General features: G+C 45.1%; 2 protein-coding genes across 2 annotated transcripts; one reads left to right on the top strand and one right to left on the bottom strand.

The window, feature by feature from the left end:
* Positions 1-547: 547 nt before the first annotated feature.
* On the top strand, positions 548-79,046 carry LOC141191568 (uncharacterized). The gene is made up of 7 exons (XM_073661498.1): positions 548-680; positions 764-861; positions 1,059-1,149; positions 4,068-4,894; positions 9,511-9,512; positions 19,202-19,815; positions 72,867-79,046. Exons 1-7 carry the CDS (start codon positions 548-550, stop codon positions 74,150-74,152), a joined length of 3,051 nt encoding a protein of 1,016 aa, XP_073517599.1. The 3' UTR covers positions 74,153-79,046.
* Positions 79,047-102,214: 23,168 nt separating this feature from the next.
* LOC141191553 (uncharacterized) lies at positions 102,215-125,123 on the bottom strand. Its single transcript, XM_073661456.1, has 13 exons — positions 124,967-125,123; positions 119,811-119,892; positions 119,502-119,681; positions 119,304-119,427; positions 119,123-119,220; positions 118,834-118,924; positions 113,809-113,957; positions 112,409-112,492; positions 112,100-112,279; positions 111,893-112,016; positions 111,712-111,809; positions 111,423-111,513; positions 102,215-108,202 (listed from the first exon to the last, which is right to left on the bottom strand). Exons 1-13 carry the CDS (start codon positions 124,996-124,998, stop codon positions 106,719-106,721), a joined length of 2,817 nt encoding a protein of 938 aa, XP_073517557.1. The 5' UTR covers positions 124,999-125,123; the 3' UTR covers positions 102,215-106,718.
* Positions 125,124-144,179: the final 19,056 nt, after the last annotated feature.

Below are 144,179 nucleotides of genomic sequence, written 5' to 3' on the forward strand. Positions count from 1 at the left end.
TTCTTCTCATTCAGGTCTCTACAATATCAGATCCCCTCAGTGAAGAGCTTCTATATTAAGAGAATTTTTCTAAATCACCTATCAAGGATGGATATGGATAGAGACAAGATGGCGGAGAGGATATTACACCTCACCCTAGAGATCCTCTTCCGGCTTACTGGAAAGGTGAGAGATTCTGATAACGTCACATTACATCATTCTTATATATGGGAATAACAGATGGACAGAACTGGAGAGGTGAGGACTCTGGAAATGTCTGGAGTGAGATGTATTAATGTGTCTATCCATAACCAGGATTACACAGTAGTGAAGAAGACCTCTAGTGAGCGCTGTCAGGCCCCTGTGTCTGAGGGATGGGGAAGACATCTGAGCCCAATCACAGGGCCTCCACCTCATCACCTGGTACATGAGGACATCAATGACCAGAAGATCCTAGAACTCGCCTACAAGATGATTGAGCTGCTGACTGGAGAGGTGACACTGCTGGGAATGCTGGGACATTATACAGTAAAGCTATGAAGGGATTGGGGGATGACGGTATCATTGTATGTGTCAGGTTCCTATAAGGTGTCAGGATGTCGCCGTCTATTTCTCCATGGATGAGTGGGAGTATTTGGAAGGACACAAAGATCTGTACAAGGACATCATGATGGAGGTTCCACAGCCCCTCACATCACCAGGTAATAGACAGGGCTAAAACCACACGGCCTATAATTATCTGTATGTAAAGAATGTATTCAGTCCCTGTATGTGTTTCCTCCAGATCTATCCAGTAAGAGGACAACACCAGAGAGATATCCCCGTCCTCTTCTTCCACAGGACTGTAAACAAGAAGATCCCAATGTTCCTCAGGATCATCAGGTAGATGGAGAGAAGGTGTCATGTGTTCTCCCCTGTGATGTGTAGACGGCTGTGAAGGTCTTGTGTTCAGTCTTGTTTTATCCTCCAGTATTATATGTTTTATACTTGTGTAATGAGAACGGTGGAGATGGCAGGATTAGAGCTGATCATAGATGTGACTTCTCATCTGTCTGTGACTTTTATAATATTTGTTTCAGGGTGAAGATCTGACCCATATTAATACTACAGAGACATATGTGAGGGGCGATGAGCGGTGTAAAGAGGAAATTCCTACATATGACTACCCAGGTGAGTAGTAACCACTAAATGCAGAGAAGTCACAGATTCTTCTCAGTCACCGGCTGTGGCTGCTTTATCGGTGGTGTAGTCCGGCCGTATCGCAATCGTGTGATCACCATTTTACCGCTAGGCCACAACATTTTCCTCCATCCGAAAATGTTCACATTACTTTGTGTAATTGTAAAAGACCTTTTCTGTAGAACTTACAACCTGGAGGATCCACCTACCCCCTGGGATTAGTAGACGCTGACCGTTACCTGCCCAGATCTGTAAACTATAAAGCCAAATGACAGCGTACGTAGAATGTGCTGACAAGTGAGAAAATCAAAATTATGATGGACCTGTAAGAGAAAGCGGAGGGTAATGATGCTGTTGGCTTCCTAGATCCCTGATATCTTATTGGATGAATCTACCTTCTGTGCTGCTGAATGTCCTCATATAGTCCCTACAAGACCAGGTCCAGTCTTTCTGGCCAAACTTCGCTTTTATTATCAACAACATTAAATGTGCAGTGAGGCCAAGTGTGAATTTCTGTACAATAACAACAGAGTTTCCCTTTATCCTGACTTTTCAATTTCTTTTTAAACCAACTAAATTCAAACAGGATTGTGCTAAACTACATAAAAAGCATTACACCTGTGCCATGATATATCTCTAAGCTGTGCGTGGCTGATGGCTGTAATATACATTTATTCACGCCTGCAGGAGATGTGTTGGCTCCAGCCCTGGTTTCATGGATTCACTCCAAGTCATAAATTCCATTATGTTTTCGATCCTAAGAAATTCAGATTACTGCACAATCTCTCCTGAAATGGGGGTGCTAATACTTTCTCTACTCTCCTGGTCAGGATTCATAGTAGCTCCAATGGTCCACCATAAATGAGTGTGACTCCAGTTTAGTGTTGGATTTCTCCCCTCATACATACGTTGTTGTTGGGGATGTTACATGTTTTTATATTCTTTCTTTTTTTACAAGTTCATTCTATGTAATAGTTTGATTGTGGTGGGATCGGCCTTCCTCACTTATGTGAGTCTGTAACTCCCTGGTAGTCTTTAAGAAAGATCTCCATTGTCTCTTCCCAATGCCCGAGGTCTAAATTTAAGACCCCTCAGCTCTGCAGTATTATAAAAAGTTCTCTTTGAACGTCTAATATTTCTTCTTGAAACTCATCTGATAGAAAATATTGTCCCTTACGATAGTTTAGATTGTCAGGAGCCATCGAGTCCCATACTCCAATTACCCCAGAGAGGTTTCACCACTAGTTACTCACTACTTACTGATGGAGACTGTCGAGTTTGATCATTTCAGTAGATGTTATTGTCTATACTCACAGTTTTTGACTACAGCAGTTAGTTCCCAAAATCCTCTGATTTAACCCCTTCCTGCTGCCAGTATTATGTTCCTAATCAGGGCCCATTTTTCAAATCTGACGTGTGTCACTTTATCTGGTGATAATTTTGGAATTCTTCACAAAGGATAATAGGAAACAAATGGACCTTACAAATTATTTTCCAACTTCTCTTGAATCCAACAATCCCCTATATAAGGTTGTACACTATTGTCTGGGCACAAGGGAAGGAATAAGGAGGGAAGGAGCGCCATTTAACTATTTGAATGCAGATCTTGCTGGAATATATTTCAGACCCAATGTATTGGGGACACTGTTCATGGTCACCTGGCAGCTCAAAAGATGGCTACCACAAACAGGCTTGGTGCTATATATGCCATTTTCTTGATCCCATGGATTGCTTTGCTCATCACCCTTTAACCCCAAAAAGAATAGTCAGGTAGCCGGGTCATAACCAGGAGGACAGAGAAAGTACAAAATCAGAAGACACAAGAGTAGTCAGTAAACAAATACACAAGCCGGGAGCTGAGCACAGAGGACTGAACCAGAGGAGAACAAGGCTGTATCTGGCAGCTTCCAGCAATATGCTTCCAACTTTAGTAGGGTGCGGTGCTTTCCAAATGGCTGAAGCAGGGAGCAGATTACTCCAGCTGGACAGCACACACACCCATACTGCCAGACTGGATGGTACTACTGGTCCCAGCAACCCTAATCTTAGTGTTTGGACAGAGCCTGTGCTGCCCAGAGCTTCTGGTTCCAACGTCTCCTCCATCACCAGTGCTACCTGCAGAATGATTAAGGCGGCTCCTGGTGACAGAAGCAGACATTAGGGGAGCAGATCCCAGAGGAGATGGAAGAAACTATTTACAGAAGCCTTAAAGAAGTTGTCCAGTACTTTTTACAGTTGCCCAAGGTCCCCCAATGTATTTACCCTGTGCCCATAAGAATCTTTGTAATTACCTTCTGCTGTCTTTCTTGCTTGTGAGTGACGCTATCGGGGGTCACGTGATGCCTGAGAACGGCCAGCGATAGCACTGCGCACAGGCAAGAAGGACTGCAGAAGGTAATTACAAAAAGAAATTCCAGAAATTAGCACGCAGTGGATGTTGGAGAGTGAAAATTGCACATTGGCCATTTTATTGCCCAACACATAGTGTCCAGATTGTGCTCCAGGAGACACACACCGTAATTTAAGTGGGTTCTTCTCACTATAGTAATGTCAAATACATGGATGCTGAATGTGGTTTGGGCGCACTGCAAGGCTCAGAAGTGAGGGGGAGGTTTGACTTTGGGAGAGCGGACTTTGCTGGGTTGATTTATGGATAAGAAGAAGTTTTTATTTGGTATCATTTTTGCCTACATAACATTGTTTGATGGCTTCTTATTCCATATTTTGGAGACAGAATGAACAAGCAGTTGAACACCACGCTCTACTGGTTCATCCTATGAGGTTTTCGCGTTTCACTGTCATTCTGTCAATAACTTGTCATTTCTACAGACATTTTAAGTAGAAATGTTCAAAAATATAAATTTCAGGGATATTTTATTCAAAATTAATAATTGTTTTTTTCTTGGCAGATAACTGTACCAGGAGATCAGAGGGACAGCTGACATCTTCTGTTTTTAAATCACATGATCTTGAGATCCCACAGGATACAATTGAAGTGAATGCCATTACTACAGATATATCATCATCCCTTCACTGCAAAGATCTGTCATCTAGTCCTATGAAACAGGTCCTGTCTTCTGATTCATTACCGACTACTAAGGAAAATCAAAATAAAAAAATAAGCATTAAAAAACAAACTGCTCATAAAGGAAAGAAGCCATTTTCATGTTCAGAAAATGGAAATAGTTTTACTCTTGAAAAGTATTTTCTTAAACATCAAAAAATACACACAGCAGAGAATAGATTTTTTTGTTCCAAATATGGGAAATGTTTTAACCAGAAATCAGATTTTGTCAAGCACCAGAGAATTCATACAGGGGAGAAGCCTTTTACCTGTTCAGAATGTGGGAAATGTTTTAACCATAATTCAGCTTTGGTTAAGCACCAGAGAACTCACACAGGGGAGAAGCCTTTTTCATGTTCAGAATGTGGGAAATGTTTTAACGATAAATCATCTTTGGTTAAGCACCAGAGAACTCACACAGGGGAGAAGCCTTTTTCATGTTCAGAATGTGGGAAATGTTTTAACCAGAAATCAGATTTGATTAAGCACCAGAGAACCCACACAGGGGAGAAGCCTTTTTCATGTTCAGAATGTAGGAAATGTTTTAACCAGAAATCAGCTTTGGTTAAGCACAAGAGAACTCACACAGGGGAGAAGCCTTTTTCATGTACAAAATGTGGGAAATGTTTTAACCAGAAATCAACTTTGGTTAGGCACCAGAGAACCCACACAGTGGAGAAGCCTTTTTCTTAGTCTTTTTCTTTTTTAATCCAATACATTTTTGAGATTTTTTTAATTTAGGTTTTTTTTGACAAAACAAGAAACCAGTACATACAATAATAAAATAACATACCATAGGGATCACATACATTCATCTCTCCTATATATCCTTTCAGCTTGCCCATTACTGCCTGATGATTAGAGTTCTTATATCTTCCAATTAACATTCCACATTCTTGAAATCTCTTACAGTTGTGGTCAAAAGTTTACATTCCCCGGCAGAATTTTTCCTTTCTTGGCCTTGTTTCAGAGAATATGAATGATAACAAAAAACTTTTTCTCCACTCATGATTATTGGTTGGGGGAAGCCATTTATTGTCAAACTACTGTGTTTTCTCTTTTTAAATCTTAATGACATCCAAAAACATCCAAATTACCCTGATCAAAAAGTTCACATACCCCAGTTCTTAATACCGTGTATTGCCCCCTCTAATATCAATGACAGCTTGAAGTCTTTTGTGGTAGTTGTGGATGAGGTTCTTTATTCTCTCAGATGATAAAGCTGCCCATTCTTCTTGGCAAAAAGCTTCCAGTTCCTGTAAATTCCTAGGCTGTATAGCATGAACTGCGTGCCTGAGATCTCTCCAGAGTGGGTCAATGATATTGAGGTCAGGAGACTGAGTTGACCACTCCAGAACTTTCACTTTGTTCTGCTGTAGCCAATGACATGTCGACTTGGCCTTGTGTTTTGGATCATTGTTATGTTGGAACGTCCAAGTACGTCCCATGCGCAGCATCCGGGCTGATGAGTGTAAATTTGCCTCCAGTAGTAGTAGTGGCGTATTCTAGGTGAGATACTTTGTGGCATTTGTGCAGTAATGGCTTTCTTCTGGTGACTCGACCATGCAGCCTATTTTTCTTCAAGTGCCTCCTTATTGTGCATCTTGAAACAGCCACATCGCTAGTTTTCAGAGAGTCCTGATGTTCAGCTAATGTTATTTGTGGGTTTTTCTTTGCATCCCGAACAATTTTCCTGGCTGGCAGTTATGGCCGAAATTTTTGTTGGTCTACCTGACCGTGGTTTGGCTTTTACAGAGCCCCTGATTTTCCATTTGCTAATCATAGTTTGAACACTGCTGACTGGATTATCAATTCCTTGGATATTTTTTTGTATCCCTTTCCTGTGTTGTACAGTTCAACTACCTTTTCCCATAGATCAGTTGACAATTCTTTTGCTTTCCCCATGACTCACAATCCGGAAACGTCAGTGGCTGGATGAAAGAAGCAAGAGTTTGTCTGGATCCCAGAAACTCACTCAGCTTTTATGCACACACACGGATTACAAGCAAGCAGGTCACAGGTGAGGATGTTACCTTTAGTAGCCATTCAAACCCATTTGGGTCAAATTCTGTGCATGTTATCAGGCCAAAATCACCACGGTATGTGAACTTTTGATCAGGGTCATTTGGATGTTTTTGGTTGTCATTAAGATTTAAAAAGAGAAAACACAGTAGTTTGACAATAAATGGCTTCACCCAACCAATAACCATGAGTGGAAAAAAAGTTTTTTTGTTATCATTCATATTCCCTGAAGCAAGGCCAAAAAATGAAAAATTCTGCTGGGGTATGTAAACTTTTGACCACAACTGTGTATGTATATATATATATACCGTATATTCCGGCGTATAAGACGACTTTTGAAGACTGAAAAATCTTCTGTCTAGTCTGGGGTCGTCTTATACGCCGGTAATGCTTTTGAACTTTCAGAAATTGACATGCGGGGATACTCTGGGGGTGTTAATAAGCTGCCGTGGCCGTATCCCTGCCATGTCGGAGTTAATATAAGGTGGAGGGAGTTAAAATACGGCGGCGGTAGGTCCAGACAGTCAGCGCTTCTGTGCTGAAACTGACACATCGCTGCGTATTCCCAGCTCCGGACACAGGGCAGGACTTCTGTGCTGACAGCTTTCACTTGTCACAGAAGCGCTGCGCTGTGTCCGGAGCTGGGAAGTTCGCATCGCTTCTGTGACAATATATAAAAAGCCGGCAATTCAGCAGCGGCATAAGCCGGCACCCGACAATTTAGAATAGAAAGAATAGAGCATCACACATAGATTAGATAGATAGAAACATGTCAGTCACATATATATGAAGTACAGTGACAGTGTTGATTACTGTACTTGTCATTTAGTGTAAAGGATTTATTAAAAAAAATAATAGTGTTTTCATGCACTGTCTCTTTAAAAAAGCCGGCCGGCAATTCAGCAGCGGTACCCGACAATTTATAACAGACAGAATAGAGCTTCACACATAGATTAGATAGATAGAAACATGTCAGTCACATATATATGAAGTACAGTGATAGTGTTGGTTACTGTACTTGTCATTTAGTATTAAAATAAAGGATTTATTATTAAAAAAATTGGCGTGGGGTTCCCCTTAATTTTAGGCTCTAGCTGAGGTTAAGCAGACGGCTGGGGCAGATGTTTGAAGCCTGGGAAGGGGGTAATACCCACAGAGCTTCCCAGGCTACTAATATCAGCCCCCAGCTGAATACCTAGTCTTTACTAGCTATTAAAATGGGGAACCCCCCCAAAAAAATGACGTGGGGTCCCCCCTAATTTAATAGCTAGCAAAGGCTAGGCAGACAGCTGGGGGCTGATATTAATAGCCCAGGAAGGGAGCCATGAATATTGGCCCCCTCCCAGGCTAGAAACACCAGCCGTCAGCTGCCCCAGAAATGGCGCATCCATAGGATGCGCCAATTCTGGCACTTAGCCTCGCTCTTCCACGCTGCCCTGGTGCGGTGGCAGGGGGTAATAGGGTTGGGGTTGATGTCAGCTTATAATGCCAGCTGACATCAAGCCCAGGTTAGTAATGGAGAGGCGTCTATAAGACACCCCCATTACTAACCCCATAGTCAAAGTTAAAAAAAACACAAACACCCAGAATAAAGTCCTTTAATTGAAATAAAGACACAATCCTTTATTGTTCTAAATTAAACCATACTTACCGTCACGCCCATTCCAGCTGAAGCCAACGATCTCCTGCAATAAAAGAAAAATAATAAAGCAACCTCATCCTTACCTTTCCATGGTTCCCACGACAGCTTCAGCTCTGCTACATCGAGATGACAGGCTGGACCGCAGCAGAACGCCGCCATCCAGCCTCTCATCCCGCAGACACTGAGAAGCGCAGGCATGCTTGCGCTCCTCAGTGTCAGGCTGTGACGGCATCCAGATGAGCCGACAATGAACTCAGCTCACCTCCTGGACGTCCGTCACTGACAGCGTGGGAAACTTCTACTGCGCATGCGGGGAGCAGGAGAATTTTCCCACGCTGTCAGTGACGTGCATGAGGTGAGCCGAGTTCATTGGACATGATCTCGGCTCATCTGGATGCCGTCACAGTCAGACACTGAGGAGCACAAGCATGCCTGCGCTTCTCAGTGTCTGCCGCATGGCAAGCTGAACGGCAGCGTTCTGCTGCGGTGCAGCCTGTCATGTGAATGTAGCAGAGCTGGACCGGTCCTGGGAACCATGGAGAGGTAAGGATGAGGTTGCTTTATTATTTTACTTTTATTGCAGGAGATCGTTGGCTTCAGCTGGAATGGGCGTGATGGTAAGTATGGTTTAATTTAGAACATTAAAAAATTGTGTCTTTATTTCAATTAAAGGACTTTATTCTGGGTGTTGTGTTTTTTTTAATTACTTTACTAGAAATTCATGGCGGTCATGTCTAATACTGGCGTGACCCCATGAATTTCGGGCTTAGGGCCAGCTGATAATGCCAAGCTGGCCCTAACCCCTTTATTACCCAGTGAGCCACCGCACCAGGGCCCTGGATGAGTTGGGTACAGCGCCAGAAGATGGCGCTTCTATGAACGCGCCATTTTCCGGGGTGGCTGCGGACTGCAATTTGCAGCAGGGGGGGCCCAGAAAGCTTGGGCCTCCCTGCGCTGCAGATTCCAGCCCCCAGCTGCCTAGTTGTACCTGGCTGGACACAAAAATAGGGCGAAGCCCCACGTAATTTTTTTTTTAATTATTTCATGAAATAATTAAAAAAAAAAGGGCTTCCCTATATTGTTGTGTCCGGCCAGGTACAAATAGGCAGCTGGTGGTTGGGGGCAGCCCGTTCCTGCCTGCTGTACCTGGCTGGACACAAAAATATGGCGAAGCCCCACGTCAACATTTTTGGGAAAAATTAATTACAAAATTAATAATTTAGGGACTGCATCTTTATTAACCCCTCAATTGTCATTTAGTGTTAAAATAAAGGATTTTTTAAAAAGAAAATTGGCGTGGGATCCACCATCATTATAGTCTCTAGCGGAGGTTAAGCAGACGGCTGGGGCAGATGTTTGAAGTCTGGGAAGGGGGTAATACCCACGGAGCTTCCCAGGCTACTAATATCAGCCCCCAGCTGAATACCTAGCCTTTACTAGCTATTAGAATGGGGGACCCCCCCAAAAAATGACGTGGGGTCCCCCCTATTTTAATATGTTTATGAGTGACAGTTTTCCTGCTATATACCTGCATGTCATAAGAATTTAAATTAAAAAAGGACCATGTTAAATTCAAATCTGTTTTTTTTTAATTTTTACCGGTGTTTGGTATGCGTTGGAAAAGGGGTAGTCTTATACGGTGAATATATCCTAAACTCTATATTTTAACAGGAAAGTAGGGGGGTCGTCTTATACACCAGGTCGTCTTATACGCCGGAATATACGGTATATGTGTGTGTGTATGTAAGTATAAGCTTTGCTTTATAACTGTCAGTGCTGCACTGACACAAGTTAGGTAGATCGTGCACTGCACATGACCTAAATAACTTGTTAGCTCTGGTCACCCAGGTGTTGTTATGATGACATCGAGTCACCATGGCAATGAGTGGCCCCTGAGGTGTGGGCTAACTAATTTCTGACGACATATGGGACATCACCGCTTTCAGGAGACATTATTTAATAAATTATGGGGTTCAGTTTCACCTATTAACCCTTGTGTACCTGACAAATTTGTAGCAAATACAAAAATTGCATTTTTACCACTAAAATGCCATATTTCCATGACTCAATGTTATAAAATTCTGTAAGGCACGTATGGGTTCAAATTATTCACTACACCCGTGGATGAATTTCTTAGGCAGTGGAGTTTCCAATATGGGGTCACCGGGGGGGGGGTGTTTCTGCCACCTCAGGGGCTCAGCTAATGGAGCCCAGAATCTATTCAAATGAAATCTGATTTTTACAAGCCAAAACCCAAAGTAGAAACACCGAACATGAGGTTATAGAAGGCATTAGTGATGAGCGAGTATGTTTTGTTAACCCTTTCGCCGAGTATACTCGGCCGAGCACCTATTATCTTCAGCATGCTCGGGCTTTAAGTTTTCGTCGCTCCGTGAACATGATTTGCGACTGTTTGACAGATTTAATACATATGAGGAATGCTGGAAAAACAGGCATTCCTCACATGTATTAAATCTGTCAAACAGTCGCAAATCATGTTCACGGAGCGACGAAAACTTAACTTAAAGCCCGAGCAAGCTTTAAATACTCGGTCCTCGGCCAAGTATACTCGGCGAAAGGGTTAACAAAACATACTCGCTCATCAATAGAAGGCATATTACCTAAGTGGTCCAGGGTACAGAGTGGGCGCCATGCTCGGTACCCTGGACCCCTTAGAGCAGAAGTATAAGGCATATTACCTATCTTGTCTGCTTGTCTACAGGTTTTGACCTGGCCCTCATGTTGAACACGTCCTCTAACATCTAACCAGCATCTTCTGGGCACTTCTCTCCACAGCCGGTCATTAAGCCCCTTTCTTATATATAACACTGTCTGCCATTGATCTGGTGTTGTGTCTATTGTTTCCCCTTCCCCTTCCCTCTCTTTGGAATACTCCGTACCTTACATTACACTTCCTTCATTAGTCATTGACTCTGTATCTTTACCAGAGGGATTCATTCCCTGGTCCCATCAGTTGGCTCGCCGCCTGTGTAGGGACACTTTATATCTATAATCCTCTTATGCTATACAATAAAGCTCACCTATATGTTATTATTTTTAGGCTACCCCAGGTTCTTTGACATGCTGCACTAGGCACTAGGTATATTGCTTTATACACTTGGCCTCATTCTACTTGTACATACTTGCTCCTTTGTGGTTCAGGATACATGTGTGTGTATGTATGTATAAATATTTAACTATTTGTGTATTACTCCTGCAAAAATAAAAAAAATTGGGTCTAAAGTAAACTTTTTGTGAAAAAAAGTTAAATGTTCATTATTTTCTTCCACATTCCAAAAATTCCTGTGAAGCACCTGAAGGGTTAATAAACTTCATGAATGTGGTTTTGAGTACCTTGAGGGGTGCAGTTTTTAGAATGGTGTCACTTTTGGGTATTTTCTGTCATATAGACCCCTCAAAGTGACTTTAAATGTGATGTGGTCCCTAAAAAAATGGGTTTGTAAATTTTGTTGGAAGATGAGAAATCACAGGAAGTTATAAGGGTTAAAAGTTGACCAAACCAAAAAAAATTTTGGTTCAAAAATTGTGCTGATGTAAACCAGACATGTGAGAAATGTTATTTATTAACTATTTTGTATGACATATATCTCTGATTTAAAGGCATACATGGTGGGGGCTGTAACCCCAACAACCCAGCAGCAGGACCGCTACCTCCGCCTTTGTGCAAGGAGGAACAGGAGGAGCACTGCCAGAGCCCTGCAAAATGACCTCCAGCAGGCCACAAATGTGCATGTGTCTGCACAACCGGTCAGAAACTGACTCCATGAGGGTGGTATAAGGGCCCGACATCCACAGATGGGGGTTGTGCTCACAGCCCAACACCATGCAGGACGCTTAGCATTTGCCACAGAACACCAGGATTGGCAAAGTCGCCACTGGCGCCCTGTGCTCTTCACAGATGAAAGCAGGTTCACACTGAGCACATGTGACAGACGTGACAGAGTCTGGAGACGCCGTGGAGAGTGATCTGCCTGCAACATCCTTCAGCATGACCGGTTTGGCTTGGGTCAGTAATAGTGCGGGGTGGCATTTCTTTGGAAGGCCACACAGCCCTCCATGTGCTCGCCACGGGAAGCCTGACTGCGATTAGGTACTGAGGTGAGATCCTCAGACCCTTTGTGAGACCATATGCTGGTGCGGTTGGCCCTGGGTTCCTCCTAATGCAGGACAATGCCAGACCTCATGTGGCTGGAGTGTGTCAGCAGTTCCTGCAAGATGAAGGCATTGAAGCTATGGACTGTCCCGCCCGTTCCCCAGACCTGGATCCGATTGAGCACATCTGGGACATCATGTCTCGCTCCATCCGCCATCGTCACGTTGCACCACAGACTGTCCAGGAGTTGGCGGATGCATTAGTCCAGGTCTGGGAGGAGATCCCACAGGAGACCATTCGCAAACTCATCAGGAGCATGCCCAGGCGTTGTAGGGAGGTCATACAGGCACGTGGAGGCCACACACAATACTGAGCCTCATTTTGACTTGTTTTAAGGACATTACATCAAAATTGGATCAGCCTGTAGGGTGTTTTTCCACTTTAATTTTTGGGGTGACTCCAAATCCAGGCCTCCATTAGTTAATAAATTTGATTTCCATTGATGATTTTTGTGTGATTTTGTTGTCAGCACATTCAACTTTGTACAGAACAAAGTATTCAATGGGAATATTTCATTCATTCAGATCTAGGATGGGTTATTTGAGTGTTCCCTTTATTTTTTTGAGAAGTATATTTTGTGAAGACCTGGGGACTCCTGTGGGCACAATACCACTCAGACAACACACGGTGAGGGTAAAACAGTGTGGCAATATTTTATTGAACCACAAAACAGGAAATAAACAGATAGAACCTGTGACAGTGTCCCCCCCAGCCTGTTTTCATGGACCATGCTGTAATCAGGCCTATGTCATCATTTTCTGTCCTGCATCTGGTGGGGGCATGTGTGTCTTTGTTCCTGTCTTCTGGGGGATTCCCTTAAATACACAAGTCTGCAGACCTGCTGGAGACTGGAGTTGCAGAAGATTCTTCATTCTTTGAATTGCCTGGACTAAATGTTTAAGGCGGTGGGGTGTGGGTATCTCTACCCAACCAGGGGGCTGATCCCAAGAGAAGGAGAACAATAAGATACATGTTTGAAGTTAGTTGGTGCTGTGCGAAGGGCAAGGATCTGTTGCTGAGGCCAGATCCTGGTGCCGTATATGGACTATTGGAAATCCGTGTATGAACGATTGGAGATCAGTTGCCACATGGGATTGTGATGTCTTGCCACTCTGCTGGATTTGAGGACTTAGTCTGAGACTGTTGTTGTATTTTCTTTGGCGTTGGATTACCGGGTGGCGCCCCGGATTTGTCCCTTTTTGTGTGTCTACCTTGAAGACTCTAAGGAACTATAGCTATGTTTGGTGTTATATTCTCCTAGTCCCAATAAAGGTTGTTGGATTTTTCATCGGCCTGCTCAGTAAACTACATACACTGTCTGGTGGGTGGCATTACACTGATTAAAATGATACTTGTGGTGATGAAATCCGTCCTGTGCTTGCTGTGTTATCTTTACTTTCAGTTTGGAGATAATGATATACATTTGCTTCAGGGCGGCCTGTGGGGGGTGCTCTATCTGGTGCTCTGCTTACATATTCATCTGTATACTCTTATGACAGCTCACTGTGCCTTCAATGACCTGCCTAGTTTACATAATGCATCTAGTAGTGCGGGGCTAGGTAAAATAGGAGGCAGGTTTTTCATTAACAAAGGTGTCATATTAATCAGTGTAATGTCGCCCACATGACTGTGTATGTAGATTACTGAGCACAATCCTGCTGACAGGTGCGCTTTAAATATCATAGTAACTAGGCAGCCACATACTGTGGAGTACTTGGGCATTCAGCCGAACTAAGTCAAACCTTCTGAGATGCCATGTTTGCTTTTGACAGCAGCAAGTGGTTAAACTGACAGGGTTTTTATTATAGCCGCACCTGTGCCATCCCTGTGGTGAACATCTATGTTCTGGAGCCCAAAAGAATTTTATTTTAAACAAACGTTTAACGTGTTAAAAAATAACAATGTGTCTTATGATTTTTGCATGTTTTTTTTTGTTTTACAAGAATTTTTGTTGACAATTTTCTTTTGAAACATTTTAATTTCTGTTTTTTTTTTCTGGTGTTTTTCTTGTAATATAAGAAAGCCTAAGGCCAGAAATAAACCACATAATACACTGTACAAGGAGACTTGGTGTCAAATAATTTCTGTCTGTGGTGTTTTTGCAAACAATAAAGCTTTTATAAATGCATCAAACTTCTGTGTGTGAATCAGACATGAGATCTAACATGATAGAAGATTACAGACTGGGGAAGACTGGAAACATTCATATAGACGGATGATGATGTTGTCAGTGACGGACTTCGGTCAAATATGTTTCTAGAACCAAAGTAGAAAATGAAGATGTTGTTTTCCTCATGAAGTAGTAATTTCTCATGTAATGAATATCTCCTGCTAATGCCGATTCCAGTGTTGGTAAATGAGATGAGAATTAGCTTTATGGAAGATGAATCTATAAGAAACGTATTCGGCTGCAGACTCCGAGGAAGAAACTGCTTGTTATCTGTGGCCTAAAATATATAGGTTTTATTAGTAGTTGTAAAGAAGAAAACTAAATACCGTAAAATAATAAATCTCAGGTTTCACCTTATTATCTACAGTAATTGTATTATTACACAGGATTTTTATGATGTTACATTGGCTCATCTTCGTGAAAAGAGGAAAAGAGGTGTGCTATGAAGCAGTGATCACCCAACAATACTTCAATAAATTATCATACGTTATAATAAGTTACAATAAATTTTATTCATTACAGATATAAATACATACAAACAACGTCAAAAAACCCAAATAGTTAAAACACAAGTAAAATCAATATAGTGGGGTTACCCACTAATTTGAAGCCCACCTGCTCCAAAAAACATCCCTAGTTACAACAGAACAAGCAGTACCATAATACAACAAGTGCCAGTATTATCCCTGGTGATCAATATCGTACACATGCATATTAGCTATGACTGCCTGACATTAGTATTCAAGGAGGTGTACTATAGTCCAAACAGATGAAGAGGGAAGTATGTACCTACTACAGCAGAGTATATATTGAAAAATACAAAAAGTCCCAAGCATAAATGAAGCCCATATAGAATATCCGAGCTGGCAAGTACTATATACTCACATACCACAAAAAATACTATTCAGGGTATAAATAAATACAAAACCCTTTCATGCTGTAAGTATCCCTCCTGCACACAATAGCGCTAAGATCAATCACCTCCCTGAGCACAAAATCCTAGGCTGGGATGATGCAGGCGGGCATACAGTGCCCAACGCGTGTCTCCAATACACGTGGCTTCATCAGGGGTCTATGAAGCCACGTGTAGTGGTGACACGTTGGGCACTGTATGCCCGCCTGCATCATCCCAGCCTAGGATTTTGTGCTCAGGGAGGTGATTGATCTTAGCGCTATTGTGTGCAGGAGGGATACTTACAGCATGAAAGGGTTTTGTATTTATTTATACCCTGAATAGTATTTTTTGTGGTATGTGAGTATATAGTACTTGCCAGCTCGGATATTCTATATGGGCTTCATTTATGCTTGGGACTTTTTGTATTTTTCAATATATACTCTGCTGTAGTAGGTACATACTTCCCTCTTCATCTGTTTGGACTATAGTACACCTCCTTGAATACTAATATCAGGCAGTCATAGCTAATATGCATGTGTACGATATTGATCACCAGGGATAATACTGGCACTTGTTGTATTATGGTACTGCTTGTTCTGTTGTAACTAGGGATGTTTTTTGGAGCAGGTGGGCTTCAAATTAGTGGGTAACCCCACTATATTGATTTTACTTGTGTTTTAACTATTTGGGTTTTTTGACGTTGTTTGTATGTATTTATATCTGTAATGAATAAAATTTATTGTAACTTATTATAACGTATGATAATTTATTGAAGTATTGTTGGGTGATCACTGCTTCATAGCACACCTCTTTTCCTCTTTTCACGTGTATTTATGTGGTGTGCAGCATGTTGATCCCCTTTTTGATTTGGATGGTGCCCTCCATAGTTTAGTGTTTATACATTGGCTCATCTTCTCATTCAGATCTCTACAATATCAGATCCTCTCAGTGAAGATCTTCAAGATAAGAGAATTTTCCTGATTTACCCATCAAATTTGGATATGGACAGAAACAAGATGGTGGAGAGGATATTACACCTCACCCTAGAGATCCTCTTCCGGCTTACTGGAAAGGTGAGATATTCTGATAACGTCACATTACATCATTCTTATCTATGGGAATAACAGATGGACAGGACTGGAGAGGTGAGGACTCTGGAAATGTCTGTAGTGAGATTTATTACTTTGTCTCTCCATAACCAGAATTACACAATAGTGAAGAAGACCTCTAGTGAGCGCTGTCAGGACCCTGTTTCTGAAGGATGGGGAAGACTCCTGAGCCCAATCACAGGACCTCCACCTCACCCCCTGATACATGAGGACATCAATGACCAGAAGATCCTAGAACTCACCTACAAGATGATTGAGCTGCTGACTGGAGAGGTGATACTGCTGGGAATGTTGGGACATTATCCAGTAACGCTATGAAGGGATCTGGGGGATGACGGTATCATTGTATGTGTCAGGTTCCTATAAGGTGTCAGGATGTCGCTGTCTATTTCTCCATGGATGAGTGGGGGTATTTAGAAGGACACAAAGATCTGTACAAGGGCATCATGCTACTTGATGTTCCTCAGCCCCTCACATCACCAGGTAATAGACAGGACTAAATACACACGGCCTATAATTATCTGTATGTAAAGAATGAATTCAGTCCCTGTATGTGTTTCCTCCAGATCTATCCAGTAAGAGGACAACACCAGAGAGATGTCCCCGTCCTCTTCTTCCACAGGACTGTAAACAAGAAGATCCCAATGTTCCTCAGGATCATCAGGTAGATGGAGAGAAGGTGTCATGAGATCTCCACTATGATGTGTAGACGGCTGTGAAGGTCTTGTGCTCAGTCTTGTTTTATCCACTAGTATTATATGTTTTATACTTGTGTAATGAGAAAGGTGGAGATGGCAGGATTAGAGCTGATCGTAGATGTGATTTCTTCTCTCTCAGATTTTTTTTTTTGGTTTCAGGGTGAAGATCTGACCAATATTAATATTACAGAGACATATGTGAGGGGTGATGAGTGGTGTAAAGAGGAAATTCCTACATATGACTACCCAGGTGAGTGCTGACCACTAAATGCAGAGAAGTCACTGATTATTCTCAGTCATCGGCTGTGGTTGATTTATCATTAGTGTAGGGTCGGCTGAATCACAATCGTGTGATCACCATTTTGCCTCTAAACCACAACATTCTCCACCCAAAACTTTTCAAATGACTTTGGGATTTGAAAGCCCTTTTCTATAGAACTTAAAACCTGGACAATCCACCTACGCTCTGGGATTATAAAACGCTGACCGTTACCTGCCCAGATCTGTAATTTACAAAGCCAAGTGACAGCATACGTAGAATGTGCTGACAAGTTAGAAAATTACTTGAAATAAAATTATGATGGGCATCTTAGAGAAAGCGAAGGCTAATGATGATGCTGTTGGCTTTCTAGAATACTGATATCTTATTGGATGAATCTACATTGTCTATTGGTCATGAGTGCCTTGACACAAGGAATGCGACACTTTTAGCCAATGCCCTGTATATGTCTGTGTGTGGTGGCTCTTGTAGCAATGACTCCAGCAGCAGTCCACTCCTTGTGAATCTTCCCAAAATTTTTGAATGGCTTATTCTTAACAATCCTTTCAAGACTGCGGTTATCCTGGTTGCTTGTCCTCCTTTTCTACCACACTTTTTCCTTCCACTCTGTGAACAGCCAGCTTCTTTAGCAATGACCTTTTGTGGCTTACCCTCCTTGTGGAGTGTGGCAATGACTGCCTTCTGGACATCTGTAAAGTCAGCAGTCTTCCCCATGATTGTGGAGCCTACTGAAACAGACTAAGGGACCTTTTTAAACGCTTAGGAAGCCTTTGCAGGTGTTTTTTGTTAATTACTATAATTTACTGAGATAATGACTAATGACTTTTGTGTTTTCATTGGCTTTAAGCCATAATCATCAACATTAACAGAAATAAACACTTGAAATAGATCACTCTGTTTGTAATGACTCTATATAATATGAGTTTCACTTGTATTGAAGAACTGAAATAAATTAACTTTTTGATATTCTAGTTTAGTGAGAAGCACTTGTATGCCTCTGTAGCAGTCAGAGTTGAAAGAGAGAATCATAGGTCAAAGAGACTTCAGGATATCAGCTTGGTAGCATGGCTCCATCCAGAGAGACACAGATTTGAATTATACATGATTCCGGCCTAAGGGTACATTGCCCTGACTGGAAGGATACGGATCTGCTCCATTGACCATCACAGAGACCATGGATACATTTGAGGAGACCAGGTTAAGTCACCTGGCCCTATGTATATGTTGTTTGGGGTTGCCAGGTGGGACCCTCCGGTCGCCTGGAACCCATGGAGACTTTCGGAGAAACCAGATTGGGACCCGCCACTCATCTGGCCCCATGGAAATTCTCGGAGACCAGGGTGGGACCCTCAGGTCTCCTGGCCTTATTCCTCGATGAAATGTCAGCTTCCTAAGCTTGCCGCTACCTCTTCTGTGTGGGGGCCCACCTAAAGCGGAGGGCCACTGGTTGAGATAGTTGGCCCTGGATGTTCCAAAGTCGCAGCTGTTCTACTCCGAGGCGGGCCAGCGGAAGAGTGAGACTGTAATTTTGCACTACCTTGGGTATTCCTGAGACTGTTCTATGTGTTTATTGTTTGTTTAGTAGTTCAACAAAGTATTGCCACGTTGTTTTACCCTCACCCTGTGTTGCCTGAGTAGTATTGTGCCCACGGAAGACCCCAGGTCTTCACAGTTTCTTATTAGACTATGAACTGTCACTGTTTTGGTGAAATGTTCAAAAATATAAAATTCAAGGATATTTTTTGTTCAAAACTAATAATTGGTTTTATTCTTGGCAGATGACTGTACCAGGAGATCAGAGGGACAGCTGTTATCTTCAATTTTTAAATCAGATGTTCTTGAGATCCCACAGGATACAATTGCAGTGAATGCTATTACTCCAGATATACCATCATCCCTTCACAGCAAAGATCTGTCATCTGATCCTTTGAAACAGGTCCTGTCTTCTGATTTATTACCAACTACTAAGGAAAATCAAAGTCACACAAGGGAGAAGCCTTTTTCATGTTCAGAATGTGGCAAATGTTTTAACCAGAAATCAGATGCTGTTATACACCAGAGAACCCACACAGGGGAGAAGCCTTTTTCCTGTTCAGAATGTGGGAAATGTTTTAACGATAAATCATATTTTGTTAAGCACCAGAGAACTCACACAGGGGAGAAGCCTTTTTCCTGTTCAGAATGTGGGAAATGTTTTAACCAGAAAGGGTATCTTAATAGTCACTGGAGAACCCACACAGGGGAGAAGCCTTTTTCCTGTGCAGAATGTGGGAAATGTTTTAACTGGAAAAATAATCTTGCAATACACCAGATAATTCACACAGGAGAGAAGCCTTATTCATGTTCAGAATGTCGGAAGTGTTTTAACGATAAATCAAATTTTGTCAAGCACCTGAGAACTCACACAGGGGAGAAGCCTTTTTCCTGTTCAGAATGTGGGAAATGTTATACACAGAAATCAAATTTTGTTAAGCACCAGAGAACTCACACAGGGGAGAAGCCTTATTCCTGTTCAGAATGTGGGAAATGTTTTAACCAGAAATCAGATGTTGTTATACACCAGAGAAGTCACACAGGGGAGAAGCCCTTTTCATGTTCAGAATGTTGAAATTGTTTTAACTGAAAATTGTATCTTCTTAAAGGAGTTGTCAACTACTAGGACAACCCTTTGTCATTCATGTTTGACCTTGTTAGAATAAAAACACTCATAATCACCTTCAGTGTCAGTGCCGTTCTACTTGTGTTGAGACTCGCATTTCCACGGCTCATATGAGGTTGAACATCAACAGGAAGCCAGGGCAGCAGCTGCTCTCCGACTTCCTCTTACTGTCCCCACCTTCGAACAAACCGAACATTAACGCCAGCACTGATTGGACGCCAGGCTCCCAACAACCTCACATGAGCCTTGGGAACATAAATGCTGACACCGCTGGATTGGGAAGTTTGTCTAATTTTTTTTCATTTTAACAGGATCAAACATGAGAAATGAGGAGGGGTTGTCAAAGTAGTGGACAACTCCGTTAAACATGAAAAATCCCACATAGAGGCTAGTTATTATCATACTTAGAGTGTAAAAAATTATTTTCTGGAAAATCGTATTCTGTTAACCATCAAAAACAACAAAGACGGGGAGAGAAACTATATATGTTATTGACAAACTGTACAAAAACAGATAACAGACGGTTGTATAATTAAATGAGAAAGATATTACTTTAAAACTGACTGTATTTTTGGAATATAAGACACACTTTTAGCAAGAAAAAATCTTGCTAATAATTGAATGTGTCTTGTAGACTGAAGGCAGATTCCTGTGACGGAGGAGAACAATGACACAGCGTCCTTCCTGACCACTGAAAGAACTGCTCTGTCTCCTTCATCCCCACACTTATCTAACTGCTTGGTGCAGAGCAAGAGAGGAAGGTACCTGCACAGAGGCTGCACGTCCTGCGTGAGCAGCCGAAGAACCTTCCACCCGACTAGCTCAAGGACCTTTCAAATTATGTAATCAGTCAATTGACCTTGAAGGAACAACAAAATTGCATCATGTACAGTACAGACCAAAAGTTTGGACACACCTTCTCATTTAAAGATTTTTTTCAGTATCTTCATGACTTTGAAAATTGTACATTCACACTGAAGGCATCAAAACTATGAATTAACACATGTGGAATTATATACTTAACAAAAAAGTGTGAAACAACTGAAAATATGTCTTATTTTCTAGGTTCTTCAAAGTAGCCACCTTTTGCTTTGATGACTGCTTTGCACACTCTTGGCATTCTCTTGATGAGCTTCAAGAGGTAGTCATCAGAAATGGTCTTCCAACAATCTTGAAAGAGTTCCCAGAGATGCTTAGCACTTGTTGGCCCTTTTGCATTCACTCTGCGGTCCAGCTCACCCCAAACCATCCCGATTGGGTTCAGGTCTGGTGACTGTGTTGGCCAGGTCATCTGGCGTAGCACACCATCACTCTCCTTCTTGGTCAAATATCCCTTACACAGCCTGGATGTGTGTTTGGGGTCATTGTCTTGTTGAAAAATAAATGATGGTCCAACTAAACGCAAACCGGTTGGAATAGTATGCCGCTGCAAGATGCTGTGGTAGCCATGCTGGTTCAGTATGCCTTCAATTTTGAATTAATCCCCAACAGTGTCACCAGCAAAGCACCCCCACACCATCACACCTCCTCCTCCATGCTTCACGGTGGGAACCAGGCATGTAGAGTCCATCCGTTCACCTTTTCTGCGTCGCACAAAGACACGGTGGTTGGAACCAAAGGTCTCAAATTTGGACTCATTAAACCAAAGCACAGATTTCCACTGGTCTAATGTCCATTCCTTGTGTTCTTTAGCCCAAACAAGTCTCTTCTGCTTGTTGCCTGTCCTTAGCAGTGGTTTCCTAGCAGCTATTTTACCATGAAGGTCTGCTGCACAAAGTCTCCTCTTAACAGTTGTTGAAGAGATGTGTCTGCTGCTAGAACTCTGTGTGGCATTGACCTGATCTCTAATCTGAGCTGCTGTTAACCTGCGATTTCTGAGGCTGGTGACTAGGATAAAGTCAGAGGCAAGCAGCAGCACAAAGAAGGCTGTCCGGTGAAACAGGATGGCGGATGTGAGAAAACAAGAAGAGATCAAGGGAAAATGGGTGAGCGGCATCATATAATAAGATGTATTAAACGAAGGAGAATGGATCAAACGCTTACAATGTGTATTGGAAAGCATTTCATGTGTACTGAGCTGTAATAGATTATTGTCACATCTTTGCGACAAACTATACTAAGTGAAGGGCTACGTGCTAATCTTTAATCTATACTTAAAATATATCCAATGATACCAAAAAAATGTGTTGCATATGCTGCCAATCGAATATGAGCTCTTTGTATATATGAATTGTGAAAAACGCGCTAAATATCTCAAAAATAAATGAATAACTGCTCATTGCAAAAACTATTTTAAAATAAATAATTGATAAACGAGATCATCTGTCATTTGTGGATCCTGGAATATTATTAATCATGTTAAAATCTAAATGAATTAGTTCATAAATCTAGATAAAAAAGGGATAAATAAAAAAGGGGGGAGGGGTTGATCCAAGGATTAATTAAAAACTGATAAGTGGGAATACAAATTATTAAAGGAATATATCTGTGATTTCAATGTAAAAAGTTAGAGATGCGGTAAGAAGTAAATGCAAAACTGAAAAATATAGAAATAATTGCAGTATTTCATATGAATATAAACCAATATAATATATAGGTAAAGGTTCCAAAAACAGTGTTTCCTACCTTCTGTTATCTTCTGGCACTAATGATCTGTTCCATATGAAAATTATGGATATATCCGTATGATGATCCTTTTGTTCGCTCCTAAATTAACTGCCCTGCAGAGCGTTCCATGCTGCTCAATAGAGATCCTGGGAAATATCCTGCAGAGTGTTGCACTATGCTCAATCAAGATCCTGGCAAAATGCCAGAAAAAGTACATCCCGTTGTGCCGGGTACTGGATTGTTTGTCCCAATCTTAGGCGCACTTGTGGGATGTATGTATCTACAATCCACGTGGTGGAGAAGGAGCTGAGCGATATGAATGCGGTGCCGTCTGGCCACCGTATATCGCGCAGTGATTCCAGCAGGCTGCCGCCTTTGCAGGTAAGTGACATCACTCAGGCAATGTGGACTCTCCATCAGGAAATTAATTCTGGAGTGAGTACAGTTCTTACGCGTTTCAGCGGTTACGACCGCCTTCATCAGAGATGGTGCCTGTTAGCTATGGCGGTGTTTATATAGGTGCCTATCAGGGAAATATTGTCAGGAAAATGTTCTTCCATATTTGCCTGACATAGATGTTCACCCCCTCCCTTATTCCCCTTTTTCTCAGCACAAAAGCCCCAATTAACACAGTCCAGAGATGACAATCTACAATGTATTCCTGCAAATTATCACCCACAGCCAAAATAGCTTACACAAACAACTGGCAGCCAAGAGGTGCCACCAAGCTACTTAGGATGCAATTAGTGTCAAGATCACAGTATTTGTGTGTGATGGGGAAGGTTTGCTTTCCCCCAACTTAAAAAAGAAACCTCCAGCCACTTTGTCTCCGATATGAAATATTGTATGTTCCATAATTCTAGCGGGACCCATCTTTTTAGTGATAGCAACAGCCCAGGAATGTATCCATAGTTTTCCATGGCTGTAAGCAAAATCAGGGAGATGTAGCGCAAAAACACCAGAATAGCCCAAAACACCAGAATAGCAGACTGCAGCTATGCGATGTGTAGTCTCTAAATGAATGTAAAATCATAATAGAAAATATGATATCACTTTTGGGCTTCTGGGATCAACGAGCGATGAGTTATTGCAGAAGTTAGCGTTTTTAATAAAAATGTACAGGCTGGAGACCGGCCCACATGATGTCACCAAAGGGGGCGTGTGGACATATCTCCCCTTAGGTATAAGAGAACACATGGACAATACAAGAGCACTCATTGCCAGGATGGTATAAGGATTATAAACACCTGGTCGTGTTCGATAATGCTCAAATCAAGCTGAGGAGCCCCTTCTCCACCTATATTGAATCTTCGCAGTGTTCTGTTTCTTTTGTCCTGTAATCGTTCCCTCCCCCAAAGCCACATACGCTACCAAAACGCAGGCGTCCGCCCAGGCCTGCATTATACACTGCTCAAAAAAATAAAGGGAACACTTAAACAACAGAATATAACTCCAAATAAATCAAACTTCTGTGAAATCAAACTGTTCACTTAGGAAGCAACACTGATTGACAATCAATTTCACATGCTGCTGTGCAAATGGAATAGACAATAGATGGAAATTATTGGCAATTATCAAGACATCCTCAATAAAGGAGTGGTACTGCAGGTGGGGAACACAGACCACATCTCAGTACCGATGCTTTCTGGCTGATGTTTTGGTTTCTTTTGAATGTTGGTTGTGCTTTCACACTCGTGGTAGCATGAGACAGACTCTACAACCCACAGAAGTTGCTCAGGTAGTGCAGCTCATCCAGGATGGCACATCAATGCGAGCTGTGGCAAGAAGGTTGGCTGTGTCCAGAGGCTGGAGGTGCTACCAGGAGACAGGCCAGTACACCAGGAGACGTGGAGGGGGCCCAAGGAGGGCAACAGCCCAGCAGCAGGACCGCTACCTCCGCCTTTGTGCAAGGAGGAACAGAAGGAGCACTGCCAGAGCCCTGCAAAATGACCTCCAGCAGGCCACAAATGTGCATGTGTCTGCACAAATGGTTAGAAACCGACTCCATGAAGGTGGTATGAGGGCCTGACGTCCACAGATGGGGGTTGTGCTCACAGCCCAACATTGTGCAGGACGCTTGGCATTTGCCACAGAACACCAGGATTGGCAAAGTCGCCACTGGTGCCCTGTGCTCTTCACAGATGAAAGCAGGTTCACACTGAGCACATGTGACAGACGTGACAGAGTCTGGAGACGCCGTGGAGAGCGATCTGCTGCTTGCAACATCCTTCAGCATGACCGGTTTGGCAGTGGGTCAGTAATGGTGTGAGGTGGCATTTCTTTGGAGGGCCACACAGCCCTCCATGTGCTCGCCAGAGGTAGCCTGACTGCCATTTGGTACCGAGATGAGATCCTCAGACCCCTTGTGAGACCATATGCTGGTGAGCTTGGCCCTGGGTTCCTCCTAATGCAGGACAATACCAGACCTCATGTGGCTGGAGTGTGTCACCAGTTCCTGCAAGATGAAGGCATTGAAGCTATAGACTGGCCCGCCAGTTCCCCAGACCTGAATCCGATTGAGCACATCTGGGACATCATGTCTCGCTCCATCCACCAACGTCACGTTGCACTACAGACTGTCCAGGAGTTTGCGGATGCTTTAGTCCAGGTCTGGGAGGTGATCCCACCGGAGACCATCCGCAACTTCATCAGGAGCATGCCCAGGTGTTGTAGGGAGGTCATACAGGCACATGGAGGCCTCACACAATACTGAGCCTCATTTTGACTTGTTTTAAGGACATAACATCAAAGTTGGATCAGCCTGTAGTGTGTTTTTCCACTTTAATTTTGGGGGTGACTCCAAATCCAGGCCTCCATTGATTAATAAATTTGATTTCCATTGATGATTTTTGTGTGATTTTGATGTTAATAATCAGTCTATCATGCAGCCAGCAGCAACCGTGCGGGGCGTACACCCATAATCCTGGAGCTGGAATTCGGAGGTGTGACGCCATACGCTTTCTGTGTGCTCGCCGATGCCCAAGGAGTGAGTAGTTTGGATCGTGTGCTCGCGATTCCGGACGAAACACTGATAGCGTGACGGCACGGTGTGATATTGCGTGATCTCCCCGTTGTCGTCCCTGTGGGTGATCCCTGACAGTGCCTGTTACCTATGGCAGTGTTTATATAGGTGCCTGTTACCTATGGCGGTGTTTATATACACATGTGGTCAAAATTGTTGGTACCCCTTGTTTAATGAAAGAAAATCCCACAATTGTCACAGAAATAACTTGAATCTGACAAAAGTAGTAATAAATTAAAAATCTATGAAAATGAACAAATGAAAGTCAGACATTGCTTATCAACCCTGCTTCCACACAATTTAAAAAAAAAATTAACTTATGAAATAGGCCTGGACAGAAATGATGGTACTCTTAACTTAATATTTTGTTGAACAACCTTTTGAGGCAATCACTGCAATCAAATGATTCCTGTAGCTGTCAAGGAGACTTCTGCACCTCTCGACAGGTATTTTGGCCCACTCCTCATGAGCAAACCTCTCCAGTTGTCTCGTGTTTGAAGGTTGCCTTTTCCAGACGGCATGTTTAGGCTCTTTCCAAAGATGCTAAATAGGATTTAGGTCAGGGCTCATAGAAGGCCACTTCAGAATAGTCCAATGTTTTCCTCTTAGCCATTCTTGGGTGTTTTTAGCTGTGTGTTTTTGGTCATTATCCTGTTGCAAGACTGATGACCTGCGACTGAGACCAAGCTTTCTGACACTGGGCAGCACATTTCTATATAGAATCCCTTGATAGTCTTGAGATTTCATTGTACCCTGCACAGATTCAAGACACCCTGTGCCAGATGCAGCAAAGCAGCCCCAGAACATAATCGAGCCTCAACTATGTTTCACAGTAGGGAGTGTTCTTTTCTTGATATGCCTAATCTTTCGGTCTGTGAACATAGAGCTGATATGCCTTGCCAAAAACTTCCATTTTTGTCTCATCTATCCATAGGACATTCTCCCAAAAGCTTTGTGACTTGTCTACATGTAGTTTGGCAAATTCCAGTCTGGCTTTTTTATGATTTTTTTCCAACAATGGTGTTCTCCTTGGTCGTCTCCCATGAAGTCCACTTTGGATAAAACAATGACGGATGGGGCGATCTGACACTGATGTTCCTTGAGCTTGAAGTTCACCTTTAATCTCTTTAGAAGTTATCCTGGGCTTTTTTTTACCATTCCTATTATCCATCTCTTTGATTTGTCATCAATTTTCCTCCTGCGGCCACATCCAGGGAGGTTGGCTACAGTCCCATGGATCTTAAATTTCTGAATAATATGTGCAACTGTAGTCACAGAAACATCAAGCTGCTTGGAGATGGTCTGATAACCTTTACCTTTAACTTTAACATGCTTGTCTATAATTTTCTTTCTAATCTCCTGAGACAACTCTTTCCTTTGCTTCCTCTGGTCCATGTTGAGTGTGGTGCACACCATGTCACCAAACAGCACAGTGAGTATCTGTAGCCCTATATACAGGCCCACTGACTGATTACAAGATTGTAGACACCTGTGATGCTAATTAGTGGACACAACTTGATTTAACATGTCCCTTTTATCACATTATTTTCAGGGGTACCATCATTTTTGTCCAGGCCTATTTCATGAGTTTAATTTTTTTTTTATTCTGTGGAAGCAGAAAAGCAATGTCTGACTTTCATTTGTTCATTTTCAAAGATTTTTAATGTATTATTACTTTTGTCAGATTCAAGTTATTTCTGTGACCATTGTGGGTTTTTCTTTCATTAAACGAGGGGTACCAACAATTTTGACAACATGGGTAGGTGCCTGTTACCTATGGCAATGTTTATATAGGTGCCTGTGACCTATGGTGGTGTTTATATACTATATAGAAAAGCTCCTAATTTACGCTTCCGACAAGCTTTTTGGAGATGGAAATTTCATTCTCCAGCAGGACTTGGCACCTGTCCACACTGCCAAAAGTACCACTGTGCTTGATGGGCCAGCAAACTCGCCTGACCTTAACCCCATAGAGAATCTATGGGGTATTGTCAAGAGGAAGATAAGAGACACCAGACCCAACAATGCAGACGAGCTGAAGGCTGCTATCAAAGCAACCTGGGCTTCCATAACACCTCAGCAGTGCCACAGGCTGATCGCCTCCATGCCACATTGCCGCATTAATGTAGTAATTGATGCACAAGGAGCCCGAACAAGTATTGAGTACATTTACTGAGCATACATTTCAGTAGGCCAACATTTCGGATATTAAAAACATTTTTCAAGCTGTTGTTATAAAATATTCTAATTTACTGAGATAATGACTTTTGTGTTTTCATTGGCTGTAAGCCATAATCATCAACATTAACAGAAATAAACACTTGAAATAGATCCCTCTGTGTGTAATGACTCTATATAATAGATCCCTCTGTGTGTAATGACTCTATATAATAGATCCCTCTGTGTGTAATGACTCTATATAATAGATCCCTCTGTGTGTAATGACTCTATATAATAGATCCCTCTGTGTGTAATGACTCTATATAATAGATCTCTCTGTGTGTAATGACTCTATATAATAGATCCCTCTGTGTGTAATGACTCTATATAATAGATCCCTCTGTGTGTAATGACTCTATATAATAGATCCCTCTGTAATGACTCTATATAATATATGAGTTCCACTTTTTGTATTGAAGAACTGAAATAAATAAACTTTTTGATGTTATTTTAATTTAGTGAGATGCACCTGTATATACCATACTAAAAGCCTAAAGAAAATAGGGGAAAGGGGGGGAGGGAGAATAAAGAATCCTAAAGAATAAAATATACATAAGTACACGTGCGGTCTGGTTATCTAGTACGTGTTTTGCATAAGATGAGACATCGGTGTATTCACTGGGACTTTTTGATACAAATTTAAGGATTTCGCCCTTTATTTTCTTATCAGGATCTGAGGAAGTGTCTTCAGAATTATCGCTTTCTTCATCCACAGGCAAATGACAGTAAACGCTATTTGAATGAAACTCACTATATGATTGATTAGGTGATATGGATTCCGTCTTCATAAATGGCGGTATAGGACTCCTCGTATACTCGTTCTCTGTATTGCTCTCAAAGATATTGTAATCCCGTGTCCGCAGTCACTATTACTGAATGAACCGGTTTAGGGGACGTAGATGTGATGTAAAGTTGTTTCCTATTGTTATCTGTGTCCCTGAGAAAGGTGTTGTCCTCTGCCTGTGTTCTCATTCTGCACTTTGCCCGGCCCTGGCTTTACATGTGGCTTATGAATATTCACGTCACTCATTGACTGCAGGGAAGGTCTGAGACATCGCTGTGCTGGAGTCAGAATTGCTGGTGACCTGTCCTGTATGTCTGTGGGAGGACAATAGTAACATGGTTTCTAAGGTTGAAGGAAGACTAAGTCCATCTAGTTCAACCCATAGCCTAACATGTAATGTCCTAGGTCTGTGCGTTCCTCTATGTATTATCAGGATCAGCGCCAACACTCAGCTATTTTCCAGCTGCTGCCATCGATAGAAAACACCTGAGTGAGGACAGCAGAGGCGCAGGGACTTCCAGCAGCGCAGGGACTTCCAGCAGCGCAGGGACTTCCAGCAGCGCAGGGACTTCCAGCAGCGCAGGGACTTCCAGCAGCGCAGGGACTTCACAGCGGCTGTTAATCAGCTGGATGAGATCCGGCAGGCTGACGGGTGGAGGGATCCAACCTGCATGGGAGAGGGCACCATGCATGCTCGGCCTCTAGAGAGGGCTATAAGAACGAATATAGATACCAGTAATGCTATCGCCTAGGGGGCGCCATACTGACCATCAGAGGGACATATATTTTGAATGTGGCATCATTTATAATAGGTTTAATTTACAAAAGCATTTCTTTACATGATGTCCACAGGATTACCTATATGTTCTATAGTGGCACCACCCCTTTAAGGAGACAGCCGTAATTGATCTTTGGAGAGCCCGTCATCCTAATATATACCAATACCCCTGCTTCTCGTCCACTTTCTCCTCTTTGTGGAGAATGGATTTGGCTCTTGGAAATGAACGGATGCCGGGTCTTATATCTGACATCAGCTCCTGCCCAGAGCACTATCCCATCATTCTCCTCTGTGTCTCCCTAAACTTAATCTCCCAATGCAGTACAGACCCACAGGGAAATTAACCCCTTTTAGTTGCAAGTTATAGACCTTAAGGGGAAAATTGAAGGGGAACTAAAGGAGTATCTTGTGATTAATAAAAATACAACTTCTATTTTCTATGTATGGGAAGCCATGAAGGCCGACCTTAGAGGAATATATATAACAGAAATCTCAGCAGCTAAATCCCGGACTAAGCAGCAGGATCCACTGGTGTTTCAGGAATTGGGAGATGCAGAGAGTGCGATGATTACAGATCCAACGCCGGCTGCGCAAAACAGGCTGAAAGCAGCTCCGGACCTGCTGAATCAGGGAACATTGCAGCCGCAGGAAGGAAGAAGATGTTTCACAAGATGCAATATTGTAAAGAGGGGGATAAAGCAGGTCACTTATATCTGTGATTGCTGACATCCAGAGGGACTCCGCCTTTATATCCAGTCTGCAGACTAGGGAGGGTAATGTGGTACAGTCCACAGTGGACATACTGAAAGTGTTAGAGGAATACTATGCAATGCTGTATACTTCTCAGGTTCAACCCTCAGAAGAACAGACCCAGGACCTTCCTAGATAAAGGCTCAGCTCCCCGTCCTTTCCTTAAGACTCTCGCAATTTATTAGATGAATCGCTTTGATGTAGAAGAGCTGGAATGGGCACTGAGATCAATGGCCAACGATAAAGCACCGGGAATGGACGGTCTTCCTGTGGAAGTATATGAGATATAAGGAAGTATTACTACCAATATTATTGGAGGTATGCAATTCGAAGGGGGATCATTGCCACGCCCATGCACGAAGCCATAATTACAGTGTTACCTAAACAAGGCAAGACCCCCAGCTTGCCGGCATCCTATAGACTCATCTCTCTTTTAACCGTAGACGTCAAACTTCTTTCTAACAGACTTTCAAAAGTAATCTCAATAATACAGCCCAATCAGTCTGGGATTATGCCAAATAAGTCCACAGCGATCAATCTCAGAAGGCTTTATATTAATATACAAGCAAGGACTGATAATATTGGTCAGAGAGTGATCCTGTCTTTGGTCCCAGCTAAGGCCTTTGACAGTGTAGAATGGCCATATTTGTGACCTACATTGCGGCAGATGGGCTTTGGTGACAAATTTATATAATGGGTGCAATTGCTTTATTCGGACTCAAAGGCCAAAATAAGAGCGAATGGCTCTATGGCTAACCGATTTTTGTTGTACAGAGGTACAAGACAAGGGTTCCCCCTGTCTCTTATTGTTTTCAATAGCAACTGAACCTCTTGCGGCAGTAATTAGTAAAATGTCTGAGATAAATGGATTTAAATATGGGACCAAGGAAAAGAAGGTGGCATTGTTTGCCCATGATTTACGATTATTCCTTGGGGATGCTCGGGGGTCTCTGGAGAGCATGATGGCGACTATCTCTAGCTGACTTATTCCTTCCAAAGACCATACTAAGGACTAGGTAGCACTTATTAAGGGTGGAGAAATGGCCATTTGGGCAAACAGGAAAAAGAAAGGAAAATTCAAAATAATGGGGATGATCACCATAATTACAATAAAACGGCGAGGTTCCAGCAGACTGACTGATCCAACTGTTAGGCCACGGCCCCACTATCAGTATTTGGTCAGTATTTTTCCTCAGGAGTGGGAGCCAAAACCAGGTGAGGAACAACCAGAGAAAAGGTATAATAGAAACAAGTCACCAATTCTACATTTATCACCCACTCCTGGTTTTGGCTCCCACTCCTGAGAAACAATACTGCCCAAATAGTAATAGTGGGGCGGTGGCCTGAAAGGCAAACTCAGCAAGAAGTAAGAATGAAGTCGCAACAAAACACTGAGCTGCAACAAAACACCTTAAAATTTGAGATTGATTAGTCCTTTCTGTCTGACCATTGGTTTCAGGGTGGCAGGCACAGGAAAATAAATGAATTCCCAGTTTATTACAAAAAGCTCTGCAGAATTTGGAGACAAATTACACTCCCCTATCAAACACAATGTTAATAGGGATCCCATGTAGCCGTACTTTATGAGAAATAAAAAACCTGGAGAATGTCTCTGCATTAGGTAATCCTCTGACAAAGGAACAAAATGAGCCCGTTTAATGAATCGGTCAACAGCCACCCAAAGACAGTCTTCCCACCAGACAGAGGCAAATCTGTGATGAAATCCATGGACAGATGACTTCACTGTCTTTCTGGAATTGCAATGGAGCCAATACTCCACCTGGACTGTTAAGACAGACTTTAGCGTGTGCGTAAACTACACAAGCAGATACAAAATCTTTAAATACTTATTCATAGATGGCCACCAAAAAAGCCTAGTAATAGCTTTCTGCATAGCTGTGAACCGCGGATGACCACTCATGATTAAATCATGAAGCTCCTGCAACAGACGCAATCTTAGGTACCCAACTACAAATAATTTGGACCTAGGCATGGCGAAAGGAGACGATTGGACTTTACAGATCTCAGCTTCAACCTCCAAGGATATCACAGAAACCACAATGCCCTCAGGGAGAATGGAGGTTTTGGAGGAGAAACAGAACTAAAACTGCTTGGACCCCGGCCTGAAAGTGATAGAGAAATTGAATCTAGAGAAAAATAAGGACCCTCTGGCCTGTCTAGAAGTTAGCCATTTACCTGATTCAATATACGCTAAATTCTTCTGGTCAGTGACCACAGTGATTTGATGAACTTCTCCCTCCAGAAAATGTCTTCAAACCTTAAAGGACAATATAATAGTGAGTAACTCACAATTCCCAACAGCATAATTTCTTTCAGCAGATGAAAATTTTTTCGAGAAAAAAGCACATGACCCCAGATTGGTCAGAGTTTTGGAACCCTGAGATAAAACGGCCCTTACCCCGACCTCCGAAACATCCACCTCCACAATGAATGGTTCTTGGACATCGAGTTGGATTAGAAAAGGAGCAGACATAAAACACTTCTTCAATTTTTCAAAAGCCCCAATAGCATCCGGTGGCGAAACCTTGAGATCTGCACCCTTACGTGTGAGGCCAGTAATCTGAGAAAAAAAACCCTAAAGAATTTCCTATAATAGTTGGCGAATCCTACAAAATGTTGCAACACTTTCAGGTCACTAGGTTGGACCCAATCTATTATGGCTTTCACCTTCCCAGGATCCATCGTAAACCCATCAGCCGATAAAATGACCCGGGAATGAAACTTCCTGAACAGAAAAAAAAACATTTCTCAATTGTAACAAAGAAAGAATTCTCCCTCAACCTTTCTAATACAACACGGACATGTTCCTGGTGAGAATCCAAATCAGGAGAGAAAATTCTATATCATCAAGGAAAATCACAAGAAATCTCCCAATGTAATCAGAGAAATATCATTCAGAGAGTTGTGAAATCCTGTTGGTGCATTGGAGAATCCAAATGGCAGAACAAGATTATCAAATTAAACCTCCGCTCCGTACACCTCGTACACACACGGCTCCGCTCCGTACACCTCGTGCACGCGGCTCTGCTCCGTACACCTCGTACACGTGCGGCTCCGCTCCGTACACCTCGTACACACGCGGCTCTGCTCCGTACAACTCGTACACGGGCGGCTCTGCTCCGTACACCTCGTACACGCGCGGCTCTGCTCCGTACACCTCGTACACGCGCGGCTCTGCTCCGTACACCTCGTACACGCGTGGCTCTGCTCCGTAAACCTCGTACACGCGCGGCTCTGCTCCGTAAACCTTGTACACGCGCTGCTCTGCTCCGTACGCCTCGTACACGCGCGGCTCCGCTCCGTACGCCTCGTACACGCGCGGCTCCGCTCCGTACGCCTCGTACACGCGCGGCTCCGCTCCGTACGCCTCGTACATGCGCGGTTCCGCTCCGTACGCCTCGTACACGCGCGGCTCCGCTCCGTACACCTCGTACACACGCGGTTCCGCTCCGTACACCTCGTACACACGCGGCTCCGCTCCGTACACCTCGTACACACACGGCTCCGCTCCGTACACCTCGTACACGCCCGGCTCTGCTCCGTACACCTCGTACACACAAAGCTCCGCTCCGTACACCTCGTACACGCGCGGCTCTGCTCCGTACACCTCGTACACACGCGGCTCCGCTCCGTACACCTCGGACACACGCGGCTCTGCTCCGTACACCTCGTACACACGCGGCTCTGCTCCGTACAGCTCGTACACACGACTCTGCTCCGTACACCTCGTACACGCGCGGCTCTGCTCCGTACACCTCGTACACACACGGCTCTGCTCCGTACACCTCGTACACACGCGGCTCTGCTCCGTACACCTCGTACACACGACTCTGCTCCGTACACCTCGTACACGCGCGGCTCTGCTCCGTACACCTCGTACACACGCGGCTCCGCTCCGTACGCCTCGTACACTCGCGGATCCGCTCCGTACACCTCGTACACTCGCGGATCCGCTCCGTACACCTCGTACACACACGGCTCTGCTACATCCACACTGTAAACCCCTCCTGACCCCACACATAAACTTCAGCTCATCCAGCACCATGACAACCAGCACAGCAGAGTCCTGCATCCACTGAGGCCCCTGATCATGTGACCCCTGACTCCTCCCCTCCTGTGACCTCATCACAGCTCCTGTGTGCACAGAGCAGCCATATATGTGGTGGCGGCTCTGGAGGTGGAGGTATGTGGAGACCCCATTACTGGGCGCAGGGGGCATTAACCCCTTCAGCACGGAGACTCTTTTGGGGTCTTCTGTTGCCCCTTTATAAGAATCATAAGGTTTTGTTCTGTTTCCTGTAATAGATACATACGACCCAACTATGGAGACAGGAAGGGAGGAAACGTAATGTTCTCATAGTACAGGACCCCTTTACTGGCCCCACAGTGTAATGCCCCCATTATGCCCCTTATGCAGGATGTATGATGCCCCCCACACAGTGTAATGCCCCCATTATGCCCCTTATGCAGGATGTATGATGCCCCCCACACAGTGTAATACCCCCATTATGCCCCTTATGCAGTATGTATGATGCCCCCACACAGTGTAATGCCCCCATTATGCCCCTTATGCGGGATGTATGATGCCCCCCACACAGTGTAATACCCCCATTATGCCCCTTATGCAGTGTGTATGATGCCCCCACACAGTGTAATGCCCCCATTATGCCCCTTATGCGGGATGTATGATGCCCCCCACACAGTGTAATGCCCCCATTATGCCCCTTATGTAGTATGTATGATGCCCCCCACACAGTGTAATGCCCCCATTATGCCCCTTATGCGGGATGTATGATGCCCCCACACAGTGTAATGCCCCCATTACACCCCTTATGCAGTATGTATGATCCCCCACACAGTGTAATGCCCCCATTACACCCCTTATGCAGGATGTATGATGCCCCCACACAGTGTAATGCCCCCATTATGCCCCTTATGCAGTATGTATGATGCCCCCACACAGTGTAATGCCCCCATTATGCCCCTTATGCAGGATGTATGATGCCCCCACACAGTGTAATGCCCCCATTATGCCCCTTATGCAGGATGTATGATGCCCCCACACAGTGTAATGCCCCCATTATGCCCCTTATGCAGGATGTATGATGCCCCCACACAGTGTAATGCCCCCATTATGCCCCTTATGCAGGATGTATGATGCCCCCACACAGTGTAATGCCCCCATTATGCCCCTTATGCAGGATGTATGATGTCCCACACAGTGTAATGCCCCCATTACGCCCCTTATGCAGGATGTATGATCCCCCCCACACAGTGTAATGCCCCATTATGCCCCTTATGCAGTATGTATGATCCCCCCCACACAGTGTAATGCCCCATTATGCCCCTTATGCAGGATGTATGATGTCCCCACACAGTGTAATGCCCCCATTACACCCCTTATGCAGGATGTATGATGCCCCCACACAGTGTAATGCCCCCATTATGCCCCTTATGCAGGATGTATGATGCCCCCACACAGTGTAATGCCCCCATTATGCCCCTTATGCAGGATGTATGATGTCCTCACACAGTGTAATGCCCCCATTATGCCCCTTGTACAGTATGTATGATGCCCCACACAGTGTAATGCCCCCATTATGCCCCTTATGCAGGATGTATGATGCCCCCACACAGTGTAATGCCCCCATTATGCCCCTTATGCAGGATGTATGATGCCCCCACACAGTGTAATGCCCTCATTATGCCCCTTATGCAGGATGTATGATGCCCCCCACACAGTGTAATGCCCACATCATGCCCCTTATGTAGGATGTATGATGCCCCCACAGTGTAATGCCCCCATTATGCCCCTTATGCAGGATGTATGATGCCCACACCATGTAATGCCCCCATTATCCCCTTATACAGGATGTATGATGCACCCACACAGTGTAATGCCCCCATTATGCCCCTTATGTAGGATGTATGATGCCCCCACAGTGTAATGCTCCCATTATGCCCCTTATGCAGGATGTATGATGCCCCCACACAGTGTAATGCCCCCATTATGCCCCTTATGCAGGATGTATGATGCCCCCACACAGTGTAATGCCCCCATTATGCCCCTTATGCAGGATGTATGATGCCCCCACACAGTGTAATGCCCCCATTATGCCCCTTATGCAGGATGTATGATGCCCCCACACAGTGTCATGCCCCCATTATGCCCCTTATGTAGGATGTATGATGCCCCTACAGTGTAATGCCCCCATTATGCCCCTTATTCAGGATGTATGATGCCCCCACACAGTGTAATGCCCCCATTATGCCCCTTATACAGTGTGCATGATGCCCCCACACAGTGTAATGCCCCCATTATGCCCCTTATACAGTGTGTATGATGCCCCCACACAGTGTAATGCCCCCATTATGCCCCTTATGCAGGATGTATGATGCCCCACACAGTGTAATGCCCCCATTACGCCCCTTATGCATTATGTATGATCCCCCCCACACAGTGTAATGCCCCTTATGCAGGATGTATGATGCCCCACACAGTGTAATGCCCCCATTACGCCCCTTATGCAGTATGTATGATCCCCCCCACACAGTGTAATGCCCCATTATGCCCCTTATGCAGGATGTATGATGCCCCCCACAGTGTAATGCCCCCATTATGCCCCTTATGCAGGATGTATGATGCCCCCCACACAGTGTAATGCCCCCATTATGCCCCTTATGCAGTATGTATGATGCCCCCACACAGTGTAATGCCCCCATTATGCCCCTTATGCGGGATGTATGATGCCCCCCACACAGTGTAATACCCCCATTATGCCCCTTATGCAGTATGTATGATGCCCCCACACAGTGTAATGCCCCCATTATGCCCCTTATGCGGGATGTATGATGCCCCCACAGTGTAATGCCCCCATTATGCCCCTTATTCAGGATGTATGATGCCCCCACACAGTGTAATGCCCCCATTATGCCCCTTATACACTGTGTATGATGCCCCCACACAGTGTAATGCCCCCATTATGCCCCTTATACAGTGTGTATGATGCCCCCACACAGTGTAATGCCCCCCTTATGCCCCTTATGCAGGATGTATGATGCCCCACACAGTGTAATGCCCCCATTACGCCCCTTATGCATTATGTATGATCCCCCCCACACAGTGTAATGCCCCCATTATGCCCCTTATGCAGGATGTATGATGCCCCACACAGTGTAATGCCCCCATTACTCCCCTTATGCAGTATGTATGATCCCCCCCACACAGTGTAATGCCCCATTATGCCCCTTATGCAGGATGTATGATGTCCCCACACAGTGTAATGCCCCCATTACACCCCTTATGCAGGATGTATGATGCCCCCACACAGTGTAATGCCCCCATTATGCCCCTTATGCAGGATGTATGATGCCCCCACACAGTGTAATGCCCCCATTATGCCCCTTATGCAGGATGTATGATGTCCTCACACAGTGTAATGCCCCCATTATGCCCCTTGTACAGTATGTATGATGCCCCACACAGTGTAATGCCCCCATTATGCCCCTTATGCAGGATGTATGATGCCCCCACACAGTGTAATGCCCCCATTATGCCCCTTATGCAGGATGTATGATGCCCCCCACACAGTGTAATGCCCACATCATGCCCCTTATGTAGGATGTATGATGCCCCCACAGTGTAATGCCCCCATTATGCCCCTTATGCAGGATGTATGATGCCCACACCATGTAATGCCCCCATTATCCCCTTATACAGGATGTATGATGCACCCACACAGTGTAATGCCCCCATTATGCCCCTTATGTAGGATGTATGATGCCCCCACAGTGTAATGCTCCCATTATGCCCCTTATGCAGGATGTATGATGCCCCCACACAGTGTAATGCCCCCATTATGCCCCTTATGCAGGATGTATGATGCCCCCACACAGTGTAATGCCCCCATTATGCCCCTTATGCAGGATGTATGATGCCCCCACACAGTGTAATGCCCCCATTATGCCCCTTATGCAGGATGTATGATGCCCCCACACAGTGTCATGCCCCCATTATGCCCCTTATGTAGGATGTATGATGGCCCCACAGTGTAATGCCCCCATTATGCCCCTTATTCAGGATGTATGATGCCCCCACACAGTGTAATGCCCCCATTATGCCCCTTATACAGTGTGTATGATGCCCCCACACAGTGTAATGCCCCCATTATGCCCCTTATACAGTGTGTATGATGCCCCCACACAGTGTAATGCCCCCATTATGCCCCTTATGCAGGATGTATGATGCCCCACACAGTGTAATGCCCCCATTACGCCCCTTATGCATTATGTATGATCCCCCCCACACAGTGTAATGCCCCATTATGCCCCTTATGCAGGATGTATGATGCCCCCCACAGTGTAATGCCCCCATTATGCCCCTTATGTAGGATGTATGATGCCCCCCACACAGTGTAATGCCCCCATTATGCCCCTTATGCAGTATGTATGATGCCCCCACACAGTGTAATGCCCCCATTATGCCCCTTATGCGGGATGTATGATGCCCCCCACACAGTGTAATACCCCCATTATGCCCCTTATGCAGTATGTATGATGCCCCCACACAGTGTAATGCCCCCATTATGCCCCTTATGCGGGATGTATGATGCCCCCCACACAGTGTAATGCCCCCATTATGCCCCTTATGTAGTATGTATGATGCCCCCCACACAGTGTAATGCCCCCATTATGCCCCTTATGCGGGATGTATGATGCCCCCACACAGTGTAATGCCCCCATTATGCCCCTTATGCGGGATGCATGATGCCCCACACAGTGTAATGCCCCCATTACACCCCTTATGCAGTATGTATGATCCCCCACACAGTGTAATGCCCCCATTACACCCCTTATGCAGGATGTATGATGCCCCCACACAGTGTAATGCCCCTTATGCAGTATGTATGATGCCCCCACACAGTGTAATGCCCACATCATGCCCCTTATGTAGGATGTATGATGCCCCCACAGTGTAATGCCCCCATTATGCCCCTTATGCAGGATGTATGATGCCCCCACACAGTGTAATGCCCCCATTATGCCCCTTATGCAGGATGTATGATGCCCCCACACAGTGTAATGCCCCCATTATGCCCCTTATGCAGGATGTATGATGCCCCACACAGTGTAATGCCCCCATTATGCCCCTTATGCAGGATGTATGATGCCCCACACAGTGTAATGCCCCCATTATGCCCCTTATGCAGGATGTATGATGCCCCACACAGTGTAATGCCCCCATTACGCCCCTTATGCATTATGTATGATCCCCCCCACACAGTGTAATGCCCCCATTATGCCCCTTATGCAGGATGTATGATGCCCCACACAGTGTAATGCCCCATTATGCCCCTTATGCAGGATGTATGATGTCCCCACACAGTGTAATGCCCCCATTACACCCCTTATGCAGGATGTATGATGCCCCCACACAGTGTAATGCCCCCATTATGCCCCTTATGCAGGATGTATGATGCCCCCACACAGTGTAATGCCCCCATTATGCCCCTTATGCAGGATGTATGATGCCCCCCACACAGTGTAATGCCCACATCATGCCCCTTATGTAGGATGTATGATGCCCCCACAGTGTAATGCTCCCATCATGCCCCTTATGTAGGATGTATGATGCCCCCACACAGTGTAATGCCCCCATTATGCCCCTTATGCAGGATGTATGATGTCCTCACACAGTGTTATGCCCCTTATGCAGGATGTATGATGCCCCCACACCGTGTAATGCCCCCATTATGCCCCTTATGCAGGATGTAAGATGCCCCCATTATGCCCCTTATGCAGTATGTATGATGTCCCCACACAGTGTAATGCCCACATCATGCCCCTTATGTAGGATGTATGATGCCCCCATTATGCCCCTTATGCAGGATGTATGATGCCCCCACAGTGTAATGCCCCCATTATGCCCCTTATGCAGGATGTATGATGCCCCCACACTGTGTAATGCCCCCATTATGTCCCTTATGCAGTATGTATGATGCCCCCACACAGTGTAATGCCCCCATTATGCCCCCTATGCAGGATGTATGATGCCCCCACACAGTGTAATGCCCCCATTATGCCCCTTATGCAGGATGTATGATGCCCCCACGCAGTGTAATGCTCCCATCATGCCCCTTATGTAGGATGTATGATGCCCCCACACAGTGTAATGCCCCCATTATGCCCTTATGCAGGATGTATGATGTCCTCACACAGTGTTATGCCCCTTATGCAGGATGTATGATGCCCCCACACCGTGTAATGCCCCCATTATGCCCCTTATGCAGGATGTATGATGCCCCCATTATGCCCCTGATGCAGGATGTATGATGTCCTCACACAGTGTAATGCTCTCATTATGCCCCTTATGCAGTATGTATGATGCTCCCACACAGTGTAATGCCCTCATTATGCCCCTTATGCTGTATGTATGATGCCCCCACACTGTGTAATGCCCCCATTATGCCCCTTATGCAGGATGTATGATGTCCTCACACAGTATAATGCCCCCATTATGCCCCTTATGCAGGATGTATGATGCCCCCACACAGTGTAATGCCCCCATTATGCCCCTTATGCAGGATGTATGATGCCCCCACAGTGTAATGCCCCCATTATGCCCCTTATGCAGGATGTATGATGTCCTCACACAGTGTAATGCCCCCATTATGCCCCTTATGCAGGATGTATGATGTCCTCACACAGTGTAATGCCTCCATTATGCCCCTTATGCAGTATGTATGATGCTCCCACACAGTGTAATGCCCTCATTATGCCCCTTATGCAGGATGTATGATGCCCCCCACACAGTGTAATGCCCCCATTATGCCCCTTATGCAGGATGTATGATGCTCCCACACAGTGTAATGCCCCCATCATGCCCCTTATGTAGGATGTATGATGCCCCCACACAGTGTAATGCCCCATAATGCCCCTTATGCAGGATGTATGATGTCCTCACACAGTGTAATGCTCTCATTATGCCCCTTATGCAGGATGTATGATGCCCCCACAGTGTAATGCCCCCATTATGCCCCTTATGTAGGATGTATGATGCCCCCACAGTGTAATGCCCCCATTATGCCCCTTATTCAGGATGTATGATGCCCCCACAGTGTAATGCCCCCATTATGCCCCTTATACAGTGTGTATGATGCCCCCACACAGTGTAATGTCCCCATTATGCCCCTTATGCAGGATGTATGATGCCCCCCACACAGTGTAATGCCCACATCATGCCCCTTATGTAGGATGTATGATGCCCCCACAGTGTAATGTCCCCATTATGCCCCTTATGTAGGATGTATGATGCCCCCACACAGTGTAATGCTCCCATCATGCCCCTTATGCAGGATGTATGATGCCCCCACGCAGTGTAATGCTCCCATCATGCCCCTTATGTAGGATGTATGATGCCCTCACACAGTGTAATGCCCCCATTATGCCCTTATGCAGGATGTATGATGTCCTCACACAGTGTTATGCCCCTTATGCAGTATGTATGATGCCCCCACACAGTGTAATGCCCACATCATGCCCCTTATGTAGGATGTATGATGCCCCCACAGTGTAATGCCCCCATTATGCCCCTTATGCAGGATGTATGATGCCCCCACACAGTGTAATGCCCCCATTATGCCCCTTATGCAGGATGTATGATGCCCCCACACAGTGTAATGCCCCCATTATGCCCCTTATGCAGGATGTATGATGCCCCACACAGTGTAATGCCCCCATTATGCCCCTTATGCAGGATGTATGATGCCCCACACAGTGTAATGCCCCCATTATGCCCCTTATGCAGGATGTATGATGCCCCACACAGTGTAATGCCCCCATTATGCCCCTTATGCAGGATGTATGATGCCCCACACAGTGTAATGCCCCCATTACGCCCCTTATGCATTATGTATGATCCCCCCCACACAGTGTAATGCCCCCATTATGCCCCTTATGCAGGATGTATGATGCCCCACACAGTGTAATGCCCCATTATGCCCCTTATGCAGGATGTATGATGTCCCCACACAGTGTAATGCCCCCATTACACCCCTTATGCAGGATGTATGATGCCCCCACACAGTGTAATGCCCCCATTATGCCCCTTATGCAGGATGTATGATGCCCCCACACAGTGTAATGCCCCCATTATGCCCCTTATGCAGGATGTATGATGCCCCCCACACAGTGTAATGCCCACATCATGCCCCTTATGTAGGATGTATGATGCCCCCACAGTGTAATGCTCCCATCATGCCCCTTATGTAGGATGTATGATGCCCCCACACAGTGTAATGCCCCCATTATGCCCCTTATGCAGGATGTATGATGTCCTCACACAGTGTTATGCCCCTTATGCAGGATGTATGATGCCCCCACACCGTGTAATGCCCCCATTATGCCCCTTATGCAGGATGTAAGATGCCCCCATTATGCCCCTTATGCAGTATGTATGATGTCCCCACACAGTGTAATGCCCACATCATGCCCCTTATGTAGGATGTATGATGCCCCCATTATGCCCCTTATGCAGGATGTATGATGCCCCCACAGTGTAATGCCCCCATTATGCCCCTTATGCAGGATGTATGATGCCCCCACACTGTGTAATGCCCCCATTATGTCCCTTATGCAGTATGTATGATGCCCCCACACAGTGTAATGCCCCCATTATGCCCCCTATGCAGGATGTATGATGCCCCCACACAGTGTAATGCCCCCATTATGCCCCTTATGCAGGATGTATGATGCCCCCACGCAGTGTAATGCTCCCATCATGCCCCTTATGTAGGATGTATGATGCCCCCACACAGTGTAATGCCCCCATTATGCCCTTATGCAGGATGTATGATGTCCTCACACAGTGTTATGCCCCTTATGCAGGATGTATGATGCCCCCACACCGTGTAATGCCCCCATTATGCCCCTTATGCAGGATGTATGATGCCCCCATTATGCCCCTGATGCAGGATGTATGATGTCCTCACACAGTGTAATGCTCTCATTATGCCCCTTATGCAGTATGTATGATGCTCCCACACAGTGTAATGCCCTCATTATGCCCCTTATGCTGGATGTATGATGCCCCCACACTGTGTAATGCCCCCATTATGCCCCTTATGCAGGATGTATGATGTCCTCACACAGTATAATGCCCCCATTATGCCCCTTATGCAGGATGTATGATGCCCCCACACAGTGTAATGCCCCCATTATGCCCCTTATGCAGGATGTATGATGCCCCCACAGTGTAATGCCCCCATTATGCCCCTTATGCAGGATGTATGATGTCCTCACACAGTGTAATGCCCCCATTATGCCCCTTATGCAGGATGTATGATGTCCTCACACAGTGTAATGCCTCCATTATGCCCCTTATGCAGTATGTATGATGCTCCCACACAGTGTAATGCCCTCATTATGCCCCTTATGCAGGATGTATGATGCCCCCCACACAGTGTAATGCCCCCATTATGCCCCTTATGCAGGATGTATGATGCTCCCACACAGTGTAATGCCCCCATCATGCCCCTTATGTAGGATGTATGATGCCCCCACACAGTGTAATGCCCCATAATGCCCCTTATGCAGGATGTATGATGTCCTCACACAGTGTAATGCTCTCATTATGCCCCTTATGCAGGATGTATGATGCCCCCACAGTGTAATGCCCCCATTATGCCCCTTATGTAGGATGTATGATGCCCCCACAGTGTAATGCCCCCATTATGCCCCTTATTCAGGATGTATGATGCCCCCACAGTGTAATGCCCCCATTACACCCCTTATGCAGTATGTATGATCCCCCACACAGTGTAATGCCCCCATTATGCCCCTTATGCAGGATGTATGATGTCCTCACACAGTGTAATGCCTCCATTATGCCCCTTATGCAGGATGTATGATGCTCCCACACAGTGTAATGCCCTCATTATGCCCCTTATGCAGGATGTATGATGCCCCCCACACAGTGTAATGCCCCCATTATCCCCTTATGCAGAATGTATGATGCCCCCACACAGTGTATTGCCCCCATCATGCCCCTTATGTAGGATGTATGATGCCCCCACACAGTGTAATGCCCCCATTATGCCCCTTATGCAGGATGTATGATGTCCTCACACAGTGTAATGCTCTCATTATGCCCCTTATGCAGGATGTATGATGCCCCCATTATGCCCCTTATGTAGGATGTATGATGCCCCCACAGTGTAATGCCCCCATTATGCCCCTTATTCAGGATGTATGATGCCCCCACAGTGTAATGCCCCCATTATGCCCCTTATACAGTGTGTATGATGCCCCCACACAGTGTAATGTCCCCATTATGCCCCTTATGCAGGATGTATGATGCCCCCACACAGTGTCATGCCCCCATTATGCCCCTTATGTAGGATGTATGATGGCCCCACAGTGTAATGCCCCCATTATGCCCCTTATTCAGGATGTATGATGCCCCCACACAGTGTAATGCCCCCATTATGCCCCTTATACAGTGTGTATGATGCCCCCACACAGTGTAATGCCCCCATTATGCCCCTTATACAGTGTGTATGATGCCCCCACACAGTGTAATGCCCCCATTATGCCCCTTATGCAGGATGTATGATGCCCCACCCAGTGTAATGCCCCCATTACGCCCCTTATGCATTATGTATGATCCCCCCCACACAGTGTAATGCCCCATTATGCCCCTTATGCAGGATGTATGATGCCCCCCACAGTGTAATGCCCCTTATGCAGGATGTATGATGCCCCCCACACAGTGTAATGCCCCCATTATGCCCCTTATGCAGTATGTATGATGCCCCCACACAGTGTAATGCCCCCATTATGCCCCTTATGCAGGATGTATGATGCCCCCCACACAGTGTAATACCCCCATTATGCCCCTTATGCAGTATGTATGATGCCCCCACACAGTGTAATGCCCCCATTATGCCCCTTATGCGGGATGTATGATGCCCCCCACACAGTGTAATGCCCCCATTATGCCCCTTATGTAGTATGTATGATGCCCCCCACACAGTGTAATGCCCCCATTATGCCCCTTATGCGGGATGTATGATGCCCCCACACAGTGTAATGCCCCCATTATGCCCCTTATGCGGGATGTATGATGCCCCACACAGTGTAATGCCCCCATTACACCCCTTATGCAGTATGTATGATCCCCCACACAGTGTAATGCCCCCATTACACCCCTTATGCAGGATGTATGATGCCCCCACACAGTGTAATGCCCCTTATGCAGTATGTATGATGCCCCCACACAGTGTAATGCCCACATCATGCCCCTTATGTAGGATGTATGATGCCCCCACAGTGTAATGCCCCCATTATGCCCCTTATGCAGGATGTATGATGCCCCCACACAGTGTAATGCCCCCATTATGCCCCTTATGCAGGATGTATGATGCCCCCACACAGTGTAATGCCCCCATTATGCCCCTTATACAGGATGTATGATGCCCCACACAGTGTAATGCCCCCCTTATGCCCCTTATGCAGGATGTATGATGCCCCACACAGTGTAATGCCCCCATTATGCCCCTTATGCAGGATGTATGATGCCCCACACAGTGTAATGCCCCCATTACGCCCCTTATGCATTATGTATGATCCCCCCCACACAGTGTAATGCCCCCATTATGCCCCTTATGCAGGATGTATGATGCCCCACACAGTGTAATGCCCCATTATGCCCCTTATGCAGGATGTATGATGTCCCCACACAGTGTAATGCCCCCATTACACCCCTTATGCAGGATGTATGATGCCCCCACACAGTGTAATGCCCCCATTATGCCCCTTATGCAGGATGTATGATGCCCCCACACAGTGTAATGCCCCCATTATGCCCCTTATGCAGGATGTATGATGTCCTCACACAGTGTAATGCCCCCATTATGCCCCTTGTACAGTATGTATGATGCCCCACACAGTGTAATGCCCCCATTATGCCCCTTATGCAGGATGTATGATGCCCCCACACAGTATAATGCCCCCATTATGCCCCTTATGCAGGATGTATGATGCCCCCACACAGTGTAATGCCCTCATTATGCCCCTTATGCAGGATGTATGATGCCCCCCACACAGTGTAATGCCCCCATTATGCCCCTTATGTAGGATGTATGATGCCCCCACAGTGTAATGCTCCCATTATGCCCCTTATGCAGGATGTATGATGCCCCCACACAGTGTAATGCCCCCATTATGCCCCTTATGCAGGATGTATGATGCCCCCACACAGTGTAATGCCCCCATTATGCCCCTTATGCAGGATGTATGATGCCCCCACACAGTGTAATGCCCCCATTATGCCCCTTATGTAGGATGTATGATGCCCCCACAGTGTAATGCCCCCATTATGCCCCTTATTCAGGATGTATGATGCCCCCACACAGTGTAATGCCCCCATTATGCCCCTTATACACTGTGTATGATGCCCCCACACAGTGTAATGCCCCCATTATGCCCCTTATACAGTGTGTATGATGCCCCCACACAGTGTAATGCCCCCCTTATGCCGGATGTATGATGCCCCACACAGTGTAATGCCCCCATTACGCCCCTTATGCATTATGTATGATCCCCCCCACACAGTGTAATGCCCCCATTATCCCCCTTATGCAGGATGTATGATGCCCCACACAGTGTAATGCCCCCATTACTCCCCTTATGCAGTATGTATGATCCCCCCCACACAGTGTAATGCCCCATTATGCCCCTTATGCAGGATGTATGATGTCCCCACACAGTGTAATGCCCCCATTACACCCCTTATGCAGGATGTACGATGCCCCCACACAGTGTAATGCCCCCATTATGCCCCTTATGCAGGATGTATGATGCCCCCACACAGTGTAATGCCCCCATTATGCCCCTTATGCAGGATGTATGATGTCCTCACACAGTGTAATGCCCCCATTATGCCCCTTGTACAGTATGTATGATGCCCCACACAGTGTAATGCCCCCATTATGCCCCTTATGCAGGATGTATGATGCCCCCACACAGTGTAATGCCCCCATTATGCCCCTTATGCAGGATGTATGATGCCCCCACACAGTGTAATGCCCTCATTATGCCCCTTATGCAGGATGTATGATGCCCCCCACACAGTGTAATGCCCACATCATGCCCCTTATGTAGGATGTATGATGCCCCCACAGTGTAATGCCCCCATTATGCCCCTTATGCAGGATGTATGATGCCCACACCATGTAATGCCCCCATTATCCCCTTATACAGGATGTATGATGCACCCACACAGTGTAATGACCCAATTATGCCCCTTATGTAGGATGTATGATGCCCCCACAGTGTAATGCTCCCATTATGCCCCTTATGCAGGATGTATGATGCCCCCACACAGTGTAATGCCCCCATTATGCCCCTTATGCAGGATGTATGATGCCCCCCACACAGTGTAATGCCCACATCATGCCCCTTATGTAGGATGTATGATGCCCCCACAGTGTAATGCTCCCATCATGCCCCTTATGTAGGATGTATGATGCCCCCACACAGTGTAATGCCCCCATTATGCCCCTTATGCAGGATGTATGATGTCCTCACACAGTGTTATGCCCCTTATGCAGGATGTATGATGCCCCCACACCGTGTAATGCCCCCATTATGCCCCTTATGCAGGATGTAAGATGCCCCCATTATGCCCCTTATGCAGTATGTATGATGTCCCCACACAGTGTAATGCCCCCATTATGCCCCTTATGTAGGATGTATGATGCCCCCACAGTGTAATGCCCCCATTATGCCCCTTATGCAGGATGTATGATGCCCCCACAGTGTAATGCCCCCATTATGCCCCTTATGCAGGATGTATGATGCCCCCACACTGTGTAATGCCCCCATTATGTCCCTTATGCAGTATGTATGATGCCCCCACACAGTGTAATGCCCCCATTATGCCCCCTATGCAGGATGTATGATGCCCCCACACAGTGTAATGCCCCCATTATGCCCCTTATGCAGGATGTATGATGCCCCCACGCAGTGTAATGCTCCCATCATGCCCCTTATGTAGGATGTATGATGCCCCCACACAGTGTAATGCCCCCATTATGCCCTTATGCAGGATGTATGATGTCCTCACACAGTGTTATGCCCCTTATGCAGGATGTATGATGCCCCCACACCGTGTAATGCCCCCATTATGCCCCTTATGCAGGATGTATGATGCCCCCATTATGCCCCTGATGCAGGATGTATGATGTCCTCACACAGTGTAATGCTCTCATTATGCCCCTTATGCAGTATGTATGATGCTCCCACACAGTGTAATGCCCTCATTATGCCCCTTATGCTGGATGTATGATGCCCCCACACTGTGTAATGCCCCCATTATGCCCCTTATGCAGGATGTATGATGTCCTCACACAGTATAATGCCCCCATTATGCCCCTTATGCAGGATGTATGATGCCCCCACACAGTGTAATGCCCCCATTATGCCCCTTATGCAGGATGTATGATGCCCCCACAGTGTAATGCCCCCATTATGCCCCTTATGCAGGATGTATGATGTCCTCACACAGTGTAATGCCCCCATTATGCCCCTTATGCAGGATGTATGATGTCCTCACACAGTGTAATGCCTCCATTATGCCCCTTATGCAGTATGTATGATGCTCCCACACAGTGTAATGCCCTCATTATGCCCCTTATGCAGGATGTATGATGCCCCCCACACAGTGTAATGCCCCCATTATGCCCCTTATGCAGGATGTATGATGCTCCCACACAGTGTAATGCCCCCATCATGCCCCTTATGTAGGATGTATGATGCCCCCACACAGTGTAATGCCCCATAATGCCCCTTATGCAGGATGTATGATGTCCTCACACAGTGTAATGCTCTCATTATGCCCCTTATGCAGGATGTATGATGCCCCCACAGTGTAATGCCCCCATTATGCCCCTTATGTAGGATGTATGATGCCCCCACAGTGTAATGCCCCCATTATGCCCCTTATTCAGGATGTATGATGCCCCCACAGTGTAATGCCCCCATTATGCCCCTTATACAGTGTGTATGATGCCCCCACACAGTGTAATGTCCCCATTATGCCCCTTATGCAGGATGTATGATGCCCCCCACACAGTGTAATGCCCACATCATGCCCCTTATGTAGGATGTATGATGCCCCCACAGTGTAATGTCCCCATTATGCCCCTTATGTAGGATGTATGATGCCCCCACACAGTGTAATGCTCCCATCATGCCCCTTATGCAGGATGTATGATGCCCCCACGCAGTGTAATGCTCCCATCATGCCCCTTATGTAGGATGTATGATGCCCCCACACAGTGTAATGCCCCCATTATGCCCTTATGCAGGATGTATGATGTCCTCACACAGTGTTATGCCCCTTATGCAGGATGTATGATGCCCCCACACCGTGTAATGCCCCCATTATGCCCCTTATGCAGGATGTATGATGCCCCCATTATGCCCCTTATGCAGGATGTATGATGTCCTCACACAGTGTAATGCTCTCATTATGCCCCTTATGCAGTATGTATGATGGTCCCACACAGTGTAATGCCCTCATTATGCCCCTTATGCTGGATGTATGATGCCCCCACACAGTGTAATGCCTCCATTATGCCCCTTATGCAGGATGTATGATGTCCTCACACAGTATAATGCCCCCATTATGCCCCTTATGCAGGATGTATGATGCCCCCACACAGTATAATGCCCCCATTATGCCCCTTATGCAGGATGTATGATGCCCCCACAGTGTAATGCCCCCATTATGCCCCTTATGCAGGATGTATGATGTCCTCACACAGTGTAATGCCCCCATTATGCCCCTTATGCAGGATGTATGATGTCCTCACACAGTGTAATGCCTCCATTATGCCCCTTATGCAGTATGTATGATGCTCCCACACAGTGTAATGCCCTCATTATGCCCCTTATGCAGGATGTATGATGCCCCCCACACAGTGTAATGCCCCCATTATGCCCCTTATGCAGGATGTATGATGCTCCCACACAGTGTAATGCCCCCATCATGCCCTTTATGTAGGATGTATGATGCCCCCACACAGTGTAATGCCCCATTATGCCCCTTATGCAGGATGTATGATGTCCTCACACAGTGTAATGCTCTCATTATGCCCCTTATGCAGGATGTATGATGCCCCCACAGTGTAATGCCCCCATTATGCCCCTTATGTAGGATGTATGATGCCCCCACAGTGTAATGCCCCCATTATGCCCCTTATTCAGGATGTATGATGCCCCCACAGTGTAATGCCCCCATTATGCCCCTTATACAGTGTGTATGATGCCCCCACACAGTGTAATGTCCCCATTATGCCCCTTATGCAGGATGTATGATGCCCCCCACACAGTGTAATGCCCACATCATGCCCCTTATGTAGGATGTATGATGCCCCCACAGTGTAATGTCCCCATTATGCCCCTTATGTAGGATGTATGATGCCCCCACACAGTGTAATGCTCCCATCATGCCCCTTATGCAGGATGTATGATGCCCCCACGCAGTGTAATGCTCCCATCATGCCCCTTATGTAGGATGTATGATGCCCCCACACAGTGTAATGCCCCCATTATGCCCTTATGCAGGATGTATGATGTCCTCACACAGTGTTATGCCCCTTATGCAGGATGTATGATGCCCCCACACCGTGTAATGCCCCCATTATGCCCCTTATGCAGGATGTATGATGCCCCCATTATGCCCCTTATGCAGGATGTATGATGTCCTCACACAGTGTAATGCTCTCATTATGCCCCTTATGCAGTATGTATGATGGTCCCACACAGTGTAATGCCCTCATTATGCCCCTTATGCTGGATGTATGATGCCCCCACACAGTGTAATGCCCCCATTATGCCCCTTATGCAGGATGTATGATGTCCTCACACAGTATAATGCCCCCATTATGCCCCTTATGCAGGATGTATGATGCCCCCACACAGTATAATGCCCCCATTATGCCCCTTATGCAGGATGTATGATGCCCCCACAGTGTAATGCCCCCATTATGCCCCTTATGCAGGATGTATGATGTCCTCACACAGTGTAATGCCCCCATTATGCCCCTTATGCAGGATGTATGATGTCCTCACACAGTGTAATGCCTCCATTATGCCCCTTATGCAGTATGTATGATGCTCCCACACAGTGTAATGCACTCATTATGCCCCTTATGCAGGATGTATGATGCCCCCACACAGTGTAATGCCCCCATTATCCCCTTATGCAGTATGTATGATGCCCCCACACAGTGTAATGCCCCCATCATGCCCCTTATGTAGGATGTATGATGCCCCCACACAGTGTAATGCCCCCATTATGCCCCTTATGCAGGATGTATGATGTCCTCACACAGTGTAATGCTCTCATTATGCCCCTTATGCAGTATGTATGATGCTCCCACACAGTGTAATGCCCCCATTATGCCCCTTATGCAGGATGTATGATGCCCCCACAGTGTAATGCCCCCATTATGCCCCTTATGTAGGATGTATGATGCCCCCACAGTGTAATGACCCCATTATGCCCCTTATTCAGGATGTATGATGCCCCCACACAGTGTAATGCCCCCATTATGCCCCTTATACAGTGTGTATTATGCCCCTTATGCAGGATGTATGATGCCCCCCACACAGTGTAATGCCCCCATTATGCCCCTTATGCAGGATGTAAGATGCCCCCATTATGCCCCTTATGCAGTATGTATGATGTCCCCACACAGTGTAATGCCCCCATTATGCCCCTTATGTAGGATGTATGATGCCCCCACAGTGTAATGCCCCCATTATGCCCCTTATGCAGGATGTATGATGCCCCCACAGTGTAATGCCCCCATTATGCCCCTTATGCAGGATGTATGATGCCCCCACACTGTGTAATGCCCCCATTATGTCCCTTATGCAGTATGTATGATGCCCCCACACAGTGTAATGCCCCCATTATGCCCCCTATGCAGGATGTATGATGCCCCCACACAGTGTAATGCCCCCATTATGCCCCTTATGCAGGATGTATGATGCCCCCACGCAGTGTAATGCTCCCATCATGCCCCTTATGTAGGATGTATGATGCGCCCACACAGTGTAATGCCCCCATTATGCCCTTATGCAGGATGTATGATGTCCTCACACAGTGTTATGCCCCTTATGCAGGATGTATGATGCCCCCACACCGTGTAATGCCCCCATTATGCCCCTTATGCAGGATGTATGATGCCCCCATTATGCCCCTGATGCAGGATGTATGATGTCCTCACACAGTGTAATGCTCTCATTATGCCCCTTATGCAGTATGTATGATGCTCCCACACAGTGTAATGCCCTCATTATGCCCCTTATGCTGGATGTATGATGCCCCCACACTGTGTAATGCCCCCATTATGCCCCTTATGCAGGATATATGATGTCCTCACACAGTATAATGCCCCCATTATGCCCCTTATGCAGGATGTATGATGCCCCCACACAGTGTAATGCCCCCATTATGCCCCTTATGCAGGATGTATGATGCCCCCACAGTGTAATGCCCCCATTATGCCCCTTATGCAGGATGTATGATGTCCTCACACAGTGTAATGCCCCCATTATGCCCCTTATGCAGGATGTATGATGTCCTCACACAGTGTAATGCCTCCATTATGCCCCTTATGCAGTATGTATGATGCTCCCACACAGTGTAATGCCCTCATTATGCCCCTTATGCAGGATGTATGATGCCCCCCACACAGTGTAATGCCCCCATTATGCCCCTTATGCAGGATGTATGATGCTCCCACACAGTGTAATGCCCCCATCATGCCCCTTATGTAGGATGTATGATGCCCCCACACAGTGTAATGCCCCATTATGCCCCTTATGCAGGATGTATGATGTCCTCACACAGTGTAATGCTCTCATTATGCCCCTTATGCAGGATGTATGATGCCCCCACAGTGTAATGCCCCCATTATGCCCCTTATGTAGGATGTATGATGCCCCCACAGTGTAATGCCCCCATTATGCCCCTTATTCAGGATGTATGATGCCCCCACAGTGTAATGCCCCCATTATGCCCCTTATACAGTGTGTATGATGCCCCCACACAGTGTAATGTCCCCATTATGCCCCTTATGCAGGATGTATGATGCCCCCCACACAGTGTAATGCCCACATCATGCCCCTTATGTAGGATGTATGATGCCCCCACAGTGTAATGTCCCCATTATGCCCCTTATGTAGGATGTATGATGCCCCCACACAGTGTAATGCTCCCATCATGCCCCTTATGCAGGATGTATGATGCCCCCACGCAGTGTAATGCTCCCATCATGCCCCTTATGTAGGATGTATGATGCCCCCACACAGTGTAATGCCCCCATTATGCCCTTATGCAGGATGTATGATGTCCTCACACAGTGTTATGCCCCTTATGCAGGATGTATGATGCCCCCACACCGTGTAATGCCCCCATTATGCCCCTTATGCAGGATGTATGATGCCCCCATTATGCCCCTTATGCAGGATGTATGATGTCCTCACACAGTGTAATGCTCTCATTATGCCCCTTATGCAGTATGTATGATGGTCCCACACAGTGTAATGCCCTCATTATGCCCCTTATGCTGGATGTATGATGCCCCCACACAGTGTAATGCCCCCATTATGCCCCTTATGCAGGATGTATGATGTCCTCACACAGTATAATGCCCCCATTATGCCCCTTATGCAGGATGTATGATGCCCCCACACAGTGTAATGCCCCCATTATGCCCCTTATGCAGGATGTATGATGCCCACACAGTGTAATGCCCCCATTATGCCCCTTATGCAGGATGTATGATGTCCTCACACAGTGTAATGCCCCCATTATGCCCCTTATGCAGGATGTATGATGTCCTCACACAGTGTAATGCCTCCATTATGCCCCTTATGCAGTATGTATGATGCTCCCACACAGTGTAATGCACTCATTATGCCCCTTATGCAGGATGTATGATGCCCCCCACACAGTGTAATGCCCCCATTATCCCCTTATGCAGTATGTATGATGCCCCCACACAGTGTAATGCCCCCATCATGCCCCTTATGTAGGATGTATGATGCCCCCACACAGTGTAATGCCCCCATTATGCCCCTTATGCAGGATGTATGATGTCCTCACACAGTGTAATGCTCTCATTATGCCCCTTATGCAGTATGTATGATGCTCCCACACAGTGTAATGCCCCCATTATGCCCCTTATGCAGGATGTATGATGCCCCCACAGTGTAATGCCCCCATTATGCCCCTTATGTAGGATGTATGATGCCCCCACAGTGTAATGACCCCATTATGCCCCTTATTCAGGATGTATGATGCCCCCACACAGTGTAATGCCCCCATTATGCCCCTTATACAGTGTGTATTATGCCCCTTATGCAGGATGTATGATGCCCCCCACACAGTGTAATGCCCCCATTATGCCCCTTATGCAGTATGTATGATGCCCCCACACAGTGTAATGCCCCCATTATGCCCCTTATGCAGGATGTATGATGCCCCCACACAGTGTAATGCCCCCATTATGCCCCTTATGCAGGATGTATGATGCCCCCACACAGTGTAATGCCCCCATTATGCCACTTATGCAGGATGTATGATGCCCCCACACAGTGTAATGCCCCCATTATGCCCCTTATGCAGGATGTATGATGCCCCCACACAGTGTAATGCTCCCATCATGCCCCTTATGTAGGATGTATGATGCCCCCACACAGTGTAATGCCCTCATTATGCCCCTTATGCAGGATGTATGATGTCCTCACACAGTGTTATGCCCCTTATGCAGGATGTATGATGCCCCCACACCGTGTAATGCCCCCATTATGCCCCTTATGCAGGATGTATGATGCCCCCATTATGCCCCTTATGCAGTATGTATGATGTCCCCACACAGTGTAATGCCCCCATTATGCCCCTTATGTAGGATGTATGATGCCCCCACAGTGTAATGCCCCCATTATGCCCCTTATGCAGGATGTATGATGCCCCCACACTGTGTAATGCCCCCATTATGCCCCTTATGCAGTATGTATGATGCCCCCACACAGTGTAATGCCCCCATTATGCCCCCTATGCAGGATGTATGATGCCCCCACAGTGTAATGCCCCCATTATGCCCCTTATGCAGGATGTATGATGCCCCCACAGTGTAATGCCCCCATTATGCCCCTTATGCAGGATGTATGATGTCCTCACACAGTGTAATGCCCCCATTATGCCCCTTATGCAGGATGTATGATGTCCTCACACAGTGTAATGCCTCCATTATGCCCCTTATGCAGGATGTATGATGCTCCCACACAGTGTAATGCCCTCATTATGCCCCTTATGCAGGATGTATGATGCCCCCCACACAGTGTAATGCCCCCATTATCCCCTTATGCAGAATGTATGATGCCCCCACACAGTGTATTGCCCCCATCATGCCCCTTATGTAGGATGTATGATGCCCCCACACAGTGTAATGCCCCCATTATGCCCCTTATGCAGGATGTATGATGTCCTCACACAGTGTAATGCTCTCATTATGCCCCTTATGCAGGATGTATGATGCCCCCATTATGCCCCTTATGTAGGATGTATGATGCCCCCACAGTGTAATGCCCCCATTATGCCCCTTATTCAGGATGTATGATGCCCCCACAGTGTAATGCCCCCATTATGCCCCTTATACAGTGTGTATGATGCCCCCACACAGTGTAATGTCCCCATTATGCCCCTTATGCAGGATGTATGATGCCCCCCACACAGTGTAATGCCCACATCATGCCCCTTATGTAGGATGTATGATGCCCCCCACACAGTGTAATGTCCCCATTATGCCCCTTATGTAGGATGTATGATGCCCCCACAGTGTAATGTCCCCATTATGCCCCTTATGTAGGATGTATGATGCCCCCACACAGTGTAATGCTCCCATCATGCCCCTTATGCAGGATGTATGATGCCCCCACACAGTGTAATGCTCCCATCATGCCCCTTATGCAGGATGTATGATGCCCCCACGCAGTGTAATGCTCCCATCATGCCCCTTATGTAGGATGTATGATGCCCCCACACAGTGTAATGCCCCCATTATGCCCTTATGCAGGATGTATGATGTCCTCACACAGTGTTATGCCCCTTATGCAGGATGTATGATGCCCCCACACCGTGTAATGCCCCCATTATGCCCCTTATGCAGGATGTATGATGCCCCCATTATGCCCCTTATGCAGGATGTATGATGTCCTCACACAGTGTAATGCTCTCATTATGCCCCTTATGCAGTATGTATGATGGTCCCACACAGTGTAATGCCCTCATTATGCCCCTTATGCTGGATGTATGATGCCCCCACACAGTGTAATGCCCCCATTATGCCCCTTATGCAGGATGTATGATGTCCTCACACAGTATAATGCCCCCATTATGCCCCTTATGCAGGATGTATGATGCCCCCACACAGTGTAATGCCCCCATTATGCCCCTTATGCAGGATGTATGATGCCCCCACAGTGTAATGCCCCCATTATGCCCCTTATGCAGGATGTATGATGTCCTCACACAGTGTAATGCCCCCATTATGCCCCTTATGCAGGATGTATGATGTCCTCACACAGTGTAATGCCTCCATTATGCCCCTTATGCAGTATGTATGATGCTCCCACACAGTGTAATGCACTCATTATGCCCCTTATGCAGGATGTATGATGCCCCCCACACAGTGTAATGCCCCCATTATCCCCTTATGCAGTATGTATGATGCCCCCACACAGTGTAATGACCCCATCATGCCCCTTATGTAGGATGTATGATGCCCCCACACAGTGTAATGCCCCCATTATGCCCCTTATGCAGGATGTATGATGTCCTCACACAGTGTAATGCTCTCATTATGCCCCTTATGCAGTATGTATGATGCTCCCACACAGTGTAATGCCCCCATTATGCCCCTTATGCAGGATGTATGATGCCCCCACAGTGTAATGCCCCCATTATGCCCCTTATGTAGGATGTATGATGCCCCCACAGTGTAATGCCCCCATTATGCCCCTTATTCAGGATGTATGATGCCCCCACAGTGTAATGCCCCCATTATGCCCCTTATTCAGGATGTATGATGCCCCCACACAGTGTAATGCCCCCATTATGCCCCTTATACAGTGTGTATTATGCCCCTTATGCAGGATGTATGATGCCCCCCACACAGTGTAATGCCCCCATTATGCCCCTTATGCAGTATGTATGATGCCCCCACACAGTGTAATGCCCCCATTATGCCCCTTATGCAGGATTTATGATGCCCCCACACAGTGTAATGCCCCCATTATGCCCCTTATGCAGGATGTATGATGCCCCCACACAGTGTAATGCCCCCATTATGCCCCTTATGCAGGATGTATGATGCCCCCACACAGTGTAATGCCCCCATTATGCCCCTTATGCAGGATGTATGATGCCCCCACACAGTGTAATGCTCCCATCATGCCCCTTATGTAGGATGTATGATGCCCCCACACAGTGTAATGCCCATTATGCCCCTTATGCAGGATGTATGATGTCCTCACACAGTGTTATGCCCCTTATGCAGGATGTATGATGCCCCCACACCGTGTAATGCCCCCATTATGCCCCTTATGCAGGATGTATGATGCCCCCATTATGCCCCTTATGCAGTATGTATGATGTCCCCACACAGTGTAATGCCCCCATTATGCCCCTTATGTAGGATGTATGATGCCCCCACAGTGTAATGCCCCCATTATGCCCCTTATGCAGGATGTATGATGCCCCCACAGTGTAATGCCCCCATTATGCCCCTTATGCAGGATGTATGATGCCCCCACACTGTGTAATGCCCCCATTGTGCCCCTTATGCAGTATGTATGATGCCCCCACACAGTGTAATGCCCCCATTATGCCCCCTATGCAGGATGTATGATGCCCCCACACAGTGTAATGCCCCCATTATGCCCCTTATGCAGGATGTATGATGCCCCCACGCAGTGTAATGCTCCCATCATGCCCCTTATGTAGGATGTATGATGCCCCCACACAGTGTAATGCCCCCATTATGCCCCTTATGCAGGATGTATGATGTCCTCACACAGTGTAATCCTCTCATTATGCCCCTTATGCAGGATGTATGATGCCCCCACAGTGTAATGCCCCCATTATGCCCCTTATGTAGGATGTATGATGCCCCCACAGTGTAATGCCCCCATTATGCCCCTTATTCAGGATGTATGATGCCCCCACAGTGTAATGCCCCCATTATGCCCCTTATACAGTGTGTATGATGCCCCCACACAGTGTAATGTCCCCATTATGCCCCTTATGCAGGATGTGTGATGCCCCCCACACAGTATAATGCCCTCATCATGCCCCTTATGTAGGATGTATGATGCCCCCACAGTGTAATGTCCCCATTATGCCCCTTATGTAGGATGTATGATGCCCCCACACAGTGTAATGCTCCCATCATGCCTCTTATGCAGGATGTATGATGCCCCCACGCAGTGTAATGCCCCCATTATGCCCTTATGCAGGATGTATGATGTCCTCACACAGTGTTATGCCCCTTATGCAGGATGTATGATGCCCCCACACCGTGTAATGCCCCCATTATGCCCCTTATGCAGGATGTATGATGCCCCCATTATGCCCCTTATGCAGGATGTATGATGTCCTCACACAGTGTAATGCCCTCATTATGCCCCTTATGCTGGATGTATGATGCCCCCACACAGTGTAATGCCCCCATTATGCCCCTTATGCAGGATGTATGATGTCCTCACACAGTATAATGCCCCCATTATGCCCCTTATGCAGGATGTATGATGCCCCCACACAGTGTAATGCCCCCATTATGCCCCTTATACAGGATGTATGATGCCCCCACAGTGTAATGCCCCCATTATGCCCCTTATGCAGGATGTATGATGTCCTCACACAGTGTAATGCCTCCATTATGCCCCTTATGCAGTATGTATGATGCTCCCACACAGTGTAATGCACTCATTATGCCCCTTATGCAGGATGTATGATGCCCCCCACACAGTGTAATGCCCCCATTATCCCCTTATGCAGTATGTATGATGCCCCCACACAGTGTAATGCCCCCATCATGCCCCTTATGTAGGATGTATGATGCCCCCACACAGTGTAATGCCCCCATTATGCCCCTTATGCAGGATGTATGATGTCCTCACACAGTGTATTGCTCTCATTATGCCCCTTATGCAGTATGTATGATGCTCCCACACAGTGTAATGCCCCCATTATGCCCCTTATGCAGGATGTATGATGCCCCCACAGTGTAATGCCCCCATTATGCCCCTTATGTAGGATGTATGATGCCCCCACAGTGTAATGCCCCCATTATGCCCCTTATTCAGGATGTATGATGCCCCCATACAGTGTAATGCCCCCATTATGCCCCTTATACAGTGTGTATTATGCCCCTTATGCAGGATGTATGATGCCCCCCACACAGTGTAATGCCCCCATCATGCCCCTTATGCAGTATGTATGATGCCCCCACACAGTGTAATGCCCCCATTATGCCCCTTATGCAGGATGTATGATGCCCCCACACAGTGTAATGCCCCCATTATGCCCCTTATGCAGGATGTATGATGCCCCCACACAGTGTAATGCCCCCATTATGCCCCTTATTCAGGATGTATGATGCCCCCACACAGTGTAATGCCCCCATTATGCCCCTTATGCAGGATGTATGATGCCCCCACACAGTGTAATGCTCCCATCATGCCCCTTATGTAGGATGTATGATGCCCCCACACAGTGTAATGCCCCCATTATGCCCCTTATGCAGGATGTATGATGTCCTCACACAGTGTTATGCCCCTTATGCAGGATGTATGATGCCCCCACACCGTGTAATGCCCCCATTATGCCCCTTATGCAGGATGTATGATGCCCCCATTATGCCCCTTATGCAGTATGTATGATGTCCCCACACAGTGTAATGCCCCCATTATGCCCCTTATGTAGGATGTATGATGCCCCCACAGTGTAATGCACCCATTATGCCCCTTATGTAGGATGTATGATGCCCCCACAGTGTAATGCCCCCATTATGCCCCTTATGCAGGATGTATGATGCCCCCATTATGCCCCTTATGCAGGATGTATGATGTCCTCACACAGTGTAATGCTCTCATTATGCCCCTTATGCAGTATGTATGATGCTCCCACACAGTGTAATGCCCTCATTATGCCCCTTATGCTGGATGTATGATGCCCCCACAGTGTAATGCCCCCATTATGCCCCTTATGCAGGATGTATGATGCCCCCACACAGTGTAATGCCCCCATTATGCCCCTTATGCAGGATGTATGATGCCCCCACACTGTGTAATGCCCCCATTATGCCCCTTATGCAGTATGTATGATGCCCCCACACAGTGTAATGCCCCCATTATGCCCCCTATGCAGGATGTATGATGCCCCCACACAGTGTAATGCCCCCATTATGCCCCTTATGCAGGATGTATGATGCCCCCACACAGTGTAATGCCCCCATTATGCCCCTTATGCAGGATGTATGATGCCCCCACACAGTGTAATGCCCCCATTATGCCCCTTATGCAGGATGTATGATGCCCCCACACAGTGTAATGCCCCCATTATGCCCCTTATGCAGGATGTATGATGCCCCCACACAGTGTAATGCCCCCATTATGCCCCTTATGCAGGATGTATGATGCCCCCACACAGTGTAATGCTCCCATCATGCCCCTTATGTAGGATGTATGATGCCCCCACACAGTGTAATGCCCCCATTATGCCCCTTATGCAGGATGTATGATGTCCTCACACCGTGTAATGCCCCCATTATGCCCCTTATGCAGGATGTATGATGCCCCCATTATGCCCCTTATGCAGTATGTATGATGTCCCCACACAGTGTAATGCCCCCATTATGCCCCTTATGTAGGATGTATGATGCCCCCACAGTGTAATGCCCCCATTATGCCCCTTATGCAGGATGTATGATGCCCCCACAGTGTAATGCCCCCATTATGCCCCTTATGCAGGATGTATGATGCCCCCACACTGTGTAATGCCCCCATTATGCCCCTTATGCAGTATGTATGATGCCCCCACACAGTGTAATGCCCCCATTATGCCCCCTATGCAGGATGTATGATGCCCCCGCACAGTGTAATGCCCCCATTATGCCCCTTATGCAGGATGTATGATGCCCCCACGCAGTGTAATGCTCCCATCATGCCCCTTATGTAGGATGTATGATGCCCCCACACAGTGTAATGCCCCCATTATGCCCTTATGCAGGATGTATGATGTCCTCACACAGTGTTATGCCCCTTATGCAGGATGTATGATGCCCCCACACCGTGTAATGCCCCCATTATGCCCCTTATGCAGGATGTATGATGCCCCCATTATGCCCCTTATGCAGGATGTATGATGTCCTCACACAGTGTAATGGTCTCATTATGCCCCTTATGCAGTATGTATGATGCCCCCACACAGTGTAATGCCCCCATTATGCCCTTATGCAGGATGTATGATGTCCTCACACAGTGTTATGCCCCTTATGCAGGATGTATGATGCCCCCACACCGTGTAATGCCCCCATTATTCCCCTTATGCAGGATGTATGATGCCCCCATTATGCCCCTTATGCAGGATGTATGATGTCCTCACACAGTGTAATGGTCTCATTATGCCCCTTATGCAGGATGTATGATGCTCCCACACAGTGTAATGCCCCCATTATGCCCCTTATGCAGGATGTATGATGTCCTCACACAGTATAATGCCCCCATTATGCCCCTTATGCAGGATGTATGATGCTCCCACACAGTGTAATGCCCCCATTATGCCCCTTATGCAGGATGTATGATGTCCTCACACAGTATAATGCCCCCATTATGCCCCTTATGCTGGATGTATGATGCCCCCACAGTGTAATGCCCCCATTATGCCCCTTATGCAGGATGTATGATGCCCCCACACAGTGTAATGCCCCCATTATGCCCCTTATGCAGGATGTATGATGTCCTCACACAGTATAATGCCCCCATTATGCCCCTTATGCAGGATGTATGATGCCCCCACACAGTGTAATGCCCCCATTATGCCCCTTATGCAGGATGTATGATGTCCTCACACAGTGTAATGCCCCCATTATGCCCCTTATGCAGGATGTATGATGTCCTCACACAGTGTAATGCCTCCATTATGCCCCTTATGCAGTATGTATGATGCTCCCACACAGTGTAATGCCCTCATTATGCCCCTTATGCAGGATGTATGATGCCCCCCACACAGTGTAATGCCCCCATTATCCCCTTATGCAGTATGTATGATGCCCCCACACAGTATAATGCCCCCATTATGCCCCTTATGCAGTATGTATGATGCCCCCCACACAGTGTAATGCCCCCATTATCCCCTTATGCAGTATGTATGATGCCCCCCACACAGTGTAATGCCCCCATTATGCCCCTTATGTAGGATGTATGATGCCCCCACAGTGTAATGCCCCCATTATGCCCCTTAAGCAGGATGTATGATGCCCCCACACAGTGTAATGCCCCCATTATGCCCCTTATGCAGTATGTATGATGCCCCCACACAGTGTAATGCCCCCATTATGCCCCTTATGCAGGATGTATGATGCCCCCACACAGTGTAATGTTTCCATTATGCCCCTTATGCAGGATGTATGATGCCCCCCACACAGTGTAATGCCCCCATTATGCCCCTTATGCAGGATGTATGATGCCCCCACACAGTGTAATGTCTCCATTATGCCCCTTATGCAGGATGTATGATGTCCTCACACAGTGTAATGCCCCCATTATGCCCCTTATGCAGGATGTATGATGCCCCCACACAGTGTAATGCCCCCATTATGCCCCTTATGCAGGATGTATGATGCCCCCACACAGTGTAATGCCCCCATCATGCCCCTTATGAAGGATGTATGATGCCCCCACACAGTGTAATGCCCCCATTATGCCCCTTATGCAGGATGTATGATGTCCTCACACAGTGTAATGCCCCCATTATGCCCCTTATGCAGGATGTATGATGCCCCCACACAGTGTAATGCCCCCATTATGCCCCTTATGCAGGATGTATGATTTCCTCACACAGTGTAATGCCCCCATTATGCCCCTTATGCAGTATGTATTATGCTCCCACACAGTGTAATGCCCTCATTATGCCCCTTATGCAGGATGTATGATGCCCCCACACAGTGTAATGCCCCCATTATGCCCCTTATGCAGTGTGTATGATGCTCCCACACAGTGTAATGCCCCCATTATACCCCTTATGCAGGATGTATGATGCCTCCACAAAGTGTAATGCCCCCTTTATGCCCCTTATGCAGTATGTATGTCCATCCCTATGCTATACAGGCGATCAGAGTAAAAAAAGTGAAAGTCCCATAGTGGGAAATAGTATAAAAGTAAAAAAAAGTGTTTAAAAAATGAAAAAAAAAAAAAAATTTTGTAAAATATTTTAAAAAATCAAAAAAGAATCCTCCAAAAATAAAAATATAATGTCCCTATCAATAAATATTATTATGAAAAAAAACAAACATAAAAGTTCACATATTTGGTATCGCCGCGTCCGGAACGACCTGACCTATAAAACTGTCCCACTAGTTAACCCCTTTAGTGAACACGGTAGAAAAAATAAATAAAAAACTAAGCAAAAAACAATGCTTTATCATCATGCTGCAAAAACAAAAATTGGAATAACACACGATCGAAAAGACGAATATAAATAATAATGGTACCGCTGAAAAGGTCATCTTGTCCCACAAAAAATAAGCCACCATACAGCTCCATCAGCTGAAAAATAAAAAAGTTATAGCTCTCAGAATAAAGCAATGCAAAAAAATGTTATTTCTATAAAATAGTTTTTATTGTGTAAAAGCGCCAAAACATAGAAAAACGATATAAATGTGGTACCGCTGTAAACGTACTGACCCGAAGAATAAAGCTGCCTTATCAATTTTACCACATGCGAAACGGCATAATTTTTTTTTTAAAAAAAAACAATTCCTTGCGCTCAAGACTAATGACAACTTATTCAATATGATGACCTAATGTTATCAAATTCTGTCGTACCTCTGGGTTCAAAATGTTCACTATACCCCTTGAGGGGTGTAGTTGCCAAAATGGGGTCACTTGTGGGGGGTTTCCACTATTTAGGCACCCTACTATTTAGGCATCCGCTCTCAATTCCAGCCAATTTTGCGTTCAAAAGGACACGCACTGCTCCTTCCCTTCTGAACTCTGTCGTGCGCCCAAACACTGTATTTTCCCCACATATGGGGTATTGGTGTACTCAGGAGAAATTGCAGAAAAGTTTTTGGGGTCCATTTTCTCCTCTTAACCTTGTGAAAATAAAAAAATGGGGTTAAAACATAATTTTTGGGGAAAAAGTTTGATTTTTTTATTTTCACGGCTCCATGTTATAAACTTCTGTAAAGCACTTGGGGGTTCAGGGTGCTCACCACACATCTAGATAAGTTCCATGAGGGGTCTAGTTTCCAAAATGGTGTCACTTGTGGGGGGTTTCCACTGTTTAGGCACATCAGGGGCTCTCCAAATGCAACATGGCGTCCGCTAATTATTCAAGCAAATTTTACATTCAAAAAGTCAAATGGCACTCCTTCCCTTCCTGCCATGAGCCAAAACGGTGGTTTTTCCCCACATATGGGGGAAATTGCACAACAAATTTTGGGGTCTATTTTTTCCTATTACCCTTGCGAAAATAAAAAAAATTGGGTCTAAAGTAACATTTTTGTGAAAGAAGTTAAATGTTAATTTTTTTCTTCCACATTCCAAAAATTCATGTGAAGCACATGAAGGGTTAATAAAGTTCTTGAATGTGGTTTTGAGCACCTTGAGGGGTGCAGTTTTTAGAATGGTGTCACTTTTGGGTATTTTCTGGCATAAAGACCACTCAAATTTACTTCAAATGTGATGTGGTCCCTAAAAAAATGGTTTTGTAAATTTTGTTGGAAAAATGAGAAATCGCTGGTCAACTTTTAACCGTTATAGCTCCATAATAAAAATAAATACATTTTGGTTTCAAAATTGTGCAGATGTAAAGTAGACATGTGGGAAATGTTATTTATTAACTATTTTGTGTGACATATCTCTCTGATTTAAGGGCATGAAAATTCAAATTTTGAAAATTGAAAAATTTTCAAAATTTTCACCAAATTTCCATTTTTTTCACAAATAAACGCAAGTGATATCGAAGAAATTTTACCACAATCATGAAGTACAATATGTCACGAAAAAACAATCTCAGAATCAGGGGGATCCGTTGAAGCGTTCCAGAGTAATTGCCTCATAAAGTGACAGTGGTCAGAATTGTAAAAATTGGCCTGGTCATTAACGTGCAAACCACCTTGGGTTGTAAAGGGGTTAATGAGAAAAAAATGAACTTTTTAGAATTTACCAAATGGCTGCAATGAAACAAAGAGTGAACACTTTAAAGGGGTCTGAATACTTTCCGTACCCACTGTATATGTATGTCCCTTATCCTAGGCCCCATCCTGATATATGTCCTCCGTTCTGCCTCTGTTCTTTAGTGTATAGAAAAAAAATAAACTATTACACTCACCAGGGGCAAACATAGAAGTAATGGGGCCCCATAACAGAAGTATAATGCACTCCCCATAATCCTCCATACAGTATAATGCACAGCCTATAGTCATCCATGTAGTATAATGCACAGCCCATAGTCATCCATACAGTATAATGCACAGCCCATAGTCCGTACATGTAGCGTAATGCACAGCCCATAGTCTGTACATGTAGCGTAATGCACAGCCCATAGTCTGTACATGTAGCGTAATGCACAGCCCATAGTCTGTACATGTAGCGTAATGCACAGCCCATAGTCTGTACATGTAGCGTAATGCACAGCCCATAGTCCATACATGTAGTATAATGCACAGCCCATAGTCCGTACATGTAGCGTAATGCACAGCCCATACATGTAGTATAATGCACAGCCCATAGTCCATACATGTAGTGTAATGCACAGCCCATAGTCCGTACATGTAGCGTAATGCACAGCCCATAGTCCGTACATGTAGCGTAATGCACAGCCCATAGTCCGTACATGTAGTATAATGCACAGCCCATAGTCCGTACATGTAGTATAACGCACAGCCCATAGTCCGTACATGTAGCGTAATGCACAGCCCATAGTCCGTACATGTAGCGTAATGCACAGCCCATAGTCCGTACATGTAGTATAATGCACAGCCCATAGTCCATACATCTAGTATAACGCACAGCCCATAGTCCGTACATGTAGCGTAATGCACAGCCCATAGTCCGTACATGTAGCGTAATGCACAGCCCATAGTCCGTACATGTAGCGTAATGCACAGCCCATAGTCTGTACATGTAGCGTAATGCACAGCCCATAGTCCGTACATGTAGTGTAATGCACAGCCCATAGTCCGTACATGTAGCGTAATGCACAGCCCATAGTCTGTACATGTAGCGTAATGCACAGCCCATAGTCTGTACATGTAGCGTAATGCACAGCCCATAGTCTGTACATGTAGCGTAATGCACAGCCCATAGTCCATACATGTAGTATAATGCACAGCCCATAGTCCGTACATGTAGCGTAATGCACAGCCCATACATGTAGTATAATGCACAGCCCATAGTCCATACATGTAGTGTAATGCACAGCCCATAGTCCGTACATGTAGCGTAATGCACAGCCCATAGTCCGTACATGTAGCGTAATGCACAGCCCATAGTCCGTACATGTAGTATAATGCACAGCCCATAGTCCATACATCTAGTATAACGCACAGCCCATAGTCCGTACATGTAGCGTAATGCACAGCCCATAGTCCGTACATGTAGCGTAATGCACAGCCCATAGTCCGTACATGTAGCGTAATGCACAGCCCATAGTCTGTACATGTAGCGTAATGCACAGCCCATAGTCTGTACATGTAGCGTAATGCACAGCCCATAGTCTGTACATGTAGCGTAATGCACAGCCCATAGTCCGTACATGTAGCGTAATGCACAGCCCATAGTCCGTACATGTAGCGTAATGCACAGCCCATAGTCCGTACATGTAGCGTAATGCACAGCCCATAGTCTGTACATGTAGTGTAATGCACAGCCCATAGTCCGTACATGTAGTATAATGCACAGCCCATAGTCCGTACATGTAGCGTAATGCACAGCCCATAGTCCGTACATGTAGCGTAATGCACAGCCCATAGTCCGTACATGTAGCGTAATGCACAGCCCATAGTCCATACATGTAGTATAATGCACAGCCCATAGTCCGTACATGTAGCGTAATGCACAGCCCATACATGTAGTATAATGCACAGCCCATAGTCTGTACATGTAGCGTAATGCACAGCCCATAGTCCGTACATGTAGCGTAATGCACAGCCCATAGTCCGTACATGTAGTATAATTCACAGCCCATAGTCATCCATGTAGTATAATGCACAGCCCATAGTCCGTACATGTAGCGTAATGCACAGCCCATAGTCCGTACATGTAGTATAATTCACAGCCCATAGTCATCCATGTAGTATAATGCACAGCCCATAGTCCGTACATGTAGTGTAATGCACAGCCCATAGTCCGTACATGTAGTATAATGCACAGCCCATAGTCCGTACATGTAGCGTAATGCACAGCCCATAGTCCGTACATGTAGCGTAATGCACAGCCCATAGTCCGTACATGTAGCGTAATGCACAGCCCATAGTCCGTACATGTAGTATAATGCACAGCCCATAGTCCGTACATGTAGTATAATGCACAGCCCATAGTCCGTACATGTAGCGTAATGCACAGCCCATACATGTAGTATAATGCACAGCCCATAGTCTGTACATGTAGCGTAATGCACAGCCCATAGTCTGTACATGTAGCGTAATGCACAGCCCATAGTCTGTACATGTAGCGTAATGCACAGCCCATAGTCTGTACATGTAGCGTAATGCACAGCCCATAGTCCATACATGTAGTATAATGCACAGCCCATAGTCCGTACATGTAGCGTAATGCACAGCCCATACATGTAGTATAATGCACAGCCCATAGTCCATACATGTAGTGTAATGCACAGCCCATAGTCCGTACATGTAGCGTAATGCACAGCCCATAGTCCGTACATGTAGCGTAATGCACAGCCCATAGTCCGTACATGTAGTATAATGCACAGCCCATAGTCCATACATCTAGTATAACGCACAGCCCATAGTCCGTACATGTAGCGTAATGCACAGCCCATAGTCCGTACATGTAGCGTAATGCACAGCCCATAGTCCGTACATGTAGCGTAATGCACAGCCCATAGTCTGTACATGTAGCGTAATGCACAGCCCATAGTCTGTACATGTAGCGTAATGCACAGCCCATAGTCTGTACATGTAGCGTAATGCACAGCCCATAGTCCGTACATGTAGCGTAATGCACAGCCCATAGTCCGTACATGTAGCGTAATGCACAGCCCATAGTCCGTACATGTAGTATAATGCACAGCCCATAGTCATCCATGTAGTATAATGCACAGCCCATAGTCTGTACATGTAGCTTAATGCACAGCCCATAGTCCGTACATGTAGTGTAATGCACAGCCCATAGTCCGTACATGTAGCGTAATGCACAGCCCATAGTCTGTACATGTAGCGTAATGCACAGCCCATAGTCTGTACATGTAGCGTAATGCACAGCCCATCCTCTTACATGTAGTATTATGGCCAAGGGCTCCATGTACTCGCTGATTTAAAAAAAAAACATTATACTCCCCTTCACTCCGCTCCCTCGCCGCGTGGTGTCTTTTTTTCTGGAAGCGACAGGAGAGGATGATGTCACTTCCATGCGCCCCTAATGACGTACATGCCGATGTCACATTCTATCTCCTGATATATTTCCCTTATTGTCTCCAGTAATTGTATTAATACACAGAATTCTTTATGATGTTACATCGGCTCATCTTCTTCTCATTCAGGTCTCTACAATATCGGATCCTCTCAGTGAAGATCTTCTATATTAAGAGAATTTTTCTGAATCACCTATTAAGGATGGATATGGACAGAGACAAGATGGCGGAGAGGATATTACACCTCACCCTAGAGATCCTCTTCCGGCTTACTGGAGAGGTGAGAGATTCTGATGACGTCACATTACATCATTCTTATATATGGGAATAACAGATGGACAGAACTGGAGAGGTGAGGACTCTGGAAATGTCTGGAGTGAGATTTATTACTGTGTCTCTCTATAACCAGGATTACAGAATAGTGAAGAAGACCTCTAGTGAGCGCTGTCAGGACCCTGTGTCTGAGGGATGGGGAAGACCCCTGAGCCCAATCACAGGACCTCCATCTCACCCCCTGATACATGAGGACATCAATGACCAGAAGATCCTAGAACTCGCCTACAAGATGATTGAGCTGCTGACTGGAGAGGTGACACTGCTGGGAATGCTGGGACATTATACTGCTATGAAGGGATCGGGGGATGACTGTATCATTGTATGTGTCAGGTTCCTATAAGGTGTCAGGATGTCGCTGTCTATTTCTCCATGGAGGAGTGGGAGTATTTAGAAGGATACAAAGATCTGTACAAAGACGTCATGATGGAGGTTCCCCAGCCCTTCACATCACCAGGTAATAGACAGGACTAAATACACACAGCCTATAATTATCTTATCTAATTATGTGTAAAAAATGAATTCAGTCCCTGTATGTGTTTCCTCCAGCTCTATCCAGTAAGAGGACAACACCAGAGAGATGTCCCCGTCCTCTTCTTCCACAGGACTGTAAACAAGAAGACCCCAATGTTCCTCAGGATCATCAGGTAGATGGAGAGAAGGTGTCATGAGATCTCCCCTATGATGTGTAGACGGCTGTGAAGGTCTTGTGTTCAGTCTTGTTTTATCCACCAGTATTATATGTTTTATATTTGTGTAATGAGAACGGTGGAGATGGCAGGATTAGAGCTGATCATAGATGGGACTTCTCCATCTGTCTGTGACTTTTACAATATTTGTTTCAGGGTGAAGATCAGACCCATATTAATACTACAGAGACATATGTGAGGGGTGATGAGCGGTGTAAAGAGGAGATTCTTACATATGACTACCCAGGTGAGTAGTAACCACTAAATGCAGAGAAGTCACAGATTCTTCTCTGTCACCGGCTGTGGCTGCTTTATCGGTTGTGTAGTCCGGCCATATCACAATCGTGTGATCACCATTTTGCTTCCAGATCACAACATTCTCATCCACCCAAAACTGTTCAAATGACTTTGGGTAATGAAAGCCCTTTTCTACAGAACTTACAACCTGGAGGATCCACCTACCCCCTGGAATTAGGAGACGCTGACCCTTACCTGTCTATATCTATAAAATACAAAGCCAAATGACAGCTTATGCAGAATGTGCTAACAAGTGAGAAAATCACTTGCAGAAAAATATTCTGATGGGCCTCTAATAGAAAGCGGAGAGTAATGATACTGTTGGCTTCCTAGATCCCTGATATCTCTCCTTTCTGTGCCGCTGAATGTCCTCATATGGTCCCTACAAGACCAGGTCCAGTCTTTCTGGCCAAACTTCACTTTTATGATTGAAAATATTAAATGTGCAGTGAGGCCAAGTGTGAATTTCTGTACAATAACAGCAGAGTTTCCCTTTATCCTGACTTTTCAATTTCTTTTTAAACCAACTAACTTTAAACAGGATTGTGATAAACTATACAGAAAACATTACACCTGTGCGATGATATATCTCTAAGCTGTGCGTGGCTGATGGCTGTAATATACATTTATTCACGCCTGCAGGAGATGTGTTGGCTCCAGCCCTGGTTTCATGGATTCACTCAACGTCATAAATTCCATTATGTTTTCAATCCTAAGGAATTCAGATTACTGCTCAATCTCTCCTGAAATGGGGGCGCTAATACTTTCTTTACTCTTTTGGTCAGGACTCATAGTAGCTCCAATGGTTTATCATAAATGAGTGCAACTCCGGTTTAGTGTTGGCATTCTCCCCCCAAACATACGTTCTTGTTGAGGATGTATCATATTTTTTTATGTCTTTTTTTAACAGGTTCATTCTGTATGATAGCTTGATTGTGATGGGATCGGCCGGCCTCACTTATGTGAGTCTGTAACTCCCTGGTAGTCTTTAAAAAAGGTCTCCATTTCCTCTTCCAAATGCCCAAGATTTAAATTTAAGACATCTCAGCTCTGCAGTATTATAAAAAGTTCTCTTTAAATGTCTAATATTTCTTCTTAAAACTCATCTGATAGAAAATATTGGCCCTTACAATGGTTTACATTGCTAAGAGCCACCGAGCCCCATACTCTTAATTACCCCAAAAAGGTTTCACCACTAGTTACTCTTTTTTTTTCTGAAGAATACAGTTGAGCTTCATCATTTCAGTAGTTATGTTATTGGGTTTGGTCACAGTTTTGCCCATCATCCTTTAACTTTTTTAACCCCTCCATATGGATCTGGACTTACTCAGAGACCCCTACACTTGGGCCATGGTGCTACCTGATGTTCTGTGGAGTGAGATGGGAAGAAGAATAATCAAGTAGACGGGTCGTTACCAGGAGGGCAGAGAAAATACAAACTCAGAAGACACAAGAGTAGTCAGTAAACGGGCCGAGGTCACAACAGGGAACAAATACTCAAGCCGGGAGCTGAGCACAGAGGACTGAACCAGAGGAGAACAAGGCTGCATCTGGTAGCTTCTAGCAATATGCTTTGAGATTTAGTAGGGTGCGGTGCTTTCCCATTGGCTGAAGTAGGGAGCAGATTACTTCAGCGGACAGCACATACTGCCAGACTGGATGGTACTACTGGTCCCAGCAACCCTAATCTTAGGGGATGAAGGGAGCCCGTCTTGCCCAGAGCTTTTGATTCTGTCTTCTCCTCTATCACCAATGCCGTCTGCTGAGAGAAGCAGACGTCGCAGGAGCTGATCCCAGAGAAAATGGGACACACCAATTGCTGAAGTTCTAATACAACAAAATGGCAGAAAACCAGAGCAGTAGAAATCCCCATAGAGTAGTGACGAATTTGACTTCACAGCCACTTTCCGGAAATTAGCACGCCATGGATGTTGGAGAGTGAAAATAGCAAATCTGCCATTTTATTACCCAACACATAGTGCCCAGATTGTGCTCCAGGAGACACACACCGTAAATTAAGTGGGTTCTTCTCACTACATCAATGCCAAATACATGGTTGCTAAATGTTCTTTGGACACAGTCTATTAGACTGTGAACTGTCATTGTCTTGGTGAATAATACAATATTTTTACATAACTTGCCATTTCTACGGACAATTTAAGTAGAAATGTTCAAAAATATAAAATTCAAGGATATTTTATTAAAAAAAATAACAATTGGTTTTATTCTTAGCAGATGTCTGTGCCAGGAGACCAGAGGGACAGCTGACATCTTCATCATCATCATCATGTTGTGATGAGCTTGATATCACACAGGATACAACTGAAGTGAATGCCATTACTCCAGATATACCATCGTCCCTTCACAGCAAAGATCTGTCTTCTGATTCATTAGCGACTACTAAGGAAATTCAAAGTCACAAAATAAGCATTAAAAAACAAACTACTCCTAAAGCAAAGAAGCCATTTTTATGTTCAGAATATGGAAATAGTTTTCCCATCGAAAAGTCTTTACTTAAACATCAAAAAATTCACACAGCGGACAATAGATTTTCTTGTTCCAGGTGTGGGAGATGTTTTAACCAGAAATCAGATCTTGTTAAGCATCAGAGAATTCACTCAGGGGAGAAGCCATTTTCATGTTCAGAATGTGGGAAATATTTTACCCAGAAATGGAATCTTGTCATACACCAGAGAACTCACACAGGGGAGAAGCCTTTTTCATGTTCAGAATGTGGGAAATGTTTTAACCATAAATCAGTTTTGGTTAATCACCAGAGAACTCACACAGGGGAGAAGCCTTTTTACTGTTCAGAATGTGGGAAATGTTTTAACCAAAAATCCGCTTTGGTTAAGCACCAGAGAACCCACACGGGGGAGAAGCCTTTTTCCTGTTCAGAATGTGGGAAATGTTTTAACCAGAAATCAGATTTGCTTAGTCACCAGAGAACCCACACAGGGGAGAAGCCTTTTTCATGTTCAGAATGTGGGAAATGTTTTGTATGCAAATTACACCTCGTTAGTCACCAGAGAACTCACACAGGAGAGAAGCCTTTTTCATGTTTGGAATGTGGGAAATGTTTTGGATGCAAATCCCACCTTGCTAGTCACCATAGAACTCACACAGGGGAGAAGCCATTTTCATGTTCAGAGTGTGGGAAAAGTTTTAATCAGAAGTCAGATTACATTAAGCACCAGAGAACCCACACAGGGGAGAAGCCTTTTTCATGTTCAGAATGTGGGAAATGTTTTGTATGCAAATCACACCTTGTTAGTCACCAGAGGACTCACACAGGAGAGAAGCCTTTTTCATGTTCAGAATGTGGGAAATGTTTTGTATGCAAATCACACCTTGTTAGTCACCAGAGAACTCACACAGGGGAGAAGCCATTTTTATGTTCAGAGTGTGGGAAAAGTTTTAACCAGAAGTCAGATTTCATTAAGCACCAGAGAACCCACACAGGGGAAAAGCCTTTTTCTTGTTCAGAATGTGGAAAATGTTTTAACCAGAAAGCGCATCTTGATAGCCACCAGAGAACCCACACAGGTAAGAAGTCTTTTCCATGTTCAGAATGTGGGACATGTTTTAACGACAAATCAGATTTTGTTAAGCACCAGAGAACCCACACAGGGAAGAAGCTTTTTTCATGTTCAGAATGTGGGAAATGTTTTATCCAGAAATGGAATCTTGTTATACACCAGAGAACCCACACAGGAGAGAAGCCTTTTTCATGTTTAGAATGTGGGAAATGTTTTAACCAGAAATCGCATTTTGTTAGACACCAGAGGACCCACACAGGAAAAAAGCCGTTTTCCTGTTCATAAAATCATAGAATGTTAGAGTTGGAAGGGACCTCCAGGGTCATCGTGTCCAGCCTCCTGCTCATTGCAGGATTTACTAAACCAGCTCAGACAGATGTCTGTCCAGACTCTGTTTTGAAGACTTCCATTGAAGGAGAGCTCACCATCTCTTGTGGCAGCCTGTTCCACTCATTGAACACCCTCACTGTCAAAATGTTTTTTCTAATATCTAGTCAGTATCCTCTCCCTTTCAGTTTCATTCCATTGCTTCTCGTGTTTCCATGTGCAAATGAGTGTAAGGATGTTCCTGCTACATTCTGACATCCCTTCACATATTTGTAGACCGCTATTAAGACTCGTCTTAGCCTTTTTTGCTAGCTAAACATTCCTAAATCCTTTAACCTTTCCTCATAGGACATAGTTTGTAGTCCTCTCGCCATTTTGGTCGCTCTTCTTTGAACTTGCTCCAGTTTTTCAATGTCTTTTTTAAAATGTGGTTCCCAGAGCTGGACACTATTCCAGATGAGGCCTGACCAAGGAGGAGTACAGAGTGATAACTACTTCACGTGATCTAGACTATGCTTCTCTTAATACATCCCAGAACTGTATTTGCCTTTTTTTGCTGCTGCAGCAAAATGTTGACTCAAGTGTTAAAAAAGGGCTGTTGCTTAGTTCTATTTCTCCAGATCTGTAACTGTAATTTTCCTTTTTCTTGCCCAGATGTTGGATCTTGCATTTCTCCCTGTTAATTACCATTTTATTAGTCGCTGTCCATTGTTCAAACTTATCTAGATCCTTCAGAATCCTTTCTCTGTCTTCTGTAGTGTTAGCTATCCCTCCTAGCTTTGCATCATCTGCAAATTTGATTAGTTTACCTTCAGTTCCCTTATCTAGATCATTTATAAAAATGTTGAACAACATTGGGGCCAGGACAGAGCCTTGTGGTACCCAACTTGAAACACTCTTCCAATTGGATGACCAACCATTTATTACCACTCTTTGCGTAAGATCACTGAGCCAATTATGAATCCACCTAACTGTAGCCTTGTCAATCTCATAATTGGTCATTTTTCAATAAGGATAGTATGAGATACTTTATCAAATGGTTTGCTGCAGTCGAGATTTACTATATCTACCGCATTTCCCTGATCCAGCTTCTCAGTGATTTCATCATAGTAGGAAATTAGATTAATCTGGCATGACTTGGTTGCTACAAAGCCATGCTGGCTCTGGTTAATTACTGTATTCTTATCCAAGTACTTGCATACATGCTGTTTAATTATTTGTTCAAAGATCTTTGCTGGTATAGAAGTAAGGCTCACTGGCCTGTGATTTCCAGGCTCCATCTTCTTTTCTTTTTTGAAGATAGGAACAACATTTGCCCTTCTCCAATCTTCTGGGATGTCTCCTCCAGGATTTTTCAAAGATTCTGGCTAGTGGTTCTGCAATTTCCTCTGCTAATTCTTTAATACCCTAGGATGTAATTTATCTGGACAACTAGATTTATATTCGTATAACTTAGCTAAGTGTTCCCTCACTGTGATGACACAGCTTCTAATCTTAATTAGCCAGACGTTAAGATTTGTTAAGCCAGGAGAAATACAATATTATCTTTGACTTTTGAATGTGTGTGTTTGTTTGGTTAATAATAACAATAATTTTTATTTATATAGCGCCAACATATTTCACAGCGCTTTACAATTCAGTAGGGACATGTACAGACAATAAAACAATACAATGTATCATAATTCAACAGTACAGGAGAAGTGAGGGCCTTGCTCGCAAGCTTGCAATCTATATGGAAATAGGGGGACACAATAGATAAAACATTGTCTTCCTTCAGCCAGTATCAGTATCTAGGTGCAGTTACTGTGTGCTATTGGGTGCATGAAGGATGTGGAGACAGAGGAATAGGCAGGAGCAGATTAAGACTAACATTTAGGAGGGAACAGGGGAGAGTTATGTTAGTGAGCTGAGGTCATAGGCTTGTCTAAACAGATGTGTTTTTAAATCACGTTTAAAACATGGGGGCTAGATATTCGTCAAATTGTTTGAGGTAGTGCATTCCAGAAAACTGGCGCAGCATGAGAGAAGTCTTGGAGACGGAGTAAGCGAGGTTCGGATTAAGGAGGATGTTAGTCTTAGATCAGTTGCAGAACGAAGGGCACGGGAAGGGTGATAGACAGAAATGAGGGAAGAGATAAAGGGCGGTGCAGAATTGTGGAGAGCTTTGTGGGTGAGAGAGATGAGTTTGTATTGTATTCTGTAGTAAATGGGTAACCAGTGCAATGACTGGCACAGGGTAGAGGCATCGGTGAAGCGGCCTGATAGAAATACGACCCTGGCTGCTGCATTCAGAATGGACTGGAGAAGAGCAAGTTTGTTTAGAGGGAGGGTTGGTCAAGAAGGACAGTGACTCAGTGTTTGGGACACTGATGTTTGTTACTATGCTAATTGAATATTGTACTAACCCAGCTAGTTTATTTACAAGAGCAGAGGGATTAGCTCAAACAGTGAGACCTGAGTGAGCCCTGCACCTTCCCCCCCCCAACTTGTGACTAATAACCTTAGCCACATATGTAAATATAAAAAGGGTTTTCTATGCTGCTGCAAAGAGAATCAAGGAGAATCAGAGAGACCTTCCTCGGGACAGAAGATGGATAGCATCCTCAGATTTGGATTCTACACAATAGGGACACAATAGGTTTCCAGCCTAAAAGTATATAGTTCTGACTGGAAGGATACAGATCGGCTTCATTGACCATCAGAGAATTCATGGATACAACTAGGTATCAGGGTTGCTACAATGAGGTCACCTGGCACTGTGGCTATTTTGTTTGGGGTTGCCAGGTGGGACCCTCCATCGCCTGGAAACCATGGAGACATTCGGAGAAGCCAGATTGGGACCAGCCTGTCATCTGGCCCAATAGAAACTCTCGGAGAGGCCAGGGTGGGACCCTCGGGTCTCCTGGCCTTGTACCTCGATGGACTGTCAGCTTCATAAGCTTACCGCTACCTCTTCTCTGTGGGGACCCGCCAAAAGTGAGGGGCCACTAGTTGAGGTAGTTGACGCTGGAAGTCCCAAAGTCGCAGCTGCTCTAATCTTGAAAGGCCAGCAGAAGGGTGAGACTGTAATTTTGCACCATCTCGGATATTTTCTCAGACTGTTCTATATGTTTATTGTCTGTTTAGTGGTTCAATAAAATATTGCCACACTGTTTTACCCTCACCCTGTCTTGTCTGAGTAGTATTATGCCCACGGAAGACCCTCGGGTCTTCACACTCACCATCTTTCTGTTTATAGATAATGTGGATTCTTGTATTCCTTCGATAGCACCATGAAGATCAGTTGATGTTGCAATTTCTTTCTTAAAGAAGACAGCCTTCTCAATGTAATTTTTGACCAATTCACCCTGTTCATCCTGTAAAAATTCTATAGCATCTGACTTTTCTTTTGCTTTTGACATCCCCCCCAAAATCCATTTTTATTGATTTTGGTCTCCCTTGCAAGCCTCACTTCATTACTGGCTTTAACTCTTCTAATTCTTGCTCTGCATTACCTGCAAACAGCATTACATTCTTCTTTAAATATGCCCCCCTCTTTCCATTTAATATACACTTCTTTTTTCCTTTTTAACAAGTGTTTCAGTTCTGTGTATATCCATCCTGGTCTCTTTAAATGCTTCCAATTCTTCCTTCTTTTCGGGATTGTTACTGTGCAGTGAGAATTTCATTTAGCAAAATCTCCCCTCATTGGACATTTGTCCTTTAGAACATGGAGTCATTGAACCTTCCATTAAAATCTGCCTTTCTGATGTCCAACCTTAAAGTCTGAGTCCTCGCTGTATTCCATTCATGTGTATCATCCCACCAACTTTCAGTGATGTCTATGACATCATATCTCTCTTCCTTTGTTAGCAGCTCCAATTCTCCTTGTTTGTTTCTCATGCTCTGTGTATTTGTATAGACACATTTTAGTTTGTAGTCGGTTTCTCTTGCTCTTCTATTTTCATTCAGAATTTGTTGTTTTTGTTCTTTATTTCCATTTCTAATAGCAGGTTCTCAAAAGAATTCTTATACTGCATATTTTTTTCTGGTCATGTATTCCCCATCCCATATTAGTTTAGAATGTGGAAAATGTTTTATGAAGAAATCATCTCTTTCTAGTCACACAGGGGAGAAGCCATTTTCATGTTCAGAATGTTGGAAATGTTTTACCTGAAAATTGTACCTTCTTAAATGAGTTGCCCACTTCTAGGACAACCCTTTGTCATTCCTCATATTTGTCATTGTTAAAAGTGATGCCAGCGATGATTGAGCGCAGGGCTCACATGGCGTAACAACTTAACATGAGCCCCGGGAAGACACATGCTGATACCGCTGGAATGCCACCAGCATTGCAAGATTATAATAATAATAATCGTTATTTTTATATAGCGCCATCATATTCTGCAGCGCTTTACATACAAATTATTGTTAGAATTATGATAAGGTGTTAAAAGAATATTATTTATCCATTATGAATATATTCAATGTGTTCAATACTAGAGATTTAAAACCTTAGTTATATATAAATTATAAATATGTTTACCAAAAGATCATAGCATGACTGAAAAGTAGACAGATGGTATCTTTGCGGTCAGAAACAATTGACATTCTGAGATGTGTAGAAACAGTAACCGTATCTTTTGAATCACAGTATGCTTAGAATATTATCTATAGTCGGCAGCGAGTATTAGTTTTAACTGCCTCTCATATCTGATTGTGTATATTTTGCATTGCCTATGTAAATATTATCAAAATGTATTTGCATCAGACAGCCTGCTGAGTATCTCACTTGTTGTCTCTTTGTTAACAAACAAAATAAACAGAGTTTTACGCCGGAATTCAGATGATCTCCTATCTCACATGGTAAAAGGTGAAATTCTCCTGTCAAGAATTGTTTTTATTTTAAAGGGAATCTGGCACCACTTTGGAGTTATCAGACCTCTACTACGGGCATACAGGGAATAGAAAAGTAAATCTATACATACCTGTATGTCCCATGGTAGAGGTCTGAATGCAGAGAAATGTAGTTTTATCTCCTTGGTTTTTCACAGGTTTGGTGTCCCCCGGACGCCAAGCTATCCCCGTCCATCTGCTTATTATTCCACCAATTCCCCATCTATGTCCACGTTTACCATATCTCCCCCCCCCTCCCTGTACGTCACAGGTCCCTGTGACGTGCGCTTTTTTCCCTCCCCTCCCTGTGCATGAGCAAAGTGTGGCTCACAGGGAGTGCGCTTTGTTTTCTCCCGGGCCCGTTTGGCTGAGCACAGTGCCGCAGTGTTCTATTGCGCAGGCGCCGGGGAGTCCACAGTGCCTCCCCGGCACCTGCGCAATACAGCACTGTGGCACTGTGCTCAGCCAAACGGGCCCAAGAGGAAACAAAGCGCGCTCCATGTGCCGGGAGGTGAGGGAAGAAAGTGCACATCACAGGGACCTGTGACTTGCGGGGAGGGGGGTAAATATGGTAAACGTGAATATAAGTGGGGAATTGGTGGAATAATAAGCAGATGGGCGGGGATAGCTTGGCGTCCGTGGGACGCCAAGCCTGTGAAAAACCAAGGAGATAAAACTATATATCTCTGCATTCCGACCTCTACCATGGGCCATACAGGTATGTTTAGATTTACTTTTCTATACCCTATATGCCCATAGTAGAGGTCTGATAACTCCAAAGTGGTGACAGATTCCTTTTAACAGGATAAAACATATAAAAATGTTTGTCCACTACTTAGACAACCCCTTTAAACATCAATAATCCCACACAGGGAGCCATTAACATACCAAGAGTGTGAAGAATTAATTATTGGAAAATCGTATTTTGTTGACCATCAAAATTAACTCAGACAGGGAGAATCTATATATGTTATTGACAAATTGTACAAAAACATACAACAAACAGTCATACAATTAAATGAGAAAGGGAAATTACTTTAGAACTTACCATATTTGTTGGACTTTAAGACACACTTTTAGCAAGAAAAAAGTGTATCTTATTGACTTGAGACAGCTTACTGTGACAGTGGCGAACGCTGAGATAGTGTCCTTCCTGATCACTGAGATAAGTTCCCTCTCTCCTTCAGCCTTATGCTTATCTGATTGGTGCAGAGCAGGAGAGAAAGGTACCTGGACCTGCACAGAGGCTGCACATCCTGAGTGAGCAGCTGAAAAACCTTCCACCTGACCAATTACTCCAACCAGAAGCCCCCTCTTTTGGTGGGCATCTACAAAGAGGAGGTAGTGGCAAGCTTAGGAAGCTGACCGAGCACAGCGAGCTATGTGGCCAGGTGACCGAATTGTCCCAACCTGGATTATCCAAATTAATTTGTGGGCTCTGTGTTGGGCAGTGGAGGAGTTCTGTAATCCAGCAGCTGGAACCATGGTCCCTAGGCTGAAGTCCTGTGGAATCACACCGGTGACAGGACTAGACCCTTTTTATAACTGTCAGCTTCCATAGCAGGTCATTGCCTTACAAGAATGGGGGGGGTGGTCATGGCTATTCCTTCATTGTTCAATTGTTTAATTAGACTGCATTATTATCCTCCAAATGATGCAGTCTAGTACACCGCCAGGCGACGATATTCCACCAATTAGCATACAAAAAGGTGCACCGGACAGTCTTGCATGAAACAACGGCTCATGTCCCTTGACTTACTGAACAAAAGAATAGTACCTCTGGCATAATTAAGAGTAGTTCACACCCCTCCACCTACAAGTGGCCAGATTTTAATTTGTCGTCACACACGAGTACACACACCAGTACTACACTTAACACCATCAGTTAAGATTTAATTAGTAGAAAAAATGTTTTTCCTTTTTTCTGCTGTCTAAACTTTCTATGCGTCTTATGATTAGGTGTGCTTTACAGTCTGAAAAATACAGTATATTAGAATTAAAAATATATGCAGTTACTAAATTATTTAATTCAAATAACAATAAAAATCAATATCTAATGTGCAGTTAATATTTCACATTATTATACTGCGGGTGAAATAAGTATTAAACACGTCACCAATTTTCTAAGTAGATATATATCTAAAGGTGCTATTGACAAATTCCCACCAGAATTCCACAAAGGAAGCATCTTGATGGGTAAAACCAGTGAGCTGTCTCAAGACTTTTGCAGCCTTATTATTGCAAAACATACTGATTGCATTGGTAACAGAAGAATTTCTAAACTGCTGAAGGTTTTAGTGAGTACTGTTGAGGCAATTATCCGGTAGTTGAAAGAACATAATTTCACCATAAACCGGCCACAACCAGGTTTTAGACAATTTTAGACAGAGGAGTGAAAATTATCCAAAAAATTGCCCTAAAGAAAGGGTTACCTGAGAGCCACAGAAAGACCTGGAATCAGTAGGTACAATTGTTTCAAAGAAAACTATAAGTAATGCATTCAACCTCCATGGCTTGTATGCACACTTGCCACGCAAGACTCCATTGCTGAACAAAAAGCATGTTCAAGTGCGTTAACGTTTGTTCAACAACATTTAGACAAGAATGTGAAATACTGGAAAAATATAGTCTTGTCAGATGAGACTAAAAATTGAACTCTTTGGATACCATAATACACACCATGTTTGGAGGCCAAAGGGCACTGCATATCACCCTAAAAACACCATACCAATAGTGAAGTTTGGAAGTGGGAACAGCATGATGTGGGGCTGTCAAACGGTAAACTTCATATAATTGAAGGAAGGTGTGAAGACACGGAGTCTTCCGTGGGCAGAACACTACTCGGACAACACAGGGTGATGGTAAACAGTGTGGCAATAATTTATTGAACCACCAGCAATTAATAACATAAGACAGTCCCAGCAAATACACAAGATGGTGCAAAATTACACAGTCTCACCCTTCCGCTGGCCTGCCGGGATTAGAGTCGTGAGATATGTGGCCAGGTGACCTGATTGTCCCAACTTGGATTCTTCACATCATCTCAGAGTTCAGCAATGATCAATGGAACAGTTCTGTATCTTTCCAGCCAGGCCTGTGGTCCCTTAGGCTCTCATCCTGTAATGTCTACCCTGAACAGATGCAGAGACCCCTTTTTGTAGTTCACATTTGTCCTTTCAAGCCATCATTCACAGGTCAAGGGTCAGGGATCATGATATTAATTTACGATGCTAGAATATCCACAGCTCATCTCCCCCCCCAATGTTGGCTGTAAAACACCCTACAATGGTATTTAACATATCTTAGCAAACATTCATTGTTCAGAGCAGGGCTGTAGAGTCGGAATCGGTGTCCATTTTGGTGGACTAACTCCAACTCCTAAAATATATAATAAATTGGGTACAGCAGTTCAATGCAGTGGGGAATATTTTTTCATAAGAATTTGGGAAAGTTATGAAATGTCCTATAAATGTCTGTCCTATTCCTGATCTAAGGGTCTAGACTTTTACATGAGATGAATCTGTACAGTAAATTTATCACTTAAACATGAGCCATGTATGAGGGAGTAGGAGTCATGGAAATTGAGGAGTCGGAGTCAGAGGTTTGACTTACTGACTCCACAGCCCTGGTTAAGAGTCCCTGTTTGGCAGACGATACATTGTAAAAGCTCATAAAAGATGTAGATAACAGACATTCATCAATCACCAATATCACCTCAAATGATCAGCATTCAGATTTATACAAACAATAGTCTGTAAATTGGGAAGAAGAAGTGAAAGCCAGCACCAAGTACTGTTATAGAGTCTATAATCAGTTGTCATTTAAGTTAAGCTGAGGTACCTCATCCTGTGGAGACCCGATGCTACTCCAAGTGCAAAAAGTGAGTACAACAAGCAACAATACGGAGAAAAACGAGAGCACTCACCAGTCTAAAAAAGCCTCCTTTATTTCATCAGTTAAAAATCCATAGCCATAGTAGGAGGTTGGTGGTACGCATTAAAGGACAATGTGTACCATCAACCCCCCTGCTATGGATTTTTAACAGATGAAATAAAGGAGGATTTTTTAGACCGGTGAGTGCTCTCTTGTTTTTCTCTGTATTGTTACTTGTTAAACAATAGTCTGTGTTGAGCAACCAAAGAAGAACAAAGGTTAAAAAAAAAGTCAACATAAAATATAGGTATATTGCTCCTGGCCATCAGAAAGTATGTCTGGCATAATTAAGAAAAAAAAGCTGTGTCATCACAGAAGGATGAATGGACAAATGTACTGAGACATTCTTGATAAAAGTCTGCTGCCATCTACCAGGATGCTAAAGCTGAAATAAGGCTATGTTCACACATGTTGGGTTTTGCAGCATATTTTGCTGCAGATTTTTATGCAAATTTTAAGCTGCATTTTGCAATACCAGCAAATTCTATGAGAAACCAGAATTCTCTGTTCACGCATGTTTGTTTTTTTTTACTGCGTGTTTTGTGACTTGGTTGTGTTTTTGGAAAATAGAGCATGTCACTTCTTTAAGTGTTTTTGCAGCAGAAAATGAACCTATGTTTTTTGCTGCATTTTTGCATTGTTTTTTCAGCAATACAGTGATTCCAAACACACAGCCAAGGAAACTCTCAATTGGTTTCAGATAAAAAATAAAGCTGCTAGAATGACCCAGCCAATCACTTGACCTTAATCCAATAGAAAATTTATGGAAGTAACTAAAACTCAGAGTTCAAAGAAATAGCTCACGGGACCTTCAGGATGTGAATAGTGCTTGTGTGGAAGAATGGGCCAAAATCACACCTGAGCAATGCATGAGACTAGTTTCTCCATACAGAAGACGTATTGAAGCTGTCATCACCTTTTGTACGGAGAATTTAAAAAAATTGCAGACAGCGAGTTCAATACTCTTTCCCTGTCATTTCTCATAACTTAATTTACAGACATCTATGGTTTGATTTCTTTGCCTGTTTGGATTGCATTGGTTGTTACCGTCATCTGCTGAGAATTTCATATCAATAGCACCTTTAGTTGGGTCCGCTAAATATTTGGACAGTGACACAAGTTTTGTCATTTTAGCTGTTTACCAAAACATATTGAAGATACATATGTACAAGAGAGGAGGAATCCAGCAGTGACAGATCATTCCAGGTAAGTATATAAAGCTTTTCTTGTATTTCACCATTAAAAACATCCAGAAGCAGTACCTGGCTCGTCAGCAAGATAAAATAGGTATCGGGACAGACCTTTGCATTTTGGCAATAAGCCTTATTCATGGTCTGAACATGATACTTCTAGCTCCCTATATATATGATATGTCTATGCACTCTTTGGATGTGACCCATGTCATGGGCTAATTGGAGGTTAATTGTCAGCTGGTACCTAAAATTAAAAACACAAAAAATATATACCCAAAAATACAATATATAGATGATTGGGGTGACAATGATCCCAGTCATCTATTCATGAACATTAGGGATTTTTTACAGAGACAAGAAGTTAGAATCAGAGACAGATTTTCACCTTCCCAGGCTAATATAGTCATGTTCAAATGGGATGAACAATTTTTATATGGAGACTGTAAATTTTCAATCAAGTATCATATGGTACGCCTGTTTTATTGATGACATTTTGATATTCTGGTAGGGTACACGAGAGGAAATAGAGAACTTTGGTCACTACATTAATAACAAGCCTTTCAATTCAAGGTTCACTCATTTTTCTCATTAAAAAAAAAAAAAAATTCTTGATATTAATCTTACTGTTAAACAAGGTAGTGGAATATATTTCGCACCATACAGAAAACTTGTGAATATTCACATAAATCTAAAAACATTTATCCCCTTAGTGACTGAGTCAAATTTCACCTTCCTAACCAGGCCTAATTTTTGAAATTTGACCAGAGTCACTTTATGTGATAACTCTGGAACGCTTCAACGGATCCTAGTGCTTCTGAGACGGTTTTTCGTGACACATTTTACTTTATGTTAATGGTAAATTTGGGTCCATATATTTTTGCGCTTATTTGTGAAAATATCGGAAGTTTGGGGAAAATTTTCAAACTTTCAATTTTTATATCCTTAGACCAGTTAATCCTGCTGTACAAAAGAATTAATAAATAACATTTCCCATATGTCTACTTTACATCTGCATAATTTTTCAAACGTCATTTTATTTTGTTAGAATGTTAGAAAGGTTAAAAGTTTATCAGCAATTTCTCATTTTTTCAAGAAATTTTCAAAACCATTTTTTATGGACCTATTCAGATTTCAAAGAACTTTAAGGGGCCTATACATCGTAAACTCCCCAAAAGTGATGCCATTTTAAGAACCACATCCCTCAAATATTTCAAAATCGCTGTCAGGAAATTTTTTAACCCTTCAGGTGCTACACAGGAATTAATGCAAAGTGGAATTAAAAAAATATTAATTTAAATCTTGCCTCTGAAATATTACTTTAGCCCCAATTTTTTACTTTACAGGGGATAGCACGACAAAATAGACACCAAAATTTGATTTGTTACACAGTTTATGTGGGCAAAAACCTCTGTTTGGACAAATGGCCGGGTTCGGAAGGGAAGGAGCACTATTTGAATTTTGGAACACAAATTTGGGTAAAATAAATTGTGGGCACTGTGTCGCATTTGCAGGGACCCTGAGGTGCCCAAACAGCAGAAATCCCCCACAAGTGACCCCATTTTGGAAACTACACACCTCAAACATTTTTTTACAGGGGTATAGTGAGCATTTTGAACCCACAGGTACCACACAGATAACATTAGGTTGACATATTGAAAATTTTCATTTTAATTTTTTCAATGTTGTTTTAGTTCCAAATTTGTAATTTTCACAATGGATAATAGGAGAAAACAGACCCCATAATTTGTAATGCAATTTCTACTGAACGCGATGATACCCCATATGTGGTCAAAAACTACTGTTTGGGCATATGGCAGGGCTAGGAAAGGAAAGAGAGCTATTTGTCTGGAATAGATGAATGCCATGTCGCATTTGGAGAGCCCCTGGCATAGAAAAACAGAAGAAACCTCCCAATGAATTCATCTAGGGGTGTACTGAGCATTTGTAACCTACAAGTGATTCACAAAACTTTATAACATTTAGATGCGAGAACAAAAATTATATTTATTTTTCCGCTAAAATGCTGTTTTAGCACCAAATTTATAATTTACACAAGGGATAATGGGAGAAACTGGACCCCACAATTTCTCCAGAATGTGGCAGTACCCCATATGTAGTTGTACACTAGTGTTTGAGCACACGGCAGGGATCGGATGGGATGGAGCGCTGCTTGGCTTTTAAAACAACAAAAACAAAAAAATGGAGCAAATAATATATATCAAACCAAAGGAAAGTATCTACGTATCAGACAATTGTCTAGTACCAATAAGATGGTGACATATCTATGCTAGGATATGAATGGCAGACCATTTGGGAATAATCAGAAACCCAAAGCAGAAACACCAAACATGAGTTTGGTCAAAAACCTTTATTTCACAAGCAATTGGTTACATGGTGGCACTGCATATATTTGGCATATTTACACACACACGTGTGATCGTGAACCACAAAGGAGCAAGTACGTACAAGTAGAATGAGGACAAGCGTACAAAGCAATATGCATAGTGCAGCATGTCAATGATACTGGGGTAGCCTAAAAAAAATAACATATAGATGAGCTTAACTGTATAGCATAAGATGATTATAGATATAAAGTGACCCCACACAGGCGGCGAGCAAACTGGTGGGACCAGGGAATGAATCCCTCTTGTGAAGATACAGAGTCAATGACAAATGAAGGAAGTGTAATGTAAGGTACGGAGTATTCCAAAGAGAGGGAAGGGGCAGGGGAAACAATGGACACAACACTAGATCAATGGCAGACAGCGTTATATATAAGAAAGGGGCTTAATGACCGGCTGTGGAGAGAAGTGCCCAGAAGATGCTGGTTAGATGTTAGGGGAAGTGTTCAACATGAGGGTCAGGTCAAAACTTGTAGACAAGCAGACAAGATAGGTAATATGCCTTATACTTCTGCTCTAAGGGGTCCAGGGTACCGAGTGTGGCGCAAAAGCTAAAAGCTAAAACCCAAAACCTAAAAGCCAAAACCCAAAGCAGAAACGTCTTCCATGACGTCATGTTCAGTGTTTCTGCTTTGGATTTTGGCTTTTAAAACACAGATTTCATTAGAATAGATTGTGGGCTCCATTAGCTGAGCCCCTGAGGTGGCAGAACCATCCCCCCTCCCTATGTGACACCATTTTGGAAACTTCACTGCCTATGAAATCAATCTAGGAGTGTAGTGAGTATTGTGAACCCATAGGTGCCTTACAGAATTTTATAACATTGAGTCATGGAAATATGACATTTTAGTGGTAAAAATGCAATTTTTGTATTTGCTGCAAATATGTCAGGTACACAAGGGTTAATAGGGGAAACTGGACCCCATAATTTATTAAATAATATATCCTGAAAGCGGTGATGTCCCATATGTCATCAGAAATTAGTTAGTCCACACGTCAGGGGCCGATCATTGCCATGGCAACTTGATGTCATCATGACAACATCCGGGTGACCAGAGCTAACAAGTTATTTAGGTCATGTGCAGTGCACGATCTACCTAACTTGTCTCAGTGCACCACTGACTGTTATAAAGCATAGCTATACCCCTGCTAGGCTTTATAACTGCAATCACAGCTGTGAAAGTGAACATCACATAGTGGGACTAAGTAAAAAAAAAAGTACAAAACAAAATAGTAAAAACTTTTTAAAAAAAATTGCAAAATAATAGTACTAAAAAATACATGCATATATATATACTGTACATACAACTATATTGTACCGATAAATATTTTTTATGAAAAAATAAATATAAAAAAGTACACACATTTGGTATGGTCGCATCCAGAATGACCCGACTTATAAAACGGTCCCACTAGTTAACCCCTTCAGTGAACACCGTAAAAAAATAATTAAAAAACAAGGCAGGGGCTGTGGCCTGAGGCTTTATGTGAGCTCCCGCTAATAATCCTGTAATCCCAGTCTGCACCGACTAAAAGATTTATACCGCTGATCCTACCTCCTAACACACTCCAGGACCTGTAAGGAGTTGATATCGGGGGCCCTTGAGAAGACTGACCCGTCAAAAGAGCCGCACTGTCAAGGAGGACAGCCAGCCCAACAGGGAGATAAGATGTCGGAGGCTGCATCTCGTCTGAGACGCTTTGCCCGGGTGACAGAGGCGGCCATAGAGGATTCTCCTAAAGGTCAGCCGGGGGAGGAACAGGAGGAACAAGGAGAAGCATGTGTTCCTGATATAGAGCAGATGACGCAGCAAAAAATTCAGCTGCAACTATCCTGGGTATCAAGTGAAGGAATTTACTTGGTTCTGGCAGTAAACATAGAGCATACCACAGATCAGGAACCCACCATGAGGGATGTGCTATCTGTGGTCAATATGTCCAACAAGTCCCTGACCAGCATTACCACCCATATGAGATTTATGAAGGAAGATATGTCATCTATAAGGAGAGACATTCAAAGGGTGTTTGAAAGAATTAAAGAAACAGAGGGCAGAATTAGTAATATTGAGGATCAATTGTCTCCTATGCAAAAGGATATGAAAACATACAAGCATAATCTGATTAATAAAACGGATGACTTGGAGAAGACACCCTGTAGAAACAATCTACTCCTTATAGAAGTCTCAGAAAGAGCTGAAGGCAAAAACCCAGTTGAATTTATGAAGACCTGGTTTGGGGATGTGTTTGGAAGAGAGGTTCTGTCTCCTATGTTGGCAATAGAGCGTGCTCATAGGACGCCTTTTAGACCCCCTCCACCAGGAGCTCCACCACCGCCCTTTGTATTGAAGTTACTGCTCTATTGAGATACAATCACGTGACTATCCTAACTTATCCAAGACCAAAGGTGGCCATCTTTCCTGACTTCTCTGCTGAAGTGCAGAAACGCAGAGCACCATTTACATCTGTAAAGAAAAGAATGCGAGACTTACTACTCCCATATTCTGTGATGTATCCGGCACACCTGAGGATCGTAGTCTCAGGAAAGGTGCTCATTCATGAATCTCCCCGGGAAACTACACAATGGCTGGACATCAGTGAAGGTAAATTGAAAGCGGATAAATCCGGACCTCCATAAAAATCAAAAACACTTTTGCTTTGGTGGTTTTTGAATCTTGATGCCATTTGATATGGACAGCGGGAATCTCTGAAAAGGTTTTGAAGAACAGCTTTTGTTTTTAGGTCAGGCTTTGGACTTATAAAGGCTCCCAATCTACTCTCCGGGAAGAAATGTCTGTAATGTTTGATTGGTTGTATTGCAATGTTAGAAGTTATTTATGTTATGTGTTAAAAAGGGGTACATGCAAAAAAGAAGGGAGGGTGGAGGAACAGCTCAAAACGGTCTACTGGTTATTCTGTTTCCCTGCGCACATATGGCTAAGCTTGTAAATATAGCGTGGAACGTGCTGGGCATGGGAGACCCAACCAAGAGGTGGCTGTATATACTTGTTACATCAATACCAACCAGCTATTGTCTGCTTGTTGGAAACACATTTGACCCATGAAACAAAACAAATTAATAGGGTGTGGATAGGCTATGCTTTTCATTTGGTATTTTCTTCTCATGCCAGAGCGGTATCTGTTTTGATTCATAAATCAATCCCATTTAAATCCCTTAAAATTGCAATGGATACTGAAGGACGGTATATTGGTATAATAGGCTATATATACGGAATTAAAATAATTTTGGTAGCTTTATATAAACCCCCTCCATATAAGGATACAGTTATTAAAAAAAATCTTATACTTTACATTTGAATCTCCTAAGACTCCAGTTTTGTTGGTTGGAGATTTAAATAATTATTTCCACCCTCATTGGGATAGACTACATACGGGTAACATACCTGACTCGACCTCCTCTACGGGGATGGCTAGATTATTTTCAGAAATTGGGTATGTGGATATTTGGAGACAGCGAAATCCCTCAATTAGACAATATTCATGATACTCAATGTCACACCATTACTTGTCAAGGATTGACTTGGCAATTGGAACAATCTCGGATTCCGTTAATTCACGAAATGAAATATTTACCCAGGGGAATCTCAGACCATTCTCCGATATGTGCGCAATTGAGAACAGGTGGCATAGAGGGGACAATGAAATGCCTGTGATGATTGAATCCATATTGGCTAATGTTGGTGGGTAATTCTTTAAAAGACAATCTGATAGAATTTTTAGAAATAAACGAGGGATCAACATCAAAAATCAAGATGGATAAGGATGGGTGAGTTGATTGAAAAATTTCATCTAAGCCCTAATCAGACATTACAAATTAGACGCTCTATCATGAGTCACCTGAAAGACACCTCCCTAGAAATTACTACTAATGACTTTGATTGCTTAGTGTGGGCCATGAGGATGTCATCATCTATCTCTTTCTTATACAATGCAATGAGGGATGTGATGTTGGGAGTAGTGTTGAGCCACCCCCGTAGTGTTCGAGTTCGGTTCGTCGAACACCTGTATGTTCACCGAACTGTTCGTCGAACACCTTCTAACACCGTTGAAACCAATGGCAGGCAAACAAAAACACATAGAAACACATAGAAAACACATAGAAAACACTTCAAAGGTGTCCAAAAGCTGAAAAACTGCTCAGAAGACACAACTAACACATGGAAAAGTGACAAGTACATATAGTCATGCGAAAAGATATAGGCATGTCATGCCCTTCTAAAATCAAGAAAGGCTGGAGTAAAAATCTAAAATCAGCCTACCAACACCGAGACGTCGTGACAAGAAAATTAAAAAAAGAAATATCTTCAGGTAGAATGGCGGTTCCATTCAGAACACTTTGCGTACAAGACGTAGTGGTATCCCCGTTGTGAGTTGTGCCAAAAACGGAACCCAATACATTCGGACTAATCCACCATTTGTCATATCCAAGGGGCAGGTCAGTAAACGACAACATCGACGCGGAACCAAGTACAGTAGTATATACTGTATATCCTTTGACAAGGCAATAAGGCGGATCAAGAAGTTGGGAAGGGTCACCCTAATGGTCAAAACAGACATTGATGTGGCGTTCCGGTTACTTACTACCTGTGCCTCCGAATAGTGTCCACCTATTGGGCTGCTTCTGGTAAGAAGCATACTATATAGATCGCTGTTTGCCCATGGGGTGCTCCAGATCCTGCTCACTATTTGAGGCGTTTAGTTGCTTCCTCGAATGGGTTGTAATGGACGTTTCTAAGGGGGCACATATTATCCATTACCTCGACAACTTCTTATGCCTGGGCCCAAAAGATTCGCCACAGTATGAATACACGCGATAGTCCACCTGTGAGAAGGAGAGAGCTGCAGGGAGCGCGGACACCACAGAGCCGAGGGGTTAGATGGAGAACGGAAGAAGGAAAGAGAGCGAGGGAGGTAAGGGAGTACAGTGGAAGGCTGACCTGAGCTCCCCCACGTTCCTGCTGGGCGGGGAACAGCCCTGGGAAGAAGAGCCGCTTGCGCATCCCTTTGAGGTTACGGGCGCGAGTGGACAGAGGGACTACGCTGGAGTGTGAAGCTGACACGGCCAGTCGGTTCCTGCCCGTGCGACCTCCGTGTCGCCGAGTTTGTGCCAGAGCCGCGGTGGACCCTGACGGCCAGCCCCCCTCTCCCAATACTGGTGCCTGTCCGCTGGTGGGTCGAGTACCCCCACGGTGGGGGGGGGGGGGTAACCTCTGCAGAAGAAAGACCATCTTCCAGCCAAACAAAGATGTCTACTTCTTTTCGTGGACAATGTGATACGATCCCTTTCTTACGGACACGCCCATCGCTACAAATTCCAGATGAGGCACAAAAACAGCAGGTGCTTCAACGGATATCAAGTGCTCCTTCAAGTGGGCTCTCCTCCACCTCAACTTCAACATCACAAATACGCCAGTCCTCAGAGGTGTCACCCAATCGCACTTGCTTCCTCACAGCTCCCAAGTCTCCAGCTGCCCGTCTGAGTATGGGGTAGCACAGATGGTTGAGTCTGCACAGCTGTTTACTCATACTATAGCCTGGGAAACGGAGGTCTGCTCCAGAGCTTCTGTTAATCCAGACGAAATGATCTGCACTGATGCCCAGAATCTTCATGAGTCAGATCCAGGACCAGATGAAGAAGGTTCTGAGCATAATGTAGACCCTCGTTCCCAAACTGTAACTCCTGTTGGTGGAGACAATGATGAAGACGATGATGAGACTCAAATACCTGATTGGAGCGACAACTTGACTTTTCGGTCAGGGCAGGAAGAGGTTGGCTCTGAGGACGACGGGTGTGAGAATACACAGGGTGATGATGACGAGGTTGGAGATCCCACTTACTGTCAACCCACAGTCAGCCAGTCGATGAGGTCAGCAGAGGAGGTGGAGGAGGATGTGACTAGCCCAGGGGATGGGGATTACTCGGTACCCGGGCCTTTGCCTGTCCTTGGTGATGTCGCGGTGGTCGGCTCCCAGGCCCGTACCCTGGGGTCACTCTTTAAAAGGGTGGATAATTGTTAATTTTATAAGAGTTCGTGACGCCACCTGTGGTATCTGGTGCGAAGCACCAGCGCTGCCGCAGTCCATTGAGGCCAGTGATATGGCAGCTCGATGGTATAGCTCCCCACAGGTGGAGCTAGGCCTCAGAAAAGCGTATGCAAGGGGAATGCAGGACAGGCGAGACCCAGCTGGGCCAGAGCAAAAACGGGAACGGACACGGTAGTCACTTCAGTACCTTTTACTGGTGGAAATTCAGGCACATCCCGGAGCACTGTAGGGTGAAGGGTGCATATCAGGATCCTCTCCAATGAGCGGGTGTAGGGCCTCCTGTTTCTTGCCTCTGCGTAGTAAGTTTCTGACCTGCCTGGAGCTAGGCCTAACTTTGTCTCTGTCCTGCGCTGGCTGACCTTGTGGTAGGGCCTTGTCTTGGAGTTCACGCTCCCAGTATACGGGGCCTAAGCGTCTCCTGGCTCTGTTACGTATCAGGACCTTAGCGATCCTGGGACTTGTAGTTCTCCAGGGATTCTGGTTATGCCTTACTGGGTCATATAGATCCCGGTAAGCTCGGATCCGGTGTCCGGTAAATGCTTCGGGGTGAGCTGGTTAAGCTCCTCTGCCCCCTATGTACTAACTCTCCTCTCGCCTTCGGCCTACTCGGGCCCTCTCTAGGCTATACACAATAATGGCAGCTTGCCGCGCTTCACCGATCTTATGGCGCCGGCACACCTTAAGCTCTAACTGGGCTCCCTGAATCTAGCTAGCAGGAGCCTCGTGCTCCACTGCTGAACTATTAACTGAGTTCTCTAGACTAGACTGAGCTCCACTGCAGATTGATCTCTCTTAGGCTACTCTACTGCAGGAACTCTTCAGAGGAACTGAACTGCCTAGCTCCACCTTCCCTATTTATATCCCTAACGGGCTCCCTCTGCTGGTCTGAGGTGGAAGGTGGAGATGTGTGAATGTTTGTCGGGGCCTCTTGTGGAGGATTCCATCAATGCACTCTTCTAGGATCTATGATACCAAGCGCAGCTGGGCGTCACAGATGCTATTGACGACGAGGTTAGGTTGCGCCTTCCTGGACAGAGACGGAGTACTGGAAGCACGTCAACAACTGCATCCTCAACCACAACTCTGCCTCTGACCACAAGTCGTAGTGGCTCTTCAGGTCGCATGGGCTCTAAGCCTTGCATAGCCTGGGCATTTTTTCAGATCGATAAGGATGACCCAACTCGTGTTATCTGTAATATTTTTCACCAAAAGCTAAGTAGAGGCCAAAAAATCCGTAGTTTGAGTACTTCATGCATGAACCGTCACATGGATATGAAGCATAAGTTGCAGTGGGAAGCTCACTGTGCTACAATGCGACCTAGCGGGCCGGGCCAACCCCCGTCTGCCCCATCTTATGCATCCGCGGCCTCTTCATCCTCTGTGACTGGGGGGACAGCAGTCACACATGTTTTTGGACGCAGACCTGCCACCTCTTTACCCGCAACAGCCAGTGTGATTGGCAGGTCATCATTTGATTTGGAAGTAGAAACAGTTGCTGGTGTTGAGCGCTCTGCGACATTGAGAGCACCACCTTTGGGTCAAAGCAACCTAACTTTTCCGCCTGCATCTTCCTCACAGACCGGCAGTTTGCCGGGGACACCCTACTCAACCCCGTCTAAGCACAGCAGCCAGCCCTTGGTCCCTCAGATGTGGACAAGTAAAAGACCATTTCCTCCTAGCCATGACAAAGCTAAGAGGTTGAATTTCACCATCTGCAAGCTGTTGGCTACAGAAATGCTGCCTTTCCGCCTGGTGGACACAGAGGATTTTCGAGACCTTATGTCCGTCGCAGTGCCCCAGTACCAGATGCCCAGTCGGCACTACTTCTCAAAGAAAGGTGTGCCTGCGCTACACCAGCATGTCGCACACAACATCACCGCTTCTTTGAGAAACTCTGTGTGACAGGGTGCATTTCACCACAGACACTTGGACGAGTAGGCATGGACAGGGGCGTTACATGTCGCTGACTGGGCACTGGGTAACTATGGTGACAGCAGGACAAGGGGCTGCTGTCCAAGTCTTGCCGTCCCCACGAGTTGTACATCAACCCTCTTTATCTAGAAGTTCCTCCACTGCTTCTGCCTCCTCAACCTCCTCTCGGTCCTCCACCTACACCCAAAGCCTGTCTGACTGCCATCCGCTTTCTAACTGCGCAGAAGGAATCCTGCACACCTTCTTACTATGCTGGCAGTAGGGCTCAACGGCATCAGGCGGTGTTTACTTTGAAATGTCTGGGAAATGTGAGTCACCAGATGATGAGTTGTGGTCAGCTCTGGAGACCCAGTTTCATGAATGGTTGTCTCCACTGAACCTGCGACCAGAGAAAGCCGTGTGCGACAATGCTGAAAACCTGGGTGCGGCCCTTCGCCGGGGCAATGTCACACACGTGCCTTGTATGGCTCACGTGCTGAACCTGGTTGTCCAGCAATTTTTAGCCCACTATCCCCGACTAGATGGCCTTCTGCAGAGGGCACGGTCGCAGTGTGCTCACTTCTGCCATTCACATCTCACAGCTCAACGACTTACATCTCTACACAAGTCGTTGGGCCTGCCAGTTCACCGGCTGAAATGTGATGTGCCGACATGGTGGAATTCAACTCTGCACATGTTGCAGCGACTGTGGCAGCACCGACAAGCCCTGGTGCAATACGTTCTGACGTATAGCCTGGGCCAACGAGATCCAGAGGTGGGGCAAATCATGCTGCAGGAGTGGTCTCAGATCAGGGACCTATGAAGTTGACGCGCTCCCTGGGCCGTGGGGTACCCGGAGCCGGGCCGGTATACGCTGGGGGTTGTAATCACTGTGGCGGTGACCCGGTCCGTGACCCAGGGCGGTCAATTCAAAGGTAATTTGTATATATGGGTTTTATAATGTCCGACTACGCCACCTGTGGAGTGCGGCCAAAGGGGCCGCCGCTGCGGAACAGTCCTCTGAAGCTGGTGGTTTTGCAGCAATGGTATTATTACTCCCCACAGTAAGAGTATAGCTTCAGGGCAGTGTGAGTGGATGATGGTGGTTGTAGTGCAGGGAGTCAGTAATGAACACAGAGTCCGTGTGATGCAGCCCCAAGATCTTTACTCACAGTTGTTACAGTCCAGATTACAGTTACCAGAGCAATCTTCTCCGTCGTGCTGTGCGTACTCAGTGAGGGGCTCAGTCCACCCTCAGATAGCTCCGGAGTACTTAGCAGGACCCCCTTCTGTGTGTCCTTTCTCTGGCCTTCTCCCTGCACCTCACACCCAGTGACACTTCTATCCGGTATCCTCGGGCCTTGGCGGGCGACGTGTGTTCCGTCCCCTGGGTCCTATGTAGCTACCTTCTTAGTGAGACTGGTGTGGACTTTGGCCTGCAGTACATGAAATGCTGCAGCCTCCGGTTTGTAGTTGAGCCTTGCTGTTTCTCTGCTAGTTGAGGGACCGGTTCCCTTTATCTAGCCTGACCCCTCTACCTCCTGGTAGCAGCAGGTGCACGGGTGGCCTTCTGCACGGCCCATACCCCTAGGGTCCCTTCGGTTCCTGGAGCCTTCCTGCTCCCACTCCTTTCTTCTCTCCTTCAGTCCTGGGCCTCCCAGGCTAGGCCCGCCTCCGGAGCAGAGCTCATACAGAGCCTCTGCTCCTGTCACTTCTCCTCCTCTGACTGGCTTGCTCTTTCTAAGATGGCTTCCTATTTATACTTTGCCTGTCATGTGCTCCCCTAAGCTGCTTTCTCCACCCACACCCACCACATAGGACCCTCCCTCTAGCTAGGGACCTGGGACTGTGCTCTCCCTTAGGAGCAATCTCGCCCTACCCCCACTGCGGGTATGTGTTGGATGCAGGTGTTGGGGTCCCGAGCCATACTCCTTCCTTACCTGAGGGTGAGATACCACACCTCTGGGGGAGATGCAGTACCTCTGTGGCGACTGAACCCTCAAGGGGCGCCACACACCCTTCTGCACAGTTTTGAAATGGCGACGAAGATGTTTAGCGCTGACGATGCCATTATCAGCATGACTATTCCGGTGATTTACATGCTGCAGCACACGTTAAACAGAATTCAGAGTCAGGTGGTGGGACAAGAGGAGGTGGAGGAAGTAGAGGAGTCGTATGCGGAAGGGATAACATCTCCAAGGTCCAGACAGTCTGCAGCACCAAGGCGGCAGGCATGGGAGGGTGGGGGAGAGGGATTAACCAGGGCGCATGGTAGCAGCCAAACTGTTGAGGAAGGTGCAGGAGCCGAGGAAGAAGTGGAGGACGAACTGGCGATGGGCATGTAAGACTCCTCAGATGAGGGAGACCTTGATCACATTTCTGTTGTGTGAGGTTGGGGGGGAGAGGGCAGAGGAAGGAAGCGTGATTCTTACTTCGCTACCAACACAACAAGGACTTGGTCCTCCTGGATGCGCAAGGCACATGAGTGCCTTCTTGCTGCACTACCTGCAACATGACCCTTGGATTGTCAGAATTCGAAGTAATCCCGACTACTGGGTTGCCACACTCTTAGATCCCCGGTACAAAAGTAAATTTGCTGAAATAATTCCTGCCATAGAAAGGGATGCACGCATGCAGGAGTATCAGCAGAGGTTGTTGCAGAATCTTACATGTGCTTTTCCACAAAACACCAGTGGTGCACGTAGTGAATCTCACAGTTCTAACTTGCAAACCGTGGGACTGTCGAGTCTTCATCACTCAAACCATAACAGTAACACAGTATCTGCTGGTAACAGCAATTTTGTGGAATCGTTTCACCACTTTTTTAGACCATCCTTTGCAAGGCCACAGGAGACAAGAAGTCTGACACATAGTCAACGCCTAGAGAGGATGGTACAGGAGTATCTCCAAGTGAACATCGAAGCCATGACTGTGTCACTGGACCCTTGCTCATTTTGGGATTCCAATCTGGAAAAGTGTCCGGAGCTCGCCACTCACGCCTTGGAGATCTTGTCATGCCCTGCAGCCAGCGTTCTCTCTGAATGTGTGTTCAGCACTGCTGGTGGTGTGCTGACAGATAAGCGCACGTGGCTGTCCACTGAGAATGTAGACAGACTCACGTTCATAAAGATGAACAAATCATGGATCCGCAGGGACTTTTCTACCCCTGTGTCATCCTGGGGAGACTAAAAGCTTGAGGATTTGGTAAAATCACCTCACCAACCATTTTAAGCAACTCTGGGGCAATTGATGTCACTTAAGTGATGTCTGTGCCAAAATTTTTGGAAAAAATGGAGACTTTTTTTTGGAGTCCCCTTGCTGTGTTTTACGTGACATTGGCATCGTTAATTCCAGGTGGGTTGGGTCGCCCCCCCCCTTTTAACTGTAAGAAACTACATACACTATGGCTTGGCGTAACACAGATGGTTGAGTCTGAAGAGCTGTTTACTCAGAGGTCTGCTCAAAAACTTCAGTGTCTGCTAGTCAGCGTAGAATTTTTAACTGCATCTAGCCTAGGCAATACTTTGGGCGTAGTAGCCCAGCTGCGAAGCAAGCTGCACCGCCTGTGTATCTAATAAGAATTTTTAAGTGCATCTAGCCTAGGCAGACTGTGGGGACCCCCAACCAAACCCAGACGCTCAGCCCCCCTACCGACCCCCTTTCCTTGACAATAGAATAATGTAACTCTTACAACTGGATGGGTGAGGATCGGTCACAGCTTTATTAACTCTTTATACTCATTCCATTAGAAAGGCATTTTATTTCTAACATAATTCAGCTTGTTGCAGCATGCCCTGGGTCTCCACACCGGCAAGTTGGCCAACAAGTGTAACTCTCCAACATGTCCTTTCTATTTCCAGGCCACGGAGGATCCTGCGTACTCGTATGCAGGACTCTGACCCCCATCCATCACTCTTAACGCTTGTTCCACTCCGTCCTAGTGTCCTGACAGGAATATGTCCAGTCCAATATCCATTAAGTGAACACTGTCGGGCCGTATGAGGCCTGCTTTATCTCCTTCCAGTTGTCGGTGTTGTATCACTACACCGCCTCTGTCTCTTCTAAATTTTGCCATTCGAATATTTATTACCCGCCTTGTCCGTTCGATGGCCGTGATGTCTCGCGGACCTTGCCATACCGCTATCGGCACAATCTCTGACCATACTATAGTTAGTTTTGTGAAAAATTCTCTGAAGCGCTCAGTGTCTAGTTTCATTATTGCCATTATTTATGCACTCTTGTGATGACCTAGGTCGTTTCCCCCGGCCTGTATAACTAAGATGACCGGACCTCTTGCTTCTCTCCTTACCTTGATTACCTCCATTAGTACCTGTGGCCATAGCAGGCCTCTAATACCTCTCCAGTTGAAATATGTGTTATGAAACTATAATTTCCTCCCGCCTGGGCGGACTTTTGCCCTTTTTTCTGCCCAATATATATACGAGTGGCCTATCACCCACACTGTTGGCTTAACGTCACCTGTAAAAGAAACAAACCACGTTAGGATAACAAGTCCGGTCTTATGTATCTCGCCAAACACGTGGATCGCCATCTCCCTATCCTCTGAATTCCGTTTCTGACAGTCCTGCTCTTGCTGCGATGTTATGTATTTATTAAATATAGCTTGGAACTGGTATCTTGATAATCGCATTCCATCAATGTGGGATAGGAAGAAATTACTTTGTGATGGTTATATATGTTTTTACTATTGTTACCCGACTCAGTGTACCGTTTGTGGGTTGTAGAAGTACCCAAGTGCCCCTGCCCGCTGGAACCGTTTTCGATTGGCGTATGCGTAGACGTATTGCATTATTGGGTATGACTACGTCCTGGTGTAATAAGCCTCCACTGGTGGTAATTTTGGATTGAGGGACTAATTCGCTTATGCATAGCGCCCCGAAGAAGGCGATCACAAATGCAGTAGACAGTAGTGTTGCTTCAAATTGTGAGTGTCATGTTAATGGTGTTAGGGATATGATGTGAGAAATCAGTTTTAGTGACACGGGACGGGACGTCTACACTCCTGACTTGGCTGACCCCTTTTCCACCCTTTTATGGATTGTCTGATGATGAATCTCTTTGTCACATCTCCCCAATTCAGTAGTTGGAAGTGAAATGCTACTCCGGTCAGACACCGCTGCGCTGAAGCCCCTGATATGCCCCTCATCATTAGCTGGTGGAGAAATTCTATGGTGGCTTGTAATCTGGCTTGTTCACATTGGTCAACCCGTCTGCCTGCTACTAGTCGTGTCCACTCTTCCCATGCCTTACCGTATGCTTGCCACGTCGACGGGGCAACTGACGCTCTGATTAATGGCATCAACTATTCACCACTAGATCCCATAGGGAGGGTGGGCAACTATTGCCCTATGGGTGGGCGTTGGGGAGGAGCTCTATGAAAATCTGCCAATTGAATTGTGATAAAGCGTTAGCAGCAGCTTTAGACCCCTCAGCATCGTGGCTAGTGCAGACCCATACATTGTGTTTTAGGCACAGGAATGCTAGCCGGCATAGTAGGCCTAGCACTGGGAGAGACGATGATGCCATCTTATTAATGCAGTGCGCTAGGCTGGTGTTTTTTGTTATGAAGCGTATATTTTTGTTAGCCAGGCGCGCGCCCCATATTTCTATTGCTACCACTATTGGGAAGAAAAATTATTTTCCGGGCTAGATGCAGCTAAAAATTATTATTAATTTCAAAGCTGGTGGAGCTTGGTATAGATGGCCTAATACAATGAGTACCACACACTGCTACTATGCCCAAAATTATTTTACAGGCAAGATGCAGCTAAAAATTATTAGTAATTTGAAAGCTGGTGGAGCTTGGTATAGATGGTCTAATAGAATGAGTACCACACACTGCTAATATGCCCAAAATTATTTTACAGGCAAGATGCAGCTAAATATTATTAGTAATTTGAAAGCTGGTGGAAATTAGTATAGATGGTCTAATAGAATGAGTACCACACACTGCTAATATGCCCAAAATTATTTTCCGGGCTAGATGCAGCTAAAAATTATTATTAATTTCAAAGCTGGTGGAGCTTGGTATAGATGGCCTAATACAATGAGTACCACACACTGCTACTATGCCCAAAATTATTTTACAGGCAAGATGCAGCTAAAAATTATTAGTAATTTGAAAGCTGGTGGAGCTTGGTATAGATGGTCTAATAGAATGAGTACCACACACTGCTAATATGCCCAAAATTATTTTACAGGCAAGATGCAGCTAAATATTATTAGTAATTTGAAAGCTGGTGGAGCTTGGTATAGATGGCCTAATACAATGAGTACCACACACTGCTACAGGCCCAAAAGGTTTTACTTGGCTAGGTGCAGTAAAAAATTTGTATTACATACACAGGTGGTGTAGCTTGCAACACAGATAGGCTACTCCACTGACTAACACACAGTGCAAGAGGCCCAAAAGGATTTGCTTAGCTAGATTTAGCCAAATGCTGTGAAAAACACTTGCACAGCACCAAAACAGACCTGCCTGACAAAAAGTGCTAGGAACTGCTGTAACCTAGCCCTCAAAAGGGCTGCAATTACAAACTAGTCCCTACTCCCTACACCTTTCTGTCTATTTAAGAGAAAATTCGCTTGCAATTCAGTTACACAATATAGCGCTAACAGCAGCAGCAGTGCCGTCTAACACTCAGCTGCAGCAGTGAGAAAATGGTGGCGATGGGGAAAATGGCTGGGTCTTATAGGGCAAGGACATGTGACATACACAGCCAATTACACATGCCTTTGCTTGTGTGAAAAAAAGCACTTCGCTCCGTGTGTGCGCTGCTGATAGGCTGACAAGATTGCACCTCCCCACTGTAAATGCGGGAAAGAGAAAAAAAAAATGGAGATCTTCATTATTTCTGCAGAGATCCATTCCCTGCCCCTCCCCCGCCCCACTGTACACTCAAATTGCGTATTAACATTGATTATCAGCATTACTGTGAAAAAAAATCCAGTTATGATTTGGGTGCTCGAACAGTTATCGAACATAACCTCGAACAGCCGGATTTTTTTCAAATCGTTCGGGTTCGTCGAACGGCTCGAACACCGCCCAAAACAGCTCGAATTTGAGATTGGCGAACAGTTCAATTCGAACAACGCTCATCTCTAGTTGGGAGTAAATCCTGAATTTTTTTTCAAACACTGGGAGGAATAATTTAATCATCAAGACATTGGAGTTAAGATAAGAGAAGGTTGGGGAAAAACCTGTAAAGCAATAACTAATAAGATGTGGAGGGAAACCCAATTTAAGATCATTCATAAAGCAAGATATGCCTTTGATCTCCCCAAAACGCCCCTTAAACCTGATAGAATTACTTATTGTCCTAAATGTAAAACCCTTTCTATGGTCTTGTTACATGGGCTTTTGCTGTATCCAGAATTATGCATCTGGGGGCTATTCTAGATTGCATTAAAGAAATGTGGAACTTTAAAACACAACGAAAGAAGGAAGGTCTCCGTTTAAGATCCCCCCATTATTCTATGTTTTGGTTCTATTGGCAAAGCGTATGTTACTAGGCTGCTGGTTGGAACCTTCAATCCCGACTTTACAGGATTTCATCTCACAATTAAATCTATTATATCTAGAAAGAATAGAAGCAGAAAAAAATAAGAAACTCACGAGCAAATAATTTGTTAAATGGAAAAGTTTTATTGAAAAACACTGTAATAAAGAAGAAATCACATATTGTAACGTCATTTGTTAACTCTGTTTGGTGTCACACCGAGACATTGAGAGGGTCCCTAGAAAAACTACAAGACCCAACAGATGATTCTGCAAATATTGTTTGATACATAAGAATCTATTGGGAAAAGTAATAGATATTAGAGCATAATGAGAAACCAACTTGCATAAAGGTGTGAAATGGTTAGACAAAGATTAATAATCAATAGCATGTAGATCAGGGAAAGGAAGGAGGATGAGAATAAGAACAAATTAGAAAGGAAGGATTGGTCTATGTCATAACGTATGGCAAGATCCATTTGGATTGATTTTTTTCTTGTGTTTATGTTTGGATGTGTTTTGAATGATCTTTACAATCAAACCAATAAAATGTTTTAAAAAAATAATAATAATACTATGGGAGGCCATGAAGGCCTATGCTAGAGGAACACTTATAAGAGATATTATTAGATACAAAGCTAAAACTAAAGAATTCACACAAAATTTCCAAAATGGGGTACAACAGGCTGAGGTGCAATACACCCTAAACCCATCAGCTGGTAATGGCCGGGAGTAAGAGGCAGCTCAGAGATTATTTCATGATCATCTTATCTCTAAGGCGGAAAACAAGCAGTTCTTTACAAAGCAAAAATATTTTGAACAGGCGGAAAGTGTGAGGCATCTTCTCTCTACCGTAGATAAATCACAGGAGGGTCCATCTTATGTCACTCAGTTGATTATGGAAAATGGAGATACCACATCAGGAAACAATAATGTGCTAAATGCCTTTCATACTTACTATTCTAATATTTATGAATCAAGATTTAGAGGTAATGAGGACGAACTTGGGATTGTTTCAAGATGATATAAAATTACCTAAAGTTTAAAGAGGAAAGTAGCTCCTAGGAAACCCACTGACAATGTCTGATCTTGAGGATGCATTACAGTCCCTTGCTAATGAAAAGGCACCGGCTCTGATCGACTGCTATGTGAATTTTTTTAAAAATATAAGGTTCTCCTAGTTCCTAAACTATTAGATACTTTTAATGAAGCATTAGAATCGAGTCACATGCCAAAATCTACGAATGAGGCAATTGTGGTGGTCCTTTTAAAACCAGGGAAAGACTCGCTGCATCCGAGTCATATCGTCCCATTTCTCTTCTATCGGTAGACACTAAAATTATTACAAAGGCCTGACAATTAGATTATTTCACATTATTGCAGAGATTATTCATCAGGATCAATCAGGCTTTATGCCAAACAGCAATGAATTTATTATAAGGCTCTTTTTGAATATTCATAAATCAGATGTAATAATGGGACACAAAGCTATTCTTTCTTTCTCGCAAAGCGGCTAAAGCATTTGATGGCGTAGAATGGAAATACCTGTGGGAGGTTCTGAAAAGGTTTGGGGTGGGTCCCAAATTCCTATCATACATACAGGTTTTGTACTCTGGACCTCAGACTAAAATAAGAAATAACGGTCTCTTATATGCTTCAATCATGTTGGGGAGGGGCACGCGGCAGGGATGCCCCCTGTCTCCCCTCCTTCTCGCGATGGCCATTGAACCTTTGGCCTGTATGTTGAGTGCTAGTCCGGATATTGTAGGCTGTAAATATGGTAACTTAGATGAACAAGTTTCACTCTATGCTGACGATTTACTGATATATATATATATATATATATATACACAGTTGAAACCAGAAGTTTACATACACTATATAAAAAGACACATATGCATACTTTTCTCAATATCTGACATTTGCGATGAGCGAGCATGCTTGTTTAACCCTTTAAACGAGCGCACTTGGGTACTCGCCGAGTAGTTTCAGCGTGCTTGGCATTTCAGTTGAAACAGCCGCGTCTGCATGTGTCGCGGCTGTTACACAGCTGTGACATATGCAGTGATTGCCTGTTTGTTAGGCAATCCCTTCATGTGTCACAGCTGTATAACAGCAGCGGATGATGGCGGAAGCTGGTAAGATTGTGTCAATATCCACCATGAAACGAGTACTGTATCAAGATGGGCTGAAAGGCCACTCTGCCAGGAAGAAGCCATTATTCCAAAAGAAACATAAAGAAGGCAGATTAATGTTTGCAAATGCACACAGGAACACACACCTTAATTTTTGGGGACATGTCCTGTGGTCTGATGAAATTAAAATTGAACTTTTTGGGCATAATAACCATTGTTGCGTTTGGAAGAAAAAGGGAGAAGCTTGGATGCCTAAGAACACCATCCCAACTGTGAAACACGGGGGTGGCAGCATCAAGTTGTGGGTTTGTTTTGCTGCAGGAGGAACTGGTGCACTTCACAAAATAGATGGCATAATGAGAAAAGAAGATTATGTGGCAATACTGAAGCAACATCTGAAGACACCAGCCAGGAAGATAAAGTTTGGGCGGAAATGGGTCTTCCAAATGGACAATGACCAAAAGCATACTGCCAAAATGGTAACAAAGTGGCTTAAGGATAACAAAGTCAATGATTTGGAGTGGCCATCACAAAGCCCTGATCTCAATCCTATTGAAAATTTATGGGCAGAGCTGAAAAGGCTGCGAGCAAGGCGACCTACACACCTGGATCAGTTACAGCAGTTTTGTCAGGAGGAATGGGCCCAAATTCCCACCAACTATTGTGAGAAGCTTGTGGAAGGATATCCCAAACGTTTGACCCAAGTCATTCAGTTTAAGGGCAATGGCACCAAATACTAATGAAATGTATATAAACTTTTGACTTTGCAGTAAGTTATAAAAATTCCTTATAACATTCTCTCTCTCATTATTCTGGCATTTGGCAAATATTATAAATTATGGTAATCCTAATTAACCTGAATCGGGAAAGGCTTAATCTGATTTCATGTCAGATATTGAGAGAAACACACTGATGTGTCTTTTTATATAGTGTATGGAAACTTCTGGTTTCTACTGTAGGTGATATCCAGACGTCTATTGATCCTATTCTGAACATTATTGGAGAGTTTGGTGAATGGTCAGGACTGTCCATTAATTGGGATAAGTTGGTTATTCTACCATTTGATGATATCCCTAATTCGAGCATATTAGAACATGCACGAACACAAACGGTTGAGAAATTCTAATACCGAGTATAAGTATAACAAAAAGATCTCCGGATTACATTGCACTGAATCTATATCTTCTTCTGGAAAAGTATAAAAAGAAAATCGATGTGTGGTGCAGATTACCATAATCATGCACACGGGAGCGATTCAACCATATCACCGAGCAGCTGTAAATACTCGGAGCTCGGCCCGAGCATACTCGGCGAAAGGGTTAATAGAACATACTCACTCATCACTACTGAGGATCAATGGAGAGCGGTATTAGAACTGGTACCCCAATTATCTGTAAATGAGGCGCAGAGATTTTCCCAGATCATATTAATACACAGGAAATATAAGACGCCTAGATTCCTATGTAACATAGGATACCGGACTGCTGCTGAATGTCCAGGATGTAACATGGATGCTGCGGGCCTATTACATACGCTATGGGAATGCCGGGAGATAGGTAAATACTGGAAAGGAGTTCTGTCTATTATAAAGAGGGTGTATAAAATAGATATTCAACCAGACCCCAAAAATGCCTATTAGGTATATTAGAGGATGATATGGAATTTGACCCAATTTCATTAGGATTTCACATATTTTATTTCAAGCTAGGAAACATATTGCATCCAAATGGATTAACCCCTCACCTCCAGAAATGAGTGAACTCAAAAATAGGATAAATAATATTATCAGATTAGAAAAAGGGGTATATAAAAAACAAAACTGAATGAATACATTTGAGAAAATATGGGGCTTATGGTCGGATACACCTGGAATGCCATCAAGGGGTTATTGTTGGAGAGACAATGACTTATGGGAGAAGGGGGGTATTGGTGAGGTCTAATGTTTCATTGTAATGTGTATTGGAATTCCTTAACATGTGGTATGGGTAATATAGCACACCTATATGTGTATAGGATTATAATGTTTATTACAATATTATGGTTATAAAAGAGATTTCAAGAATGTGGAATGTTAATTGTAAGATATAGTAACTGCAAGTTATCAGACGGTAATCGGCAAGCTGAAAGGATATATAGGAGAGATGCATGTATGTCATCCTATGGTATGTTATTTGATTATTGTATGTACTGGTTTATTGCTTTGTCAAAAAAAAAAACTAGTGAAAAAAATCTCAGAAGTGAATTGGATTTAAAAAAAAAGATCACGAAAAAGGCTTCTCCCCTGTGTGGGTTCTCGTGACTATCAAGAATCATTTTACGATTAAAACATTTCCCACATTCTAAACATGAAAAAGGCTTCTCCCCTGTGTGAGTTCTTTGGTGATTAACAAGATTTGATTTCTGGTTAAATCATTTCCCACATTCTGAACAAGAAAAAGGCTTCTCCCCTGTGTGAGTTCTTTGGTGATTAACAAGATTTGATTTCTGGTTAAATCATTTCCCACATTCTGAACAAGAAAAAGGCTTCTCCCCTGTGTGTATTTTTTTGTGGCTATCAAGATGCGCTTTCCGGTTAAAACATTTCCCACATTCTGAACAGGAAAAAGGCTTCTCCCCTGTGTGAGTTCTCTGGTGACGAACAAGATCTGATTTCTGGTTATAAAATTTCCCACATTCTGAACATGAAAAAGGCTTCTCCCCTGTGTGTATTTTTTGGTGGCTATCAAGATGCGCTTTCCGGTTAAAACATTTCCCACATTCTGAACATGAAAAAGGCTTCTCCCCTGTGTGTATTTTTTGGTGGCTATCAAGATGCGCTTTCCGGTTAAAACATTTCCCACATTCTGAACAGGAAAAAGGCTTCTCCCCTGTGTGGGTTCTCTGGTGTTTATTAAGATGTATTTTCTGGCTAAAACATTTCCCACATTCTGAACATAAAAAAGGCTTCTCCCCTGTGTGAGTTTTCTGGTGACGAACAAGATCTGATTTCTGGTTACAACATTTCCCACATTCTGAACATGAAAAAGGCTTCTCCCCAGTGTGTATTTTTTGGTGGCTATCAAGATGCGCTTTCCGGTTAAAACATTTCCCACATTCTGAACATGAAAAAGGCTTCTCCCCTGTGTGAGTTCTCTGGTGACGAACAAGATCTGATTTCTGATTACAACATTTCCCACATTCTGAACATGAAAAAGGCTTCTCCCCTGTGTGAGTTCTCTGGTGATTAACAAGATTTGTTTTCTGGTAAAAACATTTCCCACATTCTGAACAGGAAAAAGGCTTCTCCCCTGTGTGGGTTCTCTGGTGTTTATTAAGATGTATTTTCTGGTTAAAACATTTCCCACATTCTGAACATAAAAAAGGCTTCTCCCCTGTGTGAGTTTTCTGGTGACGAACAAGATCTGATTTCTGGTTACAACATTTCCCACATTCTGAACATGAAAAAGGCTTCTCCCCTGTGTGTACTTTTTGGTGGCTATCAAGATGCGCTTTCCGGTTAAAACATTTCCCACATTCTGAACATGAAAAAGGCTTCTCCCCTGTGTGAGTTCTCTGGTGACGAACAAGATCTGATTTCCGGTTAAAACATTTCCCACATTCTGAACATGAATAAGGCTTCTCCCCTGTGTGACTTCTCTGGTGATTAACAAAAACTGATTTCTGGTTAAAACATTTTCCATATTTGGAACAAAAAAATCTATTGTCCGCTTTGTGTATTTTTTGATGTTTAAGAATAGACTTTTCGAGAGTAAAACTATTTCCATTTTCTGAATGTGAAAATGACTTCTTTGCTTTAGGAGCAGTTTGTTTTTTAATGCTTATTTTATTTTGATTTTCCTTAGTAGTCGGTAATGAATCAGAAGATAGGACCTGTTTCATAGAAGAAGTAATGGCATTCACTTCAATTGTATCCTGTGGGATCTCAAGATCATCCAATTTAAAAATCTCTTGTCCCTCTGATCTCCCGGTACAGTCATCTGCCAAGAAAAAAAACAATTATTAATTTTTAATAAAATATCCTTGAAATTTATATTTTTTAACATTTCTACTTAAAATGTCTAAACAATCAGATCCCTGGGCTACATGCTAATCCAGGGAAATGAAGAGATATATGCGCAAGTTTAAAAATCTATTTTATTAGACACAAATCTAAAAAATAGAGGATTTTAAATATTCCTCTATTTTTTAGATTTGTGTCTAATAAAATTGATTTTTAAACTTGCGCATATATCTCTTCATTTCCCTGGATTAGCATGTAGCCCAGGGATGTGTTTGTTTAGATTGATTTAGAAGTGGTATTTTTCAGTGGGATTCTTGTGTTAATTGTACTTAAAATGTCTGTAGAAATGGGAAGTTATTGACAGAATGACAGTTCACAGTCTAATAGAAAACCTCATAGGATGAACCAGTAGAGCGTGGTGTCCAACTGTTCATTCTGCCTCCAAAATATGGAATAAGAAGCCATCAAAAAATGTTATGTAGGCAAAAATAATACCAATAAAAACTTCTACTCATCTCACAAAAAACAAGTCCCCACTCAAGTCAAACAGAGGATTCCACATTATTAGATTCTCAAAGGCTCTTTAGAATCAACATGGCTTCCATAAACCAATCCAGCAAAATCCGCTCTTTCGAAGTCAAATCCCCCACTCGCTTCTGCGCCCAAACAACATTTGGCATCCATGTATTTGGCATTACTATAGTGAGAAGAACCCACGTAATTTACGGTGTGTGTCTCCTGGAGCACAATCTGGGCACTATGTGTTTGGTAAAAAATGGCCAATGTGCAATTTTTACTCTCCAACATCCACTGCGTGCTAATTTTCAGAAAGTGCTTATTGAGTCAAAATAATCAAAACTCCTATAGATTCATTCACTGAGGGTTATAATTTCCAAAATGAAGTCACTTTATGGGGATTTCTACTGCCCTGGTTTTCTGACATTTTGTCATATTAGGGCTTCTGTAAATGGTGCATCCCATCTCCTCTGGGATCTGCTCCTGCGACGTCGGCTTCTGTCACCAGGAGCCGCATTATTCATCCTGCAGGGGGTGCTGGTGATGGAGGAGACATATGAGCCAGAAGCTCTGGGCGGGGCAGGCTCTATCCAACCATTAGGATTTGGATGCCTGTGACCTGTAGTACCATCCAGTCTGGCAGTATGGGTGTGTGTGCTGTCCAGCTGGAGTAATCTGCTCCCTGCTTCAGCCATTTGGAAAGCACCACACCCTACTAAAGCTGGAAGCATATTGCCAGAAGCTGCCAGATACAGCCTTGTTCTCCTCTGGTTCAGTCCTCTGTGCTCAGCTCCCGACTGGTGTGTTTTTGTATCTGTTGTGACCTCGGCCCGTTTACTGACTACTCTTGTGTCTTCTGATTTTGTATTTTCTCTGACCTCCATGGTTCTGACCCAACTACCTGACTATTCTTCTTGCCATCTCTCACCACAGAACAGCAGGTAACACAGTGGCCCAAGCCTAGGGGTCTCTGTGCAAGTCCAAATCCATGTAGTGGGGTTAAATAAGTGATGAGCAAGACGATCCCTGGGATCTAGAAAATGGAGTATATAGCGCCAAGCTTGTTCGTGGTAGCCATCTTTTGAGCTGCCAGGTGACCATGAACAGCGCCCCCAATACATTGTGTCCGCAAACTATTCCAGCAAGATCTGCATTCAAATATCTAAATGTTGCTCCTTCCCTTCTTAACCTGCCATGTGCCCAGACAGTAGTGTACAACCGTATATAGGGGATTGTCGGACTCAAGAGAAGCTGGAAAATAATTTGTAAGGTCCATTTGTTTCCTATTATCCTTTGTGAAGAATTCCAAGGTTATCACCACATAAAGTGACACACGTCAGATTTCAAAAATGGGGCATAATTAGGAACACAATACTGGCTGCGGGAAGAGGTTAAATCAGAGTATTGTCTTCATCAGTAATAAATGAGTAACTAGTGGTGAAACCTCTCTGGGGTAATTAGAGTATGTGGCTCGGTGGCTCTTGACAATCTAAACTATCATAAGGGACAATATTTTCTGTCAGATGACTTTCAAGAAGAAATATTAGACATTGAAGGAGAACTTTTTATAATAGTGAAGAGATGAGGTGTCTTAAATTTAGACCTTGGGCATTGGGAAGACGTAATGGAGACCTTCTTTTAAAGACTACCAGGGAGTTACAGAGTCACATAAGTGAGTCAGGCCGATCCCACCACAATAAAGGTATCATACAAAATGAACCTGTAAAAAAATACAGAATAAAAGATATGTTACATCCCCAACAACAACATATGTATCAGGGGAGAGAACTTCAGATCTAAACCGGAGTGGCATTCATTTATGGTGGACCATTGGAGCTACTATGACTCCTGAGCAGAAGAATAGAGAAAGTATTAATGCCCCCATTTCAGGAGAGATTGTGCAGTAATCTGAATTCCTTAGGATTGAAAAATAATGGAATTTATGACGTTGAGTGAATCCATGAAACCAGGGCTGGAGCCAACACATCTCCTGCAGGCGTGAATAAATGTATATTACAGCCATCAGCCACGCACAGCTTAGAGATATATCATGGCACAGGAGTAATGTTTTCTGTATAGTTTATCACAATCCTGTTTGAAGTTACTTGGTTTGAAAAGAAATAGAAAAGTCAGGATAAAGGGAAACTCTGTTGTTATTGTACAGAAATTCACACTTGACCTCACTGCACATTTAATATTTTCAATCATAAAAGTTAAGTTAGGTCAGGGAGACTGGACCTGGTCTTGTAGGGACCATATGAACACATTCAGCAGCACAGAAGAGAGAGAAGGTAGATTCATCCAATAAGATATCAGGGATCTAGGAAGCCAACAGCATCATTACCCTCCGCTTTCTCTTCAACTGAGTTTCTCACTTGTCAGCACATTCTACGTACGTTGTCATTTGGTTTTGTAGTTTACAGATCTGGGTAGGTAACGGTCAGGATCATCTAATCCCAGGGGGTAGGTGGATCCTCCAGGTTGTAAGTTCTACAGAAAAGGTCTTTCACAATCACACAAATTAATGTGAACATTTTTGGATGGAGGAAAATGTTGTGGTCTAGAGGTAAAATGGTGATCACACAATTATGATACAACCGGACTACACCACTGATAAAGCAGCCACAGCCGGTGACTGGGAAGAATCTGTGACTTCTCTGCATTTAGTGGTCACTACTCACCTGGGTAGTCATATGTAGGAATCTCCTCTTTACACCACTCATCACCCCTCACATATGCCTCTGTAGTATCAATATGGGTCAGATCTTCACCCTGAAACAAATATTGTAGAAGTCACAGACAGATGGAGAAGTCACATCTATGATCAGCTCTTATCCTGCCATCTCCACCGTCCTCATTACACAAGTATAAAACATATAATACTGGTGGATAAAACAAGACTGAACACAAGACCATCACAGCCGTCTACACATCATAGGGGAGATCTCATGACACCTTCTCTCCATCTACCTGATGATCCTGAGGAACATTGGGCTCTTCTTGTTTACAGTCCTGTGGAAGAAGAGGACGGGGACATCTCTCTGGTGTTGTCCTCTTACTGGATAGATCTGGAGGAAACACATACAGGGACTGAATTCATTCTTTACATACAGATAATTATAGGCCGTGTGTATTCAGTCCTGTCTATTACCTGGTGATGTGAGGGGCTGGGGAACCTCCATCATGAAGTCCCTGTACAGATCTTTGTGTCCTTCTAAATACTCCCACTCCTCCATGGAGAAATAGACAGTGACATCCTGACACCTTATAGGAACCTGACACATACAATGATACCGTCATCCCCCCGATCCCTTCATAGCATTACTGTATAATGTCCCAGCATTCCCAGCAGTGTCACCTCTCCAGTCAGCAGCTCAATCATCTTGTAGGTGAGATCTAGGATCTTCTGGTCATTGATGTCCTCATGTATCAGGGGGTGTGGTGGAGGCCCTGTGATTGAGCTCAGGGGTCTTCCCCATCCCTCAGACATAGGGTCCTGACAGCGCTCACTAGAGGTCTTCTTCACTACTGTGTAATCCTGGTTATGGAGAGACACGTTAATAAATCTCACTACAGAGATTTCCAGAGTCCTCACCTCTCCAGTTCTGTCCATCTGTTATTCCCATAGATAAGAATGATGTAATGTGATGTCATCAGAATCTCTCACCTCTCCAGTAAGCCTGAAGAGGATTTCTAGGGTGAGGTGTAATATCCTTTCCGCCATCTTCTTTCTGTCTCTATCCATTCTTCTCTAGGAAAATTATATAGATAAATTATTAGTATCTCATATTGTATCAGATGGTAATGGGCAAGCTGAAAGGATATACAGGAGAGATGAATGTATGTCATCCCTATGGTATGTTACTTTATTATTGTATGAACTGGTTTCTTGTTTTCTAAAAAAAAAAAACTAATGAAAAAATCTCGATAAAAATTTATTGGATTAAAAAAAAAAAAAAAAAGAATAGGAATAAGGCTTCTCCCCTGTGTGAGTTCTCTTGTGACTATCAAGAATCATTTTACGATTAAAACCTTTCCCACATTCTGAACAGGAAAAGGGCTCCTCCCCTGTGTGGGTTCTCTTGTGACTATCAAGAATCATTTTACGATTAAAATATTTCCCACATTGTGAGCATGAAAAGGGCTTCTCCCCTGTGTGGGTTCTCATGTGACTTTCAAGAATCATTCTATGATTAAAACATTTCCTACATTCTGAACAGGAAAAGGGCTTCTCCCCTGTGTGGGTTCTCGTGACTATCAAGAATCATTTTACGATTAAAACATTTCCCACGTTCTGAACAGGAAAAGGGCTTCTCCCCTGTGTGGGTTCTCTGGTGCTTAATCAAACCTGATTTCCTTGTAAAACCTTTCCCACATTCTGAACAGGAAAAGGGCTTCATCCCTGTGTGGGTTCTCTTGTGACGTTCAAGAATCATTCTATGATTAAAACATTTCCCACATTCTGAACAGGAAAAGGGCTTCTCCCCTGTGTGGGTTCTCTAGTGACCATCAAGAATCATTTTACGATTAAAATATTTCCCACATTCTGAACAGGAAAAGGGCTTCTCCCCTGTGTGAGTTCTCTTGTGACTTTCAAGAATCATTTTACGATTAAAACATTTCCCACATTCTGAACAGGAAAAGGGCTTCTCCCCTATGTTGGTTCTCTGGTGGTTAACCAAAGCTGATTTCTGGTTAGAACATTTCCCACATTCTGAACATGAAAAAGGCTTTTCCCCTGTGTGAATTCTCTGGTGGATATCAAGATGCGCTTTCTGGTTAAAACATTTCCCACATTCTGAACATGAAAAAGGCTTCTCCCCTGTGTGGGTTCTCTGGTGATCAACAAAAACTGATTTCTGGTTAAAATATTTTCCACATTTGGAACAAAAAAATCTATTGTCCGCTGTGTGTATTTTTTGATGTTTAAGAATAGACTTTGAGGGTAAAACTATTTCCATTTTCTGAACGTGAAAATGATTTCTTTGCTTTAGGAGCAGTTCGTTTATTAATGCTTATTTTATTTTGATTTTCCTTAGTAGTCGGTAATGAATCAGAAGACAGGACCTGTTTCAAAGGATCAGATGACAGATCTTTGCTGTGAAGGGATGATGGTATATCTGGAGTAATGATATTCACTTCAATTGTATCCTGTGGGATCTCAAGATCATCAGATTTAAAACTCTCCAGTCCCTCTGATCTCCTGGTACAGTCATCTGCCAAGAAAAAAACAATTATTAATTTTGAATAAAATATCCTTGAAATTTAAATTTTTGAACATTTCTACTTAAAATGTCTAAACACACACATCCCTGGGCTACATGCTAATCCGGGGAAATGAAGAGATATATGCTCAAGTTTAAAAATCAATTTTATTAGACACAAATCTAAAAAATAGAGGAATATTTAAACTTGAGCATATATTTCTTCATTTTCCTGGATTAGCATGTAGCCCAGGGATGTGTTTGTTCTTAGATTGATTTAGAAGTGGTATGCAATCTTTATTTATTTGTCTATGGGATTCTTGTGTTAATTGTACTTAAAATGTCTGTAGAACTGGGAAGTTATTGACAGAATGACCGTTCACAGTCTAATAGAAAACCTCATAGGAGGAACCAGTAGAGCATGGTGTCCAACTGTTCATTCTGCCTCCAAAATATGGAATAAGAAGCCATCAAACAATGTTATGTAGTGTAGGGTTCGGTACTCACTTAGCCACGTTAGAGGTAGACACAGGACACTGTCTCTTTAAAAATGTCCAAGGCAGGTTTATTATGCTGCATAAACCGCACTTCCAGAAGTAAGCAAAAGAAAACCTTGTCCGGCACAGTGTAACAAAACGGAAAGGAAACAGTCCATCCAATATGGCGGGTTCACCCGCTCACGGTCAGTGTCTTTTTACCCTCAAACACTGGAGGTCTCCACACCTCCAGCCACAGACACTGAATGAGACACTTGGTCTCCATTTTATACACACGCCCTGGGGTGGAGATATGTGAGCAGCCAATCGCCCCCCATCTCTTATGACTGCTCGAAAAAAACAGCCCTGATACGCCCTATTAAAACTATCAGCACTATGTGTGCTGGAGCATGCTTTCCCGGTTTCACATCACTGAAGCTGCCAACTTCAGCGACACATATCTTCCCTCAAGGACATGTCCGGCGGCCCTCTTACAGTAGGCAAAAATGATACCAATAAAAATTCCACATTATTAGATTCTCAAAGGGTCTTGAGAATCAACATGGCTTCTGTGGCGCCCCTGCAGGTTCAGTTGCCACAGAGGTACTGCATCTCACCCAGTGGTGTGGTACCCCACTCTCAGGTAAGGAGGGAGTACTACCCGGGACCCACACACTCGCATCCAATACACTCCACTTCAGTAGGGAAGGGCGAGATTGCTCCTAAGGGAGAGCACAGTCCCTGGTCCCTAGCTAGAGGGTGGAACCATGTAGTGGGTATGGGAAAAGGAAGTAGATCAAGGGAGCACCGACAGAAGGAGTATAAGAAGAAGGGGAACCATCTAGGAGTTCAGTCAGTCCAATTCGGAGGAGAGAGAGTTGGGAGCAGGAGCTCGGCTCAGAGGAGTGGAGAAAGGAGCAGGGCCCAGTCTGAGAGGCCCAAGAGGAGAGACTGAAGAGAATAGAGGAGCGGTGAGGAGGGCTCCAAGAGGAAGTGAGGGGATCCCAGGGGCACAGCGAGTGCGGAAGCCACCCGGGCGCCTGAATCTATATGGACGTGGAGGGATCAGGCAGCAGAGAGGGGACGGGCCCCTAAACTAGTGGAGAACAACCAGGCTCAGCTAGATAACCGGAGGCTGCTGCATTTTCAAGGTGCTGCAGCCAACAACCACAATTACATCGCCGAAAAGGTGGCCGCATAGGGTCCAGGGGACTGCACGTCACCCGACAAGACCCGAGGCTACTGGCTTGGGACACTGATTGTGAGGCGCAGGACAGGATAGTGAGAACCAGCTCAGTGAGACAACTGGGAAAGGTACATAGAACGGGGTCCCGTGCAAGTGCTCCTGAAATACCTGAGAGTTTGCTGGATCACTACCCCGGAGGACACAGGACGATGTGGGCGGTTATAATCTGGAAAGTGCAACCTGAGGAACTTAACAACTGTGAGTAAAATCTGAAGACTGCACCCCACTGTGTCCTTGAATAATTACTGCGCCATCACCAGCCCTGCACTACACTGCACCAACAAACATCTACCTCATAAAATACCCATCTACTGCCCTGGAGCTAATCTCTGCCTGTGGAGAGCTGAACCAACTCTGCTGCATCACCATCAGCTCCAGAGGATCTGCACCGCAGTGGCGGGCCATATAGCCGCATACCACAGGTGGCGTCACGAACATTATCTCTAAAAACTTTATTCCCCTTTTACTTTTCCCCTTTAATTGACCGCCCTGAGTCACGGACCGGGTCACCGCCACTGTGACCTCCCCCAGCATCGACCAGGACGGCTACCTAGTACCCCACGGCCCAGGGGGCGCGTCACTTCCATAAACCAATCCAGCAATATCCGCTCTCCCAAAGTCAGATCGCCCCCTCGTTTCTGAGCCTTGCAGTGCGCCCAAACCACATTTAGCATCCATGTATTTGGCATTACTATAGTGAGAAGAACCCACTTAATTTACGGTGTGTGTCTCCTGAAGCACAATCAAGGGCACTATATGTTGGGTAATAAAATGGCATATTTGCAATTTTCACTCTCCAACATCCACTGCGTGCTAATTTCTGGAAAGTGACTGTGGAGTCAAAATAGTCACTACTCCTATAGATTAATTCACTGAGGGTTATAATTTCCAAAATAGTGTCACTTTATGGGGATTTCTACTGCTCTGGTTTTCTACCATTTTGTTATATTAGGGCTTCCGCAAATGGTGGGTCCCATCTCCTCTGGGATCTGCTCCTGCGACGTCTGCTTCTGTCACCAGGAGCCGCCTTATTCATCCTGCAGGCGGCGCTGGTGATGGAGGAGACGTCAGAACCAGAAGCTCTGGGCGACGCAGGTTCTGTCCAGTCACTAAGATTAGGGTTGCTGGGACCAGTAGTACCATCCAGTCTGGCAGTATGGGTGTGTGTGCTGTCCAGCTGGAGTAATCTGCTTCCTGCTTCAGCCACTTGGGAGAGCACCACACCCTACTAAAGCTGGAAGCATATTGCCGGAAGCTGCCAGATACAGCCTTGTTCTCCTCTGGTTCAGTCCTCTGTACTCAGCTCCCGGCTTGTGTATTTGCTTCCTGTTGTGACCTCGGCCCGTTTACTGACTACTCTTGTGTCTTCTGATTTTGTACTTTCTCTGCCCTCCTGCTTATGACCTGGTTACCTGTCTGTTCGTCTTGACGTTAAAGGGTGATGAGAAAGGCAATCCCTGGGATCTGGAGTATATAGCGCCAAGCCTGTTCGTGGTGACCATCTTTTGATCTTCCAGGTGACCATGAACAGCGCCCCCAATATATTGTGTCTGCAAACTACTCTAGCAAGATCTGGATTCAAATAGCTAAATGTCGCTTCTTCCCTTCTTAACCTGCCATGTGCCCAGACAGTAGTATACAACCGTATATAGGGGATTGTAGGATTCAAGAGACGTTAGAAAATAATTTGTAAGGTCCATTTGTTTCCTATTATCCTTTGTGAAGAATTACAAAGTTATCACCACATAAAGTGACACACGTCAGATTTAAAAAATGGGGCCTAATTAGGAACACAAAACTGGCTGCAGGAAGGGGTTAAATCAGAGTATTTTGGGCACTAACTACTGTAGTCAAAAACTGTGACTATAGACAAGAACACATCTACTGAAATGATCAAACTCTTCAAAAAGTCTTCATCAGTAAAAAATTAGTAACTAGTGGTGAAACCTCTCTGAGGTCTAAACAATGATAAAGGCCAATATTTTCTGTGAGATGAGTTTCAAGATGAAATATTAGACATTGAAAGAGAACTTTTTATAAATAGTGCAGAGATGAGGTGCCTTAAATTTAGACCTTGGGCATTGGGAAGAGGTAATGGAGACCTTTTAAAGACTACCAGAGAGTTACAGAGTCAAATAAGTGAGTCAGGCCGATCCCATCACAATAAAGGTATTATACAGAATGAACCTGGAAAAAAATACAGAATAAAAGATATGTTACATCCTCAACAACAATGTATGTATCAGGGGAGAGAACTTCAAACCTAAACCGGAGTTGCACTCATTTATGATGGAGCATTGGAGCTACTATGAGTCCTGGGCAGAAGAGTAGAGAAAGTATTAGCGCCCCCATTTCAGGAGAGATTGTGCGGTAATCTGAATTCTTTAGGATTGAAAACATAATGGAATTTATGACGTGGAGTGAATCCATGAAACCAGGGCTCGAGCCAACACATCTCCTGCAGATGAATAAATGTATATTATAGCCATCAGCCACGCACAGCTTAGAGATATATCATGGCACAGGTGTAATGTTTTCTGTATAGTTTATCACAATCCTGTTTGAAGTTAGTTGGTTTGAAAAGAAATTGTAAACTCAGGATAAAGGGAAACTCTGTTGTTATTGTACAGAAATTCACACTTGGCCTCACTACACATTTAATGTTGTAGATCATAAATGTGAAGTTTGGCCAGAAAGACTGGACCTGGTCTTGTAGGGACCATATGAGCACCTTCAGCAGAACAGAAGGGAGAGAAGGTAGATTCATCCAATAAGATATCAGGGTTCTAGGAAGCCAACAGCATCATTACCCTCCGCTTTCTCTTACAGACCCATCATAATATTATTCTTCAAGTGATTTTCTCACTTGTCAGCACATTCTACGTACACTGTCATTTGACTTTATAGTTTACAGATCTGGGCAGGTTACGTCTCCTAATCCCAGGGGGGTAGGTGGATCCTCCAGGTTGTAAGTTCTATAGAAAAGGGCTTTCACAATTACACAAAGTAATGTGAACATTTTTGGATGGAGGAAAATGTTGTGATCTAGAGGTGAAATTGTGATCACACAATTGTGATACGACCGGACTACACCAGCGATAAAGCAGCCACAGCCGGTGACTGAGAAGAATCTGTGACTTCTCTGCATTTAGTGGTTACTACTCACCTGGGTAGTCATATGTAGGAATCTCCTCTTTACACCGCTCATCACCCCTCACATATGTCTCTGTAGTATCAATATGGGTCAGATCTTCACCCTGAAACAAATATTATAAAAGTCACAGACAGATGGAGAAATCACATCTATGATCGGCTCTAATCCTGCCATCTCCACCATTCTCATTACACAAGTATAAAACACATAATACTGGTGGATAAAACAAGACTGAACACAAGACCTTCACAGCCGTCTACACATCATAGGGGAGATCTCATGACACCTTCTCTCCATCTACCTGATGATCCTGAGGAACATTGGGATCTTCTTGTTTACAGTCCTGTGGAAGAAGAGGACGGGGACATCTCTCTGGTGTTGTCCTCTTACTGGATAGATCTGGAGGAAACACATACAGGGACTGAATTCATTCTTTACATACAGATAATTATAGGCCGTGTGTATTTAGTCCTGTCTATTACCTGGAGATGTGAGGGGCTGGGGAACCTCCATCATGACGTCCTTGTACAGATCTTTGTGTCCTTCTAAATACTCCCACTCCTCCATGGAGAAATAGACAGTGACATCCTGACACCTTATAGGAACCTGACACATACAATGATACCGTCATCCCCCCGATCCCTCCATAACGTTATTGTATAATGTCCCAGCAGTGTCACCTCTCCAGTCAGCAGCTCAATCATCTTGCAGGTGAGTTCTAGGATCTTCTGGTCATTGATGTCCTCATGTATCAGGGGGTGAGATGGAGGTCCTGTGATTGGGCTCAGGGGTCTTCTCCATCCCTCAGACATATGGTCCTGACAGCGCTCACTAGAGGTCTTCTTCACTACTATGTAATCCTGGTTATGTAGAGACACATTAATAAATCTCACTCCAGACATTTCCAGAGTCCTCACCTCTCCAGTTCTGTCCATCTGTTATTCCCATAGATAAGAATGATGTAATGTGACGTCATCAGAATCTCTCACCTCTCCAGTAAGCCGGAAGAGGATCTCTAGGGTGAGGTGTAATATCCTCTCCACTATCTTCTTTCTGTCTCTATCCATTCTTCTATAGGAAAATTATATAGATAAACTATTAGTATCTCATACTGTGGGAATCTGAGTGGATTGAAGATGAGTTGGTGTAAAATATATAAAATTCTGTGTAATAAAAAACATGAATAGCATTGTGATGCCGGTATAAAGCAATAATGTGGTAGAGCACTTCATACATCTTGAGGTCATACAGAGATACCTATGTGCTATCAGTTGGGATTATGGAAGTTATAAAATAATTCAGGTAATTTAACAATATAAAGAAACAGCAGTCTTTGTACAGCCAATAAAATATGTTAATGGTTTATTTATATACATCTCACCACTCCATGATAAGTTCTGGAAAGAAGACGTCTTCTATCTCCACCATCTACTCTACACTGTGTGCACATTAGACAATTTGTATTTTTGATGATTACATTTATTATTTAACATCTCCAATGCTGTTGGTCAATCCAAAGAGTAATAAACCTGAAACCTGAATATTTAAGAAAGTAAAAGTGAGGTGTTGTTTTAGGAGAATATCTCTGTGTCCAGAATTATTATGCAACTATATGAAAAATGTAAATTTTCCATCTTAACTGTTTATTTTCATCTGGTATATTGAGAATAAGAACCAAACATCTCAATGTCCAAAAATACATTTCTGACATTTAACAAAAATTTATCAGTGACCAATATAGCCACCATTCTTATCAACACCAGTGATAAGCCATCCATCCATAGAATCCATTAGTTTCTTAATCTGTTGACGATCATCTTTGTGGGCAGCACCAGGCACAGCCCCCGACACTTAGCAAAGAGGGGACTGTTCTCCTTCACCATAAATCTCGAGTTTAAGAAAAGCTCAAAAGTTCTCCGGAAGGTTTAGATCCAGTGAGGAAAAGGTCATGTCATTACTCTTTCATCTTTAAGGCCTTTCCGGGTACTGAGCAGTGAAGACTTCGATGCTGCGATTGAGCATTCTCCCGCAGAACAATCCTGCTGTTTTTTTTTAAAGATGCAGATTTTTTCTGTACCTCTGTTTAAAGAAAGCGTCATCTAAAAACTTGCAGTAGGTTTGGGATTTGATTTTGAGTCCATATTCAATTAAAAAAAGTCCAACTAGCTCATCTGTAATAATACCAGCCCATAGCATTGCCCAACTCCATCTCGCTGGCGTCTGAGTTGAAGTATAGGTCTGTGCCCATTAATGATTCAGCCACGAGCCCATCCGTCTGCTCCATCGAGAGTCACTCTCATCAGTCCATAAAACCTTTAAAAAAAATCTGTCTTCAGCTTTCTTTTGGTTAAGTCTTGATGTTTGCACTTGTGTCTTGTTGGTGGAGATTGATATTCAGCCTCGGCCTTGTCTCTGAGCACTGAACACCTAGTTCTTCTGGGCCTCCAGGGAGGCTGCAATTCTGGAATACGACAGCACTGGAGGATAATATCTTCCTGGTCGCTTCACGTTTGAGTCTTCTGAAATCTTTTGCAGTTAATGTTATTCTGTATATTTTTTTTCAACCCTGTAGACTTTTGAAGCTTCTGTGGTCACTCCCCAATATCTGAGCAATTTAAGGAGTGCTGCATCCCTCTGTAAGACTTTTAACCATTTTTGACTTTTTTAGAGTCAGTTAAAACTCTTTTTGGCCCATTTTGTCTGAGGACAAGAAGCTGTCCAATAATTCCCCCCCCCCTGATAAAGGGTGTCAATATCCATAGGCCACACACCCCTCATTACACAAATACACATCACCTGATCTACTTTATTTTTTGGACTATAAGACGCACCAGACCATAAGATGCACCTAGGTTTTAGAGGAGGAAAATAGAAAAAAAAATTTAAGCCAAAAATGTGGTCATGATGCCCTGTTAAGGGGGAGGGGGTCTACTGCTGACACTGTTATTGTCCCCCAATTCTGTTAATATGCCCCATCCTGGTATATATGGCCCCCTTTTCTCTGTTATATGTGGCCCTCATCCCCATCCTGATATGTATGGACCCCTCTTCCTGGTATGTATGGCACCCTTCATTCTGGTATGTATGGCCCCCCTCACACCCATCCTGGCATGTATGGCACCTTCATCCCTCTTCTTCGTATGTATGGTACCTTCATTCCTCTTCCTGGTATGTATGGCACTCTTCATCCCTGTGTGTACGGCCGCCTTCATCCCTGTATGTATGGACCTCTTCATCTCTGTATGTATGGCCCCTCTCATGCCTCATCCCTGTATGCATGGCCCCCCTTATGCCTCATCCCTGTGTGCATGGCCCCCTTTATCCTTGCATGCATGGCCCACTTCATCCCTGTATGTATGGCCCCCTCATCCTGGTATGCTTGGCACCCCCTGATCTCCATCACGCTGCACAGAAAAAAATAAACAATCATACTCACCTCCTCTCTCTTCCAGCGCTGTATTCCGCTCTGTGCCGGAAAAGTCACTGCTCCCCACGCTGGGACTGCGTGCGTGGGGAGCAGTGACCTTCATTCTCCCTAATAGCGCGCACGCTGTAGCCGTAGCACGGCTCCTGCTGTGCTCAGCTGTCAACATGCCCGCTATCAAAGTCCAATAATATTCACCACACCCATGGGATATTCACTGGGCGTGGGGAGCAGTGAATATTCATTTTCTTTAGTAGCGGCCACAGTGTAGGCTGCAGCAGGCGGCTGCTGCCTCCTGTGCCCCACTACTTCGCCACTGTCACTGTCGCTTCCCTCACAGCTACAGTATTTATGTATATCGAACTTTAAGACGCACCTCCGACTTATCTCCAAAATTTTGGAGGAAAAAAGGTGTGTCTTATAGTCCGAAAAATACAGTACTTCATCCAATAACAAATGTTTATATAGCTTGCATTTGTAAAATTTGCAGAAAAATGATCATATGGTCAAAATTTTCACTGGCCTAATAAATGCGCACACAGTGTATGTTTCAAAGTGATCAAGAAAACTATTTTTTATTCTCAACTGCTACAAGCTATGGGTGCAATGTTCAGGAATCATCCCTCAATCCATAGATCGTGGATTCCACATCTCACCTTGACAAAGCCAAAAAGTGAAAATAGTTGGGCAATAATCTGAAGCTTGTCTCCATTGTGATTATGATATGTTATAAGCAAGTTTAAATCTCTCAGTTATGTTAATGTGTATTAGGGGTGCACTGTTTTTTTTATGGTAATACAAAAAGAAACACTGGTATGGTGGCACCTAGCAGTGTGTAGTGCATGCTCAGGTGTTACAAAAAATAAATGATTACAACCATATCCTGTAGATTACAGCAAAAGAGAAGAATGACCCTATCAGTGGTGTGGGGCACTAAAACTATGGGGGCTAACAAAGATGAGGATCATTACTGCATATGGCAATGAGAGGGGGGCTATTACTTTATAGGGCACTATAGATGGTTATAGCACTATGTGGAAGTGGGGACAAATGGGCAGGACAACTAAGGAGAGTAATGAAAAATATATATATGAAAAAGACAAAATATTAAAAAACACACAAACAATAAATGTTTATATCATTCCCCTCCCCCCAAAGTAAATAGCAAAATGTAATACATTGAAAAAATTATTCGGTATTGCCATGTACTGAACTGCCTGAATTAATAACATTTTGAAATATTTTTTCCCATGTCGTATAAATTGAAACACTAGGAATAATGTTTTTTGATCACTTCAATTCCACATAAAAATGTAATAAAAAGCTATTAAAATGTCATATTTCCTCCAAAATTGTATCAGCAAAAACAAAGAAAACAAGAAATAATCATTGAAACCGGGCCATCGATGGAAGAATGAAAATAGTTACAGGTCTCAGAAAATGGCGACACGAAAAAATTGTTAGATACTACATTTTCAGCCCCGGTGACATCATACCTGTAGCGCATTAGACCGCTGCAGTCAACCACTGATCTCAGAACTGATGCCAATTTATTCAGTATGAACCGTTGAGCTCAGTGATTGGCTGCGGTTGTCACACACGCTAAAGACATGACATCACCACTGCAACCTATAAAGAAGACCCGAGCAGCAGCAGAGAGCCGGCACTGGAGCAGGGGAAGGTGAGTAATGCTGATTATAGTATTTGTTACACAGGCTCGTAGATTGTGTACAGAACACTGAAAGGGGAAACCTCTTCAATGATACTACTCTCTGCTGTTGGTCCAGGGCACATTGTGATGTTCAAAGTTGTAATGAGCCTTAGCCTGAGGACAGACAGGAATAATGATGAGATGGCCACATCATGCTGAGGATTTTGCCACACACTTCAAAAAAAAAGATCTACCAATTAAGGCAAGTCTTTATTTTCCCCCCACCACAACCCCTTTGTGTACCAGACCAATTCCCTTTTCCTATTACCTCCCTCTCCAACATCATTGAAGGACAGCTTACTTTCCTCCTCTCCAAATCACACCTCACCACTTGTGCACTCGACCCCATTCCATCCCACATCCTCCCCAACCTCACTATCCCACTTGTCCCATCCCTAACCCACCTCTTCAACCTATCAATAACTTCTGGTACCTTCCTTTCTGCTTTCTAACATGCCACAATCACGCCTGCCCTCAAAAAGCCATCCCTCGACCCGACCGCTATGTCAAGCTATCACCCCATATCGCTGCAACATGTTCACGCTAAACTTTCTCCCCATCTCTCATCTAACTTGCTCTTCAACAGCCTACAATCCGGCTTCAGCCCCCACCATTCCACTGAAACTGCCCTGACCAAAATTACTAATGATCTGCTTACAGCCAAAGCTAACAGACAATTCTCCATACTCCTCCTTCTAGACCTGTCCTCTGCCTGCGACACAGTTGACCACTGCTTCCTACTGCATATCCTCTCTTCTTTTGGTGTCAAAAGACCTCGCCCCATCCTGGATCGACTCATACCTTTCCAGCCGCACATTCAGCGTCTCCCACTCCCACACTACCTCCTCACCCCATCCCCTCTCTGTTGGAGTCCCACAAGGCTCTGTCCTAGGACCCCTACTCTTCTCCATCTGTACCCTTGGCTTGGGACAGCTCATAAATCCCCATGGCTTTCAGCACCATCTGTACGCTGATGACACCCAGATCTACCTCTCTGGCTCAGACGTCACCTCTCTGCTGTCCAGAGTCCCGGAGTGTCCATCAGCCATATCCTCCTCCTTCTCCTCTCGCTTCCTCAAGCTCAACGGTGATAATAATGTGTGTACAGCGCTGTGGAGCATGGAGGCGATATAGAAGGGAGAGGAATATCCCGATAGAGAGTAATGGGGAATCTCCACATACCTCCACCTGCAGAGTCGCCACCACATATATGGCTGTTCCGTGCGCACAGGACCTGTGATGAGGTCACAGGAGGGGAGGAGTCAGGGGTCACATGATCAGGGGCTCAGTGGGTGCAGGACTCTGCTGTGCTGGATTATGGGTGGGGTCTGTGTCCCCCCAGTTTTCAGATAATTACAGATTGTTCTCAGGGGGAAACAAGATGATCCTGGAGTTCTGAAGCCTTTAATGTCTGACGAAGATAAATAATGATGTTACCAGCGAGCTGCTGTCAGACATCTTAGGTGTCACCAGTCCATGAGGAAGACACCGGAGTCCCTTATCTATTATCTATCTATCTATCATCTATTAATCATCTATTATCTATCTATCATCTATCTATTATCTATCTATCATCTATCTATTATCTATCTATCATCTATGTATTATCTATCATCTATCTATCTATTATCTATCATCTATTTATTATCTATCATCTATTATCTATCATCTATCTATTATCTATCTATTATCTATCTATTATCTATCTATCATCTATCTATCTAGTAATCATTTATCTATTATCTATCAATTATCTATCTATTATTTATCATCTATTATCTATCTATTTATCATCTATTATCTATCATATATCTATCCATATATCTATCTATAATCTATCATCTATTTATCATCTCTCTATTATCTATATCATCTATTTACAGTTATATGAAAAAGTTTGGGCACCCCTATTAATCTTAAGCTTAATGTTTTATAAAAATTGGTGTTTTTGCAACAGCTATTTCAGTTTGATATATGTAAGAACTGTTGGACACAGTAATGTTTCTGCCTTGAAATGAGGTTTATTGTACTAACAGAAAGTGTGCAATCTGCATTCAAACAAAATTTGACAGGTGCATAAGTATGGGCACTCTTATCATTTTTTTGTTTTAAATACTCCTAGCTACTTTTTACTGACTTACTAAAGCACTTTTTTGGTTTTGTAACCTCATTGAGCTTTGAACTTCATAGCCAGGTGTATGCAATCATGAGAAAAGCTACTTAAAGTGGCCACTTGCAAGTTGTTCTCCTGTTTGAATCTATTCTGAAGAGTGGCATCATGGGCTCCTCAAAACAACTGTCAAATGATCTGAAAACAAAGATTATTCAACATAGTTGTTCAGGGGAAGGATACAAAAAGCTGTCTCAGAGATTTAACCTGTCAGTTTCCACTGTGAGGAACATAGTAAGGAAATGGAAGAACACAGGGACAGTTCTTGTTAAGGCCAGAAGTTGCAGGCCAAGAAAAACTTCAGCAAGGCAGAGAAGAAGAATGGTGAGATCAGTCAAGGACAATCCTCAGACAACCTCCAGAGAGCTGCAGCATCAACTTGCTGCAGATTGTGTCACTGTGCATCGGTCAACTATACAACGCACTTTGCACAAGGAGAAGCTGTATGGGAGAGTGATGCGAAAGAAGCCGATTCTGCAAGCACGCCACAAACAGAGTCGGCTGAGGTATGCAAAAGCACATTTGGAGAAGCCAATTTCTTTTTGGAAGAAGGTCCTGTGGACTGATGAAACCAAGATTGACTTGTTTGGTCATACAAAAAGGCGTTATGCATGGCGTCAAAAAAACACAGCATTCCAAGAAAAACACTTGCTACCCACAGTAAAATTTGGTGGAGGTTCCATCATGCTTTGGGGCTGTGTGGCCAATACCGGCACCGGGAATCTTGTTAAAGTTGAGGGACGCATGGATTCCACTCAGTATCAGCAGATTCTTGACAATAATGTTCAAGAATCAGCGATAAAGTTGAAGTTACGCAGGGGATGGATCTTTCAGCAAGACAATGATCCAAAACACCGCTCCAAATCTACTCAGGCATTCATGCAGAGGAACAATTACAATGTTCTGGAATGGCCATCCCAGTCCCCAGACCTGAATATCATTGAACATCTGTGGGATCATTTGAAGAGGGCTGTCCATGCTCGGCGACCATCAAACTTAACTGAACTGGTATTGTTTTGTAAAGACGAATGGTCAAAAATACCTTCATCCAGGATCCAGGAACTCATTAAAAGCTACAGGAAGCGACTAGAGGCTGTTATTTTTGCAAAAGGAGGATCTACTAAATATTAATGTCACTTTTCTGGTGGGGTGCCCATACTTATGCACATGTCAAAATTTGTTTGAATGCAGATTGCACATTTTCTGTTAGTATAATAAACCTCATTTCAAGGCAGAAACATTACTGTGTCCAACAGCTATTACATATATCAAACAGAAATAGCTGTTGCAAAAATACAAATTTTTGTAAAACTATAAGCTTAAGATTAATAGGGGTGCCCAAACTTTTTCATATAACTGTATCATCTATCTATTATCTATCTATTATCTATATCATCTATTTATCATCTATTACCTATCAGCTATTATCTATATTTATTTATCATCTATCTATTATCATCTATCTATTTATCATCTATTACTTATCATCTATCTATTTATCATCTATTACCTATCATCTATCTATTTGTCATCTATCTATTACCTATCATTGATCTATTATCTCTCTATCAACTATGTATTTCTCATATATTTATTATCTATCATCTATATATTATATATCTATTATCTATCTATCTATCTATTATCTATCGTCTATCTATTATCTATCTATGAGGGTCAGTCAATAAGTAATGCCTCCTATTTTTTTTCTCCTTTTAATTGGCAAGAAATTCATTTACATAGGTTGAAAACCACAACATGAACAATTAATTTGTCACTTTTCAATATAATCTCCATCCATTTCCACAGTCTTGGTCCACCGTTTAACAAGGGCATGTATTCCAGCATGGTAAAAAGAATTCTTGGGACCCACCGTGCACAAACTTTTCTGTATCCCAGTTGTCCAATAATTTTCATCACACTGCCTTTACTGAGGCAGATAATGGCACACAATTCATCTGCAGTCACCCGGCGGTCACCACGAATGATGTCATCGACTCGCTGAATGTTGCATGGAGTCACTGCGGTTACTGGCCAGCCACTCCGCATTTTGTCAGCCAACGGTGATGGCCCTTCAGCTGTGTTACAGCGACGAACCTATCGTCTAACAGTACTGACATCCACTGTTGCATCACCGTACACATTTTTCAGTCTCTCATGAATTCGAATGGGAGTTTCACCTTCTGCATGCAAGAATTCAATCACAGAACGTTGTCTAATACCAACATTGATGTCAGCCATTTTGCAAACGGATACAGTCCTGCCACCTGTTGGTGCAGGAAGTTGCAATTGCTGTGGATTGGAGAAGAAGGTTTGAGGAATTATGCCAAATTCAAATATTTAACAGAAGTACCTTATTTAAGGAGAAATAAAATAGGAGGCATTACTTATTGACTGACCCTCGTATCATCTATCCATTTATCTATCATCTATCCATATATCTATCTATTATCTATCTATTATCTATCATCTATCTGTTATCTATTTATCATTTATCTATCTATTATCTATCATATACAGTACAGACCAAAAGTTTGGACACACCTTCTCCTTTAAAGATTTTTCTGTATTTTCTTGACTATGAAAATTGTACATTCACCCTGAAGGCATCAAAACTATGAATTAACACATGTGGAATTATATACTTAACAAAAAAGTGTGAAACAACTGAAAATATGTCTTATATTCTAGGTTCTTCAAAGTAGCCACCTTTTGCTTTGATAACTGCTTTGAACACTCTTGGCATTCTCTTGATGAGCTTCAAGAGGTAGTCACCGGAAATGGTTTTCACTTCACAGGTATGCCCTGTCAGGTTTAATAAGTGGGATTTCTTGCCTTATAAATGGGGTTGGGACCATCAGTTGTGTTGTGCAGAAGTCTGGTGGATACACAGCTGATAGTCCTACTGAATAGACTGTTAGAATTTGTATTATGGCAAGAAAAAAGCAGCTAAGTAAAGAAAAACGAGTGCCCATCATTACTTTAAGAAATGAAGGTCAGTCAGTCCGAAAAATTGGGAGAACTTTGAAAGTGTCCCCAAGTGCAGTTGCAAAATCCATCAAGCACTACAAAGAAACTGGCTCACATGAGGACCGCCCCAGGAAAGGAAGACCAAGAGTCACCTCTGCTTCTGAGGATAAGTTTATCCAAGTCACCAGCCTCAGAAATCGCAGGTTAACAGCAGCTCAGATTAGAGACCAGGTCAATGCCACACAGAGTTCTAGCAGCAGACACATCTCTTCAACAACTGTTAAGAGGAGACTTTGTGTAGCAGGCCTTCATAGTAAAATAGCTGCTAAAAACGCTATACCTCTGGGAACAAGGGGAGCAAAAATCGAAAATGCAAAAATGGGGTTAATTGCATATTTATGCAAGGCCAGTTTACGGGCGAATAAGTTGACATCCTTCGTCCATACAAAGAGATCAAACCTTGGGGTTGGAGTAAATGACAGCCCTTTCCTTAGAAGTCCTATCTGTATGTCACTAAGTGAAAATCTGTAACTTGTCATCATTACCGAGAGACCTATTATTACTTTCTATGTCTATTATTTGTTCCTTAAAAAAGGGAAAGTCTGTCCAGTGGCGCCTATTGATGGCATTGTTGTTGCCACAGTCATGGGGGTTGCAGGTAAAGCTGCCGCTACTGACATTTGGGGGACAATTGGTGTTCCCGTTGACATCATATTTCTAAACACAGCAGGTATAGTGGGCTGAGTTTTCCACTCCTTGAGTTACTGGTTCTGTTCTCATAGTGGTTAATGGAGATGAAAATAAGCAGGAGAGGGGGGTTCTGGAAAACAATTTTGAATTGTTCCAGAAATTGTCCCCCCAATGATTTAGAGAAGGACAATTTCCTTTGTCTCCGATTCCTTTTATATTCGCTCTTTCTCTTCATTCCTAACCTAAAATCTCCCTGCCCACTGACAGAGCTATCAGACTCCGATAGATCAGTACGCGAAAGGTCAGTAAACCTGGGTCTTGTTGATCTTTGTCCACTACATTTATTTTTCTACACCTCTCCTGTCTCGAAGTCTTTCAGATCTCATATAAACTTCCCATGCTTCCTTTCTTTGATGTCCCTATTAAATATTTCAAGATGTTTTTGTAATTTTAACTCCAAATTTACGAAATCAGGCTGTGAAGCAAACTGTAGAATTTCTCTTATCTCTTTCTCTAATTTTTGATTCATCAGTAACAGGTTCTTCTCATATTCGAGAAGGTGACTAATCATCCGTAAGGAGCTGTCCGGAGATCTTCCCAACCTTTCATAAACGCCTCATCATCTCTATGTGCATCGGGAAGGACTGGGATTCTCACACCCCCATATACGATTCTCCTCTGAAAATAAGTTTCAAAACTCGCAATTTCCCACCATGTCCTTATCTGCTGCTTGTAAGTCCTGTAGATATTATCAGAGGAGTTATTCAAATTCCCTTGTGAAGAAGAAGAACTGTGTAGAAAAAACTTGTGTTGCCTCCGTACGCCTCGTACTCGCGTGGCTCCGCTCCGCACATCTCGTACACACGCGGCTCCGCTCCGTACACCTCGTACACACGCGGCTCCGCACATCTCGTACACACGCCGCGCCGCTCCGTACACCTCGTACACACACGGCTCCGCTCCGTACACCTCGTATTTGCGGCTACACTCTGTACGCCTCGTACACGAGCGGCTCCGCTCCGTAAGCCTCGTACACGCGCGGCTCCGCTCCGTACGCCTCGTACACACGGCTCTGCTCCGTACACCTCGTACACACGCGCCTCCGCTCCGTACATCTCGTACACACGCGTCTCCGCTCTGTACACCTCGTACACGCGCGGCTCCGCTCCGTACACCTCGTACACGCGCGGCTCCGCTCCGTACGCCTCGTACACGCGCGGCTCCGCCCCGTACGCCTCGTACACGCGCGGCTCTGCTCCGTACACCTCGTACACGCGCGGCTCCGCTCCGTACACCTCGTACACGCGCGGCTCCGCTCCGTACACCTCATACACGCGCGGCTCCGCTCCGTACAACTCGTACACGCGCGGCTCTGCTCCGTACACCTCGTACACGCGCGGCTCCGCTCCGTACACCTCGTACACGCGCGGCTCCGCTCCGTACACCTCGTACACGCGCGGCTCCGCTCCGTACACCTCGTACACGCGCGGCTCCGCTCCGTACACCTCGTACACGCGCGGCTCCGCTCCGTACACCTCGTACACACACGGCTTTGCTCCGTACACCTCGTACACACGCGGCTCTGCTACATCCACACTGTAAACCCCTCCTGACCCCACACATAAACTTCAGCTCATCCAGCACCATGACAACCAGCACAGCAGAGTCCTGCATCCACTGAGGCCCCTGATCATGTGACCCCTGACTCCTCCCCTCCTGTGACCTCATCACAGCTCCTGTGCGCACAGAGCAGCCATATATGTGGTGGCGGCTCTGCAGGTGGAGGTATGTGGGGATCCCCCATTACTGGGCGCAGGGGGCATTAACCCCTTCAGCACCGAGACTCTTTTGGGGTCTTGTGTTGCCCCTTTATAAGAATCATAATGTTTTTGTTCTGTTTCCTGTAATAATGTATTGTTCTCATAGTACAGGGCCCCTTTCTTGCCCACAGTGTAATGCCCCCATTATGCCCCTTATGCAGGATGTATGATGCCCCCACACAGTGTAATGCCCCCATTATGCCCCTTATGCAGGATGTATGATGCCCCCACACAGTGTAATGCCCCCATTATGCCCCTTATGCAGGATGTATGATGCCCCCACACAGTGTAATGCCCCCATTATGCCCTTTATACAGTATGTATGATGCCTCCACACAGTGTAATGCCCCCATTATGCCCCTTATGCAGGATGTATGATGCCCCCACACAGTGTAATGCCCCCATTATGCCCCTTATGCAGGATGTATGATGCCCCCACACAGTGTAATGCCCCCATTATGCCCCTTATGCTGTATGTATGATGCCCCACAGTGTAATGCCCCCATTATGCCCCTTATGCAGGATGTATGATGCCCCCCACACAGTGTAATGCCCCCATTATGCCCCTTATGCAGGATGTATGATGCCCCCCACACAGTGTAATGCCCTCATTATGCCTCTTATGCAGTATGTATGATACACCCACACAGTGTAATGCCCCCATTATGCCCCTTATGCAGTATGTATGATGCGCCACAGTGTAATGCCCCATTATGCCCCTTATGTAGGATGTATTATGCCCCCACATAGTGTAATGCCCCCATTATGCCCCTTATGCAGTATGTATGATACCCCACAGTGTAATGCCCCCATTATGCCCCTTATGCAGTATGTATGATGCCCCCACACAGTGTAATGCCCCCCATTATGCCCCTTATGCAGTATGTATGATGCCCCCACACAGTGCAAGGCCCCCATTATGCCCCTTATGCAGTATGTATGATGCCCCCCCCACACAGTGTAATGCCCCCATTATGCCCCTTATGCAGTATGTATGATGCCCCCACACAGTGTAATGCCCCCATTATGCCCCTTATGCAGTATGTATGATGCCCCCACACAGTGTAATGCCCCCATTATGCCCCTTATGTAGTGTGGTCACTGCTTTCTGAGTCTTCTATCCTTTGGATTACGATATCGGAGAGAGACTGAGACACAGGACAGGATGTGTGTCAAACAAGCTCTAAACTTTATTACAAAGCATAGGGTTTTATATTCACCCTGAAGGCAGGAAACGGATTTACCATATATGGTTTGATTATACAATTTTAGCACACAAAGACTGATTTCTATTCTCGTGCTTGTGTTGAAACATTCATTCGGACACATTAAATTAGACACATTCAATCAGATACATTCTGATGACAGGCAAGGACGCATTATTGATTCAAGAAGGAACATTCGTAGCTGGTGTTTTTTGACCTAAAGTAACTTTCAGACTTATATAGCATAGATGGGGTCCTTAAACTTAAGGGGCCTCATCTTCTGCTATAACAGTAGTATGTATGATGCCCCCCACAGTGTAATGCCCCCATTATGCAGTATGTATGATGCCCCCACACAGTGTAATGCCCCCATTATGCCCCTTATGCAGTATGTATGATGCCCCACACACACAGTATAATGTTTCCACAGTTAGTATATAGATTTGGACATATAGACCCATTGTAGTTTTCCATATTTACTTATAGATAATGGGGGAACCCAATAGTGTCATATCTAAAGAGGTTGTTCACTACTATAGAGAATGTCCCCATCGATGTAAACAGTGGAAGGAAATAAGACTTTTTGTAAATATCTTGCACTGTCAATCTTGCCTGTGAGTGGCACTATTGCTGACCGCTCACCAGGCATAACGTGACCCTCGGCTGCAGCTGGCTCTGGCATCCGCTGATGCCACGTCAAGTTCCGGCTGCAGCCAGGCGTGACCCAGTGACGTGCTCTCCAGTCATACCAGCATCATGTTATAATAATGCCGAAATATAAATTTTGGTATCAGAACCACACAGCTGTGTACACAGAAATTAGTTGCACATAAGGCAGTCATAAGCTTAACCATAATATGTTTCAATAGACACCGAGTGCCATAGTAGCAGAAACCACACTGCCTAGTACCTCAACACCCGTTTCGCGTATTGCTTCGTCAGGAGGCCATAATGTTCCCACAGTACCGCCTGAGGTCCTGCAGTTGGAATAAGTCTTGACTCTTTACAGTTGAAATAATTCCTCTGGAAAATGGTTTTACCTTTTTCTGCTCCCCTACATGTATACCTTCGAGCGTGTATACAAGCATGTAGGGGAGCAGGCCTTACTAGATATCGAGGCTTTGTACAGTAATATAATGCATGAGGATGGTATCTGAGGGGTAAGACATCGAGATCAGTAGAGTGTAGAAGACAAAATGACTTCATGGAGGATCTTCTAAAACTCACTCTTACTCATAACTTCTTTCTTTTGACAGGAAGTACTTCCACCAACTCAAGGTTACTGCAATGGGGAGCCCCTGTGCCCCCTCATATGCTAACCTATTCCTGGGCTGGTGGGAGAAAACCACAATATTCAGGGATGATCATAAGTGGTGGTATCCATATATTAGAGTATGGTATAGATATATTGACGACATTTTTATCATCTGGTCAGGGACGAGTGAACAATTTCTTGAATTTCAGGGAATTCAACGTCAATAGAGTGGGCCTTAGATTTACATGGGAGTTTAATTATTACTAGTTGCCTTTCCTGCATGTACTAATCAAGAAAGAACTAGATGGGACCCAAGGTACACTCATCTATCATAAACCTACAAGCGCTAATAAACTATTGAAGTGGGTGTCACGCAAGGTGTAGGAAAGACTGCGTGCAACACGAAGGGATGAGGGGAAGGGGGAGTGGAGATCTCCTAGGCTGATCTGATATCACCCGTGACAAGTGGCCTCCGGACACTCAGGACCCGGTTTCTCAGGGTAAGAGGTGTGAAATGAATGAACCTACCTGGGAGCGCCCACCTCTGATGCTGAAACCCACATCTTCTCTTCTGGACCATAACCCTTCCAGTGCACCAAGTATTGTAAGGAACGACACTGGAGACGAGAATCTACAATCCTCGAATTCTGAAACTCCAGATTACCATCAACCATTATTAGGGGTGGTGGTATGGGTGAGGGCTCAAGAGGTTCCACATATTTCTTGAGTAAGGACCTGTGGAAAACATTGTGGACCTTAAGGGCCTGGGAAGCTCAAGACGAAACGCTGCTGGGTTAATGACAGCAGTTATTTTATAGGGACCAATAAACCTAGGCCCCAGCTTGAAAGAAGGGACTTTCAACCTAATATTTCTGGTAGACAACCACACAAAGTCATTCACATTCATGTCTGGACCTGGCAAGCGTTCTCTGTCGGTCATGCGTTTATACCTGTCTCCCTTAATCTTTAAATTACTCAGAACCCCACAGCAAGGAGAGCGACGAAGCAACACTTTCCTCCTCAGGAACTCCCGAAGCTCCTCCCCAACTAATGGTACCAAACTGTGGATGGTAACCGTATTCACCAAAGAACGGTGAACTGCCAGTGGATTCTTGGCAATGATTATTGATGGCAAATTCTGCCAGCGGTAAGTAGGATGCCCAATCCTCCTGATTTTCGGAGACTAAACACCTGAGATAGGTCTGCAAATTCTGATTGACGCACTCAGTCTGTCCATTTGACTGAGCGTGGAAGGCAGAGGAAAAGGACAGCTGTATCCCCTCTTAAGAACAGAATGCTTTCCAGAACTTGGAAACAAACTGGGTCCCCCAATTTGACACCACATCGGAGGGAACCCCATGAAGCTTCACAATTTCATTTATAAACACTTGAGCAAGTGTCTTGGCATTTGGAAATGCAGGTAATGCGACAAAGTGAACCATTTTACTGAACCTATCTACCACCACCAAAACCACCACTTTGCCTGCAGAAACCAGTAGGTCAGTAATAAAATCCATGGACATGTGTATACATGGCCTGCTAAGGATAGGTAGTGGAAGAATTATACCAGACGGTATGCGAAACCTTAGAACGTGCGCAAATACTACAAACAGATACGTGTTCAATCACATCCCGATGCAACCCCGGCTACCAAAAACGACAAGTGAGGAGGTCTGCATTTGCCTTACCACCTGGATGACCAGCAAGCACAGAATTGTGATGTTCCTTAATTACTTTGCGGCGCAGATTAGATGGTACAAATAACTTTCCTGAAGGGCTGGAGACATGGACTTCCCCCTTGAGCCTCCAACACCTCACACTCCAGTTCAGGATATAATGCTGAAATGACTACCCCCTTCTGTAATATAAAGGCAGGGTTCTCATAGTTACCACCACCAAGGAAGCTCCGGGACAAAGCATCAGCCTTGACATTTTTGACCCCTGGACGAAAACTGACAACAAAATTTAACCTAGTAAAAAACAGCGACCATCTGGCTTGCCTAGGATTGAGACGTTTAGCTGACTGGAGATATGACAGGTTCTTATGGTCAGTAATAACAGTAATAGGATGGACAGCGCCCTCCAACCAATGTCACCATTCTTCGAATGCCATTTTGATGGCCAAAAGTTCCCTATTACCCACGTCATAATTTCTCTCAGCCGAAGACAAGTTTTTAGAAAAGAAATTGCATGGGCGCCATTTACTAGGAGATGGAACCTGAGACAACACAGCCCCAACACCCACATCCGACTCATCAACTTCCACAATAATGGGTTGGGAAACATCGGGTTGACTGAGTAATCGTGCAGTAGCAAAATAATTCTTTAAAGAAGACGAAAAAGCTTGGAGGGAGGCATCTGACCATTTGGAAAAATCAAAAACGTTGTAGAGTACTGATGAGCGAGCATACTCGCAAGTACTCGCCCGAGCATCTCAGTACTCGAGATGCTCGGAGCTCGCCGAGTACTTCCGAGATGCTCTGGCGGATTCTTGGGTCCCCTCCCTGCATGTTTGGCGCTCTTTAGAGAGCCAATCAACATGTAGGGATTGTCTGCCACACACTGTAATGCCGCAGCCATGTTGGTTGTGGCATTACAGTGATTGGCTGGCCGCACAGCGTCATCAGGTCTATATCAGACCTGGCGCTGCTGTGCTCATCACAGTCTACTCCTCAATCAGACAATGTAGGAAGAGGTGCTGCTGAGCTAGGGATAGATTTGGTTGTTTTTTAGTTAGTGTAGGTATTCCACAAGATTCTCTACATACCAATCTCAATTAACAGTCCTGAGGACTAATCCAGCTGCAGAGATATCAGTGATAGGCAGGAGGCAGTGTATATAGCAGACTGCAGTGCATATAACAAGAGGCTCCATTCCAGTTCAGCCTGTTGCAGCTTCATTCAGGAAGTGGTGGAGGTGGAGCCTGCAGTGAACTGTGTGCCGTGTGCTGTCTGGACTGTGTGCTGCTGTGGAGAGAGCTCCTGGGAAGGGAGGTAATCGTTTCCATCTGGGACTTTTTGTCTGCCCCCTTCCCAGGAAAAAAGGCTCATAGTGGGACTGGCCTCCGGGGCTGGGCCCCCGGCTCCCACCTCCCGGTCCATGCTGGCGGGGGGTGGGAGGAACACCAAGCCGGCTAAGGCGACAAGATCTGGCCAAGACAGCAGGGGTTCCAGCATGAGGACCCGGAGGACCCCCGAGGCTGCGACCGCGGCGGCTCCTCCCTCCGGAGGTAGGTCGAGTACCAGCGGAGGTGCTGCAGCGGTGCCCCCTGATTGGGGTACCAAGGCGGCGAGGGAGGCAACCGTCACCTATGCCTCCCGTATACATGCGCACCTCTGTGAATATGAGGACGCTACAAAAAAGCTAAGTTCCCTCTGGGGGGAGTTGAGGGTGGCTCAGGAGAGGTCCGAGAGGGCCTCTGACAGTAAGAAGCCTGAGCTATCCGCCGCGGTCCGGAAGATCAAGCGGGCCATACAAGACCTGGAGGACCGCAGGAGCACCATCATGGCGGGCAGCGGACCCTTTAAGGAAAAGTTGCAGAATGATAGCCGGTTCAGAGCCATGACCGGTGGGGCTCTGGAGGGGTCGCAGGGCCCCAGCCAGGCGGTGGTGGAGGAGGAAGAGGTATGCGTGGAGGAGGCTGCACCCTACCCACCGCCTGGTGGCCTGGTAAGTGATCTCCAGGCATCGCATAGCGGGATAGCCCCTGAGCAGATGGCTCTCCCGTCGGATTCTAGCCCTTCAGAGGGCAGCGGGAGCGAGGGGGAGGATGGGAGCAGTAGCAGTGAGGGGGGCTGCCTTATCATGCAGCAGATCCAGCAGATCGAGTCCCCGGTGCGTTTTGGTCAGCTTACGTTCGGGGATGAGATCTGCGAGGATGAGGCACCCGTGAGGGGGATGAAGAGAAAAGCAAAAAAAAAGAGAAAAACAACTGTTGCGCACAAATTTGTGTATGTCCCCCTCTCTGGGGCCCCCCTGTCCCGTTGTGCGGCACCCGCTACCCACCCCGGCTTGGACTCTGTTGTGGGTCCACAGCGAGGGAGCGGGGAGAATATAGGCCATAGCATGCGGAGCGCTGTCTCTGTTTGTGGTAATGGAGGCAGTGGGGCGGAGGTGTCTGATATGGAGCATGGCACGGAGGGCGGCCCGACGGTGGGTGTGATCTATGGTGGTGCTCAGGCTGGATCCCCTGTAAAAGGGAGGTCTGGCCTGGCACCTGGTGCGCCTGCTGGCGTGCAGGGGGCGGCTTGTACATCTGCCGCTGCCTCCTGCTCTGCTGGCGGTGCACCGACAGCCGGGGCCGCATCTCCGGCGGCGTGTGCTGGGGTTTCTGGGTCCCTCACGCGCGGATCCACTAAATCTGGATCACTTTCAGGGACCCAGAGACCTGGTAAGGTGAAGGGCGCGGGGCCTGCCGCTCCGGCAGAGCCGGCTCATAAAGGAAAGGTGGGGCTTGCTCCCCTGGCAAAATCCGTGGCGAGGTCGGGCCCCCCTGCGCAGGGGCCCAGTAATGGGTCAGCGCGGGGGGCTCCACCGCTGCTGGGTGCCGAGGGGGAGTGGCCTAGCCTGTGGCCGGCCGCCGGAGCTGGGGTGGCCAGGCTTTTTGTGGCAACGGGTGTGACGGTAGGGGGTGCTATGCCCCTGAGAGCTGGTGCCGCTGGTCCAGGGGCCCCTGTGAGTAGACCCGGCTCCGGGTCAGCTTTGGGGGTCCCTGCGCGGCCGGCTTCGGGGGGTGTGGCCTCCCAGCCGTCCACGGCGCCAGTGGGAGTGGCCTCTGGGGCCCCCACCGTGCTGCCTGGTGCGGGGGGCGTGGCCTCCCTGTCACCAAAGGCACCGGTGGGAGTGGCCTCTGGGGCCCCCGCCGTGCTGCCTGGTGTGGGGGGCGTGGCCTCCCTGTCATCCACGGCACCGGTGGGAGTGGCCTCTGGGGCCCCCACTGTGCTGCCTGGTGCGGGGGGCGTGGCCTCCCTGTCACCCACGGCACTGGTGGGAGTGGCCTCCGGGGCCCCCACCGTGCTGCCTGGTGTGGGGGGCGTGGCCTCCCTGTCATCCACGGCACCGGTGGGAGTGGCCTCTGGGGCCCCCACTGTGCTGCCTGGTGCGGGGGGCGTGGCCTCCCTGTCACCCATGGCACCAGTGGGAGTGGCCTCTGGGGCCCCCACTGTGCTGCCTGGTGCAGGGGGCGTGTCCTCGCGGGTAAATCCCGCACAAGTGGGCGTGGCTTCACCCGAAAAGGGGCGGGGCTTAGCGCCGGCAGCTGCTGGGAGCAGTAGTGCCACAGCTGTGGCTAAAAATGGAGGTGGTGCCTGCCTGCCAGTGTCCTCTGTGCCCACGGGCTTATCTGGGGCAGGGGCGCCGGCAAAAATAGCTGCAGCACCAGGCTCCCAAAACCCCCCGGCAGGGAAGGTGCTGCCAGCAGGTGGCAGCAGTAGTAATGCTGTTGGAAAACCTGCTGGCAGAAAGTGTGTGGAGAAAAAAAACAACTGTGACCAAAGTGTGCATGTGAGTGGGAGTGGGGCAAGTGGGGTGACTGTCGGTATGGATGTGTCTGTGGTGGAGGAAGCGAGTGCTGGTGTGTCTGTTGCTAGTGGGGGGAGTGGGGGTGGGGCTGGTCCATCTGCCCCCCCGGCTGCTGGTCCCCGGAGTTTTGCGGGGGTAGTAGCCGGGGCCTCGGGGTCTTCTCGGGGGGCTTCCTCACCTCTGGACCTCAGGGACGGTGACTTGTGACGCCGTTTCCTGGAGGCCCTCAAGAAGGGAGAACGGACGATCCAGGTAGAGGGAAGAGAGGTGGACCTGGCCTTTTGGCTAGATAGACACGGCCTGGCCGCCTTCCAAGATAAAAAGGAGGGGGAGACAGCGTGGTCCCTCCCGACAGCCGGGCAGGGGGTGGCCAGGAGGAATGTAGTTCGTCTTCGGTGGAGGGGCAGTGAAGCGTGCCCGCCAAGAGCAAGGGTCGTGGAGCTCCTCCTGAAGATGAACTTCAGGGCGACTGACATCTTTGCCCTGATCCATCCTTTTGGTACCCCCATCTTCGACATCAGTTTTGTTCGGCCGGAGGGCCTAGAGCTTTTTTGGTCGAATTTTGAACTGGTGAAGGGGGAGCCCGGCTGGCGAGACTTTGCTGTGCAGGCGGTGTCTCGCCAAAATGGAGTAAAGAGAGTAACCGTTCTAACTAATAACGAGTCGCTCTCTGGGGTCGATATTATGACGTGGCTTTCCCGCTATGGGGAGGTCACGGACGTCCCAAAAAAGAACAGGGATGAGTTTGGCATCTGGTCAGGGGGCTGGACCTTCATGATGAGGTTGAAGGTCTCAGGCGGTACTGTCACCCACATCCCCTCCTCAGCATTCCTGGGGAGGGACAGGATCCTGATCTTCTACCAGGGGCAACCAAAGGTCTGCCACAGGTGCGGTGATCCCCGCCACTTCAGCGCGGGCTGCAAGGTGCAGAAATGTGCCTTGTGTGGTGGGGTAGGTCATCTTGCCGCTTCCTGTGGTGACATTAGGTGTCACCTGTGTGGTGACCTAGGTCACCTGTACAGCCGCTGCCCCCGCTCCTTTTCTAACACCATCTCTGGTCAGGCGGGGGAGAGCCATGGGGGGGTCCCCAGCGGTGCATCCTCTGCTGGAGCCGGAGGTGGGGGCGGGAGAGGAGCTGAGGGGCCGGTGAAGGAAGGCGTGGCCAGTACATCTGCCCACCAGTGGCATCAGGTGAGGCGCCGTGGGGGTAGGGGGCAGGATAAGCCCCAGGCGACTGGGGTGATGTCTGTACCCTCCTCGGAAGCGGCAGCCGGTGCCCCTGAGGCCCTGGGGGAGGAGGCGGTGAGCGAGGAGATCAGGAGGATGGAGAGGGAGGAGGTGGCTGCTTCTGATGACTCCTCCCAGTATGAAAGTCTGGACGAGGAGGTGGTGGAGCAGCCTAAAACAAAAGGTGACAATAAGACCAGTAAGAGTCGGAGGAGGAACCGAAAAGGGGCAAAAACATCTAAGGCCCCCCCCCTGGCCACTAAGGTGCCTACGGAAGGGCTCACCGGCTCCCCTCTGATCCCCCTCTCCAACCGGTTCCATGCCCTCGATGACTCTGCTGTGTCGGAGGTCGGGGGTGAGGGACCGGCGGTAACATCTAAGGTGCCTTCAGGGAGCGGCGGGGTCCGTCCTCCGGAGGGCTCACTTTCCTCTGGGGGGGGGGACTGCCCTGGGGTCCAGGGGTGAGGAACCCGGTAAGACTGGGAAGGTGGTGACGGGTGCTATGGACACCTCGGTGTCACTAAAGAGGAGGGGAGAGTCTGGCTCCTCCTCTGAGGGTGAAAAAGGTAAATTGAGGGGTGCGGTTAAAAAGAAGGCCATCTAACTCAATCACCCATGATGGCGGAACCTACCCCGTTGACTCTGGCGTCGATTAATGTCGCCAGTATAAAGTCAGATGCGGCCAGATTTATGGCCTTTGATTTTTTCAACCGAGTTGAGGCTGACATTTTATTTTTGCAGGAGACCAGACTAACGGACATGGGGGCCATTTACAAAGCAAGGAGGGAGTGGAGGTGCGGGCCCTCATACTGGTCTCTTGCGGCCGAGCCGTATAGCGGGGTAGCGGTCCTTTTTAAGGCCGCTTCGGTGGAATGCAGACGGGTGATCGAGGTAGAAATGGGGAGGTGCTTGGTCCTTGACGTCTTCATGGGGGGACAGGAGCTCCGGCTCATTAACATCTATGGTCCACAGTCAGAGTGGGACCGTAAATGTCTCTTCCTGAAGATCAAGCCCTATCTTTTTACCAGCCGGCAGGTGGTCTTCGGTGGGGACTTTAATACTATAACTAGATCCCGTGATAGGGGAGGCCCCGGAGACCGAAGGCTGGCTTTTGATAGTAATACCCTTAACAGCATAGCAAGCGAAGCTCGCCTGGTGGATGTCCACATCCGGCACACCCCAGGTCACGGGGGTTTCACCTTTCATAGGGGTAGTTGTAGGTCTAGGATAGATAGGTTTTTTTTAAAGGAGGAAGCTGTCTCTTCTGCAGTGTCCGCTGTTGAGGTGGAATTCTCCGATCACTGTTTCATTTCCTTTTCTTTGAATGTTGCAGAGACTCCCCGGATAGGGAGAGGCCTATGGAAGCTGAATTCGTCCCTGTTGGAAGAAGTGGATGTGAGACAATCCTTTGAGGAATTTCTTCAGAGCCAGGTGCCTCTCTTGGGTCTCTGTAGCAGTAAGTCTGAGTGGTGGGAGATCTTCAAAACAAGGGTTGCGGGGTTCTTCCGTCAGCTTTCGAGCCTCAGAGGCCTGAACAGGTACCGCCTGTATCGGGAGCTGGGGAGGAAACTCGAGCAGCTCGTCTCGACTGGAGGGGACCGTGAGGAAATCTCCAGGGTGAAGGCCTTGCTCAAGGGGTGCCAGTATGATAGGCACACATCCTTAGTTTTTGAGAGGGATTTCGGGAGGTACCGCTCGCCCGACCCCTACAGGAACTGCAGGATGTCAGTGAGTTGCAAGATGGTAGCAGGACTGATCGACAGTACGGGTTCCCTGAACAGATCCAAATCAGGGATCCTGGAGGTGGTCAGATCCTTCTACTCGCATCTCTTGGGAAGGAGGGATCCAGATCGGGATGAGATGTCGGCTTTCCTGGCTGAAACCATCCCTGAACCAGGGGATGACCCCTCTCTTCATGGTTTGGCAGAAGCAATCAGGGAAGAGGAAGTGAGACGGGCCATTGATGGGCTCCGGCCCAAAAAATCGCCCGGTCCGGATGGCTTAACATCCGAGTTTTACAGGACTTTTAGGGACTCTTTGGTCCCCCTCATGACTGAGGTTTTTAATGAATGTCTCTCCTCGGACATTCTTCCCGGTTCAATGAGGAAGTCCGCCCTGATTATCCTGTCAAAGGGTAAAGACTCGTCCCGTATTGAGAATTGGCGTCCCATAGCGCTTCTCAATACGGACCGAAAGGTTCTGGCAAAGGTGCTTTTCAATCGGTTGGTGAAGTTTGCACCCCGGCTCCTTTCGGGGGCCCAGCACTGCTCTGTTCCAGGCCGCAGTACTTTTAGTGCTGTGCTCGGTGTCCGAGAGGCAGTGGAGCAGGGCAGGGCAGGTCTCTGGAAGGGGTACTTGCTGTCCTTAGACCAGGCGAAGGCCTTTGACCGGGTTAACCATGAGTACCTCTGGTCCGTCCTTCTGAGTTCCGGTCTGCCCGGGAGGTTTGTTGATTGGTTGAGAGTATTATACAATGGGGCAGAGACTTTTCCGCTTGTGAACGGTTGGGTCGGACCCCCTTTTGAGGTGAGGTCTGGTGTCCGCCAGGGCTGTCCTCTGAGCCCACTGTTATACGTGTTCGCGATCGACCCCTTTTTAAGGAGAGTGGAACGCGGACCGTTGGTGGGAGTCGGGATGGACCGGGCGGAGCCAGAGGCCACCTTGAGGGTAGTGGCGTACGCCGACGACGTTTCCCTCTTTGTATCCTCGAGAGAGGAGGCGGACTGGGTCATGTCTGAAGTTGAGCGCTACTCGGTGGCTTCTGGGTCCATGATCAACCGGGATAAGTGTGAGAGTCTCTGGCTGGGAGGGGGAGATCCAAGTTTCGATCTCCCGGACACCCTCCCAGGGCCTCAGGCCACAGCAAAAATTTTAGGCATCAGTTTCGGCCCGGGGGACTATCCCCAGCAAAACTGGGAGGGCAGACTTAAGATTGCCGCCCAGAAGGTGGATCAGTGGAAGGGTTGGTCCTTGACCCTGAGGGAAAGGGTTAACCTGGCCAAGGGGTTTTTGCTCCCTTTATTAATATACCTGGGCAGCGTCTGCATCTTGCCAGAACCTCTTTGGACACGGGTCTACAGCCTGTTCTTCCAACTATTATGGGGGAATAGGCTGAACCTGATCAAGAGGGAGGTCACGTACCGCACGAGGAGACTAGGAGGGTTGGGTATGGTCAACCCGGTGGTGTTTCTAGTAAACACCTTTCTTAAGGCAAACATCGCCAACCTCTGGTTAGAGAGGGCTCCTCCATGGGTATTCTCCTGTAGGGGGTAGTTTCGGCCTTTCTTCCAGGAATGGGAGACAGGAGGGCGGGTGAAGGACCTTCGCACGCCTCATGGGCATCTTCCGGCTTATGCTACCCTGGTT

Source organism: Phyllobates terribilis, unplaced genomic scaffold (genome assembly GCF_046119375.1).
Source record: "Phyllobates terribilis strain yellow unplaced genomic scaffold, ASM4611937v1 Scaffold_47__1_contigs__length_9908305, whole genome shotgun sequence".
NCBI lineage: Eukaryota > Metazoa > Chordata > Amphibia > Anura > Dendrobatidae > Phyllobates > Phyllobates terribilis.

Excerpts from the sequence above, each read along its gene's own strand:
- LOC141191568 (XM_073661498.1), top strand. The coding sequence starts at position 548 with ATGTGTCAGGTTCCTATAAGGTGTCAGGATGTCGCCGTCTATTTCTCC. Across the intron at positions 1,150-4,067 it reads TCCTACATATGACTACCCAG|ATAACTGTACCAGGAGATCA; the intron begins GTGAGTAGTAAC and ends TTTTCTTGGCAG. Across the intron at positions 19,816-72,866 it reads GCCCTTTTCATGTTCAGAAT|CGGACAATAGATTTTCTTGT; the intron begins GTTGAAATTGTT and ends AAATTCACACAG.
- LOC141191553 (XM_073661456.1), bottom strand. The coding sequence starts at position 124,998 with ATGGACACTCCGGGACTCTGGACAGCAGAGAG. Across the intron at positions 113,958-118,833 it reads TCCTACATATGACTACCCAG|ATGACTGTACCAGGAGATCA; the intron begins GTGAGTAGTAAC and ends TTTTCTTGGCAG. Across the intron at positions 112,493-113,808 it reads CATCTGATCCTTTGAAACAG|AGAAGAATGGATAGAGACAG; the intron begins GTCCTGTCTTCT and ends TAATTTTCCTAG.